Source organism: Dryas octopetala, chromosome 7 (assembly GCF_963921425.1).
Source record: "Dryas octopetala chromosome 7, drDryOcto1.1, whole genome shotgun sequence".
Lineage (NCBI taxonomy): Eukaryota > Viridiplantae > Streptophyta > Magnoliopsida > Rosales > Rosaceae > Dryas > Dryas octopetala.
The window spans coordinates 15,967,418-16,070,298 of record NC_141372.1 but is presented as its reverse complement, the minus strand read 5'-3'; the positions used below and the strand labels follow the sequence as shown (position 1 = coordinate 16,070,298).

At 37.0% G+C, this 102,881-nt stretch overlaps 6 protein-coding genes and 1 non-coding gene across 12 annotated transcripts; 2 read left to right on the top strand and 5 right to left on the bottom strand.

Annotated features, from left to right (window-relative positions):
• Positions 1 to 10,402: 10,402 nt before the first annotated feature.
• On the bottom strand, positions 10,403 to 14,231 carry LOC147280079 (heme binding protein). Of its 2 annotated transcripts, none has more exons than XM_086251252.1 (8): positions 13,772 to 14,231; positions 13,576 to 13,670; positions 13,154 to 13,220; positions 12,882 to 13,036; positions 12,685 to 12,755; positions 12,121 to 12,189; positions 11,763 to 11,863; positions 10,403 to 10,803 (listed from the first exon to the last, which is right to left on the bottom strand). In XM_086251252.1, the coding sequence occupies exons 1-8, from the start codon at positions 14,027 to 14,029 to the stop codon at positions 10,498 to 10,500; spliced, it is 1,122 nt and encodes a 373-aa protein (XP_086107378.1). In that variant the 5' UTR covers positions 14,030 to 14,231; the 3' UTR covers positions 10,403 to 10,497. The 2 variants fall into 2 exon arrangements, with proteins under 2 accessions (XP_086107378.1, XP_086107379.1); XM_086251253.1 differs by having other exon boundaries at positions 13,576 to 13,643; positions 13,772 to 14,219.
• A 4,793-nt stretch (positions 14,232 to 19,024) lies between these two features.
• On the top strand, positions 19,025 to 22,866 carry LOC147280077 (Late embryogenesis abundant (LEA) hydroxyproline-rich glycoprotein family). Its single transcript, XM_086251936.1, has 2 exons — positions 19,025 to 19,875; positions 22,449 to 22,866. Exons 1-2 carry the CDS (start codon positions 19,048 to 19,050, stop codon positions 22,533 to 22,535), a joined length of 915 nt encoding a protein of 304 aa, XP_086108062.1. The 5' UTR covers positions 19,025 to 19,047; the 3' UTR covers positions 22,536 to 22,866.
• On the bottom strand, positions 21,056 to 21,127 carry TRNAQ-UUG (transfer RNA glutamine (anticodon UUG)). The gene has a single exon. It is a non-coding gene; the product is annotated as a tRNA-Gln (tRNA).
• Positions 22,867 to 30,736: 7,870 nt separating the features above from the next.
• On the bottom strand, positions 30,737 to 37,540 carry COP9 (COP9 signalosome, subunit CSN8). Its single transcript, XM_086251018.1, has 5 exons — positions 37,376 to 37,540; positions 37,203 to 37,282; positions 36,231 to 36,412; positions 31,559 to 31,666; positions 30,737 to 31,116 (listed from the first exon to the last, which is right to left on the bottom strand). The coding sequence occupies exons 1-5, from the start codon at positions 37,457 to 37,459 to the stop codon at positions 30,977 to 30,979; spliced, it is 594 nt and encodes a 197-aa protein (XP_086107144.1). The 5' UTR covers positions 37,460 to 37,540; the 3' UTR covers positions 30,737 to 30,976.
• Positions 37,541 to 37,877: 337 nt separating this feature from the next.
• Positions 37,878 to 51,050, top strand: LOC147280075 (putative helicase MAGATAMA 3). 5 transcript variants are annotated; one of them, XM_086250807.1, is made up of 20 exons: positions 37,878 to 37,979; positions 38,066 to 38,204; positions 38,424 to 38,566; positions 39,769 to 39,975; positions 40,581 to 40,772; positions 41,067 to 41,102; positions 41,868 to 41,953; positions 42,166 to 42,216; positions 43,621 to 43,732; positions 43,804 to 43,909; positions 44,582 to 44,679; positions 45,121 to 45,213; positions 45,291 to 45,383; positions 46,208 to 46,261; positions 46,415 to 46,473; positions 46,656 to 46,740; positions 48,716 to 49,111; positions 49,480 to 49,602; positions 49,733 to 49,822; positions 50,534 to 51,050. In XM_086250807.1, exons 1-20 carry the CDS (start codon positions 37,878 to 37,880, stop codon positions 50,744 to 50,746), a joined length of 2,478 nt encoding a protein of 825 aa, XP_086106933.1. In that variant the 3' UTR covers positions 50,747 to 51,050. The 5 variants fall into 5 exon arrangements, with proteins under 5 accessions (XP_086106933.1, XP_086106934.1, XP_086106932.1 ...); XM_086250808.1 differs by having other exon boundaries at positions 48,713 to 48,910; XM_086250806.1 differs by having other exon boundaries at positions 48,713 to 49,111.
• A 2,429-nt stretch (positions 51,051 to 53,479) lies between these two features.
• On the bottom strand, positions 53,480 to 54,825 carry LOC147280074 (Fasciclin-like arabinogalactan family protein). The gene has a single exon (XM_086252486.1). The coding sequence runs from the start codon at positions 54,748 to 54,750 to the stop codon at positions 53,593 to 53,595; it is 1,158 nt and encodes a 385-aa protein (XP_086108612.1). The 5' UTR covers positions 54,751 to 54,825; the 3' UTR covers positions 53,480 to 53,592.
• Positions 54,826 to 65,574: 10,749 nt separating this feature from the next.
• Positions 65,575 to 73,818, bottom strand: LOC147280073 (cyclic nucleotide-gated ion channel 1-like). The gene is made up of 8 exons (XM_086249628.1): positions 73,680 to 73,818; positions 73,210 to 73,381; positions 71,131 to 71,653; positions 70,384 to 70,569; positions 68,257 to 68,540; positions 67,916 to 68,027; positions 66,423 to 66,770; positions 65,575 to 66,232 (listed from the first exon to the last, which is right to left on the bottom strand). The coding sequence occupies exons 2-8, from the start codon at positions 73,233 to 73,235 to the stop codon at positions 65,756 to 65,758; spliced, it is 1,956 nt and encodes a 651-aa protein (XP_086105754.1). The 5' UTR covers positions 73,236 to 73,381; positions 73,680 to 73,818; the 3' UTR covers positions 65,575 to 65,755.
• Positions 73,819 to 102,881: the final 29,063 nt, after the last annotated feature.

Genomic DNA, 102,881 nt, shown 5'->3' with positions numbered 1-102,881 from the left:
TTTCATTAAAAAAATTTACTGTAGCTTAGGCCGGTTGTGTAATGTCCCATTCCTTATATTTTCACATTACCTCTTCCACTTAGTCGAAATCCCTCTCCTTCTCAAACCTCTCGATCTGCTCTCTCTCTCTCTCTCTCTCTCTCTCTCTCTACCACTATTAAACTCTCTCTGTCCTGTCGCACACCCTCCCCCTAGTCCAGCCAAACTCTCTATGTCTCTGTCTCTGTCTCTGTCTCATTTCTCTTCTTCATTTTAGCCACCATGATTACAATTAAACAGATTTCATTGCCACTTCCAGAAAACCTCAAAAAAATTAGGGATTTTGATACCCACTTCAAGATTAAGGTAAGATTCGCAATCGGATACACAAAGAGCTCACGGAGTGGAAGGTCAATCCTCTGGCAGGTTTCAACGTTCTAGTCTTGGCCCCGACGGTGAGTTTTGAGCTTCGCTTGTTGGTAATTCCATCTGGGTCTGTGTGTTTTTGCGCGAATCAAGCTGGAGCAGCAGTGTTGTTTCCTCTACTACAGTTGTTCTTTCACCTTGTTGAAGTTTCATCGGGTTTTACTTATCTTTCTGTCTATTTCCTGATTAGGTTCTTCTTCAAAGTTAGGGTTTTCTTCTCCTTTTTTGTTTAAATTTCGGTTTAGATGTTTTAATTTTGGGGGTTTTGTATTTTTGTTTGCTGGGTTTTTTTTTCTTTGGTGTGATGGTTATCTTGTTAATTTTTTAAAATTTTTTTGGGCAAAGTTGTGATTTAGTTTTCTGGGTTTTTGATTTTGATTTTTGTGGTCACTTTTGGCAAATCTTTTTGTTTTATACCTTCTAAGAAAGGGAGATCGAAGAAAAAAGCCTTATGTTACAGGAAGTAGAAGAGCTTTAATTAATTTTTTTTCCTGGGGAGTCTTTACAAAATAACAAGTCAGAGAATTGAGTTCATAAGTAAGGCATTGTTGTAACTGGGCATACTTACTTAGATTAGGGACCCTCAATAGTTCTACATAGCTCCAAATCATTGTTTTTGATTTCCAAGTCTGATGGATCTAGTAATTTGTAGTAAAAATTTAACTTGTATACTTGGGTTTGTTTTGTCTTGGCCCTTATTTTGAATGGCCTGCATTTTGCAGAATTAATGTTACAACTAATATAGCAGAGTGGGGAGGTTTAAAGGTTGGGAAATTGGACACTAATATAGCAGAGAAAAAGAGAGATAGAGAGATAAAAGAGGGGGAGAGAAAGAGAGATAGATGAAGAGATAAGGAGACTTCATGATTGAAATTTGAAAGCAGGGGTTGGAATATGGAGGACTAGCTAGATGGTGATAAATAAATTATAATAAAATAATGGATTAAATAAAGGTTAAGAAGAACATGGTTGCAAATTGGAAGCAGCAAGAACCCCTCTCCTCTAATTTTGAAAGCAAGCCAATTCTTTTTGACTGGAGGCAAAGAAAAATAACAAAGCAATCGGCGTAGGCAAGATCACTTTACGCATGTCTATTTTTGCATCTTTTTTATCTCTCTTATCTCTTTGTTCAGAAAATAAATATTTGGTGAAAGCAACCACTTACTAGCTGTCTCATGTGCAAGCTAGACTATTTTCTTTTGGGTTTAACTTGATCTTGTATCTACTTTTGGGCTGACTTGAACTTGTTTGCCATGTGTATTTGTAGACTTTGCAGCACCTAAGAAAACTTGCAGCAAACATTGCTACATGGGGCTTGGAGCAAGAGAAATAATTTGTTTATTTCTTTGGTAGTTTAATCCCTTTCACGTGTCCTCTTTTTGCTGACTTTGGATTTCCATACTTTTCCTTTGTCTTATACCAACAGTAGCTGACCCTTTTTATTAATTTGCAGGTGTCAACTAACTGAAAAGGAATTCAATACCCCCATAGTCCTCCATGTGAGACTTCAAAGAGTGAGGTTCCTTTTCTTTATAATGGACATAATTTCTCCATCCATTTTTTTTTCTTGGTGTCTTTTTTTCCATTCTCTAATACATGCTTTTTTTTTTTTTGGCAGGGAGGGAAGAGAAGAGACCATGTTCTTGATTTATTTCTCCAGGTGCCGACTGCCTCCTTTTTGTTTTGCTATTTTTTTTTTTTTTCATATGACTTTGTTGAAAACCTGCTCTTTTATCTTGCAGCAAGCCACTCCAAAATCAAGACTTAAGACACAAAGAAAATGAGTCACTCCTGTTTTATCTTGATGGCTGCAATCCCTTTTTTATTTTTTTCTTTTAGCAAATCACAAGACTAGCTTGTGTTATTTTCCTGCAGGAAAGGTGCCGAAGCAAGCCATATCTCCTTTGGAATTTAAAGTGAAAGGTCAGACCTCCATATATATATATATATGTATATATACATCCAAGAAAAGCATGTGCATGTATTCCTTAGTGGCTTTTGTTATTTGAATTGCCTTGTGATTCGGAATTGTGCCAGGTACTGATGGCAGCAGGGGATACATTTTGAGCAACTGCCTATGACTAGCTGGAGATATAGGCTGAGAGGACTGGGTGTGAAATTTCTTTAGTGGAGGTTAAGAATGATAAAATTGATGGGCCATGTGTGCTCTTTTAACTTTACAGGAAATTGGACATCTATCAATGTATACTTGTGAATAAAAGTTGTGCATGAAACAATTTTTAGCTAACTATGGTTTTATTTTTTTAATGGTCTTTGGGTTAACTTCATAGCCAATATGTACTTGCATGAGTGAATTTTTTGTATCTTACATTAGCTGAATGGTTTGTATTGATGGATGGTTGGGACGACAAATGAATATTTTCACTTATGATGATTTGCAATAAATTGGACTGGAGATGTATAATTTTATAACTCGATATGCAAGAGAACCACTCAAAATTAACTTGTTTATCGGTAGGTAAATTGATAGATCTTGCAGATATGGTTAAATGACTTCTGCAAAACTAGAACATAGAATTTTTTATTTTGTCTCAGCATTTTTAGTTAGAACTTTTTTAGCTTGATCTTTTAGTTTCAATCAACCTACTTTGCTTTCTTTTTTTCTTTTTAATTCTTTGCAGGTTTATTAAAACATAAGGTCAAGGAAGCCTACTTCTATCATCAAAGTTCTAAATCAGGTTCCCAAGTATTTTCATACTTCATATTATGAAAGGAAAATGAATCCTATTGAATTTTTTTTATAGTAAATTTCAAATAATAGAGTACAACTTAGAAGTCTAAATTTTGGTCAAAGCCAAATACTAAACGATGATGTTTCCTTGCTAAATAGCCATTTAGAAGTACTGTGATTTAATGAGTTGTTAGCACCTATTTTTTTGGTTATTTTAATTACTTACTGATGAGAGTACATTTTCTGCAGATTGCAACATCATATTCAAAGAGAGCATTGGAATGTGCATCTTACCTTTGTATGGCCACATACTTGATGCAGTAAGTGATATCTTAAAATGAGGTTCTAGTGAAATCTCATTTTCTTATAATCTTAATAAATTATCTTATTGCCAGCCCATCTCTCTTCAAGCACTCTTGAAAAGGGAAAGGAAGAGGAATGACAAGAAAAAGTCAAAGCAAAGGAAGAAGAAATTAAGAAGGGAAAAGATAGTATTAAACGGTTTATATTGGTTGCCCTGTCTGATTTTTAGCTACAAGGCTCTTGTAATTACAGTATTGTTTCCTAAAATAAGTTTTAAATGAACATATAGACGGTTGGCTGTGTTTGTTTTTTATCAGTATAATATATGTAACAAGGTTTTTCCCAAGTGTCCCTTGAAAATTTCAACTTGTAACTTTTCTTTTTGTATGATTTCAGGTTGCAGTGAAGTGAGCATCACTACAAAAAGTCATTCTTGAAATCGTAAAAGGAAAGTGGGAGCAGGAGAGGGACTAAGTTCTGCTTGCCACCATTGATGACTCTTGTAAGCATGTTGAGATTTATTAATTATTGCTTAAACAAGCATGCATTTGTAAGTATGATTGTGCATGTAAAAGAGTATTATATGCCAAATTAGATATGGTAATTACATATTGCTTTTCAATCCTCTAAATGGGTCTTCTTAAACAGAATTGATACATGCATGCCATATGACTCACTGCAGATTAGCTTCCTACTATTTCGTATCTTTCTATTGCAATTTCTTAAACTTGGGAATGTATCTTAACATTGTTCTCTTAACATCCTACTTTTTGTGAAGCTTTTTCTTGTTCTTTGTATTTGGAAGTCTAAGTTCCTGCCATGTGTTAGGACAAGGTTCTGTTGTGACAGTAGCTAATTTTATTGCATTTATTTTTGGGAAATATCTAGTCTTAGTAGCTAATAATTTGATGTAGGACAAGAAATGGTTTTGAAGATTGAGGACCGGACCTCCCCTTTGAGGACATGTTTCATTTTGTTTAAAATGTGCTTTGGATCAATTGTGTAAAAACCCTTGTTAATTATGATGATGATGGATTAACTTGATGGTTATGACAGGTTAATTGTTTTTTAAGTCAATTAGATCATTAATTTGATGGTTGATGATTAACTTGATGGTTATGACAGGTTAATTGTTTTTTAAGTCACTTAGATCATTATTTTGATGGTTTGTTCTTGCTTTGTATGTTTGTTCTTTGGTTCAAGGGTTTTCTCTGCTCCTTTTTTTTTGATTGATTCATTCAATTACTAAAAAAAAAAAAGGTTAATTAAACAAAAATGTTGAATTTCTTATTGGTGTATTCCCTTATGTTAATCCCTTTGTTACTCCATGGTTAATTTCAGTGGGAAAGGAGAAAGGACAACACCTACTCACAGGACCAGATTGATGAAGTACGCGCTGAATGGGCGGGCTTTCTGGTGCGCTATATGTAGATCCAATACGTACTCCTCACTTCCCTAAGTCCGCCGGCTGGGTTTAACAAGCATTTTTTGGTAAATATTTTGTATAGCTAACTAGCTAGGCTGTGTAGACATGCAATATTATGATGGGAGCAGTTCATTGACTAGCTAATCTTGCAAAGTCAGATATTTTGGTATGTATATGGCTGACTTTGCACGATTACTTAGGTTAGACCATGCCATCCCTAGCTTTATAGTTTTTGTAATCAACAAGTATTTTTTGTAGTTATCAAGTTACTTATAATTTTTTGGGCTATACATTGATTGGCAAGGGATGTGTGAATGGGTTTGTTATCATGATCGACTTTGTAAACTTCAATTCCAATTTAATGAATTCATGGATCTTTTTGAGTTATCAATATTTGTGGATTACTTTGAATGCAACAAGCAGGGATTTAGTGGGATTTAATTCCAATTGAATATGCAAGCAGGGAATTAATGGGGATTCAATTGGATGCAAGCAGGGATATAAAAATGTGAATCAAACAAACAACAGTTTTCAATTTAAAAAAATTGTGTTAATTAATCCTAGACAACGGTTTTAGTTAAATAACCATTGTATAACACACCTACTAACAACAGTTAAAACGTTTAGGGTTTAGGGTTTACCAAAAAATTGATGTGTATCATCTATCTATACAACATTTTTGAAAAAAAATAACTTGTCATACGCATATCTTAACATCACATATAGTTAAAAGAAGTTGTGGAGATTATGATTACCCAACGGTTTTAGAGTATCAAATGATATGTACAAGTAATTAAAATAACATGTTTTAGTTAAAACTGTTGAGTTTCTTATGTACCAACATTCATGCTAGTTTAATACTTAATTATGCAACGGTGTTTCTTAAAACTGATGTTTAACAATACTTTGGACAACATTTATAGTAAATAAGTATTGTCAAATCATTACTAATACAATAGTTTTATATTTGTAAACGTTGTGTATTGTGTTTCAACACAACCGTTTAAGATGAAAATCATGCATTTTGGTGGATACTAGACAACAGTTTTAAATTATAACTGTTGTATTAATCCATTCAGACAACAGGTTTTTACCGTTGTCTAATTATGCTATAGATGTCACTCGCCTAGACGACGAAATTTTGGGCAAATAGACAACGGTTTTTTACCGTTGTCTATTAACTTCATTGTAGTAGTGGGTATCAATGTTTGAGATATTAGTTTACATTGATAATTTCAGTTGATATAAATATTCAGTTCAGATTTGATATTTTTCAATAGCTTTATTGCTTTTCAGTTTAATCAGTATTTATTTTTGAGCAGCTTTATTGCTTTTCAGTTTATTGAGTATTTTTTTTAAATGAAAGACTTCAGTTTAAAATATTTATACAGTTTGACGATGTTAAGTGTAGTTCATATTTTTATTAATTAGTACTTCAAAGGTTGGTTTTCAGCATGAGATCTATCATTGAGCATGATATTTTTCAGAGCTTATATTTCCAACTGAATGATTTATTTACAAGAGGTATATGAGAATTTATTTGTTCATGTTGCATTTCATCCTTTTGAGATCTATCCATATTGCATTTTTATGAGTTTTCTTATGCATCAGGAAGATTCACAAATTTGAGATGATTTCGAAGGTGGATTGTGGAATGGTTTTAAAACTGGGGGCTTTCAAAGGAAAAATAAGCTCAAAGTGAATGAGTGGTTTATTAACATTTATCTTAATTAATAAAATAACATTAATTATTCTCCTAATAATTAATCACTTAGCCTTGGGTCAACAAGCTCAAGCTTTGACTTTCCAATCTTACTCTCTAAGTAAATTAATTAGTTAATTAATCCTACTTAAGGAAAGATTATGTCAAGTGACCATCCCAAATCAATCACTTGACTTATGGGCTTATTGATTGTCCTCATCAATTAGTAACTAAGTCGATCACTAGAGCTCAATGGTCTCCATCAGTATATCACAGTTAAGTGAGCTCACACTAGAGCAATACTGGGATGAGTGACTCACATTGGGATGAGTGACCCACTGGGAAGTGTATTCCCAAGGAAAGATTATGTCAAGTGACCATCCCAAATCAATCACTTGACTTATGGGCTTATTGATTGTCCTCATTAATTAGTAACTATGTCGATCACTAGAGCTCAATGGTCCCCATTAGTATATCATAGTTAAGTGAGCTCACACTAGAGCAATATTGGGATGGGTGACTCACATTGGGATGGGTGACCCACTGGGAAGTGTATTCCCAGTCTTACGCAATAACAAGTATCACGATAGTTGCAATCAATAATTGGACATATTTATCATCGGTATCATCCTTTCCTTTTGGTCTCCCACATACTTGTATGTATGTGACTCTTTAGGTTCTTATTCGATTTGGTAGTAGGATCATAATTAATCTAGAAACACTTTCTAATTAATTGCTCTTTAGACTCTACAGATCACGTTGACACCTATCCATAGTTCATGGCCCCCAAACCAAATAGAATTTAGCCTCGAACCTATTCAATTATGATTACAATACAATATGGTCCATTCTCTCAACTATGTGCCGGTTACATCCTGTGTATGGAATTTGTGTCAAAATCCATTAATATAATCATATATGTAATTCTGATGCTCTAGCCATAAACTTTGTGAGTCTTTCTATCCTAGCACATTTCCTTCTTTATGGAATGTGAGATATTCCATGTTTTACACTCACATGCCTCCATATGTGTGTCAACGCACCCAACGTACACATGTAACTCATGCTTGATTCCGTTGGTTCATTTTGTGCGGTCAAAGTATACTAAGCACACACACAAGACATCGGTGATGTCTCTAGTCTGAGGTCTAATTAGTATCTATCATAACCACAAACTTCCTATTTGACATGCGGTAAAGCTCCATCTAGGATTCTCCATTAGTCAATTCAGTGGACGTGTCTTCAAGCTCGCACCCACATACCTGCTCCAGTGTCTCTACATTGTGGCATGAGACTCACCAACCCAGAGTAAGCAAGCGTATGTGGAAGTCTTGACTTATTAGAATGTTAATGCCCAGTTAACGTTACCTTCATCGACTAGGAACATTTAGGAATCTAAGTATCCAATAACACGAGTCTCAATGGCCTCCAAGCTTGTCATTTTTCTTCTCTAAGATTTCTATGGACACATTCATTCACTTATACGATGATCCTAGAGTTTTAGTGTAGTGAATAATGCTTATACCTTATTAATGTGTAATACACATTAATTGAAATATCTCTCGAGTCACTTTAACCAAACTACTTTGGTTAACCAATTGCCATTGGTTTTAAGGCATATATCCAACACACATGTGGTGGGAGAAATGGTGGCGGAGACTGGTGGTGGTGGTGGTAGTTGTTGTAGTAGCGACCTAGTGGTATTGTGATTAATTGGCAATGTGATGAGTGGATATGAATTATTTATCTTCTGTCAAAATTGGAATTTTGAAAATGACACCAATTTAAGTGCAATTTAAAATTGGAATTTATAGCCCTCAAATCTTAAGTTTTTTTCCACATTGAATTTACAAAATCCTAAGTTAAAAGGAAATTAGAAATTAGAAGTGAAATGGGGTTGGCCTAGTTGGCCGAGGACAATAGCTCCCCCTCTACATACCCGGGTTCTAACCTTTCCCCCTCCCCTACAAAAAAAAAAAAAAAAAAAACAAGGAAATTAGAACATGAAATTTCTTAAATGATGAGCTTTGTCTAAATTTCAATTTTTTTTTTCTCCATCTAAAGACACCATTATGCTTTTCTTATCTTTCCTGTGATAAGAGAGAGAGAAAGGGAAGGAGAGTGGGGCACAACAACCAGCACCGATCTAGATGGGGAAGAGGAGAAGGGACCATTTGACGATGGGCTGGGAATTTGGGGCTCAAGTTAGGGCAGGGGGTTTTCTAGTGCTACCTACCCATAAGAGGGTAGGTAGCAATAGAAGATTGGGGGTGGTTATTTAATACATTTTTAACACCAAATTGGATGGGTAGGTCTTTTTTTACCTTGGTCAAAACAAAAGGTCTCATATTGACACGCTTTCAAAATTGAGTCCCAAAATTTCTAATTAATATTAAGTGCTGCTACACATCCAATTCCTTTTCGCTACACACCCTCGTTATCCAATATGTGAAATGACAATCAAAACCCAATAACAAAAGACCATAAAGGACAAAAAAAATTCTAAATGAAAAAAAAAAAAAAAAAAGAAGCAAAAAACTTGGAACCCCTTCAGCTCTCCACCTACTGCCACTCGCCACCACTCTCTTTGCCAGTGGTCGGACCCCACGCTGTAGGCGCACTTTCTCCTCCTCTCTCTCTCTCTCTCTCTCTCTCTCTCTCTCTCTCTCTCTCTCTCTCTCTCTCTCTCTCTCTCTCTTTTCTTTCTCCTTCTCGTTTCTCTTTCTCTTTCTTTGTTTCTTCTCTCTCCTTCTCTCTCTCTCTTTCGCATCCCCCTTGTCGGACGGGAAGGGAGGCTGGCAACCAGATGGGACATCGCTGACCTTCGATCTGGAGGTCGGCGTTCTCGTTTGACAAGGGGGTGCGAAAGAGGAAGAGAAAGAGAAGAAAGAAAAAGAGGGAGAAAGAAAAAGATAAGAAATAGAAACAGAGAGAAAGAAAGGAGGAGGACATGCTCCGACGACGGCGAGACCGGTGGTTGTGTGCAAGGGCGGGGTTGACTATTATTTATTTTTTCTTTCTGTATAAGTGAGGGTATTTGATAATATTGTGGGTGTTTATTGAGAAATTATAAAAAGTAAAAAAGTGTATGAGATGTGTAGTGAGAAGGAAAATGGTGTGCATATAGCAACACTCTTAATAATCCAGAGAGCGAATTGGTTAAAAATTCTAAAGAGCATGTTGACAATTTTCCCAAAAAAAAAAAAAAAAAAACCTCTATCAATTAACAAAAGAGAAAGAAAATTGATAGAAAATAAAAACACCCAACCACAATCAACAAAAAGTATACAACTTGAAGCCGTAGTAAAGTTAAAGTTATCTACAATTTAATTCAATAAAAAATGGAATGACATGGATGTATCTAGGTACAAATTAAGTACAATCCCCATTAACAGTACCATTCCACACCCAAGCTGCTATCTTAAAGATTTGGCCAAAGTGCATTTTTGGCACCTATACTTTAACAAAATTTCTATTTTGGTACAGTTCTTTCAATTTTAAAAAGTCTCATACTTTCATTATGTTTACAATTGAATCCAAATAATTAATTAGGTTTAAATTATTGGCGAAAATATGACGTAACAAAAATATTTTGAACATTTTAAATAACTTATAAGTGGAACTCATTTAACTAAGTGACGTTGCCTAATTACATTTGGACACATGTATTTTTTTCTTAATTATTTAAGTTTTTGCTTTTTGTTGTTTTCATAATTATATTTTATTTAACTTTTTAAATTGTTTATTTAATTATACCGTATTAATCATGAAATGTCTAAAATATCTATTCATATGAATTGTCACGTCATATTTTCGTCTAAAAAACAAATTGAGTTAACAATTTAAACCTAATTACAAATATAATAAAAGTACGGGACTGAAATTACCAAAATTGAAAAATAAGGACCAAAGTGGAAATTTCGTTAAAATACAGGAACCAAAAATATACTTTAGCCTAAAGATTATTTTCTATGCCTGTGTAGGAGCCATTTCTATGCCTGTGTAGGAGCCAGTTTTGGCTTGGACGACCCAATACCCAATGAAAACAGAAGCACATAACGAGATCACTGATAACAGAAGGGCAAAAACACTAGCAGCATTAACTGAGCCACTCGGTCTCGCTGTGGTTAGCATAGAACTTCCCAAAGAGATATCTAAAGGAACCCAGTCACAACTAACAGAATACTGCCCAGAGCCATGCCATGATTTTCCATCAACGGGATACCAGAATGCTACCGACATCTTACTTGATCCACCAATTGTGAATTGAGCATCCTGCATGAACCAAGTAATGTAGTCATATTAGACTTGTTATAATGTCATGAATGAAAAAAAAAAAAAAAAAATTGTTACAATGTGGATATTTTACTTGAATATATATAAATATATATATAGCAGAGACTTATTACAATGCCAATATTTTACTTGGAATCTACATATAATCGAGAATTGTTACAATGTCAATACTTGGAACTATATAATATAATAGAAACATTATAGCAACTGTCAGGTCTATTTCAAGATACATAAGATGGGTAAAATAAATTTCAATGCTAATGTTTTAAAGGAGGATCAACAGTATAGCACAAACCAATAATCAATCCGAAAAGACTTTTCGTGCAGTAAGTTTGGTTGACATCGATCATATAAATATTCTAAAAGGTAGACATGCGTTAGATTGCCAAGAAGTTTGTATAAGTAAGAAATCAAAGGTCCTAGATAAATATTGGACAAACACTTCCGAGGAATCTTGTCTAAGGAAGATATAGAATTTTCAATTAGCAACACGGCTAGGTAGTGTTGGTCCATAAGCCTCTTAGTTCAACAAGAAACCACAAGAAGAATCCACTCCGCAACCAAATGTCAATGCTAATGTTTTAAAGGATGATCAAAAGTATACCACAGACCAGTAATCAATCCAAAAAGACTTCTCATAGAGCAAGTTTGGTTGACATCATATAAATATTTTAAAAGATGGACATGTGTTGGATAAGGGATTGGAGCAATCTTGTCTAAGGGATATACAAGAACTTTCAATTAGCAACAAGGCTATGTGTTGGTCCATAATCCTCTTCATTCAACAAGCACAAGAGCAATCAACTCTCCAAACAACTTACACAACATGTACCAAAAATTAGAGGGAAAAACCACAATATTTGGGTTTTATTGAAAATGAATAAATAAATAAATAACTCAATTCCAAATAGCAAGACATTTGAATGCAGCAGGTGAACCTGTTGGAGACGATCCATAGTTCTCAAAGGCCTAGAGAATTCAAAATTAAATGTGCCCTTTTGACCATCAGCAGCATAAGGACTGTCTTCTTCCACAAGACCTGTCATAGGCAACGATAAAAAAACTTAACATTGATGGAAAGAAAACGTGTTTGGGGGAAGGAGGGTTGAGCAGATAATTCATGGTCATCTAATATACACAAACCTTTCCAATGGTGGAACCCAACATATATTGTTCCAAACATCCTTTTGAGCCAAATAACAGGTCAACCATAGTCCAAACCAAGTATCCAACTATTTATCTAGGTTGGAAAGTAATATTTGAATACCAAACCATATAAAAAAGATTGATAATTACCAGAGACAACATTGAAGCTACTGTGCCACCAAGCGCCTTTCCAATCATTTTGCCCACTGGAATCATTCGCTGACAATGGAAGAAGGTAACCTTAATAATTTGATCACTGGAACTTATTACCTTAATAGAGTAAATGATCTCTTTGGGTTGGGGGAGGGGGAATTACAGTAGTACTATTAGCTATTAAAATGAGGACAAGAGAGGGCAAGATGTCAATGAAGGATAACAAGATGTAGTTAGGAGCTTTCTTAATGGGAATAAATTATAATGAAATCAAATATTATCCAAGGTAATAGTTAAACATTAATAGACAGACCAGAGATATTGTTGAGGTCCTTCGAGATGTTCAAGATAATGAAGGAGAGGAGATCACTTTTTAATATATTCCCATTATGAAGAGTCATGAACTTTGACATTGGAGGATTACTACATAAATCTAATACCACCTTAATGACTTCCTATCTCTTGTAGTCACTTTCCTTACAGCTTCATAACACTTAACTTTTATTTCCTTATAAAGTAACAGAGAAAAATAGCAGTAGGTTATATTTCTCTGAGAAATACCTGAAGAACCAATTCCATCTAAGTATCTACAGTGCGGGTTCCAGGCATAAAGATCAACCAAATGACCAAACCTGTTCAAACAAAGATAACAAGTACATACAATAAAATGGAGATTCTAAAAATTAAATCCGAATCCATTTGCCAAACATGTGGGTCATTGCTATAAAAGTCATGAAAATTAGATTGTACTACAGCACCTGTCACCTCCATTTCCATCCTTGTTGTCAATTGGATTGCCACCATAGAGCCGTCCGGGAATAGCATTCCCAATTGAGAAGTGCAAAATGTCAACTTCGTGGCCTTTGCAGGTCTTGTTTGTGCAAGAGTCAACTCCTTCCTTGCAGCCACCCATCTAGCAACACAAAAATCCTTTTGGTTTGAATTCCCCATATAAGACAAAAAATATTGTATAAATTTAAGAAAAATGAAAAACATATCCGAAGTTCAATAGGCCGGTAAAGTAACTTACATTATGATATGTTGCATCTTCACCAATTTGAAACATGAGGGCAACAGATGGACATTTGTTGTTGTCACTAAGTCATAGAAAATAAACCATTTCAACAAAGCCTTTCATGTTAAGAAGAAAGGGCATGAAATTAATTGGTAATGCTATCCAACAAAGCATGCACCTCAAGAGCATAAAGAATAGAACAGTTGAATAGAATTTTTTCAACCAACACATCAAAGTAGAAACAAGACTAGGCATGACTAACAAAATCTTCAAAGATATGACAACCATATAGTTTTCATTTCCTCCAATTACAATAATAATGGGGATTGCAAGTAACAAAAGGAGTAGAAAAACATCTTAAATGACAAGGAGGATTTGGATTCCGTCGCAATTCAGTTGTCACTAATAGAATATTTCTTTCTTTCAGTGTAACATACCCTTTAGAGTAAGCATAGTCCCCATTAACTTGGACCATAAAAAACACATCACGGCCATCGTGCACAGCCTGCAATAAATCCACGAATACAGAATTCTACATCAAAATAAGACCAAAAAAAAACAAAAAAGAAATCAAATTCATGCTAAATATCAACCACAAATTAATTATATGTTCAAGATTTAAATCAAGAATACCTTAACGGTCATCTTTCCACCTCTGTACTCGTTTTCAGCATCTGGGTCAAGAGCAGGGAGGAGAGAGAACTCGAACCCATCTATGTTTTTCCAGTCGTCGGCATGACCATCGAGGGTGATAAGGCCGGGTCCGAACTCGGCCTGGACCCGGATCTCTGAGTCCGACTCGCAGCTCCATTCACCCGACTCTTGGTGCGAGTTGACTAGTCGTATCAGCTGCACGCGAAATACTAGTAGCACTAGCAGTACTCGAAGCATTGTAGAAGAATAGGATAATCAATGTTTGGGCTTGAATGTTATGCATTCCGTGAAATAATATTAGCAGTCGGGCTTGACTTTTGCTGTGTTCTCGCGTTACTTGAATTGAAAATTGTTTTTCGTTTCTGATAGGCCAAAAAAATTGTTAGAAGTGTAGTTTTAGAGGTGCAAACCATATCTGGCCAAAAAAAAAAAGAGGTGCAAACAATATAAAATTCAATGGAGATGGAAAGTTCCGGGAAACTTTCTTTATTTTTACTTTATTTTTTTTTTTTTTAAGTAATGTAGGGAAACTTCCAAAAAGGTGTTAAATTTCGATTTTTAGGGGTATGAAAATTTTAACACCATATTAAACATATTTCAAAAAATTTCAAAAATTTCCTGAAATTTTCGGCTTGAGCCAGGGAGGCAGCGACCAGAGGGAGAGATGGGAGGAAAAGGAGAGCCGGCCTCGTCGCCTGTCGTCGCCGGGGAGAGAGAAGAGAGGAGGAAAAGATCGGCGCAAGGGAGAGAAGAGATCGGCGTGCGGAGAGAAGAGAGGGAGATTGAGGAGAGAAAGGGAGGAGAGAGAAGAGATCAGAGAGGGAAGGATCGATCTCAGGGAGTGACTGAAAGACAGCGACCAGCTCGATCTGGTCAAATGGCGGTGCTCACTTCCAAAGAACAATTCCACTCTTCCAATGCATGGCCCTCTTCACTTTAGCCTTTCCATTAACTTTTTCTAATTGCCACGTTTTCATTTTTGAGAATAGCCCTTGGGCCCACTTTGGACTATTGAAGTAACTTGTGCATTGGATTTGGATAACATTTTCCCTCCATAAACTTGGTCCAATACAAGATGTACTAGTGCCTGTTGTACACTTGTACTACTAATACTAGCAAAAAATTTTAAGATTTAGTAGTACACTTGTACTACTAAAGATTTTTAAGAGTTTTATTTTTTCTACTTGTTTTTTTGTGACTTGTGAGCAAGGTGTTAAATTTCGAAATTTTCTTCACCGAAAATTTTGATTTTTAAGGATATGAAAATTTTAACATCATATAAAACATATTTCGAACAATTTTACCTAAATTTCGAAAATTTTCCAGAGCAAAAAAAAGAAAAAAGAGAAAAAAAAAAAAGATTTAAGATTGATTGGGGTTTGAGGCCTTTGGGCAATTGGAAAGAAAAAAAAATGTTTGGGGTTTTGTTAGGCCGTTTTGGGGTTTCGTTTAGTTGTTTTTAAACCCAATACATTTTTATATAAAAAAAATAATTAAAAATATCCTAAAAGGCCTAAACTCTAATATCTTATACCATTTCCTAAACAATATAGAGTATAGATTATAGAATATATAGGGTTTAGTGTATAGATTATAGAGTATAAAGAGTATTAGGGTATATAGAGTATATATGGTTTAGTATTAGGATTTAGCCTATAGACTAAAGATTTATAGAGTATAAAGAATATACTAATTTCATTTATTCATTAATTTAGCCTTTTAGACAAACCTTCACACCATTAATTCAGAGTTTAACGAGAGAAAAATAGAGAGAGAGAGAGAGAGAGAGAGAGAGAGAAGGAACTTGGAATAATTCAAGAACAATCAAGAATTCAAGAAGCAGCCTACATTGCCTTCTAAAGGGATTTCTGGTAAAAAACCTCAAAACTAATCCCCTAAGTTCTTCAATATCAGTTTCTAGGATTAGAATGATGGTTGAATGGTTAGGATAAGTTGCATTTCAAAAATTCAAAGGTTTTCATGTTTTAAAACTTTTGTTTGGTTATTTTCAACCCCCTGACCTTACTGCCTTATTTTTAATGTTTGCATTGATCTAATTGGAATTTGGCAAAAAAAATTTGGGATGTGAAACTAGACATCCTAATCTTTATTTAGAATCAAGAATCACTTGAATCCAACTTGTTATAGATTTATAGTAAATTTTGCAATTTGCTTCCAATTTCTCCATGTTTTCATTATAAAAACTTAAGGTTTTTATGCACGAATTTCTTTATGCTGGGAATTTTTATTTGAAATTGTTACAGTAGTTTTTAAATGTGATTTCAAAACTAATGTAAGTGGTCTCATTCAATTTGGTTGAGTATACACAAAAATAGCATTTTTGACTATATGAACAATAATTATGCAGAAATTAGTTTTCTGGTGTAAGATTTGGCTCTTTGAAAACCCTACTTGCACAACTCTAAATGCTTTGAAAAGTTTTATGCATGAATATTAATATGTCTTCTAACTGCCTGTGAAAAATCTTGTTCAAATGATTTTTGTACGATTTTATAAAATTCACAGAGCAAGTACTGCTCTTTTGAAATTTTTAAGGAAACAATGAGGTATAAGGGAGTCTATTTATGGATAAATCAAATTTTTAGGTAGTCAAACCCTTGTTTTCGAGCCAAAACCCTAAGAACAAATTCTGCAGCATACCTTGTTAATTTTTCTGATTTTATTTTTGGCTTTTGGCTTTGGAAAAGGTGTTATTACATTATTTGAAACTTGTTTGAAGTCAAATAGTGGTTATTTATGGATTAGAGGTCTCAGATGCAACTTAACTTGACAAATAAGCCATTAAACACTAGGAAACCCTAAGTTTGAGATTTTGAATGCAAATTTTGATTTCATTGTACTTTGAAATGAATCAACTTGTTTGGACAGTAGCAAGGACAAAGACTACACTCTGGGTAGGGGGAGTTAGTCCACTTAAACCTTATGCTTTCTTTATATCTATATGTATATGTATAAGTGCATGTTTATAGCTTTTGGTGTTGAATGCTTGATTTGGATTGGATAATTAAATGTATTCATGATCTTTGTATGATTTAAACACCAAAATAACATGCTAGGACAATACATGACTCTAGTGGACATAATTTTTACTTTCTTTTTATTTAGTAGCTTTAACTGCCTCTTTTTCATAAGAAAATCAATATGTGAAAACATGTTGATGACTTCAATTTGCCTTAGAAAGGGCTATAAACAATGATTTTTAGTAGAAACAAAAGGATAAACACCCTTTAGAACAACTCACATAATTGGAACTATCATGTTTATACAATACGTTGACTTGAATTCTAGCCTTAATACTTTTTAATTAACCATTATCCTTGCATGACTTTAGGTTTGTAAAACTAGTGAGGCTTAAAACCAAAAGTTATATTGCATAAGTTGGTAATTAGATAATTTTGTTGGTCTCGTATTAAGATTGGTTTAATTTCAGTTTGGTAATTCAATTCATTGCTCATATTATATTAAACCTATTTGCTATAACATGTAGAATTGAATTGTGAAATAAACTTGGAATTGCATATATGAAACTGCCTTTACTTAATTACATATGCATTATATTAAATTGGTTCATTTGGGACAAATTTTCTTACTAGGAAGTTTGTCATTTGCATTACATTAGCATTCATGGACATTGAATCAAGAATGTATACTCTAATGTATTTTAAGTGTTTGGACTTCCTAATTAGAGATGAATGGTTAAAAATCCTTTTATCCTTGCGTTCAATCCCCAAAAAGTGTGCATACAGGTTTCTCTAGAAAGGTTATGTGATTTAAGAATATGCTAGAGGGGAAGCAATAGGGTTATTACATTAGAGGACATCTCACTATCTTAGGCCTATCTTTGAATAGGATGTTGTGATAGGGGTAATGTAAATTACGAATTAGGGGATAAGTTCACTGTTTTTAAAACTTTGACAGATGAGCTTTGTCTTGGAGAAAAGGTATGCATTGCATTAGTCTTTACTTTTGACATGCATTTACATTTCATGAAATAACTCATGACTACTTGTGATAATTGTTGATATATGTAACAAATGCCACGGTAACCCAAGATGGAGGAGTTAATCTTTTCATTTGGTACTTATCAATAATTTTTTCTAAAACCCCAAACAGATTTGATGTGTACTCATGATATGATCTCACATGGTTTGGACTTATTAGAATTGCTTAGATGCCTTGTATATTTTATAATTGTGAATCCGGCTAGTTTGGCAAAATGGTTATAAAAGCTTTACTTTTATATATCAAAAACTAGTTTGAATTGTATGCAAATGTTTTGGACTAGTTGAGTAAATGATCAGCTGTTTTAGTGATGTTCACCTCTACACAGTTTACTAAGTGCAGGAAAACCTTAGGATATATTAAGTATGGTTAGTATGGTGGATCTTTCAAGCTCTGAAGGAGGAAGGAGCAACTGGAGAGATAGGTCCCCTAGTGTGGAAATCCCAACACCACCAACATCTCAATACTCGAGTGAAGAGGATCCCAGCATAGATGAGTGTGTACCAATCCATTTTTCTATTTTTATCTTTATTTTATCCATTCTTTGAGAAATCTATTGAATGAAGTACTAAGGATTAGAATGGCTCATTATGTGTTTTATTAATTCATTTTATAACTGGTTTCAACTTGAAAGGTTTAATGAATTCTCTTTATTTAAATTGCTTCACTTTGTGATTTTCAAAGCAAGGGTCTATTTTTCCATCTTATGAATTCATTTTGAAACTCATTAGCTCACTACTTATGTAAGCTTCTACTGGTTGCAATTGTTTTATTAAAAGCAAAAATTTAACTCTGATATTTTGTATAATCTCTTGTGTTGTTTAGCCTTACATTAATCATTGGTATATTCGAACTATTTGATAAGCATAAATCAAATTATGTATATTCGAACTATTTGATCCTTTTGCTCATTATGGGCTTAACGTCTTGATGCCCATGACTAATACTGTTTAGGCCCATTCTTCAGTCAAGGCCCAGTTTGACCAAACAGCCCATTTGGTTCATCAATAGTGATATAGAAATATTTTATATTGGTCCTGTAGAAGGAAAAAGAGGTGTATAAGGTATTGGTGTGGACTAGGTTTATTTTGCTTAGATAACAAAAAGGGCAAAAGAGAACGTAGTAAGTTTTACTGTAAAGAAAAAAATAAACTAATAAAAAAATGTGCGGCACGTCCCGCAATAGATTACCACCCAAGCCCCCAATCATCAAAGCAAATAATGTCCCATTTATGTGCGCCTTTTTATTTCTCTCTCAAGCAAAGTCACCAAAAGCCCCTCTCCATTCTCTCTCTTCAATAGCAAGCAAGCAAGCAACAAGAAATACTGTACTAGAGGAAACAGAGGCTATCATCATCATAGAGAGAGAGAGAGAGGGGAAGAAAATGACGTCAAGAGGCACCACCGCAAACGGCGAGCACAGACCACCAAGGCCACCGTCGGCAGCACCGTCGTCAAACCCCAACAACCACCAGAACCACTCGTACTACTACCCAACGACGTCGTCTTCGTCATCCTCCTCCTCGGCCTCGTTTAAAGGGTGCTGTTGCTGCCTCATCTTGCTCTTCTCCTTCTTAGCCCTTTTAGTGTTGGCGGTGGTGCTGGTCATCATCCTGGCCGTGAAGCCCAAGAAGCCCCAGTTCGATCTCCAACAAGTGGGGGTCCAGTACATGGGCATCAACCCAAACCCACCCACCTCCGCCGACCCGAACCCGAACCCCACCTCCGCCTCCGCCTCCGCCTCTCTCTCCCTCAACATTCGCTTGCTCTTCTCCGCCGTCAATCCCAACAAGGTCGGGATCAAGTACGGCGAGTCCAGGTTCACTGTCATGTACCGCGGCATCCCATTGGGCAAGGCCTCCGTCCCTGGCTTCTTCCAGGAGGCCCACAGCGTCCGACAAGTCGTCGCCACCATCGCCGTCGATCGGGTCAATTTGCTCCAAGCCGACGCCGCCGATTTGATCCGAGACGCTTCGCTCAACGACCGGGTCGAGCTCCGGGTCTTGGGTGATGTTGGCGCTAAGATCCGCGTCTTGAACTTCGATTCCCCTGGCGTTCAGGTCAGTCTCACTCACACTGCTCATTACTCACTACCCATTCTCCATTTTTCTTCCTTTTCATTGTTCTGGGTCTACATTTGGGCGTCATCACCCATATCCAATTTTGGTGCTTAGATTATAGATTGTCTTCTTTAAAGTTCAAATATATCCAATTTTGGTCTGAATTTTGTTTGGCTAGTAAGAAAAGGTGGATGGGGTTTTTGGGTTTCTTTCTAAATGTAGGTGTGGGTAGAGACTATACTCTACTGTAGAGGTGCCGTCGGGAGAGAGCAGGTACTCGACGAAGCCCACCACTAGCTTCTGTCCCACTCACTCTGCTTTTTCTTTTTCCTTTTTTGTTATTTGCTTTATAATTTTTTGTTTTATTTTACAAGTAATTTATTTATTTTTTAATTTAAAAAATGTACAAGTAATTCTTTCTTCGGCTAACGTGAGCGGACAATTTGATAATTTCATAATTCCATAGTCTGTGAGATAATAATATGCTCCCAGTCCCAGATTAGTTTTGTGTGTTGGGAAGCGCATATTCTTCCCGTTTTTGCATGAATGCCCTTCCACTTCTCTGTATTTCTCTTTCGGGGTCCAATTCACTTGTGCATTTTTGGTGCTCTGGGAGGAAGAATTTTGATAATTTTCTTAGATGGCCTTGTCACTTAAATTTCAGATTTCAAGAAAATTTTGAGGATTAAAATATAAGAAAGTTTCGAAAGAATTTTTGATATTGTTGGAAATTTAAACTAAAACAATTGAAATTTTTAACAAAATTTTGATAATATTTTAAAACTTCAAAAAAATGAAAATTTAGAAATTTTTGAAATTTAATTCGTGCGGAACATGCATATTTGAAAAGGCGGAGAAATGGGCATTAAAGCTTTGCTTTTCTATTATAATATTAAGGGTTTGTGGTAATTGCGTTTTTTTTAAGCCCTCTTTTTGGAAACGCACCAATAATCTCACAACCTTTCTTGTAGTTTTGACTTTTGACCATAAATTTTGCGTCGGTGTCCTTTTTTATTATGTTTTAATTGTTTTTCCTCAATTGTTTTTAATTGTCTGTTTGTTACTGCGGTGGTTTTTTATGATTCTTATTTTTTTTTGGTTGGTTTTTTGGGAAAAAAGACAATGTCAGGCCAAAAACAAACAAAACAAAATACTAAAATTGTAAGAGATTATTCTCATCAGGTCCCACCGGGAGTCGAACCCAGGTCGCTGGATTCAAAGTCCAGAGTGCTAACCACTACACCATGGAACCACTTGTGATAATCTGTCATTCCTTTAACTCTTTTGTTTGTCTATTTTGTTAGGAAATTTCTAAAATATACCCACATATAACCTACAAACAATGTGTTAACCATTGATCTTAATGTGTTCATCTTTCACTAAAGTATAGATTATAAATATGTTTCCACAGTGATAAACAAACCCATTTTGTTATTATACATATGCATCATTGACCATGACTGAAAGAAATTAAAAAATGTAATATGCTAACAAAATCTCTTACATAAGTGATAATCCTTTGGGGTTTCGGGTTAGTCTAAGTGGTGAGAGTGTCGGGTGTCGGGTAAATGTTAAGATTAAATTAGGTTCAGATTCGATTCCCGTAATTAACAATCTCTTATATAATTGTTTTACTTCATTATTTCGTTGTCTTCAGGGTCCAAATTGAGTCGAAATGAAATTTGTGATGAATCATATAATATTGAATTTTCACAAATAGAAGTTATAAGCCAAACTGGGAAAGGGAACATGAATATGAAAAGAAAGAAAATGTCTAGCTTAGGTGGGGACTGATTTGCCTCTTTGGGGGAGTAAAAAGTTTTGTGGCCCCGCCATGTGACTACTACGGCTTGTATGGGCCCCATGTGGCCCATATGGCCAGTCCAAGTTTAATGGTGGATAATGAATGTATATGTACCTTAGGACAACTGCAAGATGAGCTAGGAATCTTAAATTATCTTAATATAAAATTGACTTTTTGGGTTTTGGCGGTGGGCTTTTCAATTTCATTTTTAATTTAGTTGTGTGCTACTGGCCAGGTCACATAGGAATAGTTTCTAGACTTTACATATCACTAATTCACTAATTATTTGGTACCTGCTGGTGGCATGCATTTTGCAAACTTAAGCATGAAGAAATCTGCTCCAACCTTGGTTGATATGAGGATTTTCATAGTTTACTAATCACACTAAACTATACGTAAATGTTGATTGCATGGTGAAGTTAACGTGAAAATTAAGCATTGATCATTGTACGATGAAATTAACGACATTAACCGTGTTGAGAGACTAGCATGTACATCTGCAATTCGGCATTGATGTTACGTGAAGTTAACTAGATCATGAACACACTGTGAATTCTGTGTAATTAACTCTAGGTTTTACACTTTTACTCATATACTTATGTATAAGAGAAAGAATGGTAATTTTTCATTAGAGAAAAGGATGTTTATTAATGTCTTTCTTTTTGTTGGATTTCTTGTATTGACAGCCTTTGTTTATGATTGTTTTCTTTTTTTGTGTTTTATTTTTATGATTTTCTTTGTATAGCTAAAAGTTTGAGTTGATGGGCAGGTATCCGTGGATTGTGCAATCGTTATAAGTCCAAGGAAGCAATCTCTTACATACAAGCAGTGTGGATTTGATGGATTGAGTGTCTAGCACTCATCTAACAGTCACAAATTTTCAATCTCTCTACTTTTTTTTTTTTTTTTTGTTTGGTTTAATTTTCACTCTTCAAATTGGGAGAGAAATGAAAAGGTAAAAGGAGGGAGGGGGAAAGAAGCCCCCAACTCCCAAGTGAATGGAGTAGTAGAGGAGGAGTTTAACAGCAAAGAGGAAGGAGAAGATTCCAAAATCCTCCCAAGATTTTGCACAGCTTTTGTTAGAGATGAGATATTGGTTTCTTCACTTGGAGCCTTGGACGGTGCTACTAAAGCCACTAACTGCGTGTAAAGTGTAAAAAACTCGAACATTCTATATTGCATTCCACGCCCCATTGGCAAATTCTCTCTACTCATAGTGTTTCTTTTGTTTTGCTTTTTTCTTGTTTTTTCGGTTTACACGAAGATTTGAGTCTAGCTTTCTAAACCCATCTTTCAAAACAAAACAAAAAATGAATTGCTTAGGTCCACCTAAGTGTGGCCAGATATTCACCACGATTCACATGTACCAATTATATTCTTTGTTAGTGTCACACCCAAAACTCGGGCACGAGACAGCGACACGTATCTTAAGGTTCCTGAAAATACAATACTCAATCGACAAAGCATTGTGATCCCAAGTTCTATACAATACGCTAGCCCTAGTTTTTGTTAAAAGTCCTAAATTTATGTTGATGCAATACATATATAGCTTCTAAACTAGTGCATTCATACATGTTGTTTTTGTGTGTTAAGGGATCCATAGTTACACATTCATAGTCATATTAATAGACATAACGCCCGAGTGAACGGCGATAACTCTTTTGATTAAAAAAAATAAAAAATTACTCTGATTTTTTCTATACCAAAAAATGTACAAGGCCACAATTACTCTTATTTTGTTGCCACGGCCACAAAAATCAATGACCGATTTTGGTATCAGGAACAAGTTTTAGACTTTTAGTTGCAGCGGGGGCATATATTTCTCACACAATATTTTATTTCTCAAGGAAATTACATATTTGGTCCACTTATTTTATACCTAGTTCAATTTTGGTTCACGATTTTTTTGAAGTTCTGTTTTGGTCCATTAATTATTTCATTTGTTCAATAAAGGTCCAGATTTGTGACTTTAAATCCTTTAGGTTGTGTTTTTTTCAATTATAATTGAAGTATAAGTTATATTTCATCATTTCTTAGTCATAAAAACAAATTTAGAGTATGAGAATCTAAGAGAATTGAGATTAGATAAAGTTTGAAAAATTGGCATTTTCGAGTACCCTACTTTGGGGTCAATTATCTTGAGTTTTAGAACTCTAATTTGAATGATCTTTATATAGTTGTAAAGAAGAAATGCATAGCTTTAAAACAAGTATATATTTGCTGAATTTGGGTGAGATTTGATAGGGTAAAAGGCAAGCCAAATTTGAGAAAACAAATCTAAACCTTTATTGAACAAGTGGAACAATTAGTGGACCAAAACAGAACTTAAAAAAGATTGTGGACCAAAATTGAACTAGATATAAAATAAGTGGACTAAATCTGTAATTTCCTTTTTATTTCTCATTCATTTATCTCTGTACAATGCTTAAACCCCAATAAACCAGGTTGACCCTGACCCTGATCCTCAAAAACTCAAAAGGCATGAGCTAGCCTTCATATTTCATAAGAATCCATAGCTATATAAGCAGGCCACAACAAGACAAGGTAATAGTGAAATTAAGGCCCAACTGCAACTGCTTGCTTACCAAATTTGCGACTAGTAAAGAATCCAATCAGGGTTGCTGCACCTTGTCAAGGTCTTGGCCATTAAGGTTCTATTTGTTACGCTAGACTATGTTAGACTAAACTATTTTTATGAATTATGTTGGACTGTGTTAGACTAGAGTAAGCTGGACTAAATGTTATCATATGTTTGATGTTATATCGGATTACGAAGCTGAATAAGCCAAATAGCACTATCTTGTGTTAGGTACATCATCGGACTGAACTATAATTATTTTAATTTGTAAATAAATAAAATATACTAATTATCAAAAGAATTTTTATTAATTTCAATGCCTAAAAATATAATTTATTTATGTATTTTATTAAAAAATATATGCTTTTGAAGTTTATTAAAAATAGTAATTTATTCATGCTTTTATTAAAAATATATATGCTCTTATCTCTCTCTCTCTCTCTCTCTCTCTCTCTCTCTCCCATTTCTCTCTTCCCAACACCCCTCTCTCTTCTACACGTCTGCACCGACGCTTGTGGCACCATCTGCTGTCCAACATCGGAGGTTCTTCACGGGTTTTGCTCGCCTCCTCCCTCTCTCTCTCTCTCTCTCTCTCTCTCTCCCTTTGGTCTTTGTTGGCCCATCCCATCACTATCGACATAGAACTAAGTCGAGCCTCTCCGCCGACAATTTGCATTTTTCAACCACATCGTGGCTTTGGACCACCTGGGTCATCACCTCTCACCTTAGCAAGTCCATCCAGTCATCGACGGCGGAAAAAGGTCGAGAAATCCGAAAGTCAACCTCACCGGCAATCGTGCTTTTTCGCAGGATCGGGATCAGCAACCACTACCAATGGCTTCCTTTCGTCGAGCTAAGTAAGAAGGCATAATCAGGGATTACATAGCACTCTCCTTTTCAACAGTGCTATGTAAGAAGGTATAGTCAAAGGTTTTAAGAAAACCGGTGTTGCATATATAGCCCACTTAAATGTTATCTCGTGTCTCCCCAAACGCATGATAGTGGGCTATTTAGCACAATCCGGTCCTAATCCGGTGTAACCAACGGTCCCTAAAAGGTTTATTTCAATAGGACAATACTTGGGTCACCCCAAAGGGGTACTTGCAGGTTACCCCCACCCCCTAAAAAGACTTTTTCGACAGTGCAGGCTTAAGATCAGAACTATTCATTTTTTAGATCATTTATTAAATATCATCTCTGCAAAAAATCAACTCAATAAAAAATTGTTTGGTTATATAATTGTTATTGAATAAATGGAATAAATGGACAGTTTGTATTTAGAAAGTGGTTTTTTGACCAAACCGTCCATTTATTCGAACAGTTATATAATCAAATGATTTCTGATTGAGTTGATTTTTTGCAGAAAAGATCTTTAATAAATTATCTTGTCTACAGTCTACATGCTTACCATTTCTTATCCATTTTAAGAAAACGCATTTTAATGTATTTTACTCTCAATCTTGCAGGCTAAACCCAAAAAGGAGGATCCATTGTCTTTGGAAGAGGCTGTAGAAGATTCAGAGAACTCAACTGATTTTCTTATGGACTTTGAGGAAGACCAGTAAATATATTCATCCTTCGGAGGTTTTTGGTTTCTTGAAATTCAAAAAGGAATAGCCAATTATATGAATGAGACAAAAGGTTGATTCAGCAGTTCATAAATCGTTCTAGTTGTTTGCACTTAAAGTTGATGCTGCCAAGTACATTGAATTTTGAAGATGGCCTCGCTACTACAGTCATTAAGCTTCTTCTTCGACAAAATCATTAGTCGGACATTTACAAAATCATGTCGACAAATATTGTAGTACAAGAACACAAGCATGTATGCATGTAAAACTGAAATTTGTTGGAAAGAATATAAACCTTGAAATGATTGAAACATGGAATCCCAGCAGCATGGCTCTGTGGAGTGTGGACAGACTGTACTTTTCAATCCTCCACAAGCACACATATGAAATTGTTGAGCTTACCAAAATTGTTCAGCTGGTTCAGCTTCTGGGTGAGTAGACTGCACAGTGACAGTGAGGGTTTTAGGAAGTTTGGATAAGGGTTTTGCTTTTTGGAAATCTTGTGAAATAATCCTTTTACTGGCCAAGGCCTTGACAAGGGTCTAGCAGCCCTGGTTGGACTCTTTACTAGTCGCATATTTGGGAAGCAAGTAGTTGCAGTTGCTCCATCGCCAAAATTGGGGTTTATTGGGGTTTTGAGTTTTGAGGGTCAGGGTCAACCTGGTTTATTGGGGTTTAAGCATTGTATAGAGATAAATGAATGAGAAATAAAATATTGTGTGAGAAATATATGCTGTGGCAACAAAATAAGAGTAATTGTGGCCTTGTGCATTTTTTTGGTAGTGCCTTGAAAAAATCAGAGTAATATATATATATTTTTTTAAATCAAAAGAGTTGATCTTGATTCAAAATTTGGAACTATTAACTAACAACAGGGACCACGGCACAAAAAAAAAAAAAAAAACCAACAATAGGGACATGATTAAAAAAATTGAAACTATGGAAACAAAAATGAAAAATAACACAAACTACATAGATAAGAATTGCAATTTAAGATTTTTTTTGCTTTTCTTAAAAACAAAAAAAATCAAACATAAATATATTTGTTATAAATTTGACCTTCATACTTTCATATTGGAGGTCAACAAACTCCGATCTGGAGGTCGCCGACCTCCTTCAAGCCTCCGGCGATGGGTGATAGTGAAAAGAAGAGAGAGAGAGAAATAAACCAAGAGATCAACCAAAAGGGAGAGAGAGAGAGAGAGAGAGAGAGAGAGAGAGAGAGAGAGAGAGAGAGAGAGAGAGAGAGAGAGAGAGAGAGAGAGAGAACAACCTATTTTTTTTTAAATGTGGGTTTACAACTAATTAGGTGGACCTTTTTATCATTTGGATAAAGTAGGTAGGTTAATTTATCATTAAGAGTCCAAAAGTAAACTTTATAATCATTATCTGTATTTTTTTTTTCCTAGTCTTTGATTAGTCTTTTTTTTTTCATTTTGTAAACTAATGTATTTTTATTTATTTTTTAGGTGAATACTTTGTGAGATTTCCACAATTTAAATCCAAAAAATTGTGGGATTTAAATCCCTTAAACCTCTTAAATTGTGGGATTAAAATCTCACAATTTGTGAGATTTAAATCATATTAATTATAAAATAATATTAAGGGCAATTTTGGAATAGAAAATGATAACACTTTTAAACCTCACTCAATTCTTATAAACTAATATGGTATTAGTCTAAAATGTGTTTATTATAAAAATGGACCGACTAAAGCTCCAAAAAAAAAAAAAAGAATGTTAACTTGGCCCAACGTGAGCCCAGAATAGTTTACTGACGTTGCGAGTCAACCAGCCTTTGGGCCAGAAAAAGGCCGAAGCCTTGGAAGACTGACCCGGTCCATTTCTCAACCTTCTCCCCTATTGCGAGCAGGAGAAGTAATCAAAAAGAAACAATTAATTAATTAATTAATTAATGTTTTAATTCGATTATTTGCCAAGTTGAGAACCGACTTAGGCGTTGTATATAAGGAAGCAAAACTGAGAGCCAAGTTAGCGATCAACATTACAACAAAATCATCAATGGCGAAACCAACAAGGACAGAAAGCAAGAACAGAAAACGGACTTACAAGGATTTCTCAGAGGTGGAAATAGACGCGGCACAGCAACTCATACAACTCAGCGGGTCATCATCAGACTCAGAATTATCAGAGTCCAGTACTGATCAAAACGGCACCGCAGAAGAAATCGTTGGCAAAATTAGAAGAACAGTTTTTGAAGGAGAGCTGGAGGAGGAGGAGGAAGAAGAAGAAGAAGAAGTAATTGGTACTTACGGGCCAAGAATAAATGAGAAGAAACGTCGTCGTTCAATTGACGATCTGTACAAGGTGACCAAGCCTCTATATTAATGTTGTAAATAAAAGCGAGAGGAGGAGGAGGAGATAATATGTATATTAGAATATATCTCAAACAATTCCAAGTTTAGTTGTTGTTACTTTTTTGGACTACTAACCTAATTAAGGAGTAGCTAAGCTGCTGCGTTAATGTATGTATATATGTAATAATTTCACTCTTTCATTTTTTGGTTTCTGGGTTTGGAAATTTGATTTATGGTCTTCATCTTATGGATTCAAATCAAATACATATGCAGTAATTAAGATCAAGATGGCAACTTTTTTGTGGTTGTGGGGGGTTCGAATAAACATTATTAACACAGCCTTAGTAAAAGAAATAAACATGAACATGTGCACTGGGCAATAAGAGATTAAGTAATCCTTAAGTTTAAGATGGATGTTTTAATTAATTTAGGGTTCGTTTTCTTATGTTTTTGGTTTTACTGTTTCTTAGTTAAGAAGATAGAGAGAAAATATATGGGTGGAAGGAGGGAAGGAGAGGAATGCTTGCCATAGTAAAAAAAGGAAAAGGAGAGGGGACTGTGGGAGGGAGATAGAGATAAAGAGATGTAGAGAAGCTTTTTTTGATGTAGCGGAAGAGGGTTTAAATTTGGGACATTTTGCAAGTATACATTATCTGGAAAAATCTAGGCATCCTAATTTTTCAATATAGGATAATACTACACTTTCTCATGTCTCTACACGTGTGACATCACTTAAGCTAAACACATGGTGCCATGAACAACTCATATTCATATTGACGTGAAGCATGTGTGGCCGCTAATTTTTTAATGTGGGACAATACTTCACATTCTCATACGCCCGTGCATGTGTGGCATCACTTAAGCCAAACACATGGTGTCATGGACAACTCATATTCAACTTATATTCATATTGAGTGACGTGAATCATGTGTGGCCGCTAATTTTTCAATGTGGGACAATACTCCATATTCTCATACGCCCCTGCACGTGTGGCATCACTTAAGCCAAACACATGGTGTCATGAACAACTCATATTCAACTCATATTTATATTGAGTGACGTGAAGCATGTGTGGTCGCTTGTTAAGAGTAGCCCAAAACCAAACTACTATGCAAGATTATAATTTTTTAATGTGAGACAACACTCAACATTCCCACATTATCTTATGTCTGCCTCAATACATCTATCATTTATTTTCTCATATTCTTTTATTTTCCTTCTTTATATTTAATTATTATAAAAAAAAGGTGCTTTAATTATTTTTCATTTATAACCTAAACATGTCATCTGTAACTTAAAAAGATGCATCTACAACCTAAAAAAGACATCTTCAAGCTAAAAAAGACATTTGCATCCACCGAGTTCCGGCAGGTTAACAAGCGCTCGGTAGTGTATTTTTTCAAATCCACGCACGTACACGAACATATTAGGCTTGAACTTAATTTTTTAATTAGTGGTGTTTGTAGTTAAAAATATTTCAAAAACATGAGTTATGAGTAATTTATTAAAATAAAAAACCAAGACCAAATATGTTACCAAAGGGATAGTAACACATAAATGGAGAATTCTATCTCAATAAATTATATAACCAAAATAGAGTTACAAAAAGATTTGATTTTAAGATGCTGAAAGAGTATAAGATGTACGTCTGAAAAAAAGAAAAAAAGAAAAAAATAAGAAGAAGAAAAGAAGTTCTTGTATTGTTTAATATTATTGGATTATAGCAAACAAATAAGAAAAAGTTCACAATTTTTTCTTCAAACGCGTTTCTTCCCTTGTTAGAACTTAGAAGTAGCTACGAAATTCAATGGGTTTGATAACTTTGGTTTATATATTATAATTTATAGCCCACAAATGGAAATGCAGCGCAGAAATTGAGTTTGCCACTGCCAGCGAGTCCAGGGTTGACGCGTGTTGCAAGCCATGTCAGCATTGAAATCTTCTAGGCAAGCAAGCTTGTTTGAGTCACAACTCACAAGGCAAACAATTTATTCCATCAAGCATTATATTAATTTGAGTGAATTATGTCAACTTTTGTACTTGTATTGAATTTTGCATGTTTCACAACGGTAACGCTCACAACTTTCTCACGTATCTCCAAGTTCATATTATCGTAGGGAAAGAAACTTTCTGAAATAAAAATTTAGCTAATTTGGTATCCAAACTCAATAATATAATGACACTTATATTTTTATATTTTATCACATAAAAATTTCTCTAATTTTAAGATATAAATTATCTCTTGAAATGACAAGTCAAACCCATATCCCTATTATAAGTAAGTTTTTCTCTATGGTAGAACACTATGCAAATTAGCCATATCATTCTCATAAGAAATTCTTTTATACAACATCACGCGAGAGTTTAGGCATTTCGTTCTGAAAAGAGATTCGCATATCTTGCACGTAACCATGCAGGTTGCATGCACTGGTCGTATGCAAGAACACACCATGGTGCAAAATAAAGAATACAAAATGAATAAAGAACTGAAATTCAGGGTAGGTAAACAACACCACTAGAAGGTAAAATAAGATTTGAACTTGTCACTGATGCATGTTTGCATGACACCTGCAATATGGCTTTGGCTACACTGGATCAGCTCATAACTTTCTTGTACATTAGTTTGGGGACCAAACTGAATTGGGTAAAATTAAAATGACATATTTATAGCCTATTGGAAAAGATGCCCAAAAAAAAAAAAAAATTAATATGCTCAAAGTGTCAGGTACAAATACAAAATCTGAAATCCTGAAAGCATTTACTCTCTTAAATAAAGACCTATGTAAGCAGCTGATTAAAAAGACAATTCTCAGCTTCAGTTTCTTGAAAACGCCATTAATGCTCTAGATGGAACACATATTCTGTCAAGCTCTGCAATTTACTGGGATCCAGTTTCTGCTCCATAATAATAGGCTGCTTCTTCACAGTAAGCATTCGAGAAGCAGGGTCCACAATCCAACCTTGCTGTAGTACATCTGCATATGACAACCAAATCTCAATAACTTTTTAACATAAATGACAGACATTTTTTAGGAAGTTAGAAACCAGAACCAAGTCCGTAGTGTTAACAGGCCTGAAGTAGCATGTATGCATTAATGGACAAGTCCTAGTATATGAATATATATATATATATATATTTTTTTTTTTTCTATTATAGAAGAACAAGTCATTAATTATGATAGCAATTTTGTCATCAGAGACCTAGCAATCTTTCTAACCAAAGGAACTGTTTTCAAGGGGTAAAATAAGAAAAGCAATGGAAAACTGTAGTTAATCAAGGTTCCTAAATTTCTTTTAAGAGGTTTAAGATTTAAGATTATGATTACTATGTGGACGAGCATTAAGATTTTTTTTTTCTTTTAAGAAGTTTAACCATAGCAATTTGGTAACAATACATTAGCGAAAACATAAGCTTACAAGTTGTGGCATCATCCTCGTTCATTCCCAAAAAGAGAGCTGTATCTTGGATACTTATTGTAGAATAAGCAGACTGCAGCAGCTGAAACATCTTCTTTGTGTAAAGATCTGCAAGAAGTTCAGAAACCAACTTATGATGATATGTGCATAAAACATAAGAATTAGTACACTTCAAGTTCTCCCTTAAACAAAACTTCAGAAAATAATGTACAGGGAAGTATTTGATCTCCTCATCATGTATTATTAGAAAACCATACAGATCTTTTCCTTTTGCAATTCAACTAAAGGCAAGTGTAGGTTGTGTTATGCAAGTCATCCCCATACAGCTTAAAGCATGACATGGCACATTGAGTCAATATTGTGCAGATTGAAAAGTACTTATTAATAAATTTCTCCACCGAAACAATAGTAAATTTGTCATTTCCCATTCCTCGTAAGTAAAGGAACTCCATGAAGACACAATAAACCTCACTCATCCCACCTATCAGATGGCTAAGATCAACTAAAGCATCATCCAAAAAACATAATTAAGCAAGCTGAGGATATGACAAGCGTAGTATCTATAAATTAAAAGGTGCACGGTTTTTTGTACTTTGAGTCGTTTACTTATTCTAATCCTCAGCTATAGCTAGACATAGTCTCAATTTTCAGCAGGGCCGCCATAATGAGTCCTTTGAAAAAAAAAAACCTATCCTCTCAAGGAGGAAAAAAGAAAAGAAACAGGAACCAGAAAATAAAACGGTCCAATGGTTGGATGTGAATTAAAAATAAAGTGCAGTGTGCCTGTGAGCTCCTCGGATTACTACTTTATGGAGACAAATTTGGGATAGATGCAGCTTAAAATTGATTCCTATTGCCGAGCAAATGATGTAGTGTAATCATCATATACACTTTTAAAGTCATTTAAACAATAAACTTACAATCATAAATTCAAAAGGAAGAAAAAAAGAGTTTAATCAAGAAGGGACAGAACATAGAGACACATATATATTTTACGTCATAATATTTAGAATAAAATTTCTATTATGCTGGAATACTTCCATTTCTAATCAGAAGAAACTACTGTTCTCAATAATCTGCTTAATGAAATCCTTTTAATCAGTATCCAATCCTCCCATACATTGGCACCAGTGATAATGTCCAGAACTCTGCATAAATTCTATACCAATCAATTTCTCATTTTGGTTACTCAAATGTGGCCTCAGTTTATTTATCTGCTAACGCTCGAATGCAAGTTAGGGCTTCATTCTCTATAAATTTTCTCCAGCTGATACTAGAAAACCTTTAAATTAATATCCCATCCCACCAGAGCCCAAATTAGGCACACATAGCATTGTAATACGTGAGGCATTGCAATGCATGTCCTGCAGCCCATGGTGTCCACAAAAGATTCAATGTCCTGTGACACACTGACAGCATGATCCAACATAATATCACACCATAAATCAAGTCTTACTCCAAAAGTGAATGTATTACATTTGTAGAGCTTATGACTATCTTAATTCACGTCTCAATCATGCATTAATTTAAGCTTTATTTCTTGGGGTTTTTTTTTTTTTTTTCGTCTGGTTGCTTGTTAAGTGATTTCCATGTAAGAAGGAAGGTCTTCCTTTTGGAAGACAGCACCTCCATTAAGCATCAACAATGTTAGGCTTTGGAAAGAACCTTACTGAAGGAACTAGAACAGGCAACAATAAGATCAACTAACTAATTCTGATAATATAGGTAACATGATTAGATTAAAATATGACAATTCAATTAACGAGATGTTAGATAATGGATAAAAGAACGAATATTACTGTTATGAAAAGAAACTAATGAATGCTAGTGTTATGAAAGAAACTAACGAATGCTAGTGTTATGGAAAGAAACTAACAAATGCTAGTGTTATGGAAAGAAACTAACAAATGCTAGTGTTATGAAAAGAAACTAACAAATGTTAGTGTTATGAAAAGAAACTAACGAATGTTAGTGATATGAAAAGAAACTCCCCCCTTAGGTGAAATTTTTAGAAGTCCATAAACGCCCTAGATAAATATAAATATTATAACAAAACATTTTAATTCATAAAGGACAAAAAAGTAAAAACCAATATATTAAATTAAAAAAAAATAATAATAATAAAAAGGATGAACATGCTCCTTAAAAAAAGGAACCACTCCCCACACAACAAATAAACTTTTATCTATAAGTATATATATAAAAAAATTAAAAACGCCTATTGACATGTGCGCTAGTGATATATAAAGAGAAGTTTGCAAATCTACACTTCTCAGTTGACAATCACTATTATACTTCTAATTTTTGCATGCAATCCTCTAAAAACAAGGACAAGGTTACCAAAAAAAAAGACAATCCATCTTGGTCACACCATCTGTCAATATGAATAAAGGTTAAAAGGTAAGGCAGACAACCAACGATAAGTGAAGTCAGACTATAAGCTCGAGTGGTAGAAATTACTATATTATGAATCTTACAAAGACAACACATGACAGGATGCCCAAAAAAATCTTGACTTAAGCAGTCAAACCCTTACAAATCCAACAGAAACACAAAATTCAGTAGACTTCTCTGTTCCATGTATAGTAGCATAACTCAGTAGTCTTCCCACTAAAATTAATCTGAAAGTTCGTAAAGCTTTTATAACCAACTGTTGTGGTGACAGAAATAATCAATCTATGCACATAGCTCTAAACACGGTAAAAACATCGAAAGGGCCAAATTCGTTGGTTGAGGCCATGTAAGAGACATGAATTAAATAAAAGAATTCAACCCCGATTCTTGTATGATTTATGCTTATTGTATCAATTTTAGCTTCTTAAATTTTAAAGCTTAGTTGACCACTTGTATCTAAAGTTGGATTGCGAATGTTTATCACTTGTTTATCTTCAAAAGTGCTCCGCTCTCATCAGAAATCAACCACCATTTAATCCAATTGTAAATGATACCTTACCATCAAATGCCTCTTATGATCCAAACTGAAAGACTTGACCCTATTATTACTTAAAAAAAAAAACAGGTTGGTCTTGAGCTAGTGAGTACAAATTTCTTATCCCCTCTTCCCCTATTGGAATTGGAGTTGAAAAAGATTGACCAAGATAAGAAAATTAAGTGACCACCTCATTGTGTCAACTTCCAGATAGTTAATGATTTCATCAATCCCATCCAGGTCAGGCAAGAATCCTCTCCATGTCCAGTGCAAATGAGTTGGGCTAGTTATTGAAAAAAAACAAAAAAAATCCAATCTTGATGAGCAGCTGTGAATAAATCATTAAAACTTATTCCATTCTATGGTCTTCCAATCAAAATCAAATAGCTGTATTTCATAACATGTCCTCTCCATTTCATGGGAAATGGGAAGGAGCCAGCCAGATCCGTTAAGGCCTTGGATAGAACAAAGTCCCCCTCCCCCTTCCGCTCTTCAAAGCAGATAGACAGATAGACACAACACTATGACTAACATACTTCTCAACACTGTGCACCTAAAATTTCCCCACTTCCCCCCCCCCCCCCTCACACACACACACACACATATATATATATATAGAGAGAGAGAGAGAGCACCAAAGGAGCAGACACGACAGTACCACAATTGCCATGGTTCTCAACAATGTGCACTTTAAATTTTAAAATATCCCTTCTAATCTAGCTTCAAAGTTTCCTACAACATTTCCTCAAGCTTTATTCAATGTACAATAACTTGGGTATGCATTAGAAGGGGACTAAAGAAATATTAACCCTTCTCTAATGGCGGTGAACCTAAAGCTCTTGTATCAAGTTGGTGTAGAAGCTCATATATCAATTTGGTGTAGAAGCTCATATATCAAAAATGGTGTAGGATAGACTTGTAGGAGCTTTTGGCCTTTATCAATAAAGGTTGGGCCTTACTTCTTTTCTAGAAATCCTTACATCACCTACAACTACAAGAACAATTACGTATTGGTGTGTTCCAGCCAATAATGCATGCAAGACCATGGCGTATATCCCCCAGGCTTCTTAAACCCATTTTAGACCCTACTTTTGTTGAGTGCTTTTAAAATAAAATAAAATAACTAATGACATGGAGATACTGCCTTACTCAACCCATATCTTTGAAATCATGGCAAACATAATCAAGTCAATTGATATGTTCATTAACCCTTTAAGTTTCTATTTCCTCTCTAGTAACTCTTGCTTCACCCAAGTGAACAAAGACTATGCAGAAATTTTTGCTTCCTAATTTACACAATAGCAGATGGAGAGGGGGGATGAAAGGAAAAGGAAAAAGGAAACAGAGAAAAGCCCAATTTCTTCCTGAGGCATGAGAACTCTCTCATGATTAAACAATATCTCAAATCTTGACTTCATCAATGGTCATAATAAACTTCCCCAGATCCCCCAACCAAAGGAACCAAAAAGACAAAAAAAAAAAATGAAATTAATTTAAAACGTTATGAATTGTGTAGGCATGAACATAAATAGATTATTTTTAATGTTAAGTAATCTTCAGCCATCAATTCAACAATCATCTATTCTCTACAACAATCAATTATTCAACATTCTTTTACTATCAAACAGTATCATGCTCCTCTTCTTAATGGATATATAAATGAAATATCTAAAAAAACTATTATCACACATGTAGAAAACACAAACAATATTGTTGCCCAAGATGTGCTCTCAAAAAACTTGCCTGAAAAGGCGGCGACAAGACCTTGAGCTTCCTGACTCCAATTAAATCCGCGAATCGCTTCATACACACCCCCATAATCCCGCATCCACAGCTTCTGACCAATTTGCCAAGCAGCAACGACTTCTGGCCGGCTCTCTTTGACTGTAGAAGGCATCGATTTCCAAAGGAATCGCACACTGTTACTGCATATCACCACCCCACAGATGAAATTCCAAATAACGGAAAAACCCAGTAATGTAGAATAACAAAAACTACAAAACACAGATTTAACATAGGCAGGGATGGAGGCAGCACATGTCCACATGGGGTGGCCACCCCCACTCATCTTCTTTTGAAAGAAAAAAAATTACATGCATATTAATATGTAGAAAAGAAGATTGGCATTCATACTAATATATATAGAGAAGACATACTTCATAATACCCTCACTCTCTGAACTCAAGTAATAAAATCTCTGCCCTACCCATCAAATAAACCAATAAAACCTCTTAAATTTTGTTCTCATCCAAGCCTCTGACCCCTCCATCCCACGCAAGCTGTTTTCCTTTTGCTCCATTCTACATTCCATTATAACTTTACCTCTCTAAACACCAATTACTCTAATCTAAATTTTTGTGACTGTAAAATTGTGATACATCATTATTAAATCATTTCTATCATCTTGTTGGTAAATGGATATAAGCTATAATATAAGTCTATAAGACATTGTATATATTGAATGATTTTCCTTTCATTTTTTTTGTACGAAGCCGCCCCCACTTGAGAAAATTTCTAACACCGTCCCTGAACTCAGGATTCACCCCAGATAATCAAAATAAATTCATTCCAGAATGCAAAATTGCAATATGCAATCAAAACCCTTAACATAAAAGGAGTATTCACTCTTAAAACCCGTCAGCAAAAGATAATTGAAAAGAAAATTCATCAACATCCGAAATTCCGAATAAAGATATAGGGTTTGGGAGCTCATACATATCACCAGCGTAAATGTGACCGAGAAGATGAATGGCGTAGGGCCACTCGTCTTGAAAATCAACGCCCTCCGCTGCGACCTGTACGATCAAAGAAGAGAGCTCCGAGTGAGAATACAAACATAAATTTTTGCGGGCTTTTTTTTTTTTTATGGTTTGAAACCCAAATCAAACCTGAAGCATGAGTTCGTCGCAGATATCGGCGATCTTCCCAAACGATTTGGACGTCAAGGCCTCTGATAATACAGAGAAATCCATGGCTGCTTTCTCTTCGATTCTCCAACCTCTCTGTATTTTCTCACTGTGAGCTTCTTAAACTTTGAAGGCTGCTGTATAGCGCACACACACACTCTCTGATAATACGATATCGGTGGTTGCCGTTTTGTTTTATTATTATTATTTTTTTTAATAGCACTAAAAACATGCGTTAGCTTCTTTTGGGTTTTTTTTTCTTATTTTTTTATTTTATTTTATTAAAATCTAATCCGGATCATTGGAAGAATCTAATGGTCATAAATAAGACTTTGCCTCCAAATAACCCCTAAGCCTATAACACAAAACCTCCCACCCTTCCCGCGAAAACCCATTCTCAGAATCTCTCTCTCTCTCTCTCTCTCTCTCTCTCTCTCTCTCTCTCTCTCTCTCTCTCTCTCTCTCTCTCTCTCTCTCTCTCTCAATGGCTGTGGACAGAGACAAGCTTGAAGAAGACGCTTCCATTGCCCGTTTCTACAAAATTGTTCTCAGTTGGGACTATATACGCCTCAAGAGAAAATCCAAGGTAATTCCTATTTCTTTCTCTATCACATATATATTTATTTATTTGTTACATCAAAATTGATGCATTTGAATTGTTTTGGGAAGCAGAAAGACAAAGATGATGGTTTGGGAATTGAAAAAGTGAAGGACACCTACAAAGATGTTGATGACTATATTTCTACTTATGAACCCCTTCTTTTTGAAGAAGTCAAAGCTCAGATTACTCAGGGGAAAGACGACGACGAATGTATTGTTTTTCTTTTCTTCTTTCCTTTTTCTATTTGTTTTTAGAGAAAATTCGTTTATCACTCAATTTTATGCTGGTTTTGGGTTTCAAAAGTCAGAAACAATTATCATGGAACTACTCGTTTTCTTTTTCTTTTTCTCTTTTTTTTTTTTAATTTTTTCTTTTTGAATTTAACTCTCACTCCCATTGTGTCTGATATATTTTTATGGAACATTGCAGTAGAAGACACCAATAGAAAGTTGGTTGTGAAGTGCACTGAAGTTGATGGGTTTCACTTAGCAACTCTTACTTCTGAGAAGAATGACATTGATGACAAGGAATCAATATCACCGAATGATCTTTTGCTTCTCTGGAAACAAAAGGTAATCAAACTCAACTGACTGTATTTAATTCTTTTTTGTCACTTGCATTTATCACATAGTGCCCCTCCAAGATTTACTAAACTCCTATATTCCATGATTATACAAATATTTTTCAAGTTACTACTCTATTAGGATAACAAGTTTGGAAACATTTTGATCTGTACAGTGTGTTGTCTTTGCATTTTAGGAAAACTAGCCTCTCACGAGTGCAAATAGACTTTTCTTATTGTGCAAACATAGATATTTTGACATTGACAGTGTGTCTAACAGGATTTTTATATTGAATTTGTTAAATTTGTTTTCTTATTGCACCACCAGCGAGAGGCAATTTGTATTGTGCATACATATAAATTTTTTATAATAAATAGCTGCAACGGTCTGATGGGCAAATTAACATATGACGAATCACATTGGGCATTGTTGATCATGCCCAGCTTGGACTTGTAAATTACTAAAAATGAATAAAACAAAAAAATACCGATAAATAAATAAAAAGAAAAAATACCGATCCAACTATTAGATTTGTTGTCCCTCACTTGTCCCTCATGTAAGCCGAACTGTCCAAAAAAAATGTAGTCCCAATGTGAACTTTTAGTGCTGCTATTTTGATATCCCGGAAATGATTTATTGACCTTCCCATCTCCAAATTTTTCTCAAAAACTTCCTATTCTAATCTTAATGAAAAGCCAAATGGAGTAATAAAAAATTCTAAACACCCCACACCTCCACTCGACCAAGGCAGTCAACCCCACCCCACCCCACCGCCATCGCTAGCGAACTCTCTCTATCTCTCTCTCTCTCTCTCTCTCTCCTATCTCTTTCTTTTTATTTCCTTCTCTTTCTTCCTCCCTCACCATCAACCTCCAAATTGAGAAAAATAGTCAATGGTGGGAGGGGCTGCCAACGGTTGCGGTGGGTGTGGGGTTGCTGCCTAGGTCGAGGGTTTGGGGTGGTTTATTTTTTAATCATTGAAGTATTTTATTTTACCAATAGAATATTTTTTTTAAAAAAAGGGGGTCAACAAAGCACAAAAGATGGGTCAAAACAAATTTACTTGTAAACCTTTTATATGTACATTTAGCCTCTCGACATGTTGCTTGCACTTTAGGTTTCATCAACCAAAAAAAGACTCTTTATGTAAGAAATCAATTTACAGTATGTTGCTTTGGTTACTTATCATTTGAGTGAATTGCTTATTGCAGCATCAAGGGAGTACACAACTCCCAACAATCCATGCATTTGCGTTGGTTGAAAGTCAGGAGGCAAATTCTTTTAAGATTAGAATGTATTTGGCCGGAGAAGTCACAAATTTGAATACAGATGCAGTTGAATCTTGTCCAAGGCTGTTAAAAGTGCAGTCTTTGGTTACTTCGATTAGTGATGGAGACAGGTTTTTTTACACTCGAAAGGTAATGTTTTTCTTAATAATTTACATGTGTTGGTACATGCTGTTTATACTTTTGTAGAGATTTCTTTTTTCTGTGTACAATTTTAGAAAATTCATGCTTTTTTATTTTTCCTCCATTTACATTTTTCTTCTAAAAAATAAATACATATGATAAATGATGTTTTTTTAATGAGTACATCTAATTCGTGATTCTTGCACTGTCGACGGGTAATTAAAATAAACTGTTGCTAATTCCAATATAAGTTGAATTCCATATGTTGGACTCGAAAAGAGACTTACATATGAGGGGGAGTGTTAGAATATACAATAATTTTTTGCCCGCATTCTAACCACTTAATTTCGGGAATAGTGGTAAGCATACAGACTTTATCAAACTATTGAAAAACTCTGGCTTGTTGCTCTAGGTATTCAATTTTTCAGGCATTGATGATCTCTTTTATTTTGGTATTTTTCATGTTTCAAGCAGTCATGGTTTCATCTATCATTGCAGTCAAGATCTTCTTTCTTCCTTTAACATTTCCAACTATAATACTATTACAAATATAAAGACATAAATTTCTTTCTTTTAATCTTGGCTTGATTTTGTGAATTTGATATATGTTTCAGATTTGCAGTTTATCAACTATTGCTCGTGAACATGTAGCTCTATGGTCAATTGGGTCTCTCCCTTTTAAAGATATAATACTAACAGCTTCTGAAAAAAATCTTGATGTGGAAGGCCAGGCCTGGAAAGTTTCTAGACCTCTCGACGAATTTATGAAAGAGAATCTTAATGAATCTCAGCAAAAAGCCATACAGGTAAGTTGTTACTAAAGTATCCAGTTGTGCATTATGTTTGCTGTTTGATTTGTTGCTACCTTCTCATATATGAATCTTGCATATTATGGGAATTGTATATGCAATTTGATTGTTTTCTACCTTTTTTTAGATCCTGCTTGTGTTTTGTGGTCTTGTAGAAACCCATCTCCAAAGTGTTTCAACTGTGTGTGTGTGTGTGTCTGTATCTGGCACTTTATCTCTGTTATTATTTGAATTTCTGTATAAATATTTTCACTTCTTCTTTTAATGAAGGAATATTATTGTTTTCTGCAGGCCGGTCTATCACGTAAACCATTTGTGCTGATACAGGTTTTCCTTTTAACTTTTTTACAATTCTTTCAGATGCTTATACAAGCTTGCTTCTTCTTTCATATCATTGTTTCCTGATGGAGATACAATAATAATATTTTTGTTCAAAATTTATATCGAACTCTATCATATGACAGAGTACAACACCTAAACTTCTATTTTACAGATTTTCAACTGAAGATCAGGGTTGGAGATCTCTAATCTATTGGTAAAGGTTGAACAGAGATTAGTAACCGTGTCCTAGGAACTACAACAGGGCATATTTATGTAGGAAATCCAAACTAATGAAATACTGCAATTACAATTACAATAGTAACAGTCCAAGATTTAGGATAAACATGTCTAAGAGTGTGTTAGTGAATATTAATGTTGAGTCTAGCATTCTAGACTCCCTTGCTAGGAGTGTGAGTTGAGAAATTGGTGAGTGGCCTTTGACTTGCTTGGGGCTCCCCCTAGGGGGCAATACACGTCCTCTGAGTTTTTGGGATCCCATAGTGGACAAAGTCAGATTATGTCTAGATTGGTGGAGGAAGGGTTGTCTTTCTAGAGGTTGTAGACTTGTCTTGATTGTATGTCGCCTTTGCACAAGGTTATAGGGCTTCCTTCATGTTTTTTTTTTTGGATAAATTTTAATGTCAAAAGGAAATGAATATAGAGCTGTTACAAATACAAGTTATCTGCTTCATTTTTTTTTTTATTATGTGGAAGTTTATTTTCATGTGCATATGGTATATATGTGCATACTGATTTCAAGCTTCCATCTAGGGTCCTCCAGGAACAGGAAAGACACAGACTATCCTCGGGCTTCTTAGTTCCATTTTGCATGCTACTCCGGCAAGAATTCACTCCAGGTTAAACATATGCATGTTTCCAACACTTACAATAATTCTTGTCAACTATGTACTAAATTAATCCTAGGAACTTAAAAAAAAAAAATTAATCTTAGGAATTTAGACCTTTTTTTTATTTTTTTTTTATTACAAGAAGTGCAGGATTGGATATCACTCTTCTACTTTTTTTATCCCAATGTTTTTAGCTAATATGTAGTTTCCTTCTTTTTTAGGGGTGAGTTGCTAAACAAAACGCTTGGGCCAAAATTATCTGTTCAGGAGAAGTATGTGGTTACCTACTCAATTCTTCTTTTTGTTTCAAGTGATATTCAGATTTTTTCATAAATAATCTTGAATGGCTAGATTTATTTATATTTTTCTTGCTATTTAGTCAAACATTTCAAATGCATAATTCTTTTATGTGGAAAGATGTTAAAACTTTATTGGATTAATGGAATGTATTTGGATTAAAGCTTCTCCTGTTTTCCACTATGACAAAAAAATGTCACAAGGTCTGGAAAATGCTTTCAAACTATTGATTGGAAAAGGGAATCGTGAATCCAACTCTAGAATCTGGAATGGGAATGGAGTAGGAGAAGGGAAGCCTGACCTTCCTTATTAAGTACACAAATATATAGAAAGTTAAACTTTGTATTTTAGGGATACATATTTCTGCATTGAGTCAAAAACAAAATTTGGATGCTGTATCTTTTAGTTTTGGCAGAGTAGTTTGTCTTGGAAAATAAAAGCAAATTGTTATGCTGAGAGGAGAGATAAGAGCTGATTTGCACCCTAGATTTCACGTGAAATTTCTTACTCTTAGACAAGCTCCAGAGCACCTCATCTCTACCTGTTCCAATAATTTTTGCCCCCTCCAATACCTTAAGAAACTATCTGCTGGAGGCAACTCCAATCATTTATGTTACAGACACAGGGATCCAAGAATCATTAACGTGGAGCTCTAGCTAATCAGCCGCTAGGCCATTTATATCCACTGCCAAGTCATGCAAATCTGGAAGACCCATCATGCAAGTCTGACCACACTACTGATCTTTTCAAAATCTCACTCTTCTCCCATACCTGATCTTGAAACTAATAAAATTTAAGAAGGTTTCCCAGCCTTTTCTAATTCCTTTCCTCAAAGCAGTACCATGATAAACCAATGCAATTTTAGTGATAATTCCTCTCAACCACTTTGCCTAGACTAACTGCCTTGTACAACAGTAAACTGATATAGCTTCCTATGTAACAAAGCTTGATTAAAAGCATCAAACTTTTTTATTCCTAACCTTCCACTATGCAGGAAGACAAATAATACCTCAATCCACAAATGTTACTTAATTTTGTCAGCTACCCCAGGCTGTAGAAAATTCCGCTGGGCCTCCTTAAGGCTGCCATGCCACTGACTTTGAAATAGTAAATAAAGTCGAAATAGTAAATAAAGTCAAAGTAGGTGGGATTTGGGAAGGCTAGACATGATACATTTAATGATTCCTCATTGTTTTAAAATGACTATCCTATCTAATGATTACATATTCAATTCATTGGTGCTAGCTATGTTAATGAAAAGATTGTCAAGGAGTTTGGACTTTAACCCCAACGTCATATCAAGGACACAGTCCTTTATGTTGATATGTAATGTTTCCATGTGGTATGCACTATATAGTAATGTTTTGTACACTTTTCAGATTCAATCATTGGTGGCGAGCATCTCCATGGCTTACTGGTAGCAATCCTAGAGACAAAACAATGCCTGTTAATGGTGACGATGGTTTTTTTCCAACCACTGGAAATGAGTTAGTAAGTGCCAGTCTTTGCATTACATATGTGATATGAAATAATCCGATTGCTAACCCTAATGAAATTTTCAGAAACCTGAAGTAGTCAATTCTAGTCGTAAATATCGTGTACGTGTCCTTGTGTGTGCCCCTTCAAACTCTGCACTTGATGAGGTTGTGTGGCGTGTTCTAAACAATGGTACAATTCTCTTCCCATTTACACTTCCCAGTACTATCCACATAATTCATCGTGCTCATTTTCAATTTCTTTATAAACTTTTCTATGTTGATTGAAAAATTCTCTTGTTAGCTTGATTATTGTATAGGAAAGAACATACCAGTGTATTCTAAAAGAATATTAATACCAGTTATCCTGGAGGTAGCTGAGGATCAAATCTTATGAATATCATAAGTTGTATATATTGATTTTGCAATTTGGGTGCTTTGGATGGAGAGAAATGGAAGGATATTTGAAGGTGTAAGGGGGGAGAAGGTGGATCATTTGTGGGACAGAGTTTGACTCTGGGCATCATTGTGGGCTTCAGTTTCTTATGAGTTTAGGGATTGGTCTTTTCATGCTATATATCTGATTGGAAAATTCTGTTGCAAGTAGTTTTCTTTTGTTATTTTGTTTTCTTGTTGAATTTTGTGTTTTAGATGTAGACTAGATGAATAATCTTTAAAGGGACACCTTGTCCCCTGCTTTGTAACTTTCAGCTTTTTAATGATGGTTGTGTTTCTTATCACACAAATGGGTACTTTGTATTTTGATTTTTCCTGCATTTATAGATGGTCTTTTCATATGGACATAATTCTACTGGTTTCCATCCAAATATAATACTTTCTTTAAATGTATTCTGGTTATTCTCAGGTGTACGTGATGAAAGTGACCGTTCATATAATCCCAAAATTGTGCGGATTGGTGTTAAGGCACATCATTCCGTTCAAGCAGTCTCCATGGATCAACTGGTGTGTATCTGGCAATAAACGCAGCAACATTGAGTTTTATTGTATAAATATTATCACTCTTTAACTGAGAGTATTTATTTCTATATGTTCCAAATATTAAGAGTTGCAATACCAAAGATTAAGAGATGCTCTAGAGGTGTATATTTAGTTTGAGGGAATTTTCAAACTTGAAGGTGTGAATAAGGGGCCTCTTCCATCATATTGAAAAGTCAAAGAAACGCTTTAACACAGTTTTTCATCTTAATTTCTACTTCCCATGTAGAAATTCATAATGTTGAGATAACTCTTACGTATCTACTGTATGGATACAAAAAAGATAATAGTCACTAATATTCAACTTGATGTATCTCCATATCTCACCTTTTATAGATGTCAAGTTAATGTCCCACAAAGTGGTAAAATGTGTCTTACTTGAAATTGACCTGAAAGTTCCTGTTGCAGGTAGAAAGAAAGAAAGGAAGCATTGGGTGTGGTAAAGAGAGAGATGGAGGTGCAGATAGTTTTCGAGCAGCAATTTTGGAGGAGGCTGTAATTGTATGTTACATTTATTTTTTGTTATAACCAAAAACTTTGTCATTAACTTTTGTTTATAATTTATGCATGAATGGCAGGTCTTCTCTACCCTTAGCTTTAGTGGTTCAAATCTTTTCAGTAAATGGAATCGTGGTTTTGATGTTGTAATAATAGATGAAGCTGCACAAGCTGTAAGTTCCTGTAATCCTTTATATTTCTTTTTGAACAATCTCAATGACTGTTTTACAAAATACAAATATTCATTAAGAAAATATGGACATGCAAGAATGAACGTTATGATATCTTAAACTTTGGTAAATTGCACCTCACCCTTGTAGTTTGGGTAAATTGCACTTTGGTCCCTGCATTTTTAATATAAGTAATGTCAATCCTGACGTTTTGAGATTGTTGTAACGTTTTCTCTCCGTTAGATTTGGATGTTAAATCTGACTTTTCTATGTGGCTAGCACAGGGCCAATTTTAAAGCTATATGGTCATGTGGAAAAATAAAAGAAAATTGGACATTCAAAAATAAAAATGGAAAAATGTTAATGATGAGCAATTATGATGGTCTTTAGTAATCGAAAATTAGGTTACCTGGGCTTGATGGCATTCTAGTTGGAAATTAGGATATATGTGCTTGATGGCATCATCTGTAAGAAGATGAACAAATATTTTGACAATCTAACGTCCAAATAGTATTCAAGTTCAAACATTTAGAATGGCAAATGAAAGATTTGTGTATAACCTTTATGTATACTTTTCAAATTTAACAGATTATTTTATCATCCTGGTTGAGTGGCTGGTCAAATTAAGCTTAGCATTGTATGCATATTATCTGTTTTTTTTCATTAAAAACGGTGCATTTCCAATGTTAAATATAAACTAGCGGTTAATGGCTCTTGACATCTTCTTAGGGTAGTATAGATGTATGTATGATTGTGCTTAGTAAGTACGTGAGTTTTTTCATCTGGAATAAAATTTATAGACTTTATGTAATGTATGCTTTATATAGGTGGAACCAGCGACTCTTATTCCATTGGCGAACGGATGCAAACAAGTATTTCTGGTAAGTTTCTAATGATATTCATTTTTATAGGACTTCCCCATTATTTAATTTATTTTGTGTTATTAGCTACTTTCAACTGTGCACCAGTGTTATTCCATTAACAAAATGTTTATGCTTCAAGTCATGACTAATTCTGCTATCTTTAACATGTAGATTGGTGACCCGGTTCAACTTCCAGCTACTGTAATTTCTCGAATTGCTAAGAAATTCGGGTACAATGATTATGATCTTTTTTGTCATTTGATTGATTTATATATATAAACATCTCTCTCTCTCTCTCTCTCTCTCTCTCTCTCTCTCTCTCTCTCTCTCTCTCTCTCTCTCTCTCTCTCTCTCTCTCTCTCTCTCTCTCTCTCTCTCTCTGTTCTCATGCTCTCTTTTTTCCTGATTGAAGGTATGGAAGGAGTTTGTTCGAGAGATTTCAGAAGGCTGGATATCCAGTGACCATGCTGAAGATGCAGTACCGCATGCACCCAGAGGTTAGTTCAGAAACATTCATCAACCTTATTGAAGAATGTTAGAATATAAAATAATGGCCGGCCTGTATTGTAATAACTTAAGCTTTTGGGAACCGTGTTACACCAACAAAATTCATCATGGTTCCAGAACACAAGATCTTAAGTTCATATCCCTGACAACTACAACCTCCCAACTTATGTTGAATTCAATGTGTTCTCTTGACGCAGGAAGAGGCCCTATTTTTTTTTTTTTTGGGGGGGGTGGGGGTTGGGGAGGTTGGATGTTACTATATATATATCTTAATAGCTTAAGTTGTTGGACATAGTTCTAAACCAACATAATCTACCAAGATAAACTAAGGAGTAAGTTACAAATAACCCCCCTCAAGTTTAACTTCTGCATCAATTTAGTCCTTTAATTTTTTTTTGGCTTAATATCACTAATGCCTCCCAAAAGTATAACTTTTTCGCACTTGGCCCCTTGAAGTTTAAATGTCTCATTATGCCCCCTGAAACATCATTCCATGTTGCACAAAACCTGGCTCAGGCGAATTCATCACTTCCACCATTAGAAGCACTAATGTGACTGCTAAGTGTGCATGATGTGGCGTCTATGTGTGCTCGACAATTAATTAACAATGATTTTAAAACTCTGATATTCTAAACATTTAAAATAAAATTGAAAATTCGGCTGATTTAACAATGAAATTTCCATTATGTTCTGAGTCTGTAGCTTCAAAGTTATTTAATACTATTTTTTTGACTTTCTTCTTAAGTATTTAGTAAATTTAATTGTAAAAGTGTCGCAGATATCTTATTGCCTAAGAAAAATTGATTAATTGGGGTCATAGACAAAGAAGCTTTGTATTAAAATCTGTCAATTCCTCCTCTTTTCTGCATTTTTTCTTCATACACTTCCAAAATTCCAGCAACCTACACAGCACTAGTTCCCACCTTTTTGCCCCCAACACCTTTTATTTTGTTTTTCCATGATTAAGTTTAGGTTAGGTCAGTGCATTGATTTTTTCATTTTTTTGTTTTTCCCCCCTTTTTTTTGGGTGCCCCCTGGGGAGGGCGGGGGAGAAATCTGGGGCAATACTTCCAATTTTCCAACAAAGGTATCATATCTGAAATGCATCAAATATATCAATAATCCTCACTTCTTTAATACTGTGCTTATTTGGTCTATGAACTACTCATCCAGCTCAAACTAGAGTATGATATATTGATATGTTTAGGGTCCGGCCCACCAGTCTACAATTAAATTGTGAACTACTGATGATCCAGTTACCAGGATCTATAAGCTACATAGTAAATAATCAGACCATCCTTAAATTAGTAAATGCCATTTTATAGTTCCCTCTTCAAGGGTCGTCCCTACAAAATATTAGCCAAATCAGAAGTGTCATCAAAATTTCAACATTAATGAAGACATTCTTAAGCTTCAACATTTTTGCATATTTGTAATTTTCAAAAATTGAACACACCTTAGCGCTTGACTCTCTAGTAATTAGCTTCTCCCCCCTCCTTGAGGTTTATAGATCCTTTGGAACTTAGTTGGAATTATAAGTTGGAACATATCCAATCCACGAGATTGGAACTTAGTTGTAGCTTCTATAGTTTCTTTGGATTTTGAATCAAATGCAAGCCTTGTATAATTGGATTTGGATATGTGTTAAGAGTTTGCCTAATCAGCACTGATTATTTCCGTTGAGAGTACTATGACCACATCATATCATGCTTGCATCCCATATCTGCATTCATTGTATTTGAGTTTGAACTCTCTCTCTCTCTCTCTCTCTCTCTCTCTCTCTCTCATGTGTTATATATATGTATATATATTATCGAAAGGGGGAGAGAGGTAAGTTTGCGTTATTCTCTCTTTTTTATATTTTTATTCATTATTTTTTCCTTACACTCTTATTTTTAAAAGTAGAATATGCTTCTGCTGCTGAGATTTCAATACCTAACATTTTAATAAAAAATTCTAAAGCAGATTAGGAGCTTTCCTTCTGGAGAGTTTTATGGAGGGTCATTGGAGGATGGCCCTAATATTAAAGAGCAGACAAATCGTTCCTGGCATGAGTATCGCTGTTTTGGACCCTTTTGCTTTTTTGACTTACATGAAGGAGGAGAATCCGATGGAACTAAAGAAGGAAAAAAATCCAATCGCTCAGGAGGTGAATCTTTGGTAAATCATGATGAAATTGATTTTGTCTTCCTCTTGTATCATAAATTGGTGAGTACATATCCAGAGCTGAAATCAAGTAATCAGTTTGCAATCATATCCCCATATCGTGCACAAGTAAAACTCATGAAAGAACGTTTCAAAATTACCTTCGGGGTGGAGTCTGAGAAAGTAGTGGATATTACTACTGTTGATGGTTGCCAGGTATGGTGGCTCATTCTTCCCATGGTTAGAATACTAGACATTCGATATTTCTATTTATAAGGTGATCCACCTTTAACTTTTGTTTTGGGAGTTTCAAGATCAATTTGTTTGGTGGAATGTAATATGCATGGAATTTGTTTTGGGAGTTCCAAGATCAATATTTTTTTAGTGTTGCAAAGAGCTGTCAGATGCACCATCTTGATGGCCTTTGTCACAGCCACACTGGTGGTGTTATTGATTGGTGTGTTAATCCAGTCCCATGGAAACATTATATCTTTTAACATTTACACAATAAAATTCCGTATTATTCACTACCTAGCTCTTTAGATGTTTTAGAATTATATGATGATCTTTACTGTTTCTTTCAGGGACGTGAAAAGGATGTTGCAATATTTTCTTGTGTCAGGGCAAACCAGTATGGAAGAATTGGCTTTTTATCTGATTTTCAGCGAATGAATGTTGGGATCACTAGAGCAAAAGCTTCTATCTTGGTATGTTATAATTTTAAGTTAAGAATGAAGAAAATCTTCTATCTTCGTATGTTATAATTTTAAGTTACGAATGAAGTTTTACGTACCCGCTCACTTCATCTAATATTTTTTACATTACCTATTTCTTTAGGTAGTTGGTTCAGCATCAACGTTAAGAAAGGGTGATGAGCATTGGAATAAACTAGTGGAAAGTGCTGAAAAGAGAGACTGTTTACTTAAGGTGAGTGTTTTCTTTTTCAGAATATAAAATACAACATCAGACATTCTAAATCTTGGATCTCAACGTCGGTCTTTTCATTCATTGTTAATTGGTTTTTAGTTGGATTCTGTAAATTTAATACGGCATCGGAGCAAACAATCCACATGTTAGGTTCAATTTGGCTACACATACTTCATGACTGATCCATGTTTTTGACTCATTCCGACCACATGTGAGGAGTCTGTTGAAAATATAAAATCCCTCACCAAATTCTAAACCTTGCATCTTTATATATAACTCCTAGGTTTCTTTATCTATTGCCAATTTAATTTGAGTTGGATGCTTTGAATTTTAACAGTTTTTTATTAAGTTTGAGTCATCAATATTACATGATATAATACATTTTTCAAATTTCTTCTATACTATTTTAACAACGGTCCTTTGCTGCATGAACCTTTTAAGTTGAATCGTGTCAAATCTGTATTCTCGCAAGAAAAATAGTCTCTCTCTCATGCATGTCCTAATTTGTCTCAACCACACCCTTTCTTAATCCAATTTTTTGTTTTCTAGTTTGTTATGCTTCATACTTTATTTTTATTTTTTCCCTTCCCTCAGACATGCCTACATATTCTTAGTGTAACAAATTTGAAACATGTCCCTTTCCGTTTGATGATACTGTTATATGTGTGGTTTAATCATGACATTCTAGTGATGTCTATATTTTGAATGTAGGTTTCAAAGCCCTATGCTTTGTTTTTCAGTGATAAGAATCTGAAATCCATGGCAATTAAGGAAGAATCAATAGAGGAAGTTGAGAATGATGAGGTGGATTACAATGCACCTTCCTACAATCTTGGGGATGCTGACCAAGCTCGAGGAGATGACAATGGCTATGGTGACGGGGACATGATGGACATGGATGATGGAGGCTTTGGTGATGACTGAGTCATAGTGTCATATTATTGCTTGGTTAGTGATCTGGTTGGACAGCTTGTTTTGTAGGTTTCACTAGTGTTTGCTGCTAAGATGCATTAACCCTCACAATTCTTTTGTATTGAAATGGGCAACAATTCTCTTTTCCAAAACCAATAGCAGAAGACTTCATTAGAAGCTGTGTTTATAATCGTAGCAAGTCAGTTGTAAATTTCTTTTTTCATTACTTATTGATAAAGAGTAATTTTGGCCTTTATTTTTTGTTAAATATTGATACGTATAATGTCACATACACCCAGTCACCCACGGTCCACGGATGATGTATTAAGTAAATAAGTAGCACATAATTTACTACTTTTACTAGTGACAATTTTTAGCTAATAGCAAGAAGCTAACTGTGTTGTGTACATTGTTCATGTTGTAGGATGACTCACATACATGTACACTTTTTACAATAGCAGTTTGATATGAACTTTTATAATGCAACCTTTATATTACAATAGAATAAATTGATGTCAAGATACAAAATAACTTTTTAAATATACAGGATACCATTAATACGAGTTACTTTGTACATGGAGTGTGTTCCAGAACAAGAGGATATTGTTTTGCATACACCAGATACCAAGTTAATACAAAAGGATATTATATGATAATCATTTGATTGTAATAACAACTATTTATATGCTTTTTATCGAAAACAATAATCCTCTATTTATTTGATCACAACTAGATGACTAAATGATTTATGATTTAGTTAATTTTTTGCAATGATGATCTTTGAAGTAGAGCCTAAAAAATAGACGATTCGGATTATAAGATTAGTTATGTAATAAGTCCAAAAGCATAGTTAGATTCGTATTAACTTGTTAACCAATTAGCTTTAAGAGCACTCATTTATATATATATATATGTATACAGGCTCCTTCTATTGAGGTATACTTCAATTTATTTATATTGAGGTATACCCTATTGGAGCCCACACGAGTCATTTTGTATCGATCCGAACCGTTCAATTTTTACATCTCCATTGATAGATCATCCTTGCAAAAAATTAGCCAAATCGGAAATCATTTGCCTATCTAACTTTGATCAAACAAATGAACGGTTTCATCGAAAATATTTGGTTCGTTCATTTGTTTTATCAAAGTTAGATAGACAAATGATTTCCGATTTGACTAATTTTTTGCAAGGATGATCTATCAATGGAGATGTAAAAATTGAATGGTTCGGATCGACACAAAAAAAACTCGTGTGGACCCCAACGAGGTCATACCTCAACATAAATAAGTTGAGGTATACCTCAATAAAAGGATATATATATATCTCTCCAATAGGCTTAATTGTATTTTTACCACCCACAGTTTTAGTTGATTATCACTTTACCGCCCAGATATTTATTTGTCCCACTTTACCTTTTTTCGTTCATTCCATCAGCTAATTCGTTAATATTGGTGACAAAAATGCATCTACCATATCAGCATTTTTAACGACTTGGGTGACGGAATGAATGGAAAAAGGTAAAGTGGGACATAGAAATAGTTGTATGTGATAAATTAAGATAAATAAACATCTGGGTGGTAAAGTAAAAATCAACTGAAACTATGGGTGGTAAAAATATAATTAAGCCTATCCAATATTTGTATGGTTCATTTTATGCAAACATGTATAAGGAGGCTAATAATTATCATATGCATGGTCCTCTAATTAGGTAAAAGAAATTATTTTATATAACTAATCTACTGATACGTGATATCACTAATTTATGTGTTATAACATAAGTGGCTGGACACTCACCAGACCACAATATACACAACTAGATAGTAGATAGAATTAATACATACACCAAACTAACGTAACCCTCCGGTCTCCAACAATATAAACACATGCACCACCACCTGATTGATATTAATTAACGTATGCTGATCATTAATACAATAATACCTAAATTAAATTGTTTCTTGCTAAACATAAAACAAGATTAATTTAATAAAATTTCAAATATTATATATATATATATATATACAAGAATGCTCTAAAACTAACTGGTTAGCAAATTAATACAAAGCTAACCACTCTGTTGGGCCCACTGCATAATATAATCTCAAAATCTGAACCATCCATTTTTTAGGCTCTACTTAAAAAATCATCTCTATAAAAATCTCCAAAATCGGAAGTCATTTAGTCATTTGATTATGATAACAATTATTTATATGCTTTTATCGAAAACAATGATTGTTTATTTATTTTATCACAATTAGATGACTAAATGATTTCTAATGTAGTTGATTTTTTACAATGATGACCTTTGAAGTATGACCTAAAAAATGAACGGTTTAGATTATGAGATTAGTTATGTGGTGGGCCTTAAAACATGGTTAGTACGTTTCGTATTAAGTTACTAACTAATTAGTTTTAGAGCACACTTATATATATATATATATTGCATGTACAAATATATAAATAAATAAATATATGGTTCCACTTACCTGCGTAAGTATTCTTATGTATGCATGCATGCTAATATTCAACTCTGCCTAGATACCAATTAATACCATTGGACTAATTTTTCTAATTATATGAAATTAATTAAGAATACCCTAATGAAAATCAAACACATTCATTCATTAATGCAAATCTCAATTAAGCTAGGCAATTCCAACACAGAAATTAACTAGAATTCAGACAATTATTTACAATTTTCTGAAAAATTCAAACAATTACAATTTTCCGAAAATGAATCCACAGAAATTAACTAGAATTCAATCCATACGCAAAGTCTGCAGATAGAAATATCAGACGCCGTTAAGATTTTACCACGTGGCGGCCTGTACAGGATGTACGTGATGGAGGAGCCTTCAGGCCATAACGCGAACCACATGGTGAATGCTGACGTGGTCCAATCCATCCTCGCCTTCTGGCACAAAGCAGTCGATGGCCATTGCATCTGACGCTCCACATTTCTCCACGTCAACATCACTGAACGACACTGATTCACCGGAGATGTCATCGTTCGACTCAGAATTCAATTTCTCGTCATCTGCTTCTGTAGTAATCTCCATCAACGAAGCCCTAACCCTAGCCCGAGCCTGAGCCCTAGCCCTAGCCCTAGCTCTCTTCCGCAATGCATCGGTCCACGGCGAAGCTTCCACAACCACCGACGAAGGTGCCGTCGCTGGCGAAGAAGCCAACGAAATCTCATCCTCCTCCTCCGAGACAAAAGCCGGCGAGATCTCGTACTCTTGCGTTGCAGATGGAGATGGAGATGGAGATGGAGATGGAGGAGTTCCATTAGTCACCGCCGCCCACTCCACTTCCGGAGAAAGCGCGGCCGCCGGAGACAAATCGGCAGTAGTAGTGTTGAAATCGGTGGAAGTAGTGTTAAAATCGGCGGTCGTAGTGTTAAAATCGGCGGTCGTAGTGTTGAAATCGGCGGTCGAAGTGTTGACCTTGGGGCTCTGGCGGGTGGTGAGCGGAGGAGAAGGAAGCTTGGGCGAAGCGTAGGGAACGATGGAGGTGAGGCTGAGAATGCCGCCGAGGCCGTGGACGGCGACGTGGTGAGAGTAGAAAAGGCCGGGGAGGACGATGTCGACGCCGGAGACAGAGAGCGCGGGGCGCGTGGTGAGGCGGAGGGCGCTGGAGGGGAGGAGCGTGGGGAGCACGGAGCCGGAGGCGAGTGAGCGGAGGTTGGAGAGGGAGAGGCGGAGAGGGACGATGTGGAAGCGGAGGGTGTCGGTGTACGACGACGCCGTTTGGATCATGTCGAGGGCGAAGAGGGACGCGTCGGTGGGAGCGAAGATGGTGAAGGAAGCGTTGGTTGGGAATGTGAGGAGCTCCCACTGGAGGTCGGAGGTGGCCATGGCGTTGCACACCAGATTGTAGCCGTGGCCTCGGAGCACCCCATGCATCGACTCGTATTCACGCGTTGAGATCGATTCAACGGCGCCGTTCAGGGACATGACGATCAGGAGCATGAGAATGAGAGAGAGTAGTGTACGGACATTGAAGAGCGCCATTGAAGCTCAGTAGAGAGAAAGAGAGAGTAATGGCGGTTCAAGAATCAAGAATTGGAGGGTGGAGAGAGGAATGGGTTTTTGGCGGGCTTTTGATTCTTGTAATTCGTTGTAACAACTTACTGCTTCTGGCTTTGCTTGTGAATACTTATATTACGATCGAACTTGCCATTTCTGCTTTAATGACTATAATACATTAATACCTTTTCTTGATAGTTCCATTCAAGTTCACTAGGAGGGTACATTTGTCATTTAATTACCTTATTGGTTAAACAACGGACTACACACTCGACTCGAGACACCGTTGGGTTGGTTACGCTAGCTTAGCAACTCTATACGTGTGTTTCTTTAGTTTCCTTCCACATCCCTCCTTGTTGTTTGTTTCAACTTCTCACACATGTTTGATGGTTTATGGGGCAATTTTATAAAATAACTCTATTTAAGAAATGCATTTATTTTTTTGACTTTAATTGATGGGAAAAGTCTAAGTCTTAAAATGTCTGACAAAAAAAATAAAAAATTCTCATGGTCCACGAAAACTGGGCTGCAGCACAATTTAAAATAATTACATCGCCAGCTAAAGTGGCTGAAACTAATTCATTTTTTTTAACCACATTGAACTGACATCTGAGTTGCATTATAGCTTCAATGTTTTCACGCTCCAATTGAATTGTGAATCTATATCTGTTACCTTCAAAAATCACGACAGAGTCACCGAGAAATCTGAAAAGAAATACTGAAGTCCTTTGATTGATTAAGGGCGTGCCACTACTTCGGCCGAGAGACCGGGTGCAGAATTGATTGATGTTTAATTGATTTGTGTAACACCCTAAATTTTATTGATTTTGGGTTGTGAGTGTTACTAAGTTAATTGAAATTAGTTAGAAACTAATTGTTACTTCTTTTCACACACAAATGTGTATTTATTCCACATAAACAAATTTATGGAATTTCAATTATTTAAAACTTTATTTGAAATTATGTCACTTGTTTGAACCATATTTATTTGAAAAACTGGGTTGCAGCACAATCTAAAATAATTACAACACTAGCTAAAGTGGCTGCAACCAATTTAAATTTTTTTAACCACATTGAAATTGGCATCTGAGTTGCATTAGAGCTTCAATGTTCTCACGCTCCAATTGAATTGTGAATCTATATCTGTTACCTTCAAAAATCACGACAGAGTCACCGAGAAATCTGAAAAGAAACACTGAAGTCCTTTGAGAGACTGGGCGCAGAATTGAATGATGTTTAATTGATTTGTGTAACACCCCAAATTTTATTGATTTTGGGTTATGGGTGTTACGTACTAAGTTAATTGAAATTAGTTAGAAATTAATTGTTACTTCTTTTGAAACATAAATGTGGATTTATTCCACATAGACAAATTTATAGAATTTCAATTATTTAAATGTTTTATTTGAAATTATGTCACTTGTTTGAACCATATTTATTTTCTTATATTTATGGTGATTTCGGATTTAAGGCAAAAGCACACTTATATATATTTGCCTAAATTAATTAAATTGTTTATTCTTGGTTAATTGGATGATGAACATGATCTTTGACAATTCAATTGGTAATTTCGAAATCCAAAAGAATGCGAAAGAACTTGTATGTTTTTATTTCATCCAATAATTGTTTTAAGGCACCTAATTTAAGTAACATGTTTTTAAATAATTATTTGGTTACCTAGGTGACCATTTTGGGATCACACACACACACACACACCCCCTTGCTTGTGTTTGTGACTTATAATTTCTTTAGAAATATGATTTGGCAACTATAAATACCAAGGGTTGCAAATTGACTTAAAAACTCTATTTTCTTTGACCAATCTAGACCACTAGGGCCATAAACCTAGATTACTTGGGCAAGAGATTAAAATGATAGCTATTGCATGACATGAAGGTTATGACTAGGGCTAGAGATGAAGTGGATTTTCGGCAATAAGGAAAAAAAATCCAATTATAAAAAGTCATGATGGTTTTTAATTAATTAACTTGGGTTAAGTACAAGTCTTTGATTGGTTATTGGGTTCTTTAGCCTAGAGCCTTAGGCTAAGCACTCAACTAAAAAGGGCCAAAGAGATTGGTCAGCCTATTAGAAGTCTCTTGGGAAACCAAAAACCCTGACAAATAGCCCAAAACTTTGTCAGAAACTTTTCTCAAGTAAGATAAAAAGTGACTCTTCAGTTTTCCCTTCAACAGACACAAGAACCCTTTTATAAAACCAACTTTTGTTCATACCAAACACAACCCGCGAAATTTCTAAGTTCTTAGACAAAGAGAGAGTTAGAGAAAGAGGAAGAACAAGAAAAGAAGAAGAGGGAAGCCAAAGGGAGGCCAACCCGAGAAGAGGAAGGAAGAAGTTCAACTTGCATTGTTCTTTGGGAAACTTAGCAATATGAGGGAATTTATTTACTTCTGGAATGGAATTTGGGTTGTCAAAGCCTTATGTTTTTGAACAAAAACTAGGCTTCAGCATACCTATTTTCGGCCAAGGCTTATGTGTTGATTTTTAAGCTTTCAATTATGTTTACATACATGATTTAGAACTTATTTAAGGTCATAGGATGATTATTTATAGGTTAGAGGTCTCAGATGCCACTTAACTTAGCCAATGCGACATCAAAACCCTATAAAGCCCCATTTGAGTTTTAGAATGTGAAATCTGATCTCCTTTGTGTTTTGGGATTGATTTTCAGTTTGGTGGATCACCACAAGGACGAGAAGCTTCAATTGAGGTAGGGGAGCTAGTCCTTTCTAAACTCTATGTTTCAATATAGTTTAATTCATAGTTATATTGATGAAAGTGCTTGTTTCTTTGATTGCTAGTCTCGGCATTAATGTGATGTTTTATTTTTCTTGATGCGGCTGCCATGTTTAATTGGAATTGATTAATTAGCCTTGAAAGGAAATTATGATCTACTTGGTTAATTATAGAAAAAAGGAATTAATTGGCTTTGAAACCGAGAATTAATGGAACTTGGGATCCATGTTTATGACTTCAACTTGCCTTGTGAGAATGATATAAGTTATCCTATTTGTTCTAGGATCAACGAGTGGACTTAAGTGAATTTATTTGAGAATTGAATCACTAGGGCTGTATGTTTAGTTTTAAAGAAACTAACCTAAGATTCAAGGTTCTAATAAACTTAGATTGGTTTATTTTGGAAAGTAATAAATTACATGCTATTTTATTATGGTTTTGGAAGGGTATTAGATCACCTAGACTTAAACTAATTAAGACTTACATAATTGGTGGTACCCGAAACCATTAAGGTTTGATTTTCATATTGTTGTTAGATTCGAAAGTTCTAAAGGTTAAGAACTAGTTTACAATGATTAAAAGGGTTTGAACCAATAAGAGAAATATGTGATTATTTGGCCTTGTTATTGGGTTCAGATCTAAGCTTTTTAAATATAAACTTGGTTGTTTATTTAATTGCTTCTATTGCTTTATACTTGTTATGTTATAAAACATGTAATATGATTAATGGAAGGAATAAATTGATTATATAATTGGATTGTCACTTCATATTTATATAGCATCATATACACATGTGAAGCATTGAGGGCAGCCATGTCTATCATGGGGGCTGCCAAGGCATACATTAGGATTCATATTTATTGAATCAAGAATGTTGACATTAATGTGGTTTAAGTGTTTGGACTTCCTAATTAGAGATGAAGGGGTATAGTTTTTACTCTATTCTTGGGTTCAATTTCCTAAAAGTATGCATACATGTGTTGTCTAGAGTTGGTTATGAGAAATAAAGAATATGCTAGAGGGGAAGTAAATAAGTTTTTATTTACTTCAATGAAAGGACATCTCACTATCTAGATCTTACTTTTTGGTAAGATATGAGGGATAACAGTAATTAATTTTACAAATTAGGAGACAAGTTCACTGTTTATAAACTTTGACAGGTTTACAATGTCATGGAGAAAAAGATATGTTTGCATTGTTATTTAATTTAACATGCATTTGCATTTCATAAGATTAATCATGTTAGATACATATTAAAAATGGATGCATGATGGTTTAATACTACCCAACCCGAAAAGGCATGAAATTATGTATGAAATTATGGCCATGACTTTATGCTTGTGAAATTGTATTTTTGAGCATTGAAATTGATTATACTTATGCTTGTATAATTGTGCTTTCGATATTTGAAAATGAATGTGTTTATTTTTCAAAGAAAGAATGTTTTGGTTTCTATTTAAATGCTTTAAATAAGTTGTCATTTAATTATCAAATTACTTGTTTGGGCATAGGCCATTTCGGCAAGGGCTTAGGCCATTATTAAATCCTACTTATAATTGAATTGATTGTATTGAATTGGTTGAGTTTTGTTGGACTAGTTGAGTGTGTGATCAACTGCTTTGGTGATGCTCACCCCTACATAGTTTGTAAGTTGCAGGAAACCTCTAGGACAAAAGAATAGTTAGCTTCATAGACGTTTCAGATAGCGAATGATGAATGTTTGGAAGTAGAGAGAATTCACCAAGCTAGGATTAGCATAACAACACCACCCACATCCGAATACTCAAGTGATGAGGAAGAGGACCCAATCATTGATGAGTTTGTTACTATCCCTTTTATTTCTATTTTTGTTATGCTTTAGCTGAGAAATCTGAAGAATTGATTAATTAAGGATTACTATGGCTCTCTTACTTATTATTTACTTGTTGTTTCGTTTACACCAAAAAAATTAGATTTTAAATTAAAGTTTTCACTCTCACTTGGATTTCAATTTCTTATTTGATGTTTTGTTTATTGATTTTAAAACAAAGGGTCTGTCTTTATTTTTAGAAATTGATTTATCTTAGAAGGTGAATAACTAATAGCTCACTATTTTAAAAAGATTCCATTTCGGTATACTCTGATTATTTGTTATTAAAAATAAAAAAAATTCATCATTGTTTTGGAGTTTAGTTTGTTTAAATTTTAAGTCGATCTTATGTTGATCTTCGATCTTGGCATGTTCTTACTTAGGATTAGTGAGAGTATGTCGAGGTTAAAGACCAATATGACGCTGCCACATGCCCAAAGTGCTAGACCCCATTTTGGGGTATGACAATTTGCACCGAATTGACTTCTCAAAAACAATTGTACAGCAAGTAAGGAAAAAGAATCTTGCCTAGGTTATTCCTTGCCTTGACGATTAAGGACTTTAGTAAGTTTTGGTGACTGTGTTTGTGAAATCGAAAGTGCAAATCAAAGGCTCAAAGGTAATCAGATTATAAGTCAAACAATGAACTATAATGAAAAATGTGTATGTGATTTGATTATCTTGAACTTGAGTGACAATGGAAGTTCTAACAACAAATCTCATGATGAACAAATATGAAATCAATTGTCGAAACTTAACCAAAATCAATATTAAGGACAAAATGAAACCCTAGCAGAGCAAAAAACAAGAAAAAAAACTTAAGAACTTGAGAAATTGAGATGCAAAGATCTTGAGAATTCTTAAATTTGTATGTTTTGTTGAATGTTGAAGCAAGCCCTCTCTTTGTGTCTGCTGCCACTATTTATAGTGATCAACCCCTTTTAGCTCTTAGGAAATCCTTTTTCTTCTCGAATTAGGCTTCTATCTTTCTTTTCCTTCACGCCCAAGACTCTCCCTTCACTTGCCTGATTTGGTCTCCTAGTCCATCAAGGAAATCTCGGCAAGATTGACTTAGAAACCTTCAAGAATTTGCACACACTCTCAGACTTGGGCCTTGGCTATTGAACTAAACAGGGCTTGGCCGTGGATACGACCCAAAACCAAAATAGGGTATAAACAATATCTAATTGAACTATTATACTAGATGTAATTAAAAGTAAAAAAATTAAAAGATTTTGTTCTTTTTCAATGTTCCATTTTATATATGAGATTTTGTTCTCCATTACTAGTATAAGTCTTGCTGCAAGAAAGTCACAAAATTACTAATTGTTTTGTGAAATTTTGTTATTCTTTTGCTCTTTTTATAAGAATGTAGGAACCAAATTAGTTCTATCAAAATTGAAAAATCAAGAAAATTTAACAAAAACCGTATGGGCCTAACCATTAATGATAGAATTGCAACCATGAAAGCTATAATACGTTGAAGGCTAGGTTCTTTCTCAATGGGGTTCACAAATAGCTAGCCACCAATTATTCATTGATGTTGTGAGAAAAGTGACAAAATTAGTGGGTACTGGAAGCTCGGTGCTTAGCTTCTTATGGTTTTCAAAGATCAAGCAGAGTCCTATTGTAGAGATCTAAATAGAATAGACAAAAAAGCTCAAATATTGACAATTGATTAATGTCTAGAGAGAATAGCTTTGGAGAGACTCCACAGCCATTTGGGATTTGGGTTGTGACCCTTTGAATGGTGGCCACCTTGGGACTAGTCTTTTAACGATCACTAAAATCATAAAGAGTATTAAGGAATCAACAATATTCGTCCAATACTACAAAAAAAAGGCCCAAACATGCAACACTGTTTTGGGGAGACGACATACCAAGTGTGCAAAATGGGCCAGCATATCACACGACATTTCAATTTGTCATAAAGGGCAAAACACCAAAATGGCATTGAAGCATACTCAAAACTACATATGTTACATATGCCCTTATAATCAATTTATAAATAATGTTCTCCTAAACATGTTCTAGCATATTCCTTTCCCAAAAACGAAAAAAAAAAAGCCAAGAAAATATCTTCTTAATTCCATTTGCTTTTGTTTTTCTACCACTTTCTCTCATCTCCTCCTCTCCTAGTCCTTGCTCAATGCCCCTTTTTTTTTTTTTTTTCCCTTTGGCCCCCAAATCTTAAACCCTTGTGGATTCATTAGTGTTTTTCTCTCTTCAAGTTGGCAGTCCATTGTAGCATCTGTAACTACCACTTTAAAGTGATTTTCGCTCCTCAATCGAATTATGTGCTGGTGGAAATACCTCAATTTTCCTCAGTTTGGTTATAGTACTTTGGTTTTCTTGGTTCTCTTAATTTGGTGGTTGCGTGTCTTGTGTGGGTTGATGTGCTCTAATTGTTGAGATTGTTGATGTTTTTTGCTCAGGGCTGTGCTTTGATGGTGGATCTTGCTATTATGTGTGGATTTTACTTTGGCTATGGTTCATGCAATTGTTCTTGGGGATTTTTTGATCTTTTTTTCTCTTTGTTCTCCTTTTTATTTTGCATGTGTTTGTGTTTGCTATTTTTCGGCCGAGGTTAGCCGGGAGCAAAGCTTTTGGCCCGTTTGTATTTAATGCGGGGCATGCCACCTTTCAAAACCAATTTTGGCCTGATCGGAATTGAATAACAAATTTAAGTGTATGTGCCTAAAATATTGACTTCTGGTCGAGCAAGGAACCACTCTCGGCCTAGGTCCTTTTCACACCTTGGGGGCAAGGCTTTATAGGAAGGCCTTAATTGGATTATGTGTCAGAATCGTGCATGAGTTGGTGTACTAAGGATTGTGTGATTGAACTCGCGCGTGTATGTGATGATGACATTTCCCAAACAATAGGAAAATGCTATGAACGGTGAAAATAAAATGAAATTCGATGCTATTTTCGTCAATAAGTGAAACTTCAAGATTTAAGAAAACGATGAATAAAGTTGACATTTATTTTTATTAACAAACTAGAACATGGAACTAACAAACTATAATGCGAAATGGGAACTAAAAAAGATGACAATAATGCGAAAATGGAACTAACAAACTAGAACATCCGTAAAATTAAAGATCAAAATAGAAATCGATACCAACTCTTGGGTAGTTGCTGTTAGAGCTACAAATATGAAACTTACTAGAAAAGATGAAAATTGAAACTAAAGAACTTGAGCCAAAAGGTGACAAGAACAACTGAGAATTCAAATGATTGGAGTCTTTGGTGTGTAGTGAGCGTGTCCTTTCTCCATCTCCATCAACTTGCATTTATAGGGTGGCTTGCTGATCCAATGTGGCTAGGTCATTAATGGCCTAAAATCATGATTCTGTGACTGTGGTGACTAACCGAAATTACAATCAAACCTAAAATACAATCAATTCTGGTCACTAATTGAGCAATGAAGTTGAGGGCTGACTTTGTTGGCATTCAATACAAGATTTTTTCCTTGCGTGACTTAGACTCAAATGGAGAATTTTGATTACTGTCAAAACCTGAACGAAATTTGGGCTTTGGGTGACCTATATCTCCGGGGCGAAATTCAAGCTTTGAATGAATTTAATCACTTTTAATACTTAAGCCAATTTCTCACTTAAGAGAGACCACTTAACTTCATTAATTTGGGCCTTAACGGGGTCTGAAAATAGTGCTACAACCTCAAATTCCGTAAATCAAGGGAAAAATTTTCAAAAATGACACATACTTTGGGGTTAATCTTAGTTTAGGATACGCGTTTGGTTTTGTGTTAGTGTATGACACATATTTAGGATTTATGTTATTGTGGGACAATCCGTCAACTTCGTTACATTTTCCGTCCAAATGAGGGATAATTTGGTAATTTCATATTAAATAAAATTTTAATTCAATTTCTAACTTAATAAATATTAAAACTCAAAAACTTAAAAAGATTAATACTAAAAATAAATCAAAATATTTAAAACTAATTTCTTTAGAATTACAAAAAATTAAAACTGAAAATATTAAAATTGAAATAAAAAACAAACAAATTAAAAAACAAAAATAAAAGGATTAAAACAAAAAAAAAAAAACAGAAAGAAGAGGGGAGATCTGGCACTCCTTCTCACCTAGCCCCAACCACCTCCGGCAGCGGCCCTACACGCCGGCAACGACTGACCCTCCCCTCTCTCTCTTCATCTCTCCATCTTCATTTCTTCCTCTATGTTTCTTTCTCTGTCTCTATATATCTCTCTCTCTCTCTCTCTATCTCTGTCACTTTCTCTCTATATCTATTGCTCTCTCTCTCTCTTCTCTGTACACACTGAGATTGGGGTTGGGTTGGATGGGAGGGGGGTTGCGACGGACCGGGGCGTAGTGACACGCTTGGGGGTACGACGGGCTGGGGGGTGCGATGGGGCTGGGGGTGCGGCGAGGTCGGGGCTGGGAGGTAGTGAAGCGAGCTGGGTGGGAGGGAAAGGGGTGAGATTGGGCTGGGTGGGGGATAGGGAAGTGGTGGGGCGGATTGGGTGGGGAAGGGGGAGGTGGTGTAACGAGTGGGTGGAGGGGAATGGTGGGGAGGACTGGGTTGGGTGGAAGGGATGGTGGGGCGGGACTTGGTCAAGAAGAAGGTGATATATATATATATATTTTTTAAATATATAGGTGAATTGTCAAATTTGCCCCCTAAAAATTGGTCATGTGCCACGCACATGATCTATTTTTAACAGAAAATGTAACAGAGTTGACGAATTGTCCCATAATAACACAAATTCTAAATATGTGTCCTACACTAACACAAACCCAAACGTGTGTTCTAAACTAGGATTGACCCCAAAATATGTCATTTTTGAAAATTTTTCTCGTAAATCAACTATACTCTTTTCTATATGTTAATCTTTACTATGTAAGATATGCTTATATTCTTTGTTATGAAAATGACAAACTAAGAAGTAATATTCTAGATTTATGAAATTTAATAGTACGTTTTATAACTTCTAATCTATTCTTTATTCCAATAATAGTATAATTTGGCATGTGAATAGCAAAATAAATCATATAAATAACATAATAACTTCTCAAGTTAATATCATGCAATCATGCAAATAACACAATAAATTTCTCAATATGTAATGATAACTTCAACCCTCAAGATACTTTACTATCAAACAATATTATTATAGTGATAAACAAGGCTCTAATACCAATTTAACTATGGCGATCGCGTCTTTGGAACTGTTGCGTCTGAACACTGTGTAGAGTATGGTATAGCATGTATGGAACACCGCACGCAGCACTTCAGGCTATAATGGTGGCCAAAACTCAGGGACTCGCAGACACATGTACCTTTCTTACAGTACCAGATTTAACGTAACAGAGAGACGATGACCAAAGTAAAGAAATACAAGGATCGTGTTTATCAAGATAATAATATGCTATGATAGTGTTTCCATGTTTTGGAGTTGAAGTTAAACTAAGAGAAACAGATAAAGAAGCTGATGAAAACTTACTAGCTTATTATTACTGAAAGCTTGATTGTACAGAAAAAATGTTTACAAGTGAGAAAGAAAGAGAGAAGGGCAGTAAGCACAAGAGATTTTTGCTTCTCAAGATTTCCGTGCTTTACATTGGTGAAAGCTTCTCTATTTATAGACACTAAAACATGCTACGTTACAAGAGACTACATCATTTGCTTTTGCATTATATGCATTATGGAGTGTGGGACTTGGCTTTTTGTTGAAAGTGGCTGTCAATCAGTCACAGCTACTGTTGACTAGTTTGACTAGTTTGTTGCTCTGTAGCAAGTGAAGTGCAGCCCCATGTGCTCTTGTATGTTGTTGGTTTGATGTATACTTTGAGTATTTTGAAAGTTTTTAGTAGTGAATCCTAAAAGGCTTCACTTTTTAATAGTTTTTCCAAATTTTTCCTTTATTAACATCAGAACAATCGCTCATTTGCATTAATTTTTTTGTATAGATAACGTACAAAGGTCACACGTGAAATGGGAATTCACGCCCTTTTAGGTTAGTTTAAATTGTTTAATCACCATTCATTCACCGGCCAAAAAAAAAAATCACCATTCATTCAATACAACAAAAATTAATAAAAAAAGCTAGAGATTGCCCATTCACGTGTGATTCCTATACAGGGACAACATTAAAAACTTATCTGATTAGCCAGGACTAAACATGCAATTTAACCTCTCATTAAGCATATATATATATATAATTGGATATATATTAATCATCATTTATAATTTTGTCTAGAAACGTAAATATCAATCCACGATAATGAGAGAAGAGAACATATATATATAAATTCATCTTGGGCTTAAACTACAGTACCTCTAATTACTTTCGTACAGAGGAAATTCATCTTGGACCTCATTCATAGTTTTTCTTCTCAAATCTCATCTTGTATTTGACCACTCGTGTCGCAGGGAGGTCCCGACTCCTTCAATTGCTGAGAATTGCTATGTTTGCTTAAATCCCACCAAGGTTGGTTGACGATGCATCTCAAGTCCTCAGCTTTGAGAACAAAGGCTTCAACTTTTGTATGACATTGGACATCTTCCATCGAGATAGGAAGCTCGGAAAAAGAGCAATTGGGTGTACTATAATAACTCAAAAGTTTTTCTCCATAATAATCACCTTTTTTAAGCCACTTGATAGGCATATTTGATGAAGAACCCGATTCTGTTTTTGCAGCATTATCACCATTAGTCTTGTAGCTCCATATAGTGCCATCTATAATGAATAGCATCAAGCCAAGTGGGTTTCCCTCTCGAAAAACATAGCTATTCTCGGTGTAGATCACTGGCTCGAGGTACTCGCAGATATTTTCCAGCACTTGCTCGTCCATGGTTTGTAACATGGGTACCTATAATAATATATAGTTGACATGCATTGGTTAATTAAGAAGTAAGAAAATTCATCATAGATATTACTAACTAGGTTCATTAAAAAATTTCACACGCCACTCATGCTCATGTTAATTTATTAACAATTTGACTTACGAACCATCAGTAATTTGTTAGTAAAAAATTTATTGATGAAGTTGAGAAACATACCTTTTTTAATATATTCCAGCAAAGATGGACTACAGTTTCTTTTTTTTCATCTGGCGAAAGAATAGAGAGTTGACCCTTCACATCCACATCAACGTCTATGCATTCTTTTAATTTCTTTCCGCATTGTTTCCTCAATAATTCGAAACGTATAAAATTTGGGACATGATGTCTGTCCACCCACGATTCTATCATTGGCTTCTTCTTCTCAATCATGGATTGTAACTCATTACGCTCGGATTGTAACTTTTTAAGCTCCTTCTTCTTCTCAATCATGGATTGTAACTCATTAAGCTTGGAATGTAACTCTTTATTCTCTTCCGATTTTGTTACATGCAACTGCATATATGTCTGTTTCACAATAATAAGAAAGCTTAATTAATTAGTTCATCATCAAATCCTACAAGGTGTGCGCATATATCGTAGTATTGACCGCACATTATATATTGACCGCACAATATAATTTATGTCTCTAATCCAAATCCATCTGATTAATTATATATTGACCGCACAATATATAAATCCAAACCAGAGAATGGCTAAACCCTCTAAAATCACTACTCATATAATGAAAAAGACCATATCAATCAATATGATGATAAAAAACAAATACGTTGTTGATTGGCCGTAGATTAAACATAAACAGTATATAATAGAAAAGGTATATAATAATTCATTACAAAGGATAAATAATATGTAATTTTTTTTTATGAAACAACATTATTGAACATATAGTAGAGACAAAACTTCAAAAATATTTTTAAAATATATCCTCATCCTACTAGACCAAATTAATATCGTTGCATATTCTAACCATTCAAAGAAGGGAAAATGTTCAATTCAAGACATGAATTATGAGTTGTACTAATCTACGTCCTCAACTTTATTTTCGATGCCAACGTACATACCACTTTTGTCAACTTGGTTGCACGTGATCACTTTTTTATAGGTAAATTCGTCATGACTAGTAATATAGGTCCATATAAGTCAAACTACTTCATGCACATAATTGTTTTGGGGACGGAAAATGCAACTAAACTAACAAAAATGAAAAATTGGCTTCAAAATTAAAGTTAAGGGGGCTAGTACACTAATACAACCCATAATGCACATCTTGAATTGACACATGGGTCAAAGTTTATGTCATTTTTCAAAAAATTTCCCTTCCAAGAATGCATGATTAAACTTCAGGCTCTAATGCAAAATGATAGATGAGTTTTGTGTAGAAAATCGTCAAAAGTTAATTTGTATTTTTGTATATATAAGTATAATTAAATTAACCAACTCGCTATTGATCAATATAGTAATTTATCTTTACCTTATTGAAAAATGTTCTAAATTTAACTTTCCACTCAAAATATAATTAACGCATTAGCAAGTACATGATGTGTTATTTTAATCTAAAAATCTGTGCACCCATCACTGTGTTAATTTGAAGCCTGAAATTATTGGTGAACACAATTCAATTCATACAGAGAGATTCATCATCAACTTACCTGCACGTTTCCAATGAAATATAAAAATAGTAGCAAGCCAACAATAGAAATGAGAATTGCAAAGCAATTTTCCCAGATGTAGCTACTTGTTTCGAGATTCGTGCCAAAATTGCTGCAAGTATTGATCAAGTAATTAGTATATGATACCAAAATTACTAGTAATAATTTGGTAAAAAAATTACTAATATGAGGTGTTTCTTAGTATTAAAAAAAAAAAAAAAACTTCTTTATCAAAATTATTTAAATAAGAGATAAATTTTGAAACAGTGGAAGATGAAACTTTTTTAAGAAAATATGTGAACTGTTAATATAAAGTTCAACAAACTTCCATGTACGCAAACCTTATATTTCTGAGGCCCCACCATAAACAGTAGAAAAGCTTTGTTGAAAAGCTTTTTTGTCCTATGATACCAGATTGAAAGGCATCAAGAAATATTCCAAAATCAAATAATGTGGCATTTCCTGGATTTATAGGACATAAGTCATTTAGGATCTTAATATTTGTTGGAGTACTAGTATCATCACAATAATAAGTAGCTGTGCATCCCGGAGTATTTTTACAAGCCTGATGCCAACATAATATCTCCCGTTGAATAGAAAAAAAATACCAAAAGGCTCCAAGTACCTAAAATTCAATAAATCAGTTAATGCAAAATTGTAACGAAAGCAACAAAAATAAATTATCACATTTTTCTTAAAGTGTATGTGGGACATCTTTTATATTTATAATGTATACGGTCCTTATATTTTCGATCCTTGTAGTTTGACATGATTCCACTAAGTCTATGTAGCTTAAGAAGTTGCAGTTGTACCCCTATATATTGTATGGTTTAGTTTGCAATTAAGGACAAAAATTCAACTTCGTCTAATTTTTTGATGGAGTGTTGGCATGGCCATAAGTGCAATGAACTTGAATGGAAATCAAGACAAACTACATGGCCGAAGTAGTTCTATTTTGACCCACCTAAATTGATGTCTTAACCCGACCCCTCTTAAAATAATTTCTAAAAAAGTTTTCATTTATACACTTAAATGAAATGTAATAAAATAATATAAGAATTAAAGAAAAACATATTGAAACCCACCGCCTCAACCCTAAACATATGGTGTTGGGTCGTGGTGGTGGGTTTTAATTTTTTTTTTTCTTATTCTCATATTATTTTATTGTACTTCATTTAAAGGTATAATGGGAAGTTTTGAAGAATTTCTTTAAAGGGAGGTCAAGACAATAGTTTAGGTGGGTAAAAAAAAAAAAAAAAACACTCTAAGTGTAATATCCAACCTAACTTTTTGAACACTTTCTGAACATTAATGGATCGAGTTGAATTTTTGTCCTTAATTACAAGTTAAACCACAAGCGTACGATTACAATGTTAAGAATAGTATCCCACATAGGAAAAATAAAGTCTTAAATAATAAAATATACGGTCATGGGTCTACTTTATTTTGTGATGGTGCTGCAATTTTTTCATGCAACTTTTTAAACTGGAAGGGACTAAAGCAGAAATCAGGTCAAATTACATTAACCAAAAAAATGTAATTTAGCCTATATGTAACATTTTAATGCTGCTAATCTAACAATTAACAATTCAGATTTATAATCTAACAACATATGTAACATTTTAAAGCTGCTAAATTGTATGGAAAGAGAACATTATATTATACATATTTCTTCAAAAGCACACGAGTACGTCCCCTAGTTGTTCAAACATGGTTGTAATTTTTTTTTAAGTTAGTTATTAACTTATTATGGTCTTGACATAATTTATTACTTAAGAATGCAAATTTATTGTTTAAGTCTTACTTTGGGTTTAAGATTTACTTAAAACTCAATAGAAAACCTGATCAACCCCTAATCTCCTATAAGAGTGAACCCTACATTAACTCTAAGCTAGTGCCCGCCCATTAAAAAGTTCTTACTTAGTTTATGGTAAACAGAAATTGACACCTTGTTTGTAATGGTGGGGAGATGTTGATAGTGAAATTTTAGATTAAAGTCAAACAATTAAAAATAATCTTTTTAAATCAAGTGTTCATAACATTGTTCAAACACTTGACCATTCACTAAAATTTTCTATGATTTTATGTTTTAACCTTTTTAATTACAATATTTTCGTCTAATTATAAGATATAATGTGAAAAGTTTTCTATTAAAACACTAAAGTCATGTCATCGAGTACTATTATTGTTAATTGTTTTGAAAAAAAAAAAATGGAACATAAGACCAACATTGATTCTTAGTTTTATTAGATTGGCGAACCTAGATATGCATTGCTATGTGTACACCTATGTACACGCTAAAGTTTCGTAGTACGGTGGAAATAGTTTGCAAGGTTCCTCATTAGATTATTGTAAAATTAAATGTCCGGTAAGACTAAAGAAACATATTTTAGAGTCAACATCTTTTCTTATGAACATAAAAAAATAAAAAATAGAAATAAAATTATGACAACAAAGATGAAACTTACATGACTTGAATATATGTATAGGACTAAATTGAATGAACCTTTAATCCATTTGCTGCAGTTTGTATAGATCTTATCGACTGCAAACACCAACACCATAAGCCTTGACAGATATTGAAAAAAAAGAAAGGAGTTCACAATCGAACTTCCATAACTTCTCCTTCTGAAGAAGAACACAATTATTGCCACCTACACATATGGCAATGGAAATGGGTTAGTTATTGTAGGCATTATTGTTTGTTTTTTTTTTTTTTTTGGTCTGATTGTAGGCATTATTGTTGATGGCATATGTGATGATGATGTGTGTGATGAGAAAAAATAGTATATTAGAACATCTCTGATTCTTTCCTAAATTTTCCCATAAATTTAAATTTGGGGAAAAATATTATAAAACAGAGCTTTAACTATTCTGTAAAATCTCCTTAAATTTGAAATTTTCTTCAAACTTTCCTAAAATCAAGTTAATGGATGGAGCTCCACAAACTCTCCTCAAACCTCCAATGATCAAATTTTATACTAGAGATCCAAATAAAAAAAAGATATAAGAAAAATTTCAACTTTAGCATTAAAGAATCTTTCCCCAAATCTAACTTTTTTTTTTCCTAAATTATCCTCGAATTGAAAAAAAAAATATATATATATATATATATATATGAAAAGAAGGGAAAATGCTCTTGTACAATTGGATATGTTTGAAAAAGATGTGGCGAAAAACGGGTTCAAAAAATAGGGAAAAAAGATTTCACTTACTGGTGAAGTGGGAAAAATAGAGAGAAGCCAGATCAGTTGGAACAAATTAAAGACCGCTGCAACTGCTACCTTTGCAAAAGCAATTACCGTACTCACTGGTCTGAAAAACGGGATTGCCGTTTTTGGGATTCCTCGTCTCTGTAGCCGAAGTGACAATGATTTTGCTTCCTGATCGGGTTTGAAGTCATACTTGAAGCCATCCCAGATATTCTCAAAAGTAAGCAAGCAAAAACTGATAAAGGAAGGGAGATCATAGATTGACCGCAAAATGATCAGAGCGGCAATGCTCAAGTTTTTGTCCATCTCAAGGCATTTGTTTTTCTCATCTATGGTTGGAATATAAAGGAATAAAGGATCTAATATCAGTCCAATCAAATTGACACTTATAAATATAATATAGAACCACTGAATCGAGAAAATATCTCTTTTTTCCTTCGAACGTTGCCGCCCAGTAGGGTCTGAATCGCCATCTACTGTGGAAGTATCGCTGATAAAGGCAACTGATTTATCTGATATTGGGCTCCTAAAGTTTAAAAGGATTAAGTCACAAACTTGTTTGGCAATGCTATTAAAAGTCTTAAAAGCACATTCAAATAGTCAAAAACTCTTTTAGTTGTGTTCGACAAACAAAAATTTATGTCTTTTTAACAAAAACAGTTTTAATAAAAGCACTACTGAGTAAAAGCACTTTTTACAAAAGCACTCCCAAACAAGAGAGTCTCAGGATGCGACAATAGACTACATATTGCTTGTAGAAGCAGTACAAATATTTACTGTTATGCTATATATATATATATTAGGATGAATTACACTTTGCACTCCTAAAGTATATGTCGTTTTTCACTTTGGTACTCTATGTTCAAAACGTTTCAATGTGAAACTTAAAGTTTGTGAAAATTGCAATGTTTGTGCCCTTTTCCTTAACTTTTCTGTTTATTTTGACTGCATATAACATATGTGAGATTCATTTACACTAATGTAAATAATAAATTTACACCACGTGGACAAATAAAATAAACCAAATAAACAAAAAATAAATTATGAAAAAGGCAGTTAAATTATTATACATTAAAAAAATTAAAAGATTACATTAAAACTAAATATAAAAAATTATCTCGTTCATTCATACCTCTCCCTCCTCTCTCATCTCTTTTGTTCTCAGTTTTTTGTTTTTTCAAATTTTTAATTTATTTTTTTAACCTATAAAATTTTAACTTGCTTTTTTAATTTGTTTTTTTTTTTTCACATCGTGCAAATATACTATCCTCATTAGTGTAAATGAATCTCACACATACTATATATAGTTAAAATTAACAAAAAAATTAACGGAATGGACACATTGCAATTTTTATAAACTTTAAATTTCACATTGAAACATTTTGAATTTCGGATACCAAAGTGAAAAATGACCTATATTTAAGAGGTATAAAGTGTAAATGACCCTATATATTAACAATATCTGTAGTTCTTTATCACACTCCTATTATTAATGAAAGTGATAGGAAATATAGATCATTTACTTTTATATCCAATTTCGGCCAGTACTAAAGTTTTGTAATTAAGGGTGCCCAATTAGAACACATGTGTTTCGACCAAAAAATAAAAATAAAAACATGTGATAAATAATTAATTTGAGCTGTATACTCAAAATCCTAAAATGAAAAAAGAAAAAAAAAATTGATGTATAGTAAAGAAACTAGGGACGGATTCTTGACATTCTTTTTTTGACACAATTTTTGATACAATTTTTCAATAGGCCACTCTATATTGGATTTTACGATCTAAACCGTCTATTTTTTAAGTCTCTATTAAAAGATTATTTTTGTAAAAAATTAAGTAAATTAAAAGCTACTTACCTACAAAAATTAAATGGTCAATATTTCAAACATTTATTTTTGTAACAATTTAATCTTTGTAAGTAAATGATTTCCGATTTATCTAATTTTTTGAAAAAATAATCATTTAATGGAGACGTAAAAAATAAACTATTCAAATCGTTGAAATCCTATATAGAGTGGGCACCATTAAAAACTTGTGTTAAAAATAAAATGTCACTGATCCTTTCCCACAAAAACTAACCTTTCAATGTCTGATTTTTGATCCATAACTTACACCTAGCAATCTATAATGAACGCGATGGCTTAATATATTAATGTGTAGAGCCAACGAAATTCTTCCAGTTTCCAGCCCAAAAAGAAAAAGAATTCCTCGAGTTCTAGAATGTATCTTGAATGTATCTTGAATGTTGCTCCTGAAAAATGGAAATTTCTGAGGATTAGTGAAAGTTTTAAACCTTAAAATAATATCATTTTGTTCATCTAGCAAGATCCAAAAGTGACATGCAAGTGTACGTGCAGCCATTGCAAATGAAAACCAAAGGAATACAAAGTATGGAGTGGAAACCTTCTCTGAACACAAAAAAAATCACACAACGGTCAACACGCACATATATATTACCAATTAAATAAACAGCAAATGAACTCATGCAACTGGAGATGCATATACCAATTTAGTTTACTAAATTTATATACAGAAATATATTAACTTACTTGACAAATTAAGAGAGGTGGCAGGGGGTGTATTTGGCTAACAATTTCGCAACAATTAATTCCATTCGATGAAACCGATTAAAACTGGAATAATATGGGTCGTTCACTTTGCAGACTTGTCCACTCATAGCTCTCTGGCGAAGCCGGCCACAACTTTTATAACTTGCTTTTCCAAAATATATTCTACAATAAATTAAAGATGTTGACGGGTTGACGCTTGACGAAGATGTAGTCCACTAGTTTTTTTCTAAATATCTTCTACAGTAGTGACCGATGCTCGATCTGTGGCCAGTGGCCACACAGTAAGTGCAACAAAATAAGGATTGTTTTTGGCACGTTTTTTTTTTTTTTAAAACATTTGTAATCGACTATTTAGGCTCAAAGTGATAACTCATCAAAAAATTATTATATCTGATCATAATATTATGTGGTTCGATAATAATGTAGTGTTATTAATTTAATTATATTATAAAATGTATATGATTTTAAAAGTTTTTTTTTTGAGTTTTTAAAATTAATTATTATATACGTGTTATAATTTAAGTAGATTGATAATATTATGTCAATTATCATGTTACATAGTATTTCAATCACACACAATAATTTTTCAAAATTACCAACCGACAAAACTTATTCCTCTAAATACCCGTTGACTACACATATATTCAATATAATAATATTATGTTTTGATATTGTAAAGGAATTTAAGTGTTTATTTCAAAATTAATTGGTAATGACATAAATAACCCCAAAACACTTATAAACTATATAATGCCTCCCATTTTTTTTCTTTTTCGCCATGATAATGGCTCTTATTTTCAATGTAGAATTTCTCTTTAAACAAATTTAGTCATTTAACATATTCATTTAGTTCTAGTCTTCTAGATACCAAACGGAACTTAAATACACAGAAAAAAAAAAAATTCAAATGTGACGTAGTATGATATATATATGTATTACGTCAGACATATTACGCAACCTGATGACCACGTTTTCATTAGGGCATTTTATTTATAAGGGCTTTGACCCATTTTTTATTAACAATCAGGTCAATTGTCTTGTGAAAAGACCAATGGGTAAAATTCTATTTAAGTTGGTCCAGCTAGTTTAATTGCTTTGTCTTTGTCAAACACTGCAAATTTTGTTTGTAGGTTAACTTGTTTTTCTAGAAATAAATGTGATGTTGCTAAAGTAGGTGGGTGATGTTGCCAAAAGTGGTTGGGTAGCCTGCTATTATTGCATGGTTCTGCTATTATTGTTGAAATGTCGTTGCTGCTAAAATTTATCTCTCAAGAAATTTAGTCATTTAATATATTCATTTAGTTCTAGATACCAAATGGAACTTAAATACACAAAAAAATTCCAAATGTGACTTAGTATGATATATATATGTATATGTATTAAGTCATACATATTACGCAACCTGATGACCACGTTTTTATTAGGGCATTTTATTTATAAGGGCTTTGACCCATTTTTTATTAACAATTAGGTCAATTGTCTTGTGAAAAGACCAATGGGTAAAATTCTATTTAAGTTGGTCCAGCTAGTTTAATTGCTTTGTCTTTGTCAAACACTGCAAATTTTGTTTGTAGGTTAACTTGTTTTTCTAGAAATAAATGTGATGTTGCTAAAGTAGGTGGGTGATGTTGCCACAAGTGGTTGGGTAGCCTGCTATTATTGCATGGTTCTGCTATTATTGTTGAAACTGTCGTTGCTGCTGAAACTGTTGTTGAAGATGCTCTATTACTAAAAGTTGAGAGGACAGAAGATTATTGTTTTGTCTCCATCATATTTTTAATATTGTGAAGTTCTTCAACCGCGAGATTATTCCAAATTAAATTGCTCGTTGTCCTCTTCTGCTTGTATTTATTATTCTAGTTGTGCTGTTAATTTCTCAAAAGTCTCATGTGTCTCTGTATTCATGTGAAGTATAGGTCCAAAGGGACTGTTGAGAATTTTTTCTCTGCTGTAGATGCTCATGTTATCTTCTTCTTTGATAAGCGTAAGCTTGAGACGTGTGTCATCAAATTTTTCGAATTCAGCAATTTGTCTGCCTCTAAACCTCTAGATATACTCAATTGTTGGTGTCCACCTGTATACTGCTACAAAAGTAATACAATATCTACTCTTGTTGAAAACTGCTACATGATAAGCTTGATTATGGACTCGATCAAGAAACCATTTTGGTAGAATGCTGAGAAAATCGATGCAAAGATAATTTCATTTTTCCAAATGTATCTATGCTAGGTATTGGAACTTGGGAGAGAAATGCTAGAGATGGTCATTGTTTGAAACATATAATTGAATAAGATAGCAAAAATCAATTAGTAACTTGGGAGTGACTTTGACTACTTCTTGCTTCCCGTTATGCTTATAGCTAAAATATCAGGGCTCATAGTCTTGCATGTTGATGCGAGCTACTGCTATGCTGATATATGGATGAATGCAGTTACATGATCCAGATTTTATACAAAAACATGGTGGTATTATCTGTGTGATAATGTTCATGCCAGGTTTAGGATCAGTGATATTGACTGGTATAATGTTCTTTTGGAGTTCTAACTGTAAAGTTATTGCTGCTTCGAGAGTTCTTTAAATATTTGTTGTTGAAGGTGGAAAGAGAGTTGCCTTATTCTGGCGCCAATTGATGAAGGATCCTTATCTGTAACTTTTGCTCGTACTTTACTAGGAATTGGCTCATTAGGCTTTTCTAATATTTGCTTGTGAGTGTCCTCATTGATTGTCTGAGTAGCCTCATAAACTTGCTGAATAACACTACTATTACTAACACTGAGTTTACTAGCCTCTTGTGGTATAAGTGATTGTTGAAACTGATGAACTAATAATCTTGATGCTTTAAATTTAAAATAAGAAAATGCTTGATTAAAACATTATAATCATTAGTAAGTGCTTAATTCAAACGTTTATGATGCATGTATATACTCGAATCTCCTAGGTTAAAAAAACAAATTCCTCTAATACTAGAATGTATCTTCAAGGTTGCTGCTGATAAATGAAAATTTATAATAATTATTGAAAATTTTAAACCTTAAAATAATATCATTTTTTTCATCGAGCAAGGATCCAGAAGTGATGCTAGTGTACGTGCAGCCATACGAATGAAAATGAAAGGAATATTATGATAAACAAAAAAAAAGAGGAAAGGAATACAGAGTGTGGAATGAATACCTTTTTCGGCATTCTTCGTCGAATCCGTAGCCAGTGTGACACTAATTTTGCTTCCTGGTCGGGTTTGAAGTTGAAGCCGAACCAGATATTCATCAAAGTAAGGAAGAAAAAATATATAAAGTGAGGGAGATCCAAAATTGATCGCAAAATGATCAGAGCGGCAATGCTCAAGTTTTTGTCCATCTCAAGGCATTTGTTTTTCTCATCTATGGTTGGAATATAGAGGAAGAAAGGATCTAATATCAGTCCAATCAAACACATACTTATATATGTATTACGCATCCAACTTGGACGATGTTCCGCACTAAGCATTTTTGCCAAATTCCAGGCCATATTGTTTGTGGGAAAATCCACATCGATCCGAACAGCCAGTCACAGCTTGACACGTGGCGGGTCAAACATCCACCTCGGAGTTGATTCTCAGTGGTCAAACTTTGACTTCCACGTCATTACTGATCAGCACTTCCTCTACCAGCTCAGACCGGATCTCCGCACCGCCCCTCCCTGTTCGGTCCGAGCCGAACCGATGATCTTCCACGGGATCGAGTGTCCATCTTCCCACGATCATCCCGGCTCGGCTCGGCTCGGCACTAGAGATGGCTTCCTTCCGAGTTCTGGCGTCGACCAGTTAGGGCTCGGAAAGACTCCAATCTATGGACCGGCTCGGCCTGGAATCCCGTGTCCGATCCGACCACATATGGACTTCGTGTCTTCGCATGGGAACATGTGTTCGTATCGGATCGGCTCGGCTCTCCGCCGCCATTCCCAGGAAGATCACGCCAGGATGAGCCGCCACACCTAAATGTACCTGACACATTCTTCTGACAGATAGAATATCAGGCCTGCATTCATGAATGTTGGAGCAGTCTACCTGAACCTTCCAACCTTGCATTTAATGGAGCATTCAATGCAGCATTGAATGCTGAAGAAGCAAGCAGCTGAGCATGCAACTAGGTCTGACCAGGTGCGTGGGTCTCTGGCAACCATTCATTCACATGCAGGTATCTTACTCATTAAGGTTTCCTTTGCTTATATATACCAAGTCATATGTGCAAAATGAGGCATCGAGAAAAAAACTACCAATATACACGCAAAACACCTGCATTCCCATCAACAAAAGAGCCTACCCAACTTGCTGAGAATAACCCAGAACATTTGCCTTGTTCTTCCCATTCTCCCAAGTTCTTCCTTTGTTCTTCCTCACCCACCATCAAACATCACCACTGATTTCATCATCGGAGTGTGTTTGGCTGGTACCACACCGGTCCATCTCCTTTGATCTTGTTTTTGTCTGCAGGAAGATCTCACGTCATCATCCAGCAGGACTTCGGATCAGCCAGGTCACTACCCCTAAGTTGTTGTAACTTTCTTACGGAAATTTGCATCAACAGATTGGCGCCGTCTGTGGGAAGCTGACTTCAGCCGTTGTGTTCATCACCGCAAACGCTAAGCTCTTCCTCCACGCAAGTCATCATGACTACCATATTTCGGGACACCAGTTCTTCTTCAGGAGCGTCTCAGAATGATGAACAACATCAGCCTGAGACACCTGAGAAAACGAGGGGAGCACAACTCCCCAGGACGCCAAAGTCCAAAGGTTCCTCCAAGATCCGAGCCGCTCACAAACTCCTTAAGGAGAGTCAGCGACATCTGGCCGCTGAGAATGCACTCCTGAAGCAGAATAATGAGCTGCTCGCAAAACAGGCCGAGCTGGCCGGGGAACTTGCACGCCACCGTGCTCAACTTGAGAATAGTGGGGGATCGGGCTTCCGATCACGCCGGACCCGAACCGAGCAGGAGGTCCTTTCGCCGTCTCCTTCTCGGCAAAGCACTCCTGCCGAGCCGAACGACCAGACCGATCAGCAGGACTCGGATCACGTCTTCCCGGGCTTCGAGGACATGCCCCCGGCCGAACAGGCCGAATGCCTGAACGCCCACCGTCTTCTTCAGCAAAAACAGGCGGCTTTCGGGAAACGTGCCCCCAGGAATTCGGGCGGAGACCGTGCCGACCCGAATACAAATCGACGACCCCCGGCCCAATCAAGGTTGGGGGCCAACAGTCCTGCCGGTTCGGCCGAAACCAGGGGCCCGATTCGGAATAGACTCGGCCCTATCCCCAGTCAGGATCCTTCCCCATCAGGAACTTACTCGGGGAGGCGATCAGTGAGCGACCGACTGGGGTCCACCATGGTCATGTCGGATCGACAACCGGCAAGCGAGAGGCTCACTCGTCAGCCGGTGAGTGAGAGACTCGGCAACCAGGCCGAGTGCTCAGGGGAAAATGCGGCCGAGCCGACCCCGCCCAATGTGGAAAATCTTGTTCGGACTTTGGTCCAGGACCAGATCCGAAGCGTCCACGATCGGCTCGGACATGTCGAGGTCTCCAGGGGGTATACCGGTAGAGCCGACCACGGGGAGGAACTTCCCCTCCCGTACACCAGCAGAATCATGGATGCTGAGGTCTCCCGCGACACCAAGCCCCCCAAGATGGATCAGTATGACGGGACCAAGGATCCCTACGACCATCTTGACAGCTTCAGATACGCCATGGAGGCCCGCCAGGCATCTGAAGCCACGAAGTGCAGAATCTTCCCTTCGACCTTGAAGGGCTCGGCTCGGGGTTGGTTCCGAACCCTCCAACCGAACTCCATCGACTCCTTCTCCGACCTCCGGAGGGCCTTCCTGGCGAGATATCGGGTTGTATCCGAACGACTCTACAACTTGAACGATATGTCGCTCATCAAGCAGCAGGAGGGGGAGAGCCTCAAGGCCTATCTGATCCGCTTCAACATCGAATATACGAAGTGCGACGATTGCGACGATAGGTCAGCTAAGAATGCCCTCATGCAAGGCCTGCACGCCGGGGGACTCCGTTCCCACTTGATGAGGAATCCTCCCTCCACTTACGATGAGCTTTCTGCCGAAGCCACTAAGTGGGCGCGGGCTGAGGAGTGGGATGCTCAGGTGGAGGCCCTGAATCCCAGGCCGACCTCGGCCAAGAGGAAGGAGGGAGAGGTTGCAACTCCCAAACCCCAGGTCCAATCCAAGAAGACCAGGACCGAGGAGCCACGCCAACTTCTGGGCAAGGGACCCAAGTTTGTCCAGTACACGGAGTACACTCCCCTCAACGCCGGTCTGGAGACAATCTACTCCAAGGTCAAGGACCAACTCCCAGTCGCAAGGGAGATCAAGGGACCACCCCCAGACAAAATCAAGGAGGGCGTCTTCTGCAAATACCATTCCAATCACGGCCACGTCACGGGTGATTGCTACGCCCTCCGCGACGGGATTGAGACTCTTGCCCGGGCGGGTAAGATCAATCAATTCCTGGCCGGTGGGCCTAGGGTACCCAAGGCCGCGCCGAAGAAGCCCACCAACACCATCGAGGTCCAGGATGCTGCCATCGGATCGATCGGGGGGGGACCAACCTTCGTGGGGAACTCGAACCGATCCCAGAAGGAGTATGTCAGACAGGCGGCTCAAGCACACGAGTCCCTGTCGATCCAGGCGGGTCAGCCCAGCACTTCCAAAAGACAGCGGAAGGACTGGGCACCGGTCACCTTTGAGCCAAACGAGGCAAACGAGATCATCTTCCCCCACTATGATCCGGTCGTCATAGTGGCTGAGGTGGCCGGGACAACCATCGCGCGCTCCTTCGTCGACGGAGGGAGCTCAGTCAACATCCTCTACCACTCTGCGTTCGCGCAGATGGGCATCGGCGAGGATAAGCTGGAGACCGATACACCTGCCTTGGTCGGGTTCGGAGGAGAAGTGGTTCAGCCCCTCGGACACATCTACCTTCCCCTTTCGCTCGGGAAGGGGCCGATCAAGAAGACCTGCATGACGTACTTCATTGTCGTCAAGCGGCCGTCAGCCTACAACATCATTCTGGGCAGACCGGCTCTGGTCGACCTTGACTGCATCGTCCATTACGCCAACCTCCTCATCAAATGTCCGGTGGGCGACGACTGCATCGTCATTCAGGGGGACCAGTGCTCGGCTCGGTCGTGCTACGCCGCTTCAATCAAGCAGAAGGGTCAGCTGCCGAACTCGCAGGAGCTTGACTCCATCGCCGATTCGGGCAGGTGGCCGAGGGCGGAGAAATTCGACTTCACTTCCGAGCCGATCTCAGATTCTCGACCCCTTCCCGCCGAGGCTTGGGAGGAAGTGCCGATCTCTGACGAGGCACCGGATCGGCTCGTCCGGGTGGGGACTCAGATCAGCCCCGAGCAGCGCTCCGCCATAATTGACTTCCTCCGTGCCAACGCGGAAGTGTTCGCCTGGTCTTACGATGACATGCCAGGCATATCGTCTGACGTGATCACCCACAGGCTGAACACTGACCCGGGATGCAAACCGGTCCGTCAGAAGAGGAGGTCATACGATCCGGTCCGGTACGCCGCCATGGCTGAAGAGGTAACCAAGTTGCAAAACAACGGGTTCATCCGGGAGGTCAACTACCCCGACTGGCTCGCCAACGTGGTCATGGTAAAAAAGAACAACGGGAAGTGGAGGATGTGCGTGGACTTCACCGATCTGAACAGGGCTTGTCCCAAGGATAGTTTTCCCTTGCCCAGAATAGATCAGCTCGTCGATGCAACAGCAGGACATCAGCTCCTCAGTTTCATGGACGCCTACTCTGGATACAACCAGATCCTGATGCACAAGTCCGACCAGGAAGGCACATCTTTCATAACTGATCGCGGCATATACTGCTACAAGGTCATGCCCTTCGGCCTCAAAAACGCCGGAGCCACCTATCAAAGGCTGGTCAACCACATGTTCAGATCTTCCATCGGCAAATCCGTAGAGGTTTACGTGGATGACATGCTGGTCAAGAGCATCAAGGCGGACGATCACGTCAAGGACCTCTCAGACATGTTCGGAGTCCTGAAGGAGTATCAGATGCGGCTGAACCCAGCCAAATGTGTCTTTGGGGTTCGGTCAGGAAAGTTCCTGGGCTACCTGGTCAGCCAACGGGGGATTGAAGCCAATCCGGAGAAGATCCAGGCTTTGATCAACATGAAGTCCCCAAGGACACGTAAGGAAATCCAGAGTCTGACTGGAAGAGTTGCCGCCCTGAACCGGTTCATCTCAAAATCTACTGACCGGTGCCTCCCTTTCTTCAAAGCCTTAAGGGGAGCAGGGAAGAGCATAGAATGGACCCCCCAATGCGAGCAGGCCTTTCAAGATCTGAAAAGGCACATGGGGGAACCTCCCATCTTATCCAAACCAGAGGAAGGTGAAGAACTTTTCCTCTACCTCTCTGTCTCTGACTCGGCTCTCAGCTCGGTTCTGGTGAGAGAGGTCGGCGGTGTACAACACCCCGTCTTCTATACGAGCCGAGCCCTCGCCGATGCCGAGACCAGGTATCCAAAATTCGAGAAGATGGCTCTCGCCCTGGTTAGCTCGGCTCGGAAATTAAGGCCCTACTTCCAGGCTCATTCCATCGTTGTCTTGACGGACCAGCCGCTCAGACAAATCCTGGCAAAACCAGAGACTTCGGGTCGGCTCATCAAATGGTCAATCGAGCTCGGCGAGTTTGACATCATCTACCGTCCCAGGACGGCCATCAAAGGTCAGGCCATGTCGGACTTCATCTGTGAGTCGACCACCTCGACGGAGGATCCACCACGCACCGACGCTATGACAACAGCAGCCGATCCGAACACAATCGGCGAACGCGGCCAGGTTGATCCCCTCACCTGGACCCTCTATGTGGACGGATCTTCCAACGCCATGGGAAGCGGAGCCGGGCTTGTTCTGATCTCCCCAGAACAAGTTGTGATGGAGTATGCTCTTCGCTTCAGATTTCAAGCATCAAACAATGAAGCAGAGTATGAGGCACTCATCGCCGGGCTCAGATTGGCAAAGGAGCTCGGCGCGGCCAAACTAAACATCTTCAGCGACTCTCAGCTAATCGTCAATCAGATTCTGGGAGAGTATGAGACTCGAGAGCCCAGCATGACTGCTTACCTCGAGAAGACTCGTCTGCTACTTGGGAACTTCCACGAATACAAAATATCCCAAATCCCGAGGGCAGAAAACTGCAGGGCCGACGCCTTGGCACGCCTGGCTTCGGCCACAGACACCGGATCCGCCAGGCATGTTCCAGTCGAAATCCTGGACAGACCTAGCACCGCCGAAACCGAGGCCGCGATTATGCAGACCGAAGCCGAGCCGAACTGGATGACGCCGATCATCAGCTACTTGGTCTCCGGGATCCTCCCCCCGGAGAAGGATAAAGCACGTCTCATCAAAACGAGGTCGGCTCGGTTCAGCATGATCGATGGTCAGCTCTACAAGAGAAGTTTCTCCCTGCCTTACTTGCGGTGTGTCACTCCCCAAGAAGGTCAGGATGTGCTGAGAGAAATCCACGAGGGGATATGCGGAAACCACTCTGGAGGAAGAGCCCTCGCCTACAAGACAATCAGGCAGGGTTACTTCTGGCCAACACTGAACAAGGACGCAGATCATCTGTCTCGCGCTTGTATCAAATGCCAGCAATTTGCCGCGGTTCCCCATCAACCTCCCCAGTTGCTGACCTCCATATCCAGCCCCTGGCCGTTCGCACAGTGGGGACTCGATCTGATCGGCCCTATGCCGAAGGCAAAAGGGCAAGTCACCATGGCAGTGGTAGCAGTCGACTACTTCACCAAATGGGCCGAGGCCGAGCCCCTAGCCACAACCACAGCCGAACGGATGGAGACCTTCGTCTGGAAGAACATCATTTGCCGGTTCGGCATGCCGCACACCATCATTGCGGACAATGGCAAGCAGTTCGACTGCAAGAAATTCAGGAGTTTTTGTTCACGTCTGAACATCAACTTGCGCTTCACCGCGCCTTACCATCCGCAGTCGAACGGACAGGTCGAGGCCATCAACAAGATCATCAAGAAAACCCTCAAGACTAAACTAGATAATGCTAAGGGAAATTGGCCTGAACTCCTGCCAGAAGTACTTTGGTCCTACCGAACTTCCTATCGCAACTCCACGAAGGAAACACCCTATGCATTGGCGTTCGGAACTGACGCTGTTGTCCCGGTCGAAATGGGGACTCCTTCATTCCGGACCGGCACGTACAATCCCGAGACCAATGACGCCGGACTTCGGCTCGGCCTGGACATGATCGAGGAGAGGCGAACCAACGCCAATCTCTGCCGAGCCGCCTACCAACAGAGGGTAGCCAAGTACTACAATCAAAGGGTCAGACCCAGAAGCTTCGGATTGGGCAATCTCGTCATGAAAAAGAATCCCCTTGCCATCAAAGAGAGCTCATTCGATCCGAACTGGACCGGACCATACAGAATCACGGGCATAGTCAAGCCCGGCACTTACAACTTGGCCACTCTGGCTGGTAAGCCTCTCAAGCATAGCTGGAACGCTGAACACTTGAAGACTTATTACCAGTAAAAATGTAGTTAGGATCGGGGACTGTCCGACCTAACACCCATTCCAATCAATGAAAGGATGAACACATTTCTACTCATTTTTCTACTTTTTTTTTCTCTTCGAAGCAAACACTGGGGACTCCACTCCTATACACTTCTAACAAAGAGGAAAGATCTAAGTGTTTCCTTCGAAAAAAATAGTAAACCCATGTGCCGAGCCGAAGTGCCATTTTCGGCCCGACGCTCGGTGCATTACAGACTCATCAGGTCTATAAACTCATGTGTCGAGCGGGCGCGCCATTTCCGGCCCGATGCTCGACATATTACAGACTCATCAGGTCTATAAACTCATGTGTCGAGCGGGCGCGCCATTTCCGGCCCGATGCTCGACATATTACAGACTCATCAGGTCTATAAACTCATGTGTCGAGCGGGCGCGCCATTTCCGGCCCGATGCTCGGCATATTACAGACTCATCAGGTCTATAAACTCCCGTGCCGAGCTAGCGCGCCGCTTTCGGCCCAATGCTCGGCATGGTACAGACTTATCAGGTCTATAAAAATCCCTGTCTGAGCCGAAGTGACTTCCTACAGTCTTAACGTTCAACAGGATATTTCTAAAAGAAAAATATACACTCCAACCAAAACTTTCATCGTGCATACCGAGCCGATCTGAAAGTAGGTTTGAATATTTTTCTCAAAAACTGCATTCCTAAATATCTCAATGGGTATGCCGAGCCCATTCGAGATGACTAGGGTCTTTAAATTTTTACTTATCTTGGTTATACTTATCAAGCTGATCCGAAGACAAGTTCTAATTTATCATTACCATTCATTTTCATCGCGATCGGCATGCCGAGCCGATCTCAAAATGCCTTGGTTTTTATTATGTTTTTCACTTTTATCATTTTCTTGCCCATGTGTTATTAGTTTTGTCTTTTAGCTTAATTCCCGAGCCGAACTGACAGCAACTTGTATCATAAAAAGAAATACTGATAAATAAGTAACATAAAACCAAATACAATCTGTTCCAAAATTAGTCAAACCCGAGCCACACCTCGGCTCGGGAAGAAATATAAAAACATAAACATTACAATTAAGCAAAATCAGCTATCATGCAGACCGCTCGGCAGGGCTCTCCTGGACCGGCTCGGTAGACTCCTCAGGCGTCTCCTCGCCAAGCTGCACCACCTCAACCCCGCCGATCTGCATCTCAGCGTTGGGATCGGATTCGGGGGCCGGGGGGATCGGGGTCGGCTCGTACGCGGGCAGTGGAGGGTCTTCCGGAGTCGGCTCGGCTTCTGCGGGGACTTGGCGATCAAGAGGAGGAAGCTCATCCTGATGACTCCCCTGGGTATCTTCCCCCTCGTCATCAGACTCGCCGAGGAATGAGACATCCCAGTCCGGCCTCTTCGCTTTGATCGCCTCCAAGAGCTCCTGATACCCATCAAAGTGGGCATCAGCCAGTGCCTGGGCGCTTGGAAGCCCAGCTCGACGCCGAGACTCGGCCGCCCTTCGTTCAGCCTCATCAACATCCCGCTGGAGCTGGTCAGCAAGTTGCCCCAGGTCGGCCACCTTTTGCTCTGAAGAGGCAAGCTCCTTGCTGAGCCGAGCGACCTCCTCCTCCCTCCCGGCCAGCCTGGACCGCAGACCCTCCGACCGTTCACGCTCGGCATCGACCGTCCGCTCGGCCTCGGCTAGCTTCTCTTTTAGCTCCAGGATTCGTGCCCGAAACCTCTCCAGTTTCGCCTCGGCATCGACGGCGGCTTTGGCAGCTTCGAACTGCCTCATGGCGAGCTGCAAGAAAAAGAGAGGCAAGTTCGTTACTAATCCGAACCGAGCGAATGGACGAAATCCGAAGTAAAAGAGACTTACCAACATGGCCTGGCGGGATGCGATCAGAGCCTGGTGGCTGAAGCCCGGCTCGCCATGATCGGCCCACAGCCCCTCCTGCGCCCTCGCGGTCATCACGCGCTTAAGGCCCGTGACGAACGGCTCGAGGCCGGGGTCTACCTCCACCGCCTTCAGGGGCGCCGAACCCGACGTCCCGGCACCAGAACCGCCGGGCTCGGCCCGAGCCCTCTTCTCCACCGGGGCCTCGGCCTGGGAGGCCTTCCTCTTCTCTGCCTGCCGAACCGGTCTCCGCGCAGGAGATCTAGGCTGAGCTGCCGCTGGGGCAGGAGCCTGGACCGGCTCGGTAGGGGGCCGCCCCGCAGCTCTCCTTTGGACACTCTTCGCCGCCTTCCTCCTGAGCCGAGCCTCAAGATCTGCCGAATTCATACCTCTTTCCGCTCTCGGATTCCACCTGGGTACAAACCAGGAGATCCCACTTAACCTGATCTGAGTCGGTCCGAGCAGGAACTTGGTGGACAGATATTCGGTCGGCGAATCTCTGATCACGGCGATCTGATCCTTCAGCTCACCTCGGAGTTTATATTTGCCCCAGCTGACTGCAAGGATGAAACCAAAAGAAGTTAGCCACAAAATACACATACAATCACTACAAAATATATATAAATTGCCCTCGGATCGGCCCCAGTCTTCCGTTGCCCACCTGGGATCCTAAAAGCTCTCGGAACCCGAGCCGTGGTGGGTCTGCTCGGATCGGAGAATTCCCAATCCCCGGAGACGAAGAAATATCTCCTCTTCCAGGTCTTCTGAGAGGAGGGGTTGCCCGAGAACAACGGCCCCGAGTAGGCCTGCAGGTTGTAGAAGCCGATCTCAGTGTTCTTCGACCTCAGCGCGTAAGAGCAGAACAGGACATCCTTGTGTGGCACACGCTTGTGCACTTTGTGCCACAAGATGTGCATGGACAGGATGATCCTGTACACGTTCGGGTTCAGCTGGTGTGGCGCCGCGCCGATCGTCGCAAGCCAGTCCTGCAGGAAGGTGTGCAGGGGAAGCCGAACCCCATTCTCAAACATCTCCGGGTACATGGTCACCCATCCTATCGGGGGTCGGCTCGGCTTCTCCCCCTCGCTCGGCAACCTCATCAGCACGGAGTCGGGGACTGAGTATCTATTCCTCAAATCCCTGAGATGGTACTCGGTCATCTCATTGGGGATCTGATCGGCCTTCCACGCCAGTTCCTCGTAGAAGTCCGGGTCGATCGGATTCCCCGTCACCCCCTGAGCCGAGGTCGACGCCTCGTGACCCCTATCCCTTCCATCCGAGCTTGAAGTGAGTCTGCTCGGGATAGTGGCGATCGGCTCGACGTCGAGAGGTTCTCCATCACCTCCTTCGGCCGTGCCTTGTTCCCAGTCGGAACTCAATATCTCGGGGTTTTCCTGATCCCCTCGGGCTCGGCGCTCTCCACCCGGATTGCGATTCAATGCCGAGCCGGCCTCGTCCAACTCTTCGGACAACCCATCCCAACTCGCCTCACCCGCAGGTGGGCTTCGGCTCGGCTCGGCCTCACCCGCAGATGGGCTTCGGCTCACCTCAGCCTCACTATCTCCCTCGAAGGCTTCCCCAGAGCCGAGCCGACCACTTGAATCAGTCTCGGACATTACAAACACCTTCTCACCTTTCTCTCTCTTGCTTTTTGAATCAAAAAGTGGTTTTTCTCAAGAACTCTCAAGAACACACACCCAAAACCCGAAAAACACAAAAACTCAGAAAGGAGGAGAATCACTTACTGGTTTTCCTCCGCCCAAAGTCTCCGCCCCTTACACACTCGGAACCACCTCGCCCGCGACCGTGTCTAGTCAAAATCAGGATCGGACAACCTCTCAGACGGCGGTGGGAGATTGAAATTCGCGGCGAGAGAGAGAGGTTTCGCAGAGAGAGGAAGAAGCTGAAGATGAAAGTGTGAGGGAAGAGAGAGAAAAGCATGATTTATACCCCCATGCAAACTGATCTCAGCCCTTCATTTCTGGCGCTTCACATGCCAGATCTTGACACCTGTCAAGCATTCAAAAATACCCATAACGAGGTGACCCTTACGTTCCCCCATGCAGAAATCAAACGTCCCTTCACTTGTCCCTGAGATTTTTTGACCAATCACAAGACGTCTTGCGTTCGGATCTTCTGGAATGTGGGCTCGTAGGGTTCGGCTCGGATCAAGCAACATGCTATCTTTGGGATTGCCCTTACACTTCAACTTCCAATCCACCACTGCCCGCTCGGATCGGAAGTTGGGGGACTCCTGTTTGTGGGAAAATCCACATCGATCCGAACAGCCAGTCACAGCTTGACACGTGGCGGGTCAAACATCCACCTCGGAGTTGATTCTCAGTGGTCAAACTTTGACTTCCACGTCATTACTGATCAGCACTTCCTCTACCAGCTCAGACCGGATCTCCGCACCGCCCCTCCCTGTTCGGTCCGAGCCGAACCGATGATCTTCCACGGGATCGAGTGTCCATCTTCCCACGATCATCCCGGCTCGGCTCGGCTCGGCACTAGAGATGGCTTCCTTCCGAGTTCTGGCGTCGACCAGTTAGGGCTCGGAAAGACTCCAATCTATGGACCGGCTCGGCCTGGAATCCCGTGTCCGATCCGACCACATATGGACTTCGTGTCTTCGCATGGGAACATGTGTTCGTATCGGATCGGCTCGGCTCTCCGCCGCCATTCCCAGGAAGATCACGCCAGGATGAGCCGCCACACCTAAATGTACCTGACACATTCTTCTGACAGATAGAATATCAGGCCTGCATTCATGAATGTTGGAGCAGTCTACCTGAACCTTCCAACCTTGCATTTAATGGAGCATTCAATGCAGCATTGAATGCTGAAGAAGCAAGCAGCTGAGCATGCAACTAGGTCTGACCAGGTGCGTGGGTCTCTGGCAACCATTCATTCACATGCAGGTATCTTACTCATTAAGGTTTCCTTTGCTTATATATACCAAGTCATATGTGCAAAATGAGGCATCGAGAAAAAAACTACCAATATACACGCAAAACACCTGCATTCCCATCAACAAAAGAGCCTACCCAACTTGCTGAGAATAACCCAGAACATTTGCCTTGTTCTTCCCATTCTCCCAAGTTCTTCCTTTGTTCTTCCTCACCCACCATCAAACATCACCACTGATTTCATCATCGGAGTGTGTTTGGCTGGTACCACACCGGTCCATCTCCTTTGATCTTGTTTTTGTCTGCAGGAAGATCTCACGTCATCATCCAGCAGGACTTCGGATCAGCCAGGTCACTACCCCTAAGTTGTTGTAACTTTCTTACGGAAATTTGCATCAACACATATCTTCATCTTGCTTCGGACTTAGCCCCCCAGTAGTGTCTAAATCGCCACCTACTGTGGAAGTAGCGCTGATAAAAAACAAAAACAAAAATGTTTTCATGTTTTCGAAGCATATAAATTTGTTTGGAATAAAAGCAGCTGATTTATCTGATATTTGGCTCCTAAAGTTAAAGTTAATAGGGTTAAGTCACAAACTTGTTTGACAATATTTTTAAAAGTCTTAAAAGCGCATTTAAATAATCAAAAGTCCTTTTAGTTGTGTTTGATCTAAAAAAAAAAAAAAACTTTTGGATTGTAAAAGCATTTGGAAGCACTTCCCGCTAAGTGTTTTTTCAGAAAGCGCTTCCAAGTACATTCACAAAAAGTATTTAAATTTTTTTAAAAAAAAATTAGAGCAAATTATTCGTAAGTACCTCAACTATACACTGACTTTCAACTTAGTATCCCAACTTTGAAAACTTGACAAAAAGTACCTCAACTTTCATTTTGTGTCAAAATAGTACCTCTGTTAGTTTTTCTGTCAAATAAACCGTTATCTGCTGAGGTGGTAAGGATATTTTTGTCTTTTTTCCCACATTTAAAAGATAATAATATTTTTAATAGAGCGAATTACAATTTAGTACCTTAACTATACACTGACTTTCAATTTAGTACCCCAACTTTTAAAACCTGACAAAAAAATACCTCAACTTTCATTTTGTGTCAAAATAGTATCTCCGTTAGTTTTTCTGTCAAATGAACCGTTATCTGCTGACGTGGCAAAGATATTTTCGTCTTTTTCCCAACATTTAAAAGATAATAATATTTTAAAAAACTTTTTAATAAACAAATTTCTTAAAAAAATTTCTTAAAATAAAAACCTTTCCTCCTCCCCCTTCCCCAGCCTTGCCACATGCAGCATCACCCCTCAGCCCCAGCCTCAGCCCCAGCCCCGTCCCTCTCCCCTCCCTTCCCCCACCCAGCCAGCCCCACACCAGCCCCTCTCCTTGCCAGACCTACCCTCTCCCCCACCCCAGTCCCGTCGCACCCCTCCCCCCCAGCCCCAACCCTGTCGCACCCCCTTCCCCCAGCCAGCCCCCAGCTAGCCCCTCTCCCTCCCACCCCAACCCCCACCCAACCCTCCCCCACCCATCCTCTCCCCTTCCCGCCCCCACCCATCCCCTCCCCTCCCCTCCCCTCCCCTCCCCTACCCGTCCTTTCCCATCCTCCTACCTCTCCCTGCCCAACCTACCCTCGCCCCCCCACCCTAGCCCTCACCCATCCCCTCCGCCCACACTCATACTCCCACCTCTCTCTGCCCGACCCACCCTCTCCCCCCACCCCCAGTCCTGTCGCACCCCTCCCCCCCAACCCCCAGCCCCTCCCCGACACCCTCATACAGCCCCTCCCCGACCCACCCCAACCCAGCCCCCTCACCCCTTACCTAACCCCGACCTTCCCTACCCATCCCCCAAAATTTTTTTAAATTTTTAAAAGTTTTAATTTTTTAAGAATTTATTTTTTATTCAAAAGTTTTTTAAAATATTATTATCTTTTAAATGTAGGGAAAAAGACGAAAATACCCCTGCCACGTCAACAGATAACGGTTCATTTGACAGAAAAACTAACGGAGATACTATTTGACATAAAATGAAAGTTGAGGTACTTTTTTGTCAGGTTTTCAAAGTTCGGGTACTAAGTTGAAAGTCAGTGTATAGTTAAGGTACTAAATTGTAATTTGTTCTTTTAAAAATATTATTATATTTTAAATGTGGGGAAAAAAATGAAAATACCCCTGCCACGTCAGCAGATAACGGTTTATTTGACAGAAAAACTAACAGAGATACTATTTTGACACAAAATGAAAGTTGAGGTACTTTTTGTCAAGTTTTCAAAGTTGGGGTACTAAGTTGAAAATTAGTGTATAGTTGAGGTACTTACGGATAATTTGCTCAAAAAATTATGTCTTTTTAAAAAAAGTACTTTTAGTGAAAGTGCTAAGGAGTAAAAACACTTTCTACAAAAACACTCTCAAACAAGCTAGTTTCAGGGTGCAACAACAGACTACATATTGCTTGTAGAAGCAGTACAAATATTTACTGTAATGATATATATATTAACAATATCTGTATATAGTTTTGTATCGCACTCGTATTAATTAATGAAAGTGATAGGAAATATAGATCATTTACTTTTATATCCATTTCCGGCCAGTACTAAAGTTTTGTAATTAAGGGTGCCCAATTACAACACATGTGTTTCGACCAAAAACAAAATTAGAACACATGTGATAAATAATTAATTTGAGTTGTATACTCAAAATCCTAAAATGAAAAAAAAAAAAAAAATTTGATGTATATAGGGTAAAGAAACTAGGGATGGATCTGTAACATCCTTTTTTTGATACAAGTTTTGACACAATTTTTCAATAAGGCCCACTGTATATTGGATTTAACGATCTAAACTATCTATTTTTTAGGTCTCCATTAAATAATCATCTTTGCAAAAAAAAATTAGGTAAATCGAAAATCATTTACCTACAAAAATTAAATGCTCATTATTTAAAATATTTATATTTTTTTATAATTTAATCTTTGTAGGTAAATAATTTCCGATTGATCTAATTTTTTGCAAAGCTGATCCTTTAATGGAGACGTAAAAAATAGACTATTCGGATATTTGAAATCCTATATAGAATGGGAACCATTGAAAACTTGGGTCAAAAATAAGATGCCACTAATCCTTTCGCAAAAAAACTAACCTTTTAACATCAAGGATTTGGTCTGGTTTTTGATCCATAACTTAAACCTAACAATCTATAAGAATAAGGATTTGGTTGGCTTAAAATATTAATGTGTAGAGCCAACGAAATTCTTCTAGTTTTTAGCCCAAAAAGAAAAAGAATTCTTGAGTTTTAGAATGTATCTTGAAAGCTGCTCCTGAAAAATGGAAATTTCGAAGGATTAGGGAAATTTTAACCCTTAAAATAATTTCTAAGGATTAGTGGAAACCTTCTCTAAACACACACAAAAATAATAAACAAAAGAAATCACACAACGGTCAACACACACACACAGAGATATATATATATTATCAATTAAATAGACAGGAAATGAACTCATGCAACTCTGATTTTTCTATTTTTGTCAGCATCAGAAATTTTATAGTTGACCCAAAAAAATAAAAATTATGAGGTGGATGTCCACCTTGTAAGAAAAGAGTGGACATATACAAATTTTGTTTACACTACAACAATAAGGGTCAAAGGCAACCAATTATTTCCTGCATCTTAAGCTCCTTAATCAACCATTGTAGGTTGGTTTACTGCTTAGCCACTAAATATCCATTAATGTATGGATAGTTGCACAGATTGAGGTGGCTTAAGCTCAATACAAACTAATCCCAGAAATTGGTTGCTGCATAATATGCTTGCTGACATTGATGTAGACAAGGGCATTAAGAACTAATGCTGCAGGCAGGTACTTAACTAAGCAACCCTTTGCAGTTTAGTTTGTTAGTTGGTGGGTTTGATTATTCAATACTTCACTATGACCAACTCCTTATAAAACCAATGGGAAATCAGTCTATGGTATACTCACCAAATCAGAAGTAGTTTCCTAGTTTGCTCAAACTATACTGATATAGTTTATTTTGGTGTTTCAATTGGTCACACTCTGCTACCATCACAAGCAACTAATATATTCTTCATTGATACCAGAATAAACTAACAATACATTAGTGGCTTTCCCATATATTGTATTAAACTCACTAATGCCATGATTACAAATGGTTGATAAAGTCTATTAAGTTCAACTACTAAGTAGTGTTGCTTAAATTGCATTTAAATTATTATCCATTTTACAATTTAATATATATTTTGCTATGGGTGCTGGGTAGCTTCTTGGATGACTTATGATAAACCATGAAATGATCAATAAATTGGTTAAACTGAAGCCAAGCACAAATATAGAGAAATGAAGTCGTACATTAATAAGTGCCACAGGTGTTACAAGTGTTGCTGCTTCAGACTTTCAAAGCTTCAAGACAAATAGATGATTCCTAAACCCTATAGAGGTTTTACTTAAACACCTCTTCAAAAACCCAAGTCCTAATTAATACATGATTGTCTGCTAAAGTTCATTTCTAACCAACCTTCAAAATATTTACTAACATTCAAAAGAGTTGAACTTGCTATTCTATATGAGGCCAACAACCTAATATATATTAGCAAGTTTAACTGTCCAAAATACCAACCTAAAACTAATACAGCAGCAAACCTTACATCCATAGTTCAACAACAAAAATCTCTGTGGCAGCAGCAATTCCATTTCATTTCCTAGTCTGCAAGTTTTCAGCAGCCATACCTGATAACTTGTCATGCTTCCTAGTTGCTTCATTCAGGGAGCATCCTACATTCAACATTCCCCCATGTGTTGAAACCATACGATCAGGAGAAGGAGTTGAAGCATTGGCAGAATGAGTGGCTGAATCAGATGACGCATTCCTACGTCTTGGCAGGGTAGACAGGAAGGTTGAAGGCACATAATCATGTGAATCTTGTGTCATTGTACCATCAGATAAGACTTGCACTATGGGAGGCAGATAGTCTTGTGTGCTTGGAAGTGACGTAGCTGCTGTCCTGAAGTAATTGTCAAGAGCACTTGACACTCGAGTCTCAAAGTGTATCTCCATGTTCTGCTGCTGCCTCCGCAACTGCAAAATCTCTTCTTGGTGCATGCTTCGCACACGCTCCATCTCCCGACGATACTGATCCAGCATAATCCTTGCTCTATGAGTTTCCTCTTTTTGTTGTTCAGCTTCTCTAGCAGCTTCTTCAGATTGTTGCTCGTAGGCAGCCTTCAAAGCATGCAGCTCAGCTGAGAGACCTCGCCTATCAGTCATGAGTCTAGGTATGTCTGAAGGAGTTACCTCAATCTCATAACCCTTAACTCGGTTACCCTGCTCTGGGCCAAGCACAGCTGCAAATACCTCACTGAAAACCTGGGGTGTCAATTCGACACTATTCGGCAACTCTTGGTATGCACGAATCCTATTGTCTAACTCAACCTGCACATAAAATTTAGTAAACATACCTTTATTATAAGTGAAATGAATGATTTTCATCTCCATGTATCATTTTCTTTGATTTGGAGACCTCCCATCCATTCTTGCCTCCAACTTTAAATTGGGTACAAGTTACAAAAATGGCTTGGCAAGTAGAAAGAGGAAAAAAATAAGAGCAATACTTTGAAGAATTCCATGAACTGTAATTTGGATTATCTAGGGAGCTCCTTGCTTGATTGATCTCTAGCTAGCTAGGCAGAACAAAATGATATTGGTTCATGAGGAACTGGGGCATTGGGTTGGACTTAAAAAGAGTGTTGCAGTTGAAGTTTGTTACTGAGGGGAAAGAGTGAGGATTCTTAGGACTGAAAAGTGGAGGAAGTGGGCTTGTTAGAGGTAGCCAAATACGTGGGATTTTAATTATTACTGTCTAGTAGTAACAATTAGAATATCACATATTAGATATTGGCACTGCCTATGTAGATTTTCCAATGTCAAATACGTGGGATTCTAATTGTTACTGGCTAGTAGTAACAATTAGAATCTCACATATTACATATGTCCACTGCCTATGTATTGCCACTGCCTATGTTTGCAATTGCTTATGCATATGCTAATATGTAACAACTAGAAAATAGCTATTCTAATCTCACAAATTACTATGCCTATTCTAATTCCAAATATTGTCTGCCTATTTGCTTATTTCTCACTATCTGCTTTTTTGTAACCATATTGCAGGATTCAAAGAAAATGGCCACAAAAAAGGCAATAATAATTGCAAAAGAAAAAAGGATTATACCAAAACAGTCCTGAAAAATTCAGTACAGGTGCAACATGGTTGCATTCCAAAGTACTATGGACAAAATTAAAGATGACCTGACTGCCAAGGCATACAAGAAGCTACAGAAAAACACCTTTTTGGCCACTTATAAATGCATTTCACAATGAAAATGATGGGAAGCAACCCTGTGAAATCAGACGACGGTGTTGGACTCTTCATCTAAGTATACAACAAGGAAACGAAGAAGTTCCATTTTGGTAAGAAGGAAATAGAACTTACAACAAGTGACATTGCTGATTTATTTGGGCTCCCAGAATTGGGAAATGAAGTTCTCTTGACAAAAAAAGGTTTCAAGAAATCCAAGTTCTTTACAGATCACTTTAAGGATGATTAACAAAGGATAAATAGAACCTCAGTGCAAAATGCTCTCTATAAAGCAGTAGAGGAAGGAAAACAACCTCAAACACCAACAGGGAATCAGAAAACTTCAAGGAAGATAAGACTGAAAGACAACAGTAACAATGTTGTACGTCTAATAATTTTGTACCTGTTGGCTACTTTTCTATTCCCAAACTCTGGATACCACCTTGCTTGGGACTTGGTCAAGCATGCTGAAGACTTGGATGGAATGGCACATAAAGCATGGGCAAAGGGAGTGCATGATTACTTGCACAAATCATTGTGCAAAGACAGTAAATCAATGGTTGGTTGTGTCATTGCCATACTGGTAAGCACTAAACTGAATTCATTAAATATGAATGTATTATTTTAGACACTATGTTTATTGTTTATTACAACTTTTAACCATTTTTGTACAATTTTTCTCTTTGATGAATTCCAGTATTAGATATGCAAAAAGACAAACATCATTAATCCAATCAACGGCAGAGAGGAGGAAACTCCTGACATAGTCAAATGGGATCTAGATGATCTCAATCGCAAGTTGAAACATTACAGACTTGAAGACTTTACGGTAAAAAAGGAAAACAAAACATAGTTACTTTATACCAATAACTATTTTCAAAACCAAAATACTAACAATCTTCACTTTAAATTGTGAAGAATATGTTTTTTTTTTTTGGCCAGGGTGAAGAACATGTTTGATGATGAAGAAAGAGGGGAGAAACCACCTAATCAGGAAATATGTCGACTAGGAGACACAGAAGAAGATGAAGAACCACAACTGACACTCCATGATTGCTTAGATAAAAAAGACAAAGAGGAGGAAATGGAAGTAGAACCGTCACTCGAAGCTTGGGTAAGAATTCAAAACTAATAACAAAACACCACTGCATATTTATTGTGCATGTTTGTTGTATAAGTTGCCACTATTAGACAATAACAAACATCAGAAAACCAGAAATTGCCACTGCCTATGCATATTTCTTAATTATTATGTATATGCCATACTTCCTTTTATTTTGTGTCTTTTATAAGCAACCAAATAGTAGCAAATATGTGGGATACTAATTGTTACTTTATGGTAGTAACAACTGAAATTTCACATATTAGTGTGCCTTTTTGCTACTGTCAAATATGTGACATTCTAATTGTTACTTCCTAGTAGTAACAAATAGAATTTCACATTTCCTTTTGTAATAAAATGCCACTTTATCACAGTAACAATATGGCAAACACTAACATTTTCTTTTATATATGCATGCAGTTAGACTGCTTTGAAAGTGAGCAAATCAATAGAGAGGATAAGAAGGACATGGAACAATTCTGTAACATCTATGAAGAAGTCATAAAACAATTAAAGACAGTAGTGGTAAATGAAGATGAAGATGAAGATGATGTCAACAGTGAAAATGAAGATAAAGTCACAGGCAAAAAATTGATTAAACAACTCACCACTTACAATGCCATACTTGATGAGAAAAATGAAAATTATTGGCAAATGGTTCTCACTGCAAAAGATGAAATTGGGAAACTCAAGAGTGACAATTATGAACTGAGCCAAGAAAATAAGAAATTGAAGATGATGAACAACAAAGTTAAGGAATTACTCAATAAAGAGAAATAAAAGAGAAGAAGTGATAAAGAGGAACAACAAGTCCTAGAGGCCAAAACAAAATCACTCTTTGAAGAGATTGAGAAGCTGAAAGAAACAATTTCAAGACAGAAAGAGATGATTGAGAAGTTGGATAACAGTGGGAACATTGAGTGCCTTGCACATAGGTCAAACCCACTTGTCTCACCTGAATTAAAGAGACGAGCAAATGGAAGTAGAGCATTCGGCTGAAGATTCTTTAGAGCATCAAGATGAGCCTCAAGCTGCAAGGACTCCTCAACAAGAGCATACAGTTGAAGAGTCTTATGAGCATCAAGATGAGCCTCCACCATCTTTTGCCTTTGAGAATGCTGCCTCAGTTAAATTAACTCACAGTCAACCTGCAGAGCATCAACCTGAACAGTCTTCTCCTTGCCTCAATTGATTTATAATTTTGTCTAGAAAAACATAAATATTAATCCACAATAATGAGAGAACATATATATAAATCCATCTTGGGCTTAAACTACACATCTAATTACTTGCAAAGGAAATTCTAAAAAAAAAAAAAATTAATTACAGAGGACGCTGAGAATTTTTATTACTATTGAAATCCCAACCCTGCAATCCATATTGTGCAACTATATCTGTTAGGCCCCAAAATGGGGCCTAGGCAGAGACACCCGCCTCAAGAACCTTAGAATACGATATCATGCCTTAGCATCATTATTCCAAGTTTCTTAAGACGAGATAAGTCAACCAATGAAAATCATAAAATCATAAAGTATACAGCGAAAATCATAAAAATATATTTTAAAATATAACTAAAATAAGCCAACCCAGTAGGGTACTTAGAGTTTTACTAATAAAACCTTTAGCACAACAGGTCGTCAGTAAAGATCATGTTTGTAAAACAAAAACCCAAAACAGGATATCAACCAAAGACTAGAAAGATATTCTGAATAATTACAAATTGTATAAAACGATAGGTAATAAAACTGGTATAAGCCCAACAAAATAACACGTTAAACATGAAGAAGACCTGAGGATGCCCAGCATGATATACGAGTGTCTCGCCCAACCGATTAATCAAGATCGTCAATCGGAACGTTATCTGCAATCACAAGAAAAAAGCAAAACAACGACGTAGGGGGTAAGCATCACATACGATCATAGCTTCCCTTCAGGGGACCCTGGTTGGATTTGAAAATAGTAAGTAAAATACTTAATAAATATAGCCAAAGATAAAACAGTTTAATAAGATTCACTAATAAACCAATATCAAAGTTTAATCGTTGAAATTAACAAAACCTTTGATGATGAGCATGCAACTTTTTTAAAACGTTTATAGGATCCCAAAGTATCATTACCTGATGATTGATCACTAATGACCAACTACACTTACCGCATGCAAACACAGTAATGTAGCAAGAGTATCTTTTACCATAGTAGTATCCCTTAAGCTAGCGTCCTCAGAAGGACAAATCGACTAGCTCGTCTGTACGTATCCCTTCCTAAAGTTTACGGGATCGAAATCCAAGGTCATCGTTTTTCATGACCCTTTACTCTCAGATCATCATTAACAACAAAATCATGCGACATTGCATACAAAAACAAAGCAGAGTTCATAAGCAACATATTTATTATCATACATACATGCACTAAAATAGTCCCACTAGTCAGGTGTGAGAATCCTCTACCTGGTGTTCAAGCTTAACTTCTCTGTACTTCCTTAGTACCAACGTCCTTAAATCCTTCGCTGAGAAACTGGAAATCCAAATCCGACATAATACCGACTTTAGTCAACGGTAAAATAGACAGGGTCTCAGAATAACCTTTCCTTTCGGTCATGCCTTCCTAGAAAATCTTAGAAACTAGTCTACTAAGACTAAGTCTCTGTATTTTTTAGACTTAGGTTTCTATTTAAAGTCTCATTTTATTTATAAGTCTGAAAGTTAACCAATTAAAGTCTAACAACATGACCAAGTCAATACGGGGGAGACTGAGGGATCAATCCCAATATCCTTAAGCTGGCAGAGCAACAACAGCTGATACTTACCTCGACATCACGTGTTCGGTTACTTTAATAGAGTGGCCTCAATCCATTATTAGGTTGTTTATTTAATGAGTAACTAGTCATAAAAGCTAGCAAAATAATTTAATTTAAATTTAAACTTTATTTGCATGCTTCTTAGTAAAACTAATTCTTTTTTGTAATAGCAATTCTATAATCTAATTTAATTTACATAATTTAATTGATTATAATTAATCTCACTTTAATAAACTAATTATGTAATTAAATCTAATTTAAACATGATTAAAAAATCCAACTTAGCTAATTAATCATGCATAATTAAATCCATTTTTTAGTCATGATTGATTAATTTAATAAAACCAACTTTAACTAATTAATCATACATAAAACTTTAAAAAGAAAGTAGAGATAAAATACCTGATTGTAGACCTCCTTAGATTAATCTACACAAATAGAATTGCTAAAACAAAAATTAAAGCCTAATAAGTAATTAACCTCAAAATAAAATAACTTAACCGAGATTAAGAGTCTTACCCAAAGACCATACCAAGGCGAGTAGAAAATTTGGCAGAGTTTTCCCATAATTTGCCAAAATTATTTGCTTGAAATATTTCTAGGTGCAAAATCCTTAAGGGCACCCAAGAAAATATCTCAAACAAATATTTCAAACTAAAGAAACTCCCAACAAATGGTTTGCCTCAAGAAAACTTTGGAAAAATCACAAAGTTTTGGTGTGAGGAGTATGGAAAGGGTGGTCCTCTATTTATAAGCTTGTGAGAGTGAGAGGTTTCCTTATTTCTTCGATGTAGGAAAAGTTCTCACTCACAAATCAGCCAAAACAAGGGAAAAAGAGCTGAAAATTCGAACCAGGTCAAGGGAACCAAGTCGGGTCGAGGCGCGGGTCTGGCTAAGAGAGGAAACGGAGTGGGTCGGGTGGAGTGGACGGGTCGTATGGGCGGGCTAGACCAGAGGGAGTAGAAGACGTGTCATACGAGACAGGCGGCTGGGAGTCGTTCGTCTGCGTGCGGTGCGGATCGCGGGTGCACTGTAGCTCCGTGTGCTGCAATGCACTGGATTACGTCTTAGCACCTCTTTGTCTGTCTAATCTAACGTGATCAACAGCTCAAATTTTGCCACGTCATCGGCTGACAATTTCTTTTTAATTTCTTAATTTTTCCGATTTTTTTTTTCCATTTCAATTAGGGGTGGGCGCGGTGCGGTTTGGTCCTTTTCTCCCCCGGAACTGGGCGCTGCGCCGAACATTCATACGCGGTGCGGTTCGGTGTTTAAAACCGGGAAAGGAGTAAAAAAACCAAACCAAACCAGACCATTGAAGGTACGGTGCGGTGCGGTGCGGTTCTCCACTGCGGTTTTGTAACATTTACATATGTTTTAAATTTTTTTAATGTTTTATAATTTATATAAAACATATGTTGTGGGGTTTGAGCAATTGGGTTTGGTTTAGGGTTTGGTTGGGCAAACTAGTTTATGTAACTAAACTATATAGAGTATATAGAATATATAAAATTTTAAAGCTTAGGATTTACGGTTTAGAGAATGAGAGATGAGTTGCAACCAAATCCTATACCATAAGTATTAAATCCTTATACCATAAACCCTAATATCCTATAGGACCTATACCATATCCTAAACCTTATACCATAAATTTTAAATCCTATACCCTACACACTTATATAGTATATAACTATATATTATACCCTCGAACTATAAACAATTAAAAAATTTAGTATATACAGTATAAACTATAAATAATATACTAATTTTATTATATAGGGTAATGGGTATAACTAAAATTATAAAAAGTGTATAAAAATGTGTACAAAAAGTGTATAAAAAGTATACAAAAATGGTATAAATATGTATAAAAAATATATAAAATGGTATATATATGTATAAAAATATAAAAATATATATTTTTTGTAATTATGCGGTGCGGTTCGGTGCGGTGCGGTTAAATGAGGTGTGGAACCGGAACCGAAACCGGAGAGAACCGGTGCGGTTCGGTTTTTTTGACGGTGTTGACTTTTTTTAGTCAACGCGATTTTTTACGGTTTTTTGGCGGTTTGGTTCGGCCGGTTTTGGCGGTGCACGGTTAAAATGCCCACCCCTAATTTCCATAACTTAAAAAATCCACAAAAAATACATCCGAGCTCCGAAATCTTACGGCCTCGTGAGACTGAATACTAACTTCCTAGGGCCTTAACACACCATTTTGATTTCCAGAATTTCTGTGAAAAATCCAACTTCTCCAAATTAAATTCCGAAAAATCAAATAATAAACTAAAACAATTATCTAACTTTGAAAATCTGTAATTCCTTCGTCCGAACTTCAATTTTGACGAACCAAACATCATTATTCTTAGAAAAAACGAGCTCTATGCCACCAAGGTCTAGTCTTAGTCACTTGGACTTGAGGAAAAATTAGTCAACTCTAGGAATAAGTCCAAATTCTAATTAAACCAACCGAAAATTAAAATACGGTAAAATTTAGGGTCTTACAATATCTATTATGTGTCTCTAGCTTGCTCGTGAAAAAGCGTTGTGTGGCTTTAACAAGCTATTAGTTTAAAGGTTCATTGACTTTAGGTACCAAATTTCAATATTTTTTCGTTTTAACTACGTTTCACCTACCAAAACGTTTATGTCATTTCACTTTAGATACTAAATTTTAATTTATGTACTAACTTTAATAAAATGGTTCTACCGAGCACTTGATACTATTCAAGCTCTGGAGAAATTTTTTTTTTTTTTTTTTTACAAACTTAATTGTGATTGTCCAACAATCACAACTTTTTTACTGATTTGTTATTCTTTTAGCATTTGCGAGGCTTAAACTTTAATGTTTAGTCTCCAGATTGTTGGACTTCAACCCCAAGTCTAAATCAAAAGCATTAAACCCTTATAAACATTAAATTTTTATGAATTTCATACAGTCACAGATATATTGTAAACCGAAAAAAAAAAAAGGAAAACCACCAGGGGCTCGGCCAAGCGCTCGGTATCATAAAATTCACTTTTCATACAGATTGGAACAAATTCAAGTTTCGTACAGATTTGAAAAAATTTAAGTTTCGTACAGATTTGAGGAGTGGTCGGAAAAGTCGCCAACGGTGGTTGGGAAATTCACGGAAGAGGGTCGCCGGAGTTGGTCGCCGACGGTGGTCGCCGAAGGTGAGGGAGAGTGAGAATGGGATGGTGGGATTTCAAATTGCTAGTTGCATATGGTATTTGAAATCGTCCTTTCCAAATTCATTATGGATTTGGGCCAAATCTAAATCACTTCTTTAAATTAAATCTAAATAAGTGTATTTGGGAGAGATTTGGATTTGGGTTCAAATCCAAATCTCTCCCATAAAATACCTGCATCCAAACATGCCCTTAAACTTCCTGTTTAGAGTTCCACAATAATCTATGTTTTCTTTGATAACCCATTTAGTAAGCGTACAGGGTGTCCACTGTGCCCTACTCCTGGCTTTGCATCCTCCTTAGCCCCTCTTCATTGGTTGGGACTTAGGGCTATTATTGTCTTTTTCGTTAGCCAA

Excerpts from the sequence above, each read along its gene's own strand:
- LOC147280079 (XM_086251252.1), bottom strand. The coding sequence starts at position 14,029 with ATGCTTCGAGTACTGCTAGTGCTACTAGTATTTCGCGTGCAGCTGATA. Across the intron at positions 13,037-13,153 it reads AAGATGCAACATATCATAAT|ATGGGTGGCTGCAAGGAAGG; the intron begins GTAAGTTACTTT and ends TTGTGTTGCTAG. Across the intron at positions 10,804-11,762 it reads CTATGGATCGTCTCCAACAG|GATGCTCAATTCACAATTGG; the intron begins GTTCACCTGCTG and ends TGGTTCATGCAG.
- LOC147280077 (XM_086251936.1), top strand. The coding sequence starts at position 19,048 with ATGTGCGCCTTTTTATTTCTCTCTCAAGCAAAGTCACCAAAAGCCCCT. Across the intron at positions 19,876-22,448 it reads TCGATTCCCCTGGCGTTCAG|GTATCCGTGGATTGTGCAAT; the intron begins GTCAGTCTCACT and ends GTTGATGGGCAG.
- COP9 (XM_086251018.1), bottom strand. The coding sequence starts at position 37,459 with ATGGATTTCTCTGTATTATCAGAGGCCTTGACGTCCAAATCGTTTGGG. Across the intron at positions 37,283-37,375 it reads GCGACGAACTCATGCTTCAG|GTCGCAGCGGAGGGCGTTGA; the intron begins GTTTGATTTGGG and ends TTGATCGTACAG. Across the intron at positions 36,413-37,202 it reads CACATTTACGCTGGTGATAT|TAACAGTGTGCGATTCCTTT; the intron begins GTATGAGCTCCC and ends GGTGATATGCAG.
- LOC147280075 (XM_086250806.1), top strand. The coding sequence starts at position 37,878 with ATGGCTGTGGACAGAGACAAGCTTGAAGAAGACGCTTCCATTGCCCGT. Across the intron at positions 37,980-38,065 it reads GCCTCAAGAGAAAATCCAAG|AAAGACAAAGATGATGGTTT; the intron begins GTAATTCCTATT and ends TTTGGGAAGCAG. Across the intron at positions 41,103-41,867 it reads AACCATTTGTGCTGATACAG|GGTCCTCCAGGAACAGGAAA; the intron begins GTTTTCCTTTTA and ends GCTTCCATCTAG.
- LOC147280074 (XM_086252486.1), bottom strand. The coding sequence starts at position 54,750 with ATGGCGCTCTTCAATGTCCGTACACTACTCTCTCTCATTCTCATGCTC.
- LOC147280073 (XM_086249628.1), bottom strand. The coding sequence starts at position 73,235 with ATGGATCAAAAATCAGACATTGAAAG. Across the intron at positions 68,028-68,256 it reads TGGGGCCTCAGAAATATAAG|CAATTTTGGCACGAATCTCG; the intron begins GTTTGCGTACAT and ends CAATACTTGCAG. Across the intron at positions 66,771-67,915 it reads ATTTCATTGGAAACGTGCAG|ACATATATGCAGTTGCATGT; the intron begins GTAAGTTGATGA and ends ATTGTGAAACAG.